This window comes from Tachyglossus aculeatus, chromosome 11 (assembly GCF_015852505.1).
Source record: "Tachyglossus aculeatus isolate mTacAcu1 chromosome 11, mTacAcu1.pri, whole genome shotgun sequence".
NCBI classification, from domain to species: Eukaryota; Metazoa; Chordata; class Mammalia; order Monotremata; family Tachyglossidae; genus Tachyglossus; species Tachyglossus aculeatus.
In genome coordinates, this window is record NC_052076.1 from 37,899,437 (window position 1) to 38,043,615 (window position 144,179).

At 45.4% G+C, this 144,179-nt stretch overlaps 1 protein-coding gene across 2 annotated transcripts; it reads left to right on the top strand.

Annotated features, from left to right (window-relative positions):
* The first annotated feature begins 19,980 nt into the window (after positions 1-19,980).
* GAN (gigaxonin) lies at positions 19,981-97,829 on the top strand. Of its 2 annotated transcripts, XR_005453113.1 has the most exons (12): positions 19,981-20,147; positions 66,046-66,160; positions 68,998-69,348; positions 72,463-72,680; positions 73,102-73,223; positions 76,390-76,502; positions 76,889-77,038; positions 78,325-78,461; positions 78,977-79,105; positions 95,313-95,422; positions 95,511-95,797; positions 97,183-97,829. XR_005453113.1 is itself a non-coding variant. In XM_038754869.1 (11 exons), exons 1-11 carry the CDS (start codon positions 19,981-19,983, stop codon positions 95,690-95,692), a joined length of 1,794 nt encoding a protein of 597 aa, XP_038610797.1. In that variant the 3' UTR covers positions 95,693-97,829. The 2 variants fall into 2 exon arrangements, 1 of the variants encoding a protein (XP_038610797.1); XM_038754869.1 differs by having other exon boundaries at positions 95,511-97,829.
* Positions 97,830-144,179: the final 46,350 nt, after the last annotated feature.

Here is a 144,179-nt window from a genome sequence, read left to right on the forward strand (position 1 = left end):
AGGGTCCTACAGCAGACAAGTGTCAGAGCCAGGATTAGAACCCATGACCTTCTGGCTCCCAGGTGCCAGCTCTCTCTGCTACACCATGCTGCTTCTCGTATCATGTATGTCTCGCTTTCTCCCCATTAAATTGAAACATTCTCCAGGGCAGGGACCATGTCATTAAATTTTATTGTATCTATTATAGTATTCTGTGCCCAGTAGATGCTTAGTAAATAATAATAATACTTATGGTATTTGTTGAGTGCTTACTATGTGCCAGGCACTGTACTAAGCACTGGGGTGGATACAAACAAATCAGGTTGAACACAATCCCTGTCCCATGTGGGGCTCACAGTCCCAATCCCCATTTGACAGATGCGGTAACTGAGGCCCAGAGAAGTGAAGTGACTTGCCCAAGGTCAAACAGCAGACAAGTGGCAGAGCTAGGATTAGAACCCATGACCTTCTGCCTCCCAAGCCTGTCCTCTCTCCACTATTCCATGCTGCTTCTTTAAACATTATTGAAAGTTGGAAAGGTAACCAATTATCTCAGTTCATTAGCTAGGGCTAATCATATTTATTTAACAATTTTTTTCAGTTATTGGAGAAATTCAAGCAAAAGGAACTTTCCTTTGGATTTTCTGGGTAATTGTGCCCTTGAAGAGGCACTGACTGCTCTGTACCAGTCAAATCTGATAACCCTTTCACAGCTTCATGTAAATGAGTTGGTGGTTTCTGTTGTTTCCTTGTACTGTAACCACCCAGCATAAACCAACCTCCTCCTTGTTGACAGTCTCAATGGACAGGACAAGAAACAAAATGGGCCATGGAGAGAGCTGCTGCTTCTCAGAAGGGTTGAGGCTCATTGTTGGGGCCGTATGGGAGAAGTTTGAATCGCAAAAATAATGTGCTATAACCTGCCTGCTGGATAGAGAACTTCAGACTCCCCACCTGCTAAGCACAACATCTTCCCCCAGTTCCTCATGAGTTCATTGGAAACTCGAGACATGTTTGCTTGCATTCGCTGTGTGAAAACGCTATGTGACATCAGTTTATGTAATATGTCTGACTCAAAGCCTTTATGCAGTGCTTTCCTTTTTTTGAAACTCTTTAATTGCATCATTATCATCATCATTGTTATTGTTGTAGTATGAACCAGATTAACAAAGTGAAGCTTTTCAAGAATGCTTTGATGTGACTCCAGAAAGATTCAGGTCTGTATGAAATCTTTTGTATCCTCGAGTTTGATTCTTAGGATGTCACCATTTCTAACGAGATATTTCTCTCCTTGACAAGATCCTTATTCAAAGCAACAGTGCTGCATATTCTTTAAAAAAAGGTGAACTGCCACTTTCCTACTATTTTCATTGTGGAAACATCCCTCTATTTCCACATGACCTATAAACCCATAGATCTTAAGCGTTAAGTGGTACTTTTAAAAGAGTTGAAGAGTGAAACTGGCTTGACACTATTATGTACCTAGAACAGGTTATACATCATTTCACAACTTCAAACGATGTGGCACGGCTTCGGAATGCTGGGAAGCAACAGGCCGACCGATCGAGTGAAGGATGGCCCGTTCTGATCAAAGCTATCAGGCTGCCTCCAACATACAGACACTGAGCCTCAAAGTGATGACAGACCTCCGTTTCCCCCGTACTCCCCGTCCCCCACACAAGAAGATTCATTCTACATGGAAAGATCAGTCATTCGGTTATTTGTGGATAGCAGCAGCATCAGCAGAGTTCTCTTAAAAAAATAAGAGACAGTGGGAATTGAAATTAGACAGCGGGCATGGGTGTAGGCACATAAAAAATATACAGTACTATTAAAAAGATACCCGGACAGACTAATCTAATGTTTTTTATTGCTCCCCATGCCTTTTATTTCCCTTTGTTCCTCTCTTTTTCACCCTGCCATCTCCTCCTCTTCCTCTATACCGTTTACACCTCTTTTCTTTCCTTTATTGGTCCTCCCCATGTCCCTCGCATTTTCTGGTCTTTTCATTACCTGAATGTTCTTATCCTCTTTACTCACTCCCCGTGTCCCTCACATTTTCTGGTCTTTTCATTACCTGAATGTTCTTATCCTCTTTATTCACTCTCTCTCAAGGCTCTCCTCTCCTTCATTTTCTCCTCCTTAACTCCCTTTAAACACCGCCCCCCCCCCAATTTCTTTCACTGCCTCCTCTCTGTTTGCTGGTGCAAACCAGGACACGCATACGCTCAATGCGCCCACCCAGGCCTGGCTCGTCCTCTCTCTCTCCTCCCCTTGGTCCCCTATCATCATCATCATCATCATCATCATCAATCGTATTTATTGAGCGCTTACTGTGTGCAGAGCACTGTACTAAGCACTTGGGAAGTACAAGTTGGCAACATATACAGTCCCTACCCAACAGTGGGCTCTCTCCCCTACCAAGACTACTCTAGCTCTCGGCTCTCCTTGGCTACTCTTCTCCCTGAGGCTCTCTCTCGGGACATTTATTTTCCCAGCCACTTGGAAAGAGTCTGGGTGGCAGGAAAGATAGGCATGTTCTCTGGATTGGTTTCACCGTTTCAGGAGCCAATCTTCGGCTTCTCTCTCGGACCAAACGGCTGCTCTATGTTTTGGGGAAGAAGCTGTCTCGCAGCTCCTCTTTCCCCCAAATGCAAGCATCTCAGTTCTAGGACTGTGCTGATGATTAATACAACAAGGTCCTCTCCTTTAGGGCAGTATGTGCGTTGTGTAGGCTGCCATAGGGCCAACCAACCAGGGGCCAGACTGACAGGAGAGATCAATGGCAATCCTTTGGTTGGTTTACCTTTTTACACATCTATAAAAACCCTCATTAATATCGATTCCGGCAATCTGGAAGTCCTTACTACTTCCAGCAAGGGGAGGCAGGTTTTGATGTAAAACAGAGAGCCACTGATCTTCACTGGAGTTTACAAAGCCCATGGCAATCTTTGAATCTTTTGGGCTGCAAGAGACTATGCAGAGGCAGCAAGGACGCAAAAGAAGAAGGAAACACAAAGCAGAGTCACAGACCCAAGCCAAACCAGCTACCAAGCCACAGATTTAGAACATTAAAGAATGTGATAAAACAAACAGAAACGCTGACACATTCAAACACACAGTACTGCAATAAAACTGTAAAAACTTCTATAATTCATCTTTAATTTGCATTTGATGTCCCCCACCAGGCTGAATTAGCAAAGATTCACCAGGTTTCTGCATGATCAGTTAAATGCTAATAATGCTAATAAATAAATATTTGTGGTGTTCATTGGGCACTTACTAATTGCCCAGAACTGTACTAAGGGCTGGGGTAGATACAAATTAATCAGGTCAGACACAGAAGCTATCCCATGTAGGGCTCACAGTCTAAGTAAGAGAAAGCAGCCAAGTGGACGGAGCACGAGCCTGGGAATCAGAGGATCTGAATTCCAATCCCAGCTCTGCCATTTGTCTGCTGTGTGATGTTGGGCAAGGCAGTTAACTACTCTGTACCTCAGTTCCCTCATCTGCAAAATGGGGAATTGAAAATCTGTCCTCCCTCTTACTTCGATTGTGAGCCCCAAGTGGGAGCTGATTATCTACCCCAGTGCTTAGTACGTATAGTAAGTGTCTGACAAATATCATTATTATTATTATTGGGGAGGAAGAGAGAAAAGGTATTAAATCCCCATTTTAAATGGCCAATGCTTTTTCTATTAGGCCATGTGGCTTCCCTAACATAACATTACCATGATTGCTTTCCATAATTGCCCTATCTTACCAATTCTCCTTTTCACAGAGGTACCCCTCATGACAAAAGCGCTTGTTCTCCAGTTGTGAGAGTCCAGCCTTCCAGGCCGAGGCAAAACTTTCAGCAAAGCGGGTCCTTTAAGGTCACAGGGGGGCTTGGGACCCTTACTGTCCTGCAAAGGACTTTGCAGTCTCCACGCTCATAGTGGGGAACTCTGATGACCGCTCTGCTGATTTTGCAGCCCTCACCACTGGACGTGAGGCGGTCTTGGCTTGGATCTTGGCCTCGGAGTCCGTACCCTTTCAATTTAGAGCCTGTGAAGCCTGAATTAGTTTCGTTTGGAAGAACGAGGCAGCGGGAGTGGGAGGAGCCAGAAGTATTACATCTTGGAGGCTCCCCTGTTGCCCCCATCACTTCTTTACCTTCCCACTCCAAACAGCTGCCTCCTAAAAAGAGGAGGTTTGAGATGGGAGCTCCCCACCTATTTCCTTACTTTAAACCACTAGTCAGGCTCCAAAGAAGGGCCAGAGAAACGAGGGGACCTGTTATGAGCTGAGTTGTAAGTCAGGGAATATCCTTATCCAAGGAACACCTTAAAGACTATGGACCTCCTGGAAAGGAGCCTTTTTAAACCGGGACAGTTACTTTCCAGAGGCATCGATGAATCAATCAATGGTATGTATTGAGCACTGGCAGGGTGCAGAGCACAGTACTAAGAGCTTGGGAGGGTGCAATATAACAGTGTTGGTAGACATGATCCTTGCCCTCAAGGAGCTTAAAGTTTAGTGGGGAAGACAGGCCCTAAAATCAATTACAGATAGGAGAAATGGCAGAGTATAAGGATGTGGACATAAGTACTGGGGGGGCGAGGGGGTAGTGTGGGATGAGTATTAAAGTGTTTAAGACAGAGCTGCCCAGTAGCTAGAATGCCCTTTTAGGGATGAGGACACTATCCACCACCCCTTCGTATGCTTGCAAACAAGCTGATTTTATGATAGAGTAACCGTCAACGAGGAGAAAGATTTCCTATTTACCCACTTCCTATCCACCTTCTTCCCTCTCAACATTGTTACCCCACTTTCAGGTTAAAAGTATGTGTGTTGATGTGTTCCCTCTCGATACTGTTAGCTTGTGGGTTGGCAATGTGTTTACCAACTCTGTTGTACTGCACTCTCCCAATCACTTAGTACAGTGCTCTACACACAGTAAGCGCTTAATAGATACCATTGATTGATTGTGTTGAACGAATGCTTTTCCTGTTCCCTGCTGCTGCCTCTCTGGGCCTAACTCCTCTTCCCTCTATTCCACTACTGCTGTCAGCGGAGAGTGATGATTCACACATTCCAATTCTTACGTTGCCAACTTGTACTTCCGAAGAGCTTAGTACAGTGCTCTGCACACAGTAAGCGCTTAATAAATACCATTGATTGTGTTGAACGAATGCTTTTCCTGTTCCCTGCTGCTGCCTCTCTGGGCCTAACTCCTCTTCCCTCTATTCCATTACTGCTGTCAGCGGAGAGTGATGACTCACACATTCCAATTCTTATGTTGCCAACTTGTACTTCCCAAGAGCTTAGTCCAGTGCTCTGCACACAGTAAGCGCTCAATAAATACGATTGAATGAATGAATGAATGACTAGAATGGAGCACGCATCTGGAGAAGCCAGCTCGGATTTGGTTGCACATAGAAAGCCTCATCACTAGCTCAGTAGCTGCCCTGGTAAGTACAGCACTGTGATATTTTTTTCTCCCCAAAAAAGGGTTCAGGAAAAACTGATTAACTCCTGGGTCCCTGCCTGGCTTTCCCCCAGGGGGAAAGCCGGATGGAGGTGTGCGCTGGACAGGTGGGCCTGCTTCAGGGTGACCTGCGTTTTCCAGGCCGTTTCAATCGATCAATCAATCAATCAATCGTATTTATTGAGCACTTACTGTGTGCAGAGCACTGTACTAAGCGCTTGGGAAGTCCAACAGAACAAAACATATTAACAAAATAAAATAATTAGAATAAATATGTACAAATGAAATAAATCGAGTAATATGTACAAACATATCTACAGACATATGGCAGGCAAGTGGTGGACCTGGCAATACGTACAAACATATCTACAGAGATACAGCAGGCAAGCGGCGGACCTGGGAATAGAATCAATCAATCAATCGTATTTATTGAGCGCTTACTGTGTGCAGAGAACTGTACTAGGCGCTCGGGAAGTCCAACAAAGCAAAACATATTAACAAAATAAAATAATTAGAATAAATATGTACAAATGAAAGAAATTGGGTAATCAATATGTACAAACATATCTACAGACATACGGCAGGCAAGTGGTGGACCTGACAATACGTACAAACACATCTACAGACATACGGCAGGCAAGCGGAGGACCTGGGAATAGAATCAATCAATCAATCGTATTTATTGAGCGCTTACTGTGTGCAGAGCACTGTACTAGGCGCTTGGGAAGTCCAACAAAACAAAACATATTAACAAAATAAAATAATTAGAATGAATATGTGCAAATAAAATAAATAATCGAGTAATCAATACGTACAAACATATCTACAGACATACGGCAGGCAAGCGGCGGACCTGGGAATAGAATCAATCAATCAGTCGTATTTATTGAGCGCTTACTGTGTGCAGAACACTGTACTAGGCGCTTGGGAAGTCCAACAAAACAAAACATATTAACAAAATAAAATAATTAGAATAAATATGTGCAAATAAAATAAATAATCGAGTAATCAATACGTACAAACATATCTACAGACATACGGCAGGCAAGCGGCGGACCTGGGAATAGAATCAATCAATCAATCGTATTTATTGAGCGCTTACTGTGTGCAGAGCACTGTTCTAGGCGCTTGGGAAGTCCAACAAAACAAAACATATTAACAAAATAAAATAATTAGAATAAATGTGTGCAAATAAAATAATCGAGTAATCAATACGTACAAACATATCTACAGACATACGGCAGGCAAGCGGCGGACCTGGGAATAGAATCAATCAATCAATCGTATTTATTGAGAGCTTACTGTGTGCAGAGCACTGTACTAAGCGCTTGGGAAGTCCAACAAAACAAAACATATTAACAAAATAAAATAATTAGAATAAATATGTACAAAGAAAATAAGTAATCGAGTAATCAATACGTACAAACATATCTACAGACATACGGCAGGCAAGCGGCGGACCTGGGAATAGAATCAATCAATCAATCGTATTTATTGAGCGCTTACTGTGTGCAGAGCACTGTACTAAGCACTTGGGAAGTCCAACAAAACAAAACATATTAACAAAATAAAATAATTAGAATAAATGTGTACAAATAAAATAAGTAATCGAGTAATCAATACCTACAAACATATCTACAGACATACGGCAGGCAAGCGGCGGACCTGGGAATAGAATCAATCAATCAATCGTATTTATTGAGCGCTTACTGTGTGCAGAGCACTGTACTAAGCGCTTGGGAAGTCCAACAAAACAAAACGTATTAACAAAATAAAATAATTAGAATAAATATGTGCAAATAAAATAAATAATCGAGTAATCAATACATACAAACATATCTACAGACATACGGCAGGCAAGCGGCGGACCTGGGAATAGAATCAATCAATCAATTGTATTTATTGAGCGCTTACTGTGTGCAAAGCACTGTATTAAGCGCTTTGGAAGTCCAACAAAACAAAACGTATTAACAAAATAAAATAATTAGAATAAATGTGTACAAATAAAATAAGTAATCGAGTAATCAATACGTACAAACATATCTACAGACATACGGCAGGCAAGCGGCGGACCTGGGAATAGAATCAATCAATCAATCTTATTTATTGAGCGCTTACTGTGTGCAGAGCACTGTACTAAGCGCTTGGGAAGTCCAACAAAACAAAACATATTAACAAAATAAAATAATTAGAATAAATATGTGCAAATAAAATAAATAATCGAGTAATCAATACCTACAAACATATCTACAGACATACGGCAGGCAAGCGGCGGACCTGGGAATAGAATCAATCAATCAATCGTATTTATTGAGCGCTTACTGTGTGCAGAGCACTGTACTAAGCGCTTGGGAAGTCCAACAAAACAAAACGTATTAACAAAATAAAATAATTAGAATAAATATGTGCAAATAAAATAAATAATCGAGTAATCAATACGTACAAACATATCTACAGACATACGGCAGGCAAGCGGTGGACCTGGGAATAGAATCAATCAATTGTATTTATTGAGCGCTTACGGTGTGCAAAGCACTGTATTAAGCGCTTTGGAAGTCCAACAAAACAAAACGTATTAACAAAATAAAATAATTAGAATAAATGTGTACAAATAAAATAAGTAATCGAGTAATCAATACGTACAAACATATCTACAGACATACGGCAGGCAAGCGGCGGACCTGGGAATAGAATCAATCAATCAATCGTATTTATTGAGCGCTTACTGTGTGCAGAGCACTGTACTAAGCGCTTGGGAAGTCCAACAAAACAAAACGTATTAACAAAATAAAATAATTAGAATAAATGTGTACAAATAAAATAAGTAATCGAGTAATCAATACGTACAAACATATCTACAGACATACGGCAGGCAAGCGGCAGACCTGGGAATAGAATCAATCAATCAATCGTATTTATTGAGCGCTTACTGTGTGCAGAGCACTGTACTAAGCGCTTGGGAAGTCCAACAAAACAAAACATATTAACAAAATAAAATAATTAGAATAAATATGTGCAAATAAAATAAATAATCGAGTAATCAATACCTACAAACATATCTACAGACATACGGCAGGCAAGCGGCGGACCTGGGAATAGAATCAATCAATCAATCGTATTTATTGAGCGCTTACTGTGTGCAGAGCACTGTACTAAGCGCTTGGGAAGTCCAACAAAACAAAACGTATTAACAAAATAAAATAATTAGAATAAATATGTGCAAATAAAATAAATAATCAAGTAATCAATACATACAAACATATCTACAGACATACGGCAGGCAAGCGGTGGACCTGGGAATAGAATCAATCAATTGTATTTATTGAGCGCTTATGGTGTGCAAAGCACTGTATTAAGCGCTTTGGAAGTCCAACAAAACAAAACATATTAACAAAATAAAATAATTAGAATAAATGTGTACAAATAAAATAAGTAATCGAGTAATCAATACGTACAAACATATCTACAGACATACGGCAGGCAAGCGGCGGACCTGGGAATAGAATCAATCAATCAATCGTATTTATTGAGCGCTTACTGTGTGCAGAGCACTGTACTAAGCGCTTGGGAAGTCCAACAAAACAAAACATATTAACAAAATAAAATAATTAGAATAAATATGTGCAAATAAAATAAATAATTGAGTAATCAATACGTACAAACATATCTACAGACATACGGCAGGCAAGCGGCGGACCTGGGAATAGAATCAATCAATCAATTGTATTTATTGAGCGCTTACTGTGTGCAGAGCACTGTACTAAGCGCTTGGGAAGTCCAACAAAACAAAACATATTAACAAAATAAAATAATTAGAAAAAATATGTGCAAATAAAATAAATAACCGAGTAATCAATACGTACAAACATATCTACAGACATACGGCAGGCAAGCGGCAGACCTGGGAATAGAATCAATCAATCAATCGTATTTATTGAGCGCTTACTGTGTGCAGAGCACTGTACTAAGCGCTTGGGAAGTCCAACAAAACAAAACATATTAACAAAATAAAATAATTAGAATGAATATGTGCAAATAAAATAAATAATCGAGTAATCAATACGTACAAACATATCTACAGACATACGGCAGGCAAGCGGCGGACCTGGGAATAGAATCAATCAATCAATCGTATTTATTGAGCACTTACTGTGTGCAGAGCACTGTACTAGGCGCTTGGGAAGTCCAACAAAACAAAACATATTAACAAAATAAAATAATTAGAATAAATGTGTGCAAATAAAATAATCGAGTAATCAATACGTACAAACATATCTACAGACATACGGCAGGCAAGCGGCGGACCTGGGAATAGAATCAATCAATCAATCGTATTTATTGAGCGCTTACTGTGTGCAGAGCACTGTACTAAGCGCTTGGGAAGTCCAACAAAACAAAACATATTAACACAATAAAATAATAAGAATAAATTTGTACAAAAAAAATAAATAATCGAGTAATCAATATGTACAAACATATCTACAGACATACGGCAGGCAAGCGGCTGACCTGGGAATAGAATCAATCAATCAATTGTATTTATTGAGCGCTTACTGTGTGCAGAGCACTGTACTAAGCGCTTGGGAAGTCCAACAAAACAAAACATATTAACAAAGTAAAATAATTAGAATGAATATGTACAAATAAAATAAATAATCGAGTAATCAATACGTACAAACATATCTACAGACATACGGCAGGCAAGCGGCGGACCTGGGAATAGAATCAATCAATCGTATTTATTGAGCGCTTACTGTGTGCACAGCACTGTACTAAGCGCTTGGGAAGTCCAACAAAACAAAACATATTAACAAAATAAAATAATTAGAATAAATATGTGCAAATAAAATAAATAATCGAGTAATCAATACGTACAAACATATCTACAGACATACGGCAGGCAAGTGGCGGACCTGACAATACGTACAAACACATCTACAGACATACGGCAGGCAAGCGGAGGACCTGGGAATAGAATCAATCAATCAATCGTATTTATTGAGCGCTTACTGTGTGCAGAGCACTGTACTAGGCGCTTGGGAAGTCCAACAAAACAAAACATATTAAAATAAAATAATTAGAATAAATGTGTACAAATAAAATAAATAATCGAGTAATCAATACGTACAAACATATCTACAGACATGCGGCAGGCAAGTGGCTGACCTGGGAATAGAATCAATCAATCAATCGTATTTATTGTTGGGGGGCTGCAGTGGTTCTGAAGCGAGGCAAGGTACCAGCAGGTCAGTCCTTAGAGGCTCTCAGGAACAACTGCCCGCGATAGGGCCTTGCTCCCAGGAAGTAAGACCAGGATAATAATAATAATAATGGCATTTATTAAGCGCTTACTATGTGCAAAGCACTGTTCTAAGCTCTGGGGAGGTTACGAGGTGATCAGGTTGTCCCTCATGAGGCTCACACTTTGAATCCCCATTTTACAGATGAGGTAACTGAGGCCCAGAGAAATTAAGTGACTTGCCCAAAGCGGACAGCTGGCGGAGCCGGGATTGGAACCCCTGACCTCTGACTCCAAAGCCGGTGCTCTTTCCGCTGAGCCACACTGCGCAGATCAGTTGAGCTGGCCTGGGGACAACTCAATCATCTTGAGGATTGGCTGGTAAAATCTCCCCCAAATCCAACCCATGTTTGGCCCAAGGACTAGGGAGGTTTCCTCAGTAGCGTTGCTTCCGGAGTGGAGGCAGGGCAGCTCCTTAAAATACCTCCTCCTCCTCCTCAAATAGTATTTATTTATTCTTTATGGTATTTGTTAGGTGTTTACCGCACGTCAGGCACCGTTCTAAGCTCTGGGATAGCTCCAAAGTAATCCATATGGACACAGTCCACATCCCCCTTGGGGCTCCCAGTCTTAATCCCCATTTTACAGATGAGCTAACTGAGGCCCAGAGAACGAAGTGACCTGCCCAAGGTCATACAGCAGCCAAGTGGAGGAGCCGGGATTAGAAACCCCTCCTTCCTCTCCCCCTCCTCCCCCTTCCCATCTCCTTCCCCTCCCCACAGCACCTGTATATATGTATATATGTTTGTACGCTTTTATTACTCTATTAATTTTATTTGTACACATTTATTCTATTTATTTGATTTTGTTAATATAATAATAATAATAGTAATAATAATAATGGCATTTATTAAGCGCTTCCTATGTGCAAAGCACTGTTCTAAGCGCTGGGGTGGTTACAAGGTGATCGGGTTGTCCCACTTGGGGCTCACATTTTTAACCCCCATTTTCCAGATGAGGGAACTTTGTTTTGTTCTCTGTCTTCCCCTTCTAGACTGTGAGTCCACTGTTGGGTAGGGACCGTCTCTATATGTTGCCAACTTGGACTTCCCAAGCGCTTAGTCCAGTGCTCTGCACACAGTAAGCTCTCAATAAATACGATTGAATGAATGAATGAATGAACCCGGGTCCTTCTTACTGGGTGCTGAGCACTGTACTAAGTGCTTGGGAGTGCATGATACAACAGAGTTCGTAGACACGTTCCCTGTCTACAGGGAGCTTCGGGCCTAGAGGGGGTGACAGGCATTAGAGTAAATCACTGAATCTGTAGGTAAGTAATCAATCAATCAATCAATCAATCGTATTTATTGAGCGCTTACTGTGTGCAGAGCACTGGACCAAGCGCTTGGGAAGTCCAAGTTGGCAACATCTAGAGACAGTCCTTACCCAACAGCGGGCTCACAGGCTAAAAGGGGGAGATGGAGAACAAAACCAAACATACTAACAAAATAAAATAAATAGAATAGATTTATTCTAGAAAAGTAAATGCTGTGGAGTTGAGGGTGGGGTGAACATGGAGTGATTTCCCCCTTCTTTCCCCAGCCAAGGGGGTGGCTGTCTTTGATGACTGTTGAGGTTTGTCGGGGTGCTTTCCACCTGGCTGGGTCACTGGTGACAATAATAATAATAATAATGGTATTTATTCATTCATTCATTCATTCAATTGCATTTATTGAGGACTTACTGTGTGCAGAGCACCGGACTAAGCGCTTGGGAAGTCCAAGTTGGCAACATCTAGAGACGGTCCCTACCCAACAGCGGGCTCACGGTCTAGAGTCACAGTCATTTTGTTAAGCGCTATGTGCAAAGCACTGTTCTAAGCGCTGGGGGGGATACAAGGTGATCAGGTTGTCCCACATGTCTCACAGTCTTCATCCCCATTTTACAGATGAGGGAACTGAGGCCCAGAGAAGTGAAGTGATTTGCCCAAAGTCACACGGCTGACAAATGGCGGGGCCGGGATTAGGACCCACGACTTCTGACTCCCAAGTCCGTACTCTTTCCAAAGAGCCACGCTGTTTCTGTATAATAATAATAATAATAATAATAATGATGGTATTTGTTAAGCGCTTACTGTGTAGAAAGCACAGTCCTAAGCGCTGGGGGGATACAAGGTTATCAGGTTGTCCCGGGTGGGGCTCACAGTCTTAGTCCCCATTTTTACAGATGAGGTAACTGAGGCACAGAGAAGTGAAGTGACTTGCCCAAAGTCACACAGCTGACAAATGGTGGAGTCGGGATTCGAACCCATGACCTCTGACTCCAAAGCCCGGGCTCTTTCCACTAAGCCACACTGCTTCGCAGACTGAGCCCCCTCCTTCCTCTCCCCCTCCTCCCCCTGCCCATCCCCCTGCCTTACCTCCTTCCCCTCCCCACCCCCTTCTAGACTGTGAGCCCTCTGTTGGGTAGGGACCGTCTCTATATGTTGCCAACTTGGACTTCCCAAGCGCTTAGTACAGTGCTCTGCACACAGTAAGCGCTCAATAAATACGATTGAATGAATGAATGAATATCTGACATGTGCGTATTTATTTGTACGTATTTGTATGTATTTATTACTGTTTATTTTATTTGTACATATTCATTTTATTTTGTTAATATGTTTTGTTGTCTGTCTTCCCCTTCTAGACTGTGAGCCCGCTGTTGGGTAGGGACCGGCTCTCTACGTTGCCAACTTGGACTTCCCAAGCGCTTAGTCCAGTGCTCTGCACACAGTAAGCGCTCAATAAATACGATTGAATGAATGAATGAATATGTTTGCACGTATTTATTACTCTATTTATTTTATTTGTACATATTTATTCTATTGATTTTATTTTGTTACTATGTTTTGTTTTGTCGTCCGTCTCCCCCTTCTAGACCGTGAGCCCACTGTTGGGTAGGGACCGTCTCTAGATGTTGCCAACTTGGGACTTCCCAAGCGCTTAGTCCAGTGCTCTGCGCACAGTAATTGCTCAATAAATACGATTGAATGAATGAATGAATGCTTCTCTAAGCAGTACGGTTCTCCCCGCAGCCGGTGATGTGAGGGCCCGGGCCTGGAGGGCTCCGATCTGAGCCCACTCTTTTAGACCGTGGGCCCACTGTGGGGTGGGAACCGTCTCTCTATGTTGCCAACTTGGACTGCCCAAGCGCTTAGTCCAGTGCTCTGCACACAGTAAGCGCTCAATAAATACGATTGATTGATTGATTGATTGATTGATTGATCTTCTGCGGGGGGCGTGGGAGACACCGCCCCCTCCTCCCCGCCGCCGCCGCCGCCGCCGGGCCTGCGCGCCCGACCCGGGAGGGGCCTTGTGGGCGGGACGGGGCGCGGAGGGGGCGGGGCGCGGAGGGGGCGGGACGGGGCGCGGAGGGGCGCGGAGGGGGTGGTGCGCGGAGGGGTAGGACGGGGCGCGGAGAGGGCGGTGCGCGGAGGGACGGGGCGCGGAGAGGGCGGTGCGCGGGGGGGGGCGGGACGGGGCGCGGAGGGGGCGGTGCGCGGAGGGACGGGGCGCGGAGAGGGCGGTGCGCGGAGGGGCGGGATGGGGCGCGGAAGGGGCGGGGCGCGGGGGGACGGGACGGGGCGCGGAGGGGGCGGTGCGCGGAGGGGTAGGACGGGGCGCGGAGAGGGCGGTGCGCGGAGGGACGGGGCGCGGAGAGGGCGGTGCGCGGAGGGGCGGGACGGGGCGCGGAGAGGGAGGTGTGCGGAGAGGGCGGGCCGGGGCGCGGAGAGGGCGGGGCGCGGAGGGGGCGGTGCGCGGAGGGGCGGGACGGGGCGCCGAGGGGGCGGGGCGCGGAGGGGGCGGGACGGGGCGCGGAGGGGGCGGTGCGCGGAGGGACGGGGCGGTGCACGGAGGGGCGGGACGGGGCGCGGAGGGGGCGGGGCGGTGCGCGGAGGGACGGGGCGGTGCGCGGAGGGGCGGTGCGCGGAGGGGGCGGGACGGGGCGCGGAGAGGGCGGGGCGCGGAGGGGGCGGTGCGCGGAGGGACGGGACGGGGCGGGACGGGGCGCGGAGGGGGCGGTGCGCGGAGGGGTGGGACGGGGCGCGGAGAGGGCGGGGCGCGGAGGGACGGAACGGGATGCGGAAGGGGTGGGGCGCGGAGGGGCGGGACGGTGCGCGGAGGGGGCGGTGCGCGGAGGGACGGGACGGGGCGGGACGGGGCGCGGAGGGACGGGACGGGGCGCGGAGGGGGCGGTGCGCGGAGGGGTGGGACGGGGCGCGGAGGGGGCGGTGCGCGGAGGGACGGGACGGGGCGCGGAGGGGCGGGACGGGGCGGGACGGGGCGCGGAGAGGGCGGGGAGCGGAGGGACGGGACGGGGCGCGGAGGGGGCGGGACGTCGTGGTGCGGGCAGGCCCGTGGAAAGGGGCGGAGCCCCTTCAGAGCCCTCCTGAGAGCTCCCCTCCTCCAGGTGGCCTGCCCACACTCAGCCCCCTCCTTCCTCTCCCCCTCCTCCTCCTCATCAATCGTATTGATTGAGCGCTTACTGTGCGCAGAGCACTGCACTAAGCGCTCGGGAAGTCCAAGTTGGCAACATAGAGAGACAGTCCCTACCCAACAGTGGGCTCATCCCCCCCACCTTACCTCCTTCCCCTCCCCACAGCACCTGCATGTATGTATATATGTTTGTACGGATTTATTACTCTATTCATATTATTCATACGTATTTATTCTATTTATTTTATTTTGTTAATATGTTTTATTTTGTCGTCTGTCTCCCCCTTCTAGCCTGTGAGCCCCCTGTTGGGTAGGGGCCGTCTCTAGATGTCACCGACTTGGACTTCCCAAGCGCTTAGTCCGGTGCTCTGCACACAGGAACCACTCAATAAATACGATTGAATGAATGAATAATATGTTTTATTTTGTCGTCTGTGTCCCCCTTCTAGACTGTGAGCCCGCTGTTGGGTAGGGACCGGCTCTAGATGTTGCCAACTTGGACTTCCCAAGCGCTTAGTCCGGTGCTCTGCACACAGTAAGCGCTCAATAAAGATGATTGAATGAATCATATGTTTTATTTTGTCATCTGTCTCCCCCTTCTAGACTGTGAGCCCGCTCTGTTGGGTAGGGACCGTCTCTATATGTTGTCCACTTGTACTTCCCAAGCGCTTAGTCCAGTGCTCTGCACACAGTAAGCGCTCAGTAAAGACGATTGATTGAATGAATGAATAATATGTTTTATTTTATCGTCTGTCTCCCCCTTCTAGCCTGTGAGCCCACTGTTGGGTAGGGACCGTCTCTAGATGTTGCCAACTTGGACTTCCCAAGCGCTTAGTCCAGTGCTCTGCACACAGTAAGCGCTCAATAAATGTGATTGAATGAATGAATGAATGTTGAGTAGGGACCGTCTCTAGATGTTGCCAACTTGGACTTCCCAAGCGCTTAGTCCGGTGCTCTGCACATAGTAAGCGCTCAATAAATACGATTGAGTGACTGAACGAATGAATAATATGTTTTATTTTGCCATCTGTCTCCCCCTTCTCGACTGTGAGCCCGTTGTTGGGTAGGGACCGTCTCTAGATGTTGCCGACTTGTACTTCCCAAGCGCTTAGTACAGTGCTCTGCACACAGTAATTGCTCAATAAAGACGATTGAATGAATGAATAAATACGATAGGTTGAATGAATGAATAAATACAATTGAATGAATGAATGAATGAATGAATAATATGTTTTATTTTGTTGTCCGTCTCCCCCTTCTCGACTGTGAGCCTGCTGTTGGGGAGGGACCGTCTCTCTATGTTGCCAACTTGGACTTCCCAAGCGCTTAGTCCAGTGCTCTGCACACAGCACTCAATAAAGACGATTGAATGAATGAATGAATAATGTTTTATTTCGTTGGCCGTCTCCCCCTTCTCTACTGTGAGCCTGCTGTTGGGTAGGGACCAAAGTTTCTCTATGTTTCAGACTTGTCCTTCCCAAGCGCTTAGTCCAGTGCTCTGCACACAGTCAGCGCTCAATAAAGGCGATTGAATGATTGAATGAATGAATGAATAAATACGATTGAATGAATGAATACGAATGAATGAATAAATGAATGTTTTATTTTGCCGTTCGTCTCCCCCTTCTCGACTGTGAGCCTGCTGTTGGGGAGGGACCGTCTCTCCATGTTGCCGACTCAGACTTCCCAAGTGCTTAGTCCAGTGCTCTGCACACAGTAATTGCTCAATAAAGACGATCGAATGAATGAATAATGTTTTATTTTGTCATCTGCCTCCCCCTTCCAGATTGTGAGCCCGCCGTCGGGTAGGGACTGTCTCTAGATGTTGCCAACTTGGACTTCCCAAGCGCTTAGTTCAGTGCTCTGCACACAGTAATTGCTCAATAAAGATGATTGAATGATTGCATGAATGAATAAATACGATTGGATGAATGAATAGATACGATTGAATGAATGAATGAATGAATTTATGAATAAACGAATAATATGTTTTATTTCGTCATCTGTCTCCCCTTCTAGATTGTGAGCCCGCCGTCGGGTAGGGACCGTCTCTAGATGTTGCCGACTTGGACTTCCCAAGAGCTTAGTCCAGTGCTCTGCACACAGTAATTGCTCAATAAAGACGATTGAATGATTGAATGAATGAATAAATACGATTGGATGAATGAATAAATACGATTGATTGAATGAATGAGTGAATGAATTTATGAATAAATGAATAATATGCTTTATTTTGTCATCTGTCTCCCTCCTTTCGACTGTGAGCCCGCTGTCGGGTAGGGACTGTCTCTAGATGTTGCTGACTTGGACTTCCCAAGCGCTTAGTCCAGTGCTCTGCACACAGTAAGCGCTCAATAAAGACGATTGAATGATTGAATGAATGAATAAATACGATTGAATGAATGAATAAATAAATACGAATTAATGAATAAATGAATAACATGTCTTATTTTGCCGTCCTGTCTCCCCCTTCTCGACTGTGAGCCCGCCGTTGGGTAGCAACCGTCTCTAGATGTTGCCGACTTGGCCTTTCCAAGCGCTTAGTCCAGTGCTCTGCACACAGGAAGCGCTCAATAAAGATGATTGAATGAATGAATAAATACGATTGAATGAATGAATGAATACGATTGAATGAATAAATGAATAACATGTCTTATTTTGCCGTCCGTCTCCCCCTTCTTGACTGTGAGCCCGCCGTTGGGTAGCAACCGTCTCTAGATGTTGCCGACTTGGACTTCCCAAGCGCTTAGTCCAGTGCCCCGCACATAGGAAGCACTCAATAAAGATTGAATGAATGAATAAATACGATTGAATGAATGAATAAATGAATACAAATGAATGAATAAATGAATATGTTTTATTTTGTCGGCCGTCTCCCCTTTCTCGACTGTGAGCCCGTTGTTGGGTAGCAACCGTCTCCAGATGTTGCCGACTTGGACTTCCCAAGCGCTTAGTCCAGTGCTCCGCACGCAGTCAGCGCTCAATAAAGATGATTGAATGAATAAATACAATTGACTGAATGAGTAAATAAATACGAATGAATGAATAATATGTCTTATTTTGTCGGCCGTCTCCCCCTTCTCGACTGAGCCCACCGTTGCGTAGCAACCGTCTCTAGATGTTGCCGACTTGGACTTCCCAAGCGCTTAGTCCAGTGCTCCGCACACAGTCAGCGCTCAATAAAGATGATTGAATGAATGAATAAATAAATACGAACGGATGACTAAATGACTAATATGTCTTATTTTGCCGGCCGTCTCCCCCTTCTCGACGGTGAGCCCGCCGTTGCGTAGCAACCGTCTCTCGACGTTGCCGACTTGGACTTCCCAAGCGCTTAGTCCAGTGCTCCGCACGCAGTCAGTGCTCAATAAAGATGATTGAATGAATGAATACATACGACTGAATGAATGAATAAACACGAATAAATGAATAATATGTCTTATTTTGTCGGCCGTCTCCCCCTTCTCGACCGAGCCCGCCGTTGCGTAGCAACCGTCTCTCGATGTTGCCGACTTGGACTTCCCAAGCGCTTAGTCCAGTGCTCCGCACGCAGTCAGCGCTCAGTAAAGATGATTGAGTGAATGAATAAATACGACTGAATGAATGAATAAATTCGAATAAATGAATAATATGTTTTATTTTGTCGGCCGTCTCTCCCTTCTCTACTCTGAGCCCGCCGTTGCGTAGCAACCGTCTCTCGATGTTGCCGACTTGGACTTCCCAAGCGCTTAGTCCAGTGCTCCGCACACAGTCAGCGCTCAATAAGGTCATGGGTTCAAATCCCGGCTCCGCCAGCTGTCAGCTGTGTGACTTTGGGCAAGTCACTTAACTTCTCTGGGCCTCAGTTACCTCATCTGGAAAATGGGGATGAAGACTGTGAGCCCCTTGTGGGACAACCGGATCACCTTGTAATCCCCAGTGCTTAGAACAGTGCTTTGCACATAGTAAGCGCTTAATAAATGCCATTATTATTATTATTATTATGATTGAATGAATAAATACGAATGAATGAATGACTAAATGACTAATATGTCTTATTTTGCCGTCCGTCTCCCCCTTCTCGACGGTGAGCCCGCCGTTGCGTAGCAACCGTCTCTCGATGTTGCCGACTTGGACCTCCCAGGCGCTCCGCACGCAGTCAGCGCTCAATAAAGAGGATTGAATGAATGAATAAATAAATACAATTGAATGAATGAATGAATAAATACGAATGAATGACTAAATGAATAACATGTCTTATTTTGCGGTCCTGTCTCCCCCTTCTCGACTGTGAGCCCGCCGTTGCGTAGCAACCGTCTCTCTACGTTGCCGACTTGGACTTCCCGAGCGCTTAGTCCAGTGCTCCGCACACAGGTAGCGCTCAATAAAGATGATTGAATGAATGAATAAATACGACTGAATGAATGAATAACTACGAATAATATGTCTTATTTTGCCGTCCGTCTCCCCCTTCTCGACGGTGAGCCCGCCGTTGCGTAGCAACCGTCTCTCGAGGTTGCCCGCTTGGACCTCCCAGGCGCTCCGCACGCAGTCAGCGCTCAATAAAGAGGATTGAATGAATGAATAAAGAGGAGTGAGTGAGTGAATGAAGGAGTGACGGGGGAGGGGGCGGGGCGGGCCGGTCGCGCGGGGATGACGGCGGGAGCCGGGGCCCGTTAAAGGCGCGGCGGCGGCGGCGGCCCGCAGGGAGCCCCCGGCTAGCGCCGCCCGGACGGCCCGCTCCCGTCCCATCCCATCCCATCCCCGTCCGGTCCCCGCGTGTCTTCTCCCCCTCCCGTCCCGTCCCGTCCCGCCCCCCCGCGCCCCCCGTGAGGATGTCGGAGGGCAGCGCGGTGTCGGACCCGCAGCACGCCCCCCGGCTGCTCCGCGCCCTGAGCTCGTTCCGCGAGGAGTCCCGCTTCTGCGACGCGCACCTGGTGCTGGACGGCCAGGAGATCCCCGTGCAGAAGAACATCCTGGCCGCCGCCAGCCCCTACATCAGGTGGGACCGGGGACCGGGGACCGGGGGGCTCGGGCGGGCGGACGGGGCGGACGGGGCGGACGGGGGAGCGTCCGGGCCGGCAGCCCCTGGCTCCTCGGCGGCCCGCCGGGAGGGGCCGGGGGCAGGCACCGGACGGGCGGACGGACCCACCCACCCTCTGCCGGGACCGCACTGTCATCCCCCCGGCCTCAACTCCTTTTCCTTTCCTCCCTTTTCTCCTTTTCCTTTCCTCCCTTTCCTCCTTTCCCTTTCCTCCCTTTCCTTCTTTTCATTTCCTCCCTTTCCTCCTTTTCCTTTCCTCCCTTTTCTCCTTTTCCTTTCCTTTCTTTCCTCCTTTTCCTTTTCTCCTTTTCCTTTCCTCCCTTTTCTCCTTTTCCTTTCCTCCCTTTTCTCCTTTTCCTTTCCTCCCTTTCCTTCTTTTCCTTTCCTCCCTTTCCTTCTTTTCCTTTCCTCCCTTTCCCTCTTTTCCCTTCCTCCCTTTCCTCCTTTTCCTTTCCTCCCTTTCCTCCTTTTCCTTTCCTCCCTTTCCTCCTTTTCCTTTCCTCCCTTTCCTTTCCTGTCTTTCCTCCTTTTCCTTTCCTTTCTTTCCTCCTTTTCCTTTCCTCCCTTTCCTCCTTTTCCTTTCTTCCTTTTCTCCTTTTCCTTTTCTCCTTTTCCTTGTCTCCTTTTCCTTGTCTCCTTTTCCTTGTCTCCTTTTCCTTGTCTCCTTTTCCTTGCCTCCTTTTCCTTGCCTCCTTTTCCTTGCCTCCTTTCCTCCTTTTTTCCTTTCCTTCCTTTTCTCCTTTTCCCTTCTTTCCTTTCCTTCTTTTCCTTTCCTTCCTTTTCTCCTTTTACTTTCCTTACCTCCTTTTCCTTTCCTTCCTTTCCTCCTTTTCCTTTCCTCCCTTTCCTCCTTTTCCTTTCCTCCCTTTCCTTCTTTTCATTTCCTCCCTTTCCTCCTTTTCCTTTCCTTTCTTTCCTCCTTTTCCTTTTCTCCTTTTCCTTTCCTCCCTTTTCTCCTTTTCCTTTCCTCCCTTTTCTCCTTTTCCTTTCCTCCCTTTCCTTCTTTTCCTTTCCTCCCTTTCCTTCTTTTCCTTTCCTCCCTTTCCCTCTTTTCCCTTCCTCCCTTTCCTCCTTTTCCTTTCCTCCCTTTCCTCCTTTTCCTTTCCTCCCTTTCCTCCTTTTCCTTTCCTCCCTTTCCTTTCCTGTCTTTCCTCCTTTTCCTTTCCTCCCTTTCCTCCTTTTCCTTTCTTCCTTTTCTCCTTTTCCTTTCCTCCTTTTCCTTGTCTCCTTTTCCTTGTCTCCTTTTCCTTGTCTCCTTTTCCTTGTCTCCTTTTCCTTTCCTCCTTTTCCTTGCCTCCTTTTCCTTGCCTCCTTTTCCTTGCCTCCTTTTCCTTGCCTCCTTTTCCTTGCCTCCTTTCCTCCTTTTTTCCTTTCTTCCTTTTCTCCTTTCCTCTCCCCTCCTTTCCCCCTTTGCTCTCCCCTCCTTTCCCCCTTTGCTCTCCCCCCCCTTTGCTCTCCCCCCCTTTGCTCTCCCCCCCTTGCTCCCCCCCTCCTTTGCCCCCCCTCCTTTGCCCCCCCTCCTTTCCTCTCCCCTCCTTTCCTCTCCCCTCCTTTTCTCTCCCCTCCTTTCATCCTTTCTTCCTTTTTCCTTCCCTCCCCTCCCCTTCCCTTCCTCCCTGCCTGCAGATGACGAGATCATTCAGTAAGTGGTATTTCTTGAGCGCTTACCGTGTGCAGAGCACTGTACTAAGAGCCTGGAAGAGTACAGTAAAACAGTTGGCAGACGTGTTCCCTGGCGGGATGGTAAATTACCTAAAGGGCAGGGGTGTGGCGGCGGCTGCTGCTGGTGCTACTATGAAAAACAATCTTGCTTTCTCTTCTCTCCATGTGAAATCTGACTGCTGCACAGACGTTTTAGGCCTAGTGGAAAGCCTGAGCTATGGAAGCACGTGAAAGTAATTCGTAATTAAATCAAAATATATTTTTTAATACCCTTAACGTTTCATTTCACCCCGAAGGAACCCTTGCAGACTAGTGACTGAAAGGACATTTTAAAACCCTCTGGAAAACAAAGCTTAACCTGATATACCAGCTCAACTGAATTAGTTGATTAAAGGTGTATAGAACTGTGTTTACACAAGCGGGCACTGGTTATGATGGAGTTAGGGCTCTTGCATCAGTTTTCTTGTGCTTTCACTAGGCTGTTGTTTATTACAATGAAAATATGCTAAAAGCTGAAGTTAATTGGAGGAATTAACCGAGAAATTAGTAAGTATAGAAATCAAAGGATAATAATATGAACTCTAGGGACAGTTCAGGAAAGATGGAGTCATTCTGTTGTCCCTTTCTAGTGAATGGAGCCCTGTCATTAGTTCTTTATTGTTAAATTATGCGGCTTTATATACCATGTGGAACCAGCATTTGTGTTCGTAACTATGAGTTTGTGAACCACTTGCAATCTTGCTTTGATGTTGTTTTGAAGATCAAAACATTTTATTGGGTTTTGCATCCAGATTTCCTGTCCTGCTGTCGACCCCCAGCCCACGTCCTCTTCCTGACCTGGAATGCCCCCAATCCCTCCGCACATCCGCCAAGCTAGCTCTCTTCTTCCCTTCAAAGCCCTACTGAAAGCTCACATCCTCCAGGAGGCCTTCCCAGACTGAGCCCCCGCCTTCTTCTCCCCCTCCCCATCCCCCCTACCTTACCTCCTTCCCCTCCCCACAGCACCTGTATATATGTTTGTACAGATTTATTACTCTATTTGTTTTACTTGCACATATTTATTCTATTATATTTTGTTAATATGTTTTGTTTTGCTGTCTGTTTCCCCCTTCTAGACTGTGAGCCCGCTGTTGCATAGGGACCATCTCTATATGTTGCCAACTTGTACTTCCCAAGTGCTTAGTACAGTGCTCTGCACACAGTAAGCACTCAATAAATACGATTGAATGAATTGAATGAATGAATAATTGTGGTATTAAGCTCTTACTATTTGCCAAGCACTGTACTAAACGCTGGGGTGGATGCAAGATAATCAGGTCCCACATTGGGCTCACAGTTTGAACTGTGGGAGTGGACCAACTGCACCCCCATTTTGCAGATGAGGGAACTGAGGTCCAGAGAAGTTAAGTGACTTGTCCAACATCACACAGAAGACAAATGGTGGAGCTGGGTCTAGAAATCTAGGTCCTCTGACTCCCAGGGCTGTCCTTTTTTCCACTAGGCCATGCTGCTTCTCCTAAAAATCTCCAGTGGCTACCAGTCAACCTACGCATCAGGCAGAAACTCCTCACCCTGGGCTTCCAGGCTGTCCATCCATCCCCTGGCCCCCTCCTACCTCCCCTCCCTTCTCTCCTTCTCCAGCCCAGCCCGCACCCTCCGCTCCTCTGCCGCTAATCTCCTCACCGTTAGGCCTCGTTCTCGCCTGTCCCGCCATCGACCCCCGGCCCACGTCCTCCCCCGGGCCTGTACTGGCCTCCCTCTGCCCATCCACCAAGCTAGCTCTCTTCTTCCCTTCAAGGCCCTACTGAGAGCTCACTTCCTCCAGGAGGCCTTCCCACACTGAGCCCCCTCTTTCCTCTCCCCCTCCCCATCCCTCCCACCCTACCTCCTTCCCCTCCCCCCAGCACCTGTGTATATGTTTGTACAGATTCATTACTCTATTTTACTTGTACATATTTACTATTCTATTTATTTTGTTAATGATGTGCATCTAGCTTTACTTCTATTTATTCTGATGACTTGACACCTGTCCACATGTTTTGTTGTCTGTCTCCCCCCTTCTAGACTGTGAGCCCGTTGTTGGGTAGGGGCCGTCTGTATATGTTGCCAACTTGTACTTCCCAAGCGCTAGTACAGTGCTTGAATGACTCCACCCCCCCCATCTTACCTCCTTCCCTTCCCCACAGCACCTGTATATATGTATATATGTTTGTACATATTTATTACTCTATTTATTTATTTTACTTGTACATATCTATTCTATTTATTTTATTTTGTTAGTGTGTTTGGTTTTGTTCTCTGTCTCCCCCTTTTAGACTGTGAGCCCGCTGTTGGGTAGGGACTGTCTCTATATGTTGCCAATTTGTACTTCCCAAGTGCTTAGTACAGTGCTTTGCACACAGTAAGCGCTCAATAAATACGATTGATGATGATGAATATGACAGCTACAGACAGACAGTTCTGAGTGTTGAAGTACCAGTTTCAAATTTTGTCAGTGATCCAGAATGTTCCTTCATCAATCAGTGGTATCTTTTTAGCTTACAATTTGCAGAAAGCTTTAAGTTCTTGGGAGAGTACAATACAAGAGAAATTAGCAGACACATTCCCTGCCCATTCAGGTCACCCATGGGTATTCGGAGAAGAAAACTTTGTGTGTTAGCAGTAGTAATAGTAGCAGCAGTATTGATTGAATGTGCACTTGGGAAGTTCTGAATAATGAAGTGACCTGTTTCCTGCCCACAAGAAGTGTATAGTCCTTCTAGACTGTGAGCCCACTGTTGGGTAGGGACCGTCTCTATATGTTGCCAACTTGTACTTCCCAAGCGCTTAGTACAGTGCTCTGCACACAGTAAGCGCTCAATAAATACGATTGAATGAATGAGTGAATATAGTCACTATTGGCGGAAACAAGCCAAAAAAATTATTTACAACCCTGAGAAAATACCTTGGGGAGACATACAATTGAGGTGTAAGGAGGGGGTAAATAAGTTTTATAAGCACTGTCTATTCTCTATCTTGCCAACAACCGCCTTGCCCATATCCTTTCTCTGGCCTGGAACTCCCTTCCCCTTCATATATGACAGACCACCACACTCTCCTTCCTGAAATCACATTTCCAAGGGGCCTTCCATGATTAAGTCTTCATTTCCCCTACTCACCCCCCCTTCAGTGTCAATCCATCCATCACATTTGAGTGCTTACTGTGTGCAGAGCACTGTACTAAGTGCCTGGGAGAGTACAACAGAATTAAGAATAAAAGGGGAGTGGTGAAAGACACTAGAGGGAAACCCAATAAGAACACAAAGTCAATAAGGAGAACAGGGCTACATACAAAAACTTTAGGGTACTGTGGTTAGACGAGCAGAGTCTTAGGCTTCTGGGGCTCAGTCTAATAGTCATAGCCATAGTAATCAATCGGTTGTATTTACTGAGCACTTTGTGCAGAGTTTTAGGCTTCTGGGGCTCAGTCTAATAGTCATAGCCATAGTAATCAATCGGTTGCATTTACTGAGCACTTTGTGCAGAGCACTATGCAAAGTGTGTGTGGGGGCAGTGAAGTCCTAAAGAGTTGTGGACACTTTCCCTTTCTACAGTGATCTTGCAGTCTAGAGGGAGAGACAGACATTAATATAAATGAATTACGAATATGTACGTGAGTGCAGTTGGGGCCGAGGGAGGGGTGAATCAGTCCATGGTACTGAGCACTCACTTATGCGCAGAGCACTGTTTAAGCGCTTGGTTGAGTCCAGCACAGCAGAATTAGCAGACATGTTTGAAAAAAGGGTGCAAGAGTGAGGCAGAAGGGAGTGGGATAATGTGGGATCTTCCCAACAGGTATCAGAGGAGAGCTGTGGTCCAGGGAGGGAGTTCCAAGCCAGAGGAGCAGTGGGATGGAGGCATACAACAGTAAATACCTCCTCACGATGGGCTGAAGGGATTAAAGCCACCTTCGTGACCACAGAACCTACTCTCAAGGAGTGAGTTGATGAGAATGCACCTTTAGAGCGTTTTTAACACTTCTAAAATCTCCAAGTGCTTTGATGCACTTGTTGTATCCACCGTCCTTTAACGACGCCACCCCTCCAGAGTGGCAAAGTCAAGCTTCCACTTGTGAAGTCTTGCTGTTGCAGAAACTCATTTGTGTACTTCTCAACTGCATTTGGCTTATAAATGCACTGAGATCTTTTTGGGAGTCCACAGCAGAAGAGCTGGTGCTTCAGGATAATAATTCTAACTAGGGGCCCAAAGATGCAGTTGTCTATAGAGCGCTCTGAAGAAATGCTTTGCTTTGAAATTTCAGCTTAGTCAGACTGTTCACAACAGTTATAAACTGTTTTAAAAGGCCGTGTAGCTAATAACACAACACAGGCGTAAGATTCTGTATTTAGAAGCAACGCCGAACATGTCTGAACATCTTTCAAAGGGCCCTAAGGAGACAGTGCAGGGTGATCCTTTGAATCAGACAATATTAGCACACCTGTTAACTCTGATTAAATTCTGGATCAGTCTAGAATGCAAGCATTTTCAATCACCCTACATTTGGGGAACCCCCCAAAAATTATGGTTATCGTCAAGCACCGGGGGCGGATATAAGTTAATTAGGTTGGATCCAACCCCTGCCCCACATGGGGCACACAGTATAAGTAGGAGAGGGAATGGGTAGTTAACAAATTATTTTTTTTAACACTTTCTAGGTGAAGTCACTGCATCACAAAAGTGAAGGGACTTGCCCACGGTCACATAGCAGGCAGGTGGCAGAGCCAGGGTTAGAATCCAAGTCTTTTGATTCGCAGGCCAGTGCTCTTTCCACCTGGCCATCAATCAATTTTATGTATTAAGAGCTTATTCTGTGCAGAGCACTGCACTAAGTGCTTGGGAGTGCAGTATGACAGAGTCGGTAGACATGTTCCCTGACCAGCCACGCTGCTTCTTGTGGAAAAATCCCTTTCATTCAGTCCTACTTACTGAGCGCTTACTGTGTGCAAAGCACTGTACTAAGCACTTAGGAGAGTACAGTATAACAACCAACAGACACATTCCTGCCCACAGTGAGCTCACTGCCTGATAACTGAGCTCTGATACTAGGAGCAGGATCTGGGGATCCCCCTGAGTGTTCGCACCTCCTTCCTCCCAGACAGTACTTACGAGCTACTCTTAAAAAGGACCAAGTCAGTTCTGAGGACTATTAACCTAAGAATATTTTTCCCCACTCTACAGGGACCCAAGCTTCCGTCTCTAGGGTGCCTGTAATATTCTGCAGCCCTCACCCAGCCATCGAACTGAAAGAGGTGGTAAAGTTTTAGACCATTTTGCCCCTCTTCCTGAGTGCAAGCACACTTTGGGGTAGAAAAATCACTGGCTTAGGGGAGACATTATCTGGAAGTGCTTTCTCAGGACACTCCTATTAGAATATTTCTCTGGACTCTGATTTGTCTTTCAGCCCTCCATACGTCCCCCGTCTTACCTCTTTCCCTTCCCCACAGCACGTGTATAAATGTATATACGTTTGTACATATTTATTACTCTATTTATTTTACTTGTACATATCTATTGTATTTATCTTATTTTGTTATTGTTCTCTGTCTCCCCCTTCTAGACTGTGAGCCCACTGTTGGGTAGGGACTGTCTCTATATGTTGCCAACTTGTGCTTCCCAAGCGCTTAGTACAGTGCTCTGCACACAGTAAGCACTCAATAAATATGATTGATTGACCTAGGTGAAGATTCTTCTCTTTCCCATGTCAGTCAGTTGTGTTTATTGAGCACTCACTGTGCGCAGAGCCCTGTACTAAGCATTTGGTAGAGTACACTACGATAACAAACACTTTCCGTGGCCACAGCCAGCTTACAGTCTAGAGGGGTCTTGATATTGTCCGCATTAAGTTGGCCATATGGGAGAATTGGGGGGAAAAATAGGCAACAGAAGCGAAAACTACCCCTAAAAAGTGATTAGTATGTTGATGAGGTAAGGATGATGGTATTTAAGTGCTTATCACGAGCCAAGCATTGAACTAAATGCTGGGATAGATGCAAGATAATGAGGTTAATTTAGTTAATCAGATAATTAGGGAAGCAGCGTTACCTAGTGGATAGAGCACTGGCTTAGGAGTCAGAAGGACCTATGTTCTAATCCTAGCTCCTCCACGTGTCTGCTGTGTGACCGTGACAAGTCACTTAACTTCTCTGTGCCTCATTTACCTCATCTGTAAAATGGGGATTGAGACTGTGAGCCCCATGTGGGACATGAACTGTGTCCAATTTGATTAGCTTAGATCTACCCCAGCGCTTAGAACAGTGCCTGGCTTGTAGTAAGTGCTTAACAAATACCTTTTTTTTTTTTAAAAAAAAAAAAAAGAGTTGGACACAATCCCTGGCCCACAAGGAGCTCACAGTTTAAGTGGAAAGAACAGGTATTGAATCCTCATTTTACAGATGAGGAGACTGAGGCACAGGGGAGTTAGGTGACTTTCCCAAGATCACACTCTTATGTTTGCTGTAGGTAGGATGCATGTCTTCAGATTTGATGCCCCGTGAAGGACAGTGTCTGTGTCTAATTCTCATCCATGTATTCTTTGCCATTGCTTACTACAGTGTTCTGTGCCCAGTAAGGTCTTAAAAAATACTGTTACTTCTATATTACATGTTATATAGCCCTTAGAATGGAAGCTCCTAATGGGTAGGTAGATGCATAGAGCATCTGGCATATCGTGAGAGCTCAATACCAAACACTAGCGATTATCCAGGCCATTGGCTGGAACTATGCTCCTTTCTCTCCCCACCCGGCCCCATCCAGTCCATTCAGTCTGTCACCAAATCTTGTCAGTTCTGTCGTCTCAATATCTCTAGAATCCACCCCTGCTGAGCTGCAACCACACTGATCCAAGCACTTGACTATTGCATCAGCCTCCTTACTGAATTCCCTGCCTCCCGTCCTCTCCCTTCTCCAGTCCTTACTTCGCTCTGCTGCGTAGATCATTTTACTAAAGAAACATTCAGTCCCCATGCCTCCCCACGCCTCAGGAACTTCCAGTGGTTGTCCATCCACCTCCGCATCAAACAAGCATCTCACCATCAGCACTCTATCAGCTCACCCCCTCCCATGTTACCTTGCTGATTTCCTAGTACAACCCGGCCTGCACACTTAGCTTCTCGTACCCCAACCTTCTTATTGAACTTTAATGTCTTCTTTCTTGCCGCCAATCCCTCGCCCACATCCTCCCTATGGCTTGGAAATCTCTACCCCTTCATATCTGAAAGACCACCTCTCTCCCCATCTGAAAAGTACCCTACGAAAATCCCATCCCTTCCAGAAGGCCTTCCCCAACTAAGTCCCCACTTCCATGTCTATGAACTTGGGTCTGTTCCCCTTAGGCACCCCTCCTCTTACCCCGCGGCACTGCATCACTACCCAGAGGATAGAGCTTGGGAGTCAGAAGGACTTCAGTTCTAATCCCGGCTCTGCCACTTGTCTTTTGGGTGACCTTGGGACAGTCACTTCACTTCTCTGGGCCCGTTACCTTATTTGTAAAATGGGGATTAAGACCATGAGCCCCGTGTGCAACATGGACTGTATCCAACGTGATTAGCTGGTACCTACCCCAGCACTTAGTGCCTGGCACAAAGGAAGTGCTTAGGAAATATTTAAAAAAAACCCCAAAACAAGTGGTTATTCAGGACAGCCTATAGTAAATGCTCCAGATTTCCAAGTTTCACAGGCCCTGCTGAAAAGTTCTATTATTTGAAGGCAATCAGTGGTATTTATTGCATGCAGAATACTGTACCAAGAACAGTATAACAGAGTTCGTAGACCCACTCCCTGCCTACAAGGAGTTTACAACATATAGGAGGGAGATAGACATTAAAATAGTTAAGGGATAGGGAAAATACTAGAGTGTAAGAATATTTACATAGCCAGGGGAATCATTTTAGTTGTTTTGGGACTAAATTCTCCTCAAAAGGTACATGCTGGCTTTAGAGAACTTGGCCTCTTGGTGCAACACTTTCCGCTTAGCCTAGTGGAAAGGACACTTGGGTTCTAATCCTGGCTCCATCACTTCCCTGCTGCGTGACCTTGGGCACTTAACTTCTGGTCCTCAGTTTCCTCATCTGTAAAATGGGGATTAAATTTCTGTTCTCCCTCCCCCTTAGACTGGGAGCTCCATGTGGGACAGGACCTGAATCTGACCCAAATTACTGTGTATCTACCCCGGTGCTTGGTATGGTGCTTGGCACATTGTAAGCACTTAAATGCCACAATTATTATTATTATTGTTATTATTAATTCATTTAACAGGCTACTTAAAATGCTGTAGATGGGCCTCCAGGAGCTTCTATGTATTGGGGAACTAAGCTATCAAAGTAGTCATGCAGAAAGACCCCCAAAACATCCCAGTAATTCTGACAGCACCATCATACGATGTTGCAGATGGATAGTAAGTCTGAAAAACATTGAGGTGGGTGGAGTAGCCTGCAGGAAAAGCTTCCATTGGAGCCACAGGTTTTTCCCTGAATTCTGTCTAAGCATCAGACTGCCCAGTGATATACTGCTTAGCAAAGAAATAGAAAACATAATTAGCAATTCCTTTGGAGATCTGGCAGACTGAAGGTGGTGCCATTTAAGCTCATCGGGTGATTGAAGCGCTCTAGACTTGGAAGAATCCCATAGGGGCAGACTTTCAGGCAGGCTTTCAAACTTGTTATATTAAATGCATACTCTGTGCCAAGCACTGTTCTTAGTACTGGGGTAGATACAAATTAATCAGGCTCACACGGTCCTTGTCCCACATGGGGCTTATGGTCTAAGCAGGAGGGAGAACAGTTATCATCATCATCATCATCAATCGTATTTATTGAGCGCTTACTATGTGCAGAGCACTGTACTAAGCGCTTGGGAAGTACAAATTGGCAACATATAGAGACAGTCCCTACCCAACAGTGGGCTCACAGTCTAAAAGGGGGAGACAGAGAACAAAACCAAACATACTAACAAAATAAAATGAATAGAATAGATATGTACAAATAAATTAAATAAATAAATAAATAGAGTAAAAAAATATGTACAAACATATATACATATATACAGGTGCTGTGGGGAAGGGAGGGAGGTAAGATGGGGGGATGGAGAGGGGGACGAGGGGGAGAGGAAGGAAGGGGCTCAGTCTGGGAAGGCCTCCTGGAGGAGGTGAGCTCTCAGCAGGGCCTTGAAGGGAGGAAGAGAGTTATCAGATCCCCATTTTACGGATGAGGAAAGTAAGGCACAGAGAAGTGAGGTGACTTGCCCGAGGTCCCACAGCAGGCCACTAGTGTTGCTGGCGTTAGAACCCGGGTCCAAGCCCATGCTCTTTCCACTAGCTCACCAACCTGTTAGCTGGAAGGGAGACTGGCTAAGTTCTGGACCATTCCTGTCCGTGTTCAGCTTGGAGCTGGTCTGGTGGGTCTGGACCGACTCCAGATGGTTCCGGGCCCTGATGATCTCGGGATTCTAGACTTTTCTGGAGGTTTGGACAGGCCCAAGGCCCGTGGTCAACTGGATGCCCTCTAGGGCTGATCTGGACCCACGACTCTGGGATTTGGCTGGAAATAGAACCAGTCTTTAATGTAGAGTCAGGCTAATGGCAATCAATTGTAACTACCAGGAATCCACTGCTCTTGCATCATTTATGGTTGTGCGTAAAGGTGCCCTTAAAAATATCGCTCTGGCTCTGAAGCCGCTTCACTCAGTAACTGTTGGGATATTCTGATGACATTTATTCTCTGCACGAACCCCACTCAACATGGCCAGCATCTCTTCAGTGATTCCTGATTTATAATCTTGCCTTGCCATTTAATGTCAAATGTGGCTCATCGAACCTGGCACGTGCTCAAAAAGCCAATTGTGACATTCACAGCTGGTCCAAGCCTTTGGGGAAGATGGAAGATCTTCCTACACTCTAGTCCTTCAGAGCTTAATGCTACATCGGTGATAAACTGTCAACTTTCCAAAGAATATGCTGGCTACTTTTAAAGTGCTTTTCTACTCTGAGATTAGCGTGAGCCTCAGTAGTGCGCTATCCAAGTAGCAACGTTCAGGGGGAAAAAAAAATGAAGAAAATGCTTCTGGCTTCGTCATCAGCCTGTACCACCCATATGAAATATATTTTTTTAAATGGTATTTGTCAAACACTTACTATGTGCCAGGCACTGTACAGAGCACTGGGGTAGATACAGGCTAATCAGGGTGGACACAGTTCATGCCCCACATGGGTCTCACAGTCTTAACCCCCATTAAACAGATGAGGTATCTGAGGCACAGAGAAATGAAGTGACTTACCCAAGGTCACACAGCAGACGAGTGGCAGACTGGGATTAGAAAGACCCCAGGTCCTCTGACTCCCAGGACTGTGCTCCATCCACCAGGCTACGCTGCTTTATTGTTTTGCATTTCGTCCTGTTTCCAGGGCACAGTCACTAGCATATAGCAACTTCTGGATGGGTGGCTTCATGATGTCCGTAGCCTGTTTAAAGGTATTTAAATTGCATTTTCCAATGGAGTAGAAGTTTATTTGAACACTAGTTCCCAAGTCCCTGTTGATTCGTTCTTGTTCTCGAGCATATTCTACGGTCCTAATTCACCTAGTTAGGGACAAAGCACCGTTAGCTCTGATACTAGTCCTTTACCTCAAGATAGCTTTGCAGGCAAACGTGGGAAGCCATCTGCCATCTAAAAGCAGCGTGGCCTAGTGGGGAGAGTTTGAGCCTGGGGGTCAGAGGACCAGGGTTCTAATCCAGATTCTGCCATTTTCCTGCTGCGTGACCTTGGCTAAAGTCACCTCTTCATGGTACCTCAGTTTCCTTATCTGTAAAATGGGGGTTCAGTACTTAAAATTGTGGGACGGGGCGGTCTGAACTGATTATCTTGAATCTACCCCAGTGCTTAGTACAGTGCTTGACACATAGTAAGCTCTTAACATATCTAATAATAAATTATTTTAAGAATTATCCCAAAATTCTTGCCCAGTAATGCTGTAAAATGTATTCAGTATTTGGCATGGTTATTTATAAATCTGTTTAGAGGGTAATGCGTACATTTGACTTTCCTCCATGGTATAGCGTGCTTTAAATTATCCAGGGAAGTTCCATGCTCTACAAAACAGGTTTGGCAAGAGGTTATAGGGTAGAAGAGGAGAGGAGGTGGGTGGGGAAGAGGGAGGTTAAAAGATTTGAGGAAAGCTACAGGGAACTTGAATGTCACCCGTCACCTGGGGATGGGTTTGTTTGGGAATCAGCTCAGTGAGAGAGAGAGAGAGAGACCGGGGACAGAAAGGCTGAGTTTTATACAAAATTTATTCTGTGAGGCAAATTGAATCATTCGGGAGGCCCCTTTCGGGAGGAATAAGATTATTTATTGATATTAAAGCTTCCCTATTGGGAGCAATATACTCATGGGTTAGTCGCGCGTGGCAAAACACCCAAGGTCCCACTTGGGAGGAATTCACTTATGCCTTGTTCGCATGTCGACCCCCAGCCTACGTCATCCCCCTGGCCTGGAATGCCCTCCCCCCGCACATCCACCAAGCTAGCTCTCTTTCTCCCTACAAGGCCCTACTGAGAGCTCACCTCCTCCAGGAGGCCTTCCCAGACTGAGCCCCCTCCTTCCTCTCCCTCTCCCCCTCCTCCCCCTCCCCATCCCCCCTGCCTTACCTCCTTCCCCTCCCCACAGCACCTGTATATATGTTTGTACGTATTTATTACTCTATTTTATTCGTACATATTCTATTTTATTTTGTTAATATGTTTTGTTTTGTTGTCTGTCTCCCCCTTCTAGACTGTGAGCCCACTGTTGGGTAGGGACCGTCTCTGTATGTTGCCAACTTGTACTTCCCAAGCTCTTAGTACAGTGCTCTGCACATGGTAAGTGCTCAATAAATACGATTGAATGAATGAATGTGGTGAGGCAGCTAGCTGCCACCCATGAACATTGAATGAATGAATGAATGAATGTGGTGAGGCAGCTAGCTGCCACCCATGAACATTTTCTACCTGGGAGGAATCCATTTATGCATTTCACGTCCATGGCGAAGTGGCCTAGCTTCCAGCCCCGAAAGCGTTCAGCGGGACACTCACCCATCCCATGGCTCTTCACTTGGGGCAGGCAGAGCTGGCATCCCCCGCTCTGGGCAGAGGTGACCTGCAGCCCGTTGCTGCGAGTCTGGATCCTCTGCCCAGAAGGTCAGAGGCTGCGGGGATTTATTACCTGTGCTCCCAGGCCGTTCCAGCTTCTGGCCTCAGTTTATCCAATCTCCCCCTTCCCCCCTCCTCCATTCCTAGTTTGATTGGCACGGGGGTGAGGGACACCTTCTATATTCCCGGCTTGGGTTGTCAATCTTGCAGTTTTGGCTTGGGAGGTGGCATCCCACCCACACTTCCGAGTTCCGCCTTGCTGGCCCGAGCAGTCACGAGATAGCATTTGACTTTGACATCAATCAATCAATCAATCATATTTATTGAGCGCTTACTGTGTGCAGAGCACTGTACTAAGCGCTTGGGAAGTACAAGTTGGCAACATATAGAGACAGTCCCTACCCAACAGTGGGCTCACAGTCTAGAAAAGCAACTAGAAAGAAAGAGCACAGGCTCTTGGTGACATGGTGAGTACCCCGGGTGCACCTTGGGACAGGGGAATAGGGAGGTTAAAAGGTTTGAGGAAGACTACAGGGAACCTGAACAAGAAGTCCATGTTAGATCAATTTTAAGGGGAAAGGTAGCAATATTAGACATCCATCTTGCAGAAGGAGAGTAAACATAGTGTACCTTAAAACATCTATCTATTGAGTGCTTGCTATGTGCAGAGCACTGTACTAAGCACTTGGGAGAGTACAGTACAACAGAATTGGCAGAGGAGGTTCCCACTTAAAGCCTAGAGGAGGAGACAGACATGAATGGAAATAAATAATTTATAAAATATAATTTAAAGATGAACATTTGAAGGCACCATTTGGTGCCTCGTTTTTAGAGGTAATAGAATATGAATGTATCTGAAAACTGCAAGCCCTGTTTTTGAGAATGTTTGGGCATTTTGGACGTAATTGATGCATTTCATCTTTAAGTGCTTCAGAACCCGTCGGGGAGGAAAGGTGAAGAGTGGCATCTGGAGGGCCCTCTGGAACTTTGTCAGGGCTCCTGCTTCCTTCTTAACTCTTGAAAGCCAGTTACCAGCTTGATAAATCTGAGCCCTGTTGATTCACTAGGGATAAAATCGATCGTATTTATTGAGCGTTTGAGTGCAGTTCACTGTACAATTGACAGGATCACTAAGCCTGCCTTTAGGGAGTTTTCCACCCTGACAAAAATAAGGCACCCACGGATGCTGTGGCTGTTTATGGCAAAAGTATGAAAGAGTAAGTGGAAGTTGAGAATATGCATAAGAACTCAGACTGTCAGGTGGTTGGCACCTGAGAAAAGTGGAGTTTGCCCCATCCTATCCTACCGTACCTGGAGAAGCAGCGTGGCTCAGTGGAAAAAGCCCGGGCTTGGGAGTCAGAGGTCATGGGTTCAAATCCCTGCTCTGCCAATTGTCAGCTGTGTGACTTTGGGCAAGTCACTTCACTTCTCTGTGCCTCAGTTACCTCATCTGTAAAATGGGTATTAAGACTGTGAACCCCCCGTAGGACAACCTGATCACCTGACAACCTGATCACCTTGTATCCTCCCCAGCGCTTAGAATAGTGCTTTGCATATAGTAAGCGTTTAACAAATGCCGTCATTATTATTATTATTACCTCTTATCTCATAATCCAGCCCAGCCCACACACTTGGCTCCTCTAGCGCTCGCTTACTCACTGTGCCCGGATCTCACCAGTCTCGCTGCCGACAGCTTTCCCACATCCTCCCCATCCACATACGCCAGACCACCTTCAAAACATTGTTAAGGTCACATTTCCTCCAAGAGGGCTTTCCTGATTAAGGCCTCTCTTTTCTCCCAGGTCGCTGTCCCTTCTGTGTCATCTATGCACTTAGATCCGTGACCTTTGGACAGCTGATTCTTCATCCCAAGCCCACAACACTTACGTACATATCTTTAAATGATATATTATAAATTATGTATATTAATGTCTGTCTCCCCCTCCAGACTGTAATCTCGTTATGGGTAAGGAATGTATCCACTAATTCTGTTGTAATAACAGTAATAATAATTTGCTATTTATGTGCTTACTAAGTGCTGGAGTAGATACAAGCAAATCAGGTTGGACACAGTCCCTGTCCCACATTGGGTTCGCAGGCTCAATCCCCATTTTATAGATGAGGTAATTGAGGTCCAGAGAAGTAAAGTGACTTGCCCAGGGTCACACAGCAGACATTGCGCTGCATGTAGTAAGCTCAATGATTGATTAAAGGGTTGGGAGTTTCCGCTTGGTAAATAGAATTGTGGGTGATCATTGGGAATTTTTGAGGAGTGGGGAGATGTGTGCATAATGACAGATTAGAAAAATGATCTGGCTTGAAAGAGCAGTGAGGAGGCTGATAGAGCAGTGTTGGGAGTGGCTTCTTCAGTGGGGAGGAAGGAGCTGATCTGGGAAATGTTGTGGCAGAAAAATGGTTAAGGTTTAGTAATAGGCTGAGTGTGAGAGTTGAGAGAGTGAGGAGGCAGCAAATTCCAAGGTTAGAGGCTTGAGAGAGGCGGAGAATAGTGGTGGTTTAAACTAAGGGGAAAATATAGGTGGAAGAGTGAGTTTTTGGGAGAGAAGAGCTCAGTTACTGACTTATTGAATTTAGAGGACCCATGGAGAGGTGCCCTGAGCCAAGATAGTAGGGAAGATTGCAGAGGGGAGAGACTGGGACCGGCAGTTTTGATTTTTAGTAGACAAGGATGATTGCTGAAAACCTGGGTGTTGGTGAGCTTCCCTCAGAGTGCCAGTAAGCAGTCAATCAACCAGTGGTATTTGAGCACCTACTATGAGCCGAGCACTGTGCTAAGTGGCTTGGGATAGTGCAATATAATAGAGTTGGTAGAGGGGATCCCTGCCCACAAGTTTACAATCTACAGGGGGAGACAGACATGAAAATAAAGTACTTATGTAAGTGTGATTGTAATCTACTTCCCCTACTCTATTTTAATGTCTGTCTCTCCCTGTAAATTGTAAGTTCCTTGTGGGTAGGGAACTGTCAACTCTGTTGTGGTGTTTATTCCCAAGCACTCAGATACCATTGATTGATTAAGGATGGGAGAAATAGTAACGTATAAGAATATTTGCATATGTATTGTGAGACTGGGGTGAGTATCAAAGTGGCTAAGGTGTTACATAGTCAAGTTCTGAGGGGAGAGAGGGTGAGGAAATGAGAGCAGAAAGGCCTCTTGGAGGAGGTGTGACTTTTTTTTTTAAGGTGAGTTTTGAAGGTGGGGAGAGTGGTGGATTGTCCCATATGGAGGGAGGAGGAGTTCCATGCCATCCTTTAAGAGAAGCAGCGTGGCTCAGTGGAAAGAGCCCGGGCTTTGGAGTCAGAGGTCATGGGTTCGAATCCTGGCTCCGCCATGTGTCTGCTGTATGACCTTGGGCAAGTCACTTGACATCTCTGGGCCTCAGTTACCTCATCTGTAAAATGGGGATAAAGACTGTGAGCCCCATGTGGGACAACTTGATCACCTTGTATCCCCCCCCCCAGCGCTTAGAACAGTGCTCTGCACATAGTAAGCGCTTAATAAATGCCATCATTATTATTATTATTATCCCTCAGGCCTGGGCAAGAGGTCAACTGGGGAATAGACCAATGGAGCTTTAGAGAATAGGTTGGCGTTATAGGAGCAAATGTACCGGTTGGGTTGTAATAGAAGATCAGTGAGGTAAGGTAGGAGGGTGAGAGCTGATGGAGTGCCTCAAAAAACTTATGGTAAGAAGTTTGATGGTTGTGCAGTGCAATGTGAGACGAGAAGGGAGATCAGAGCAAAACTGTGAGGGTCACCCAGTTCAGGGATGAGAGATTGAAGGGTTGTCAGAGATAGGAAAAAAACCAGGGGGGGGGGGGGGGTCACTGATGACCTCAGAGAAGCAGCATGGCTCAGTGGAAAGAGCATGGGCTTTGGAGTCAGAGGTCATGGGTTCAAATCCCAGCTCCGCCAATTGTCAGCTGTGTGACTTTGGGCAAGTGACTTAACTTCTCTGTGCCTCAGTTACCTCATCTGTAAAATGGGGATTAAGACTGTGAGCCCCATGTGGGACAACCTGATCACCTTGTAACCTCCCCAGTACTTAGAACAGTGCTTCGCACATAGTAAGCGCTTAATAAATGCCATTATTATTATTATTATTATTACCTCAGAAAGCCTGGCACTTAGCTAGGAAGCTTGGGTAATATGTATTTAGTAACAGTTACTTAAGGTGAACCCACCCTGCTAGATTGTAAATTCCTTGAGGGCAGGATTTGTGGTAGTAATTCTGGTGTGGCTCTCCCAAGCATGTAATATGCTGTTCTGCAAACACTAAGGTGCTCAAATACTATTGATTGCTTTATTTTAACATCATCTTTCTTATGTCGGGACTGGTCCTTCCCTTCTCCAGCTTTTTCCAAGGAGTATTTTTAAAGGACTTGAAATACAACTAGATTTTTTTTTGCCTCACATTGGGCTGATATCTTAAAAGGCTTGTGAGAGGGGTACATATTAGCAAACAGGAAATGGTAACCTGGGATACTAATTATATTCTGAGTTTGGATGGAGCGAAAGACTATACAGCCTAAAAACCAAAATCGTACCCAAGTTTTTTGAGTTTTTGTTTTTTTTGTTGTTGGGGTTTTTTTTCTGTTTTAAAATTTTTCCAACCTTTTTTGAGTCTGACATTGAGCAACTCTGTATAACTTCCTTAAGCTACTGTATAATAGAATATTCAAAGCTTCCAAAGGACCTGCTCAGTGTTTTTTCAATGTTGTGTAATCTAACTTGAGAAGCAAATCAATCATGTTCTTGCGAATGCCAGGATATTTAGGGCAATGATAATCTAAATAAGGGGAGGTATTTTAGTGCTCAGATTCACTGTGTATCTCTTCACCAGAAATTTTTGGATGCTTTGAGTTGGTATTGTCTAAAGTCTTGCTCGGACTCCATTCTCATTTTAAAGAATTTTTGTTCAGTTAAATAAAGGCTGCAAACTCCTTAGTGTTTTGATTAGGCTATTTGCAGTGGGAAGATTCACAATGCCAAACTTAGGTTTTTGCTGGTGTTGTTTAAAGTTAGCGCTAAATCATTTCAGAAGAACAACACAGTCACTGGACTTTATTCTTCCATGTCCTTACTCTGACAGAGTATTGGGAACTTAGGAATGCACATTGAGTCTTGAAGAAATTCAAACTTGGCCTCTGTCCACCAGTTGGCTTCCACTCTAAGATTCCTGCTACTCTTCTGGCCCTTTCCTTTAAGTCTGTACATTTATGGATGCCACTGCATTGCCGTCTTTGAAGAAAGTATTGCCAAGGTAGTAAGGACACTTTAATGCTTAGTACAGTGCTCGGCATACAGTAAGCATGCAATAAATATCCCTTGACTGGCTCCAAAACTTGAATCTCCAGGAATTTATATTTTGGTACTGATTTGTTCCTTTTTGGGGTATGTGTGAGTGCTCAATAAATACTACTGACTAGCTGAGGAAATGGATGTGTCATGTGCCTAGAAGATTTATTTGGGTGAGGAGATTTAAGAAGAAGAAATCACAAAAACCAAAGCTATTCACCTGAATTCAGGCTTCTCCAAAGGTGAGTGGGTCCAGGGTGGATGGAGCCCCTGAGGCTGCTTTGGCCAGAAGTCCCAGAAATAATAATAATAATAGTAATGATGGCATTTGTTAAGCGCTTACTATGTGCAAAGCACTGTTCTAAGCGCTGGGGAGATACAAGGTGATCAGGTCCCACGTGGGGCTCACAGTCTTAATCCTCATTTTACAGATGAGGTAACTGAGGCCCAGAGAAGTTAAGTGACTTGCCCAAGGTCACACAGCAGACATGTGGCGGAGCCGGGATTTGAACCCATGACCTCTGACTCCAAAGTCCGTTCTCTTTCCACTGAGCCACGCTGCTTCTCATGTGCTTAGTACAGTGCTTAGAACACAGCTTAGTACAGTGCTTTGCATACAGTAAGCACTCAATAAATAGGATTGAATGAATGAAATGGGTTCCTTTTTCCCAGCTGACAGTGCCTTGAGTGCGCAGAATCTAGAGCTTGAGGTTCCCTCTTCCTAATGTCAGTGGACGGAGGAGTGACTTCCAGAGAAAAACAAAGCACAGGTGGGTTTGTTTTTTTAAAATGGTATTTAAGCGCTTACTTGTCACATAGGGCTCAAAGTCTTAATTTCCATTTTACAGATGAGAGAACTGAGGCACAGAGAAGTTGTGTCTTGCTCAAGGTCTCACATCAGATAGGTGGTGGAGCTGGGATTAGAACTCAGGGCCTCTGATTCCCAGGCCTGTGCTCTTTCCACTAAGCCACGGTGTTGGGTAGTATAATCATTTAGAGGTACTTTCTTTCCCCCTTCTACCTCTTTCCCCACCTACTTCTCATAATCATTAATGGTATTTATTGAGAGTTTACTTTCATTCATTCAATCGTTTTATTGAGCACTTACTGTGTGCAGAGCACTGTACTAAGTGCTTGGAAAGTACAGTTCGGCAACAGATAGAGACAATCCCTACCCAACAACAGGCTACTTAAGGTGTGCAGAGCACTGTACTGAATAGTAATAGTAATAATAATAATGATGATGATGGCATTTATTAAGCGCTTACACTTAATGGCACTGTTCTAAGCACTGGAATACCGTACAACAGAGTACAACAGAGTTGGTAGTCACATTCCGTGCCCACGGTGAGCTTCCACTCCTCACCACCCTTCCTGTTGATGCTCGTGTTATGATCTGGAGTAGTGTGTTCAAAAGTCACGAAGGTTTTCCAGTCCCAATTTCCTCATTCTCCCCTGATGACTAGTTCTTGTATTTTAGGGAGCCATTCCTCCCCGGCCAGCTGGAGACAAACAAGAGAGTTGACTCCCCGCCTTTGCGTAGTTTTACAGTTGAATGAAAGTGCTTTCATGGTTCTGTTTTGGATGCAGCCTGACCATGAAGTAGTGGAAAGGGCACGGGCCTGGGAATTACAGGACCTGAGTTCTAAACCCAGCTCTACCCCTAGTCTTTTGTGGCACCTTGAGTAAGTCACTTAACTTCTCTCTGCCTATTACTTCATTTGTAAAGTGGAGATTAAGACTGTGAGCCCCATGTGGGACAGGGATTGTATTCCTGATTTAGTTTGTGTCTATCCCAGCACTGCAGTAGTAAGAGCTTAACAAATACCACTTTTTTTTTAAAAAAAAAGGTTGAGTTTTTATGCTCATGGTAATGAGTTCTTTCAGGTCTCTGCCCACTATTGATTGAGTGACAGACCGTTCACGATAGTCCATGAGACAGGAAATCAGCTCATTTGTAGTGATACCTCATCCTGTTACGGAGGATGGGGCGAGATGCCTGCATACCATTATAGTCAAGGGCCCATTGCAGTACCCAGATGGTCTCCTTCTGAATATTGATTTAGACCGAGTGCCCTTTATGTTTACTGAAACAACAGAAGTGGTTTCGTTGGACTAAATTTACGGTCCTTTTCTGGAATGTAGAGTCTTTGACATAGCACAGATGATTGCTCTTGTTTTTGGGGTGTGTGTGTAATTTCTACGTATTTCAAGTCTTTGCTACCTTTATTGGTTCCCCGTCCTGCCAGGCCAAGGTCAGTAGGGTTGGTGTCGTTATTCCTGAAAGCCTTTTCCAGGTTGGGGGCAGGTTGTAATAGCTGTCAGACTTCTTGGAGGTTGTCTTTTTAATCCATTCCTGTGAAGCACTAGTGAGGACCGGGGAAAGGGAGTAACACCGGTGGAAGTGAGGCTTGTGGTGGATAATTTATGTGCTAATAATAATGATGGTATTTGTTAAGCGCTTACTATGTGCCAAGCACTGTTCTAAGCACTAGGGTAGATACAAGGTAATCAGGTTGTCCCACGTGGGCGTCCCAGTCTTAATCCCCATTTTACAGAGGAGGTAACTGAGGCACAGAGAAGTTAAGTGACTTGTCCAAAGCCACACAGCTGACAAGTGGCAGAGCCGGGAGTAGAACCCACGACCTCTGACTCCTAAGCCCGTGCTCTTTTCCATTAAGCCATGCTGCTTCTCCAGCGATAATTTATGTCCACCTGCCATTATTTGTAGCAACCTTGAAGATTTTGCTGTTTAGTGATAAACCTCTGCCTGCAGAGCAGGTGAGGCAGTGTCTGAATTTTTGAGGAAACTATATGGACAGTCAATAGTTCAGAAGTGAAAAGTATGCAGGTCCTTTGGAGATAAGAATCTTCCTGATGTCTAGGAGGAATGCCCAGAGGGAGTCTGCAGAGCTCTGTCCCTCGACTTACCTGAGAAACTTGGAGGGCGAAGCTGCCCAGTCCAGGAGATGCTCAAGAGGAGGAACTGCTTTGGTCCCTTGTGAGGAATGTAAGCTCCTTATGGGCAGGGAGTGTGAGAAATCTAGGAGATTAAGAAGCAAGAAAAGGCCCAGCAGGGTGCTTTCTTGCCTGCCTCATTTGAAGCCAGTTGATAAAACATCAGGAACTACAGATACAGAAACAGCTAGAGTTTGGGAACTTTGGACTTTGTGGCTGCAGTAGACTAGACACCACACCCATAGGGATCAAAGTCTGTAAAGCTAAGTGCAACAAGAAACAGTTCCAAAGGCATCTGGACTCTCTGTGTTGTGAGCAAGGGGCTAGGGAATGGCCAAGAACAATCAGAGCATCTTGAAGAGGACAACGTTGAAGCCTTTTTGCTTAAAGCTATTCCAAAGTTCCCTTTCAGAATTCTACTATTTCCTCGATCGCTAATTGATTTTAACGTGTATCTCCCCCTGTAGACTGTAAACTCCTTGAGGGCAGGGTCATATTTTCCAACTCCGTTGTACTTTCCCAAGCGCATACTACAGTGCTTTGTTCACAGTAAGTGCTCAGAAAATGTCATTGATCAATTGATTTGAGGGGCCTCCCAGAGGAACGCTGTGCCTCTTTTTGAGCAGAACTTCCAGAAAGATTGAGAGGTTCCAAGGTATAATTTTAAATCAATCAGCGGTATATACTGAGCACTTCCTGGGTGCATACCACTGTACTAAGCACATGGGAAAGTACAACACAGCACCAAGTGCTGTTTATTTAGCCTCTACCACTAGTGAAAGATGTATTTTTCTGTGCAGAGGGTAGAAGGAAATATCAGTCCCTCATCCCCATATAACTAGAGAATCTAGAAGAGATGCTCAGAGCTGTCCTTAAAATTTTGTTCAAGCAGTTTAAGACAAAGGGCTCGCTAATAATAATAATGTTGGTATTTTAAGTGCTTACTGTGTGCCAAGCACTGTTCTAAGCGCTGGGGTAGATACAAGATAATCAGATTGTCCTATCTGGGGCTCACAGTCTTCATCCCCATTTTACAGATGAGGCAACTGAAGCACAGAGAAGTTAAGTGACTTGCCCAAGGTCACACAGCTGACACGTGGCGGAGCCAGCAGTAGAACCCACGACCTCTGACTTCCAAGCCCGTGCTCTTTCCACCAAGCCACATCTTTGGCACCTGTCCTACTGGAAATAGTGGTTTTTTGGCATTCTGGTCCCTGGAAGAAAACAGACCCGATCTAGTGGAAAGTGCATGGCCCTGAGAGTCAGAGGTCCTGAGTTCTAATTCTGGCTCCGCCACATAGCTGCTGTGTGATCTTGGGCAACTCATTTCACTTCTCTGTGCCTCAGTTCCCTAGTCTACGAAATGAGGATTCAATACCTGTTCTCCTTCCTACCTGCTCTGTGGGACCCAATTATCCTGTATCTACCCCAGTACTTAACACAGTGCTTGGCATATAGTAAGCACTTAAAAACACCGTTATTATTAGCAAAGAACTGAGACCCAAATTTGAAGATCAGTTCAGAATTGGGGACAAATTTGGATATAGATGAGTTGGTATCTGGGCCTGAGCTACAGTTGGTGGTATGAACCATATATGAGGTATTGGTCAGAATGGGCGTGTTATCCCCTAATGTAGGGGAGTCCTGAAACTCTATACCTTTTTTTTTTTTTACGCCCAACCACACCAAACAATCATTAAGTTGATTCAGTACTCTTCCAAGCACTTAGTACAGTGCTTTACACACAGTAAGTGCTCAATAAATATGATTGGAATGAATAAATGAATTTGAGTATTAGGAGCCAGATGGCCCCAGCTCTCAGAAGATGTTTTCTCCCCCTTCGGCTCTTCTTTCCTCTCTGCCTGACTCTCCGAAGAATATAGAACTTGAGGTGAAGAAGAAATCCAAAATCCTTAGATGACAGCCCTAAAAAAGCTTCTGAAAGAAGTAAAAATAAGCAAACATCATCACCACTTTCCATAGTGTTTAATATGGGGTGGTAATTACAATTATTTAGGGAATCTGAACTTACCACAGTCATTGTGAAGTGTTTGTGTATAAAGGATCATCATTATGTAAGGTTTTTTTTTTTTCTGGGTAGGGGTAAAGGCCGCCAGTGGGATGAAGGCTTAGTTTTCTCGTGGGGAGCTAGGTAGCTTGGTCGAGCTCTTGGGCCCCATGGAAGAAAGCAATGTGGTAAGATGTGGATGAGTCAACCTCTAGCCAGGTCTCTTTAAGGGGCTCATAGTTCTAATGGAAACTTTCATCTTCTGAACAAAGAAAAGTTTATTACCATGACACTGTGAAATTCCCAGGACATCACTGGCATTGGGGGTTAGGAGTAATTTCACACCACAGTCTCACAGAAGTGTATGTAAAGTACCTCTGTATTTTGGCTTGTTTGAAAACAGCGTGCCCTGTGAATGAAACTTAAGCAAATTTTATATTGGTGTATTTGGTAGTGATTTTTGCCATCCTGAGGGGTGACTTCACTGGCCACTCCCTTTCTGTGGCTTATCCACTTCCCACTGCTCATCCCTGGATCTGGTGTCAGCTGTGGCTATCATTGCAGTCACTGGCCATTTGTACTAGTGCTTATTGGGATTGGGCTGGAGAGGGTTTAAAAGCAGAGAACAGGCTGGGTAGCACAGGCAGCAGCTACAGGGAACATTAGTGTAATGGCTGATTAAAAGCATTTTTTAATGGTATTTAAGTGCTTACTATGTATCAAACTATTCTAAGTTCTGGGGTTGGTACAAATTAATTAGGTAGAGCATAGTCCCTGTACCATGTGGGGGTCACAGCCTAAGTAGGATGGACAAAAGGACAACTGAGGCACAGAGGAGGTAAGGGACTTGCCCAAGGTCACACAGCAAACATTTGACTTGCTCCCTTTGCTCATCACCCCTCCATCCCCACAGCACTTATGTATATATCTGTAATTTATTTAGATCGATGTCTGTCTCCCCCTTAGACTGTAAACTCATTGTGGGCAGGGAATGTGTCCATTATATTGTGGAGATGTACTTCCCCAAGCGCTTAGTACAGTGCTGTGAACACAGTGAGTGCTCAATAAATACAATTGATTGATTTGGCAGAGGCGTGATCAGAATCCAGGTCCTCTGACTCCCAAGCCTGTGCTCTTTCGACTGGGTCGGGCACGGTTTAATTAAAGTGTGAATCGCCTTCTTTGGCAGAGGCTCCACATGATCATTCCTAGTCTACAGATCTAGTAGAGGTTGGGTTTCAGTTCCGCCAGCCATCTAGGTCATTGTAGTGTAGTGTGGTTATAGTACCTCCCCCTCTTTCTCCCCCACCCTTGGTTCAAAAGATGATTTAACCCCAGGGAGAATGGTGGGCCAGGACCAATATTTTCTCCCCCCAACAACTTCCAAGCTTTGGGGCTGGAGTGATTTTTCTTGCGAGACTGCCTGGAACTCAGGCTTGGCCACTGACAGGAACAGAGCCCTAGATGAACCTCAGGCTGAGCCGGTTCTGATTTAAACCACTGTCAATCGGTTGATAGTGTTCAGTGGGCTTGCACTGTACTAAATGTGGAAGAGTAACAGTAGAATTAATAGGTAGCACCCTGTCCCTAAGGAGCTTACAGTTTAGTGGAGAAGACGGACGCTAAAGTAAATTACAGGTAGGGGGAAGCAATAGAGTGTATAGATATGTGCCATATTACTACAAAGGTTTGTGAGTACTAAAGTGTTTAGGTGATCACCTCATCTCTCTCCTGCCGTTCCTTACCAAATTCATTGAGTGTGTTGTCTACACCCACTACCTTCACTTCCTCTCCTCTGATACCCTCCTTGTCTCCGCCCCCTCCACCTCACAGCTGGGTTTCTACTTCACCCTAATGTACCTTGACCTCTCAGCTGCCTTTGATACCATGGACCAATGACCCCCTTCTGGAAACATTACCCAACTTTAGCTTCACTGAGGTTCTTCTCTTCCTATCTCTCTGGTTGCTCCTTCCCTACCTCCCCCCCTTAACTGTCCCTCAAGGCTCAGTTCTGCGTCCCCTTCTGTGCTCCATCTATACCTTCTCCCTGGGGGAGCTCAATCACTCCAGATATCTCTATGGTGAGTAGGTTAGTTTGAGAGGAATGAAGTGAGCAAGCTGAGATTAGACTGTAAGCCCGTTGTGAAAATGGAATGTATCCAGTGTTATATTGTACTCTCCCAAGCGCTTAGTACAGTGCTTTGCACACAGTAAGTGCTCAATAAATAAAGCGCCCCCTTTTAACTGTCCCTCAAGGCTCAGTTCTGCGTCCCCTTCTATGCTCATCTATACCTTCTCCCTGGGGGAGCTCAGTTGCTCCAGATACCTTCTAGACTGTGAGCCCACTGTTGGGTAGGGACCGTCTGTATATGTTGCCAACTTGTACTTCCCAAGTGCTTAGTACAGTGCTCTGCACACAGTAAGTGCTCAATAAATACGATTGAATGAATGAATGAATATCTCTATGGTGAGTAGGTTAGTTTGAGAGGAATGAAGTGAGCAAGCTGAGATTAGACTATCAGCCCGTTGTGAAAACGGAATGTATCCATTGTTATATGGTACTGTCCCAAGGGCTTAGTACAGTGCTTTGCACACAGTAAGTGCTCAATAAATACGATTGAATGATGAATGTAGTGGGAGAGTGAGGGAAAGTAGGGAAGAGAGAGCTGATTGACTATCTTCAAGTCAACGGTCAGGGGTTTGAGTAGAACAGGACTGACTTCGGGCATGCAAGGGGACTTATGGCCAGCAGATGACCACGTGCAGTCAGCTTCAGTTTCTGAACTGGAGCTTATATTAAGCTACCCTTCGGGCAATGTCCTAACCCCTTTTAGAAATTTTAGGAGAACTGGTTGGAAACCAGACTTTTGTAAAAATGAACTGTGTTATGTGCTAGGTCCCACCACCAATTTAACTTTAGTGCAAGATGAGGTGTTCAGTCCTCCAACAGCGTTTCATGTTTTGGTGACCTGAGAGGAGGAGCTCTGTGTTTCCATAGGAGGGTGAGTCCACAAACTTAATCTTTGCCCCTCTTTTTTTTTTTTTTGTTTTTTGTTTTTTAGAGGCGAGGTCATGACAAATTAGAATTGGGATGGGTATTCACCCATAGTTTTAGGCCAACTCCCCATTGTTTAGTTTTCTTTTTTTTTTTGCACCATATGTGATTTTGGGACGAGGAGAATCACTGATAACTATTAGGTATTCATTTTGTTCTCTAAACTCTTTGTTAGTCTTCAGAAAGTTTTGCCATATGAATCCTATTTTTCAGGCTTTGCTGTGAAATTGCTTTTGACTTTGAATCACGAAAGCACATATTTTTAGACACCTGCTTTCTCCGTCACAGGAACAACAGAATATTAGCTGGAATCAATCTTCTAGTTATCCGCAAGCTGAAAATACAGTCTAAGTGGTCTTACATTATGTACGTAGGTACTCCAGATAAGAGTGAATCAGAATGTAGAAAACTGCTGATGCACCCAGTTCTCTTATAAAATAGCTGTTGAGTTCTTGCCAGACCCTACTTTAAAGAAAGGTTACACTTTAATAGTGGTATTTGTCAAGCATTTACTAACGTGCCATGCACTGAACTAGGCTCTGGGGTAGCAACAAGATAATCAGGTCAGACAAAGTCCCTTTCCCACATGGGGCTCACAGTCTAAGTAGGAGGGAGAACAGGTATTGAATCCCTGTTTTACAGAGGAAGCTGAGGTACAGAGAACTGAAGTGGCTTGCCCAGAGTCATGGAGCAGGAAAAGGAATTAGATCCCAGGTCTTCTGACTCCTAGGCTTTTGCTCTTTCCACTAGGCCACACTGCTTCCCAGGCACCTAGGATATTCAGTGCTGCGCTGGTGCCCACCAACTATTTCTTCTGACACCATATTGTGCTGTATCCCAACAGGCTCACGTTAGAGAATTAGGAAACACTTGTCTGTTCTGTTCTTGCCAAAATGTATATAGCAAATGCATTCACTTCTGCCATAATGTCTGTGTGCTCTGTAACTGGTCAACTAGATACGTAAAATTAAGGTTATCGTGGTTGGGAGAAAGGCATGATGATGATGAAATATCAAATTCAACTTATTATCCTGCTACTCTGGGCCTGTTGATGTGATGGCCCCGGGGCAATCCCTTGAAGTCACCCATTGATGATCTTAGGTTCTACCAAGCCCCACGGGATTTGGGGAGCTCCCAGTTCTGGAAAATGTGCTGAAACATTTGGGAGAAAGGTAATGTTTTTGCCAAAACTGAGAGTGTGAACTCACTTTTTTATTATTTTTTTTATAATGGCATTTATTAAGTGCTTACTTTGTGCAAAGCACTGTTCTAAGCGCTGAGAAGATTACAAGGTGATCAGGTTGTCCCACGGGGGGGCTCACAGTCTTAATCCCCATTTTACAGATGAGGTAACTGAGGCCCAGAGAAGTGAAGTTACTTGCCCAGAGTCACACAGCTGACATGTGGTGGAGGCAGGATTTGAACCCATGACCTCTGACTCCAAAGCCTGTGCTCTTTCCACTGAGCCACGCTGCTTCTCTACGCACTTCCTCCTGCATGGAACTCCTTCTTCTCCCTTCAAAGCCACCAGAGTAGTGTGGCCTAGTGGAAAGAGGACAGGACTGGGAGAAGGAGGTCCTAGGTTCTAATCCTGGCTCCGCCATTTGCTGTATGTGGGACGGAGGGCATGTCACTTAACTTCTCTGGGCCTCAGTTTCCTCATCTGTAAAATGGGATTCAGTGCCTGTTCTCCCTCTTAAATTGTGAGCTCCATGAGGGCAGGGACTGTGCCTGATCTATCATCTCTCCACCTCAGGGCTTAGTGTAATGCTTGGCACACAGGGCTAACAAATATTATTATCATTATTGTTCTTATTTCCCTAGCTTCAGATCCCTCCTGGAAACCCACCTCTTCCTCCAGGAGCTTTTCCAGTTAAGCTTCACTTTCCCAGGTCACAGCCATTCAACGGCTGCTCTTGGCAACTTTTTTTTTTCCAAGTGGAATTCAAGCACGTACTTTGTTCTAGGCACTGTTGTAAGTGGGGTAGGTAGAAGCTAATCAGGTTGGACACAATCCACGCGAGGCTCACAGTCTTAGTCCCCTTTGTACACATGAGGTAACGGAGGCACAGAGAAGTTAAGCGACTTGTCCAGGGTCACACAACAGACAACTGGGGTAGCCGGGATTAGACCTAGGTCCTTCTGACCCCCTGGCCTATTCTCTGTCTACTAGGCCATGCTGCTTCACTTAACTTTAATCCCCTGCCCTTCCCACTTGAGCATATTTTCCACTTTCATTTACTGACCTGTTTATCCATCTCCACTGTCGCCGTCAAAATGTTAGTATTTATTTGTGTTTCCCCCCAACTAATAGTGAGTTGTCTCTATCGATCTCCCCCCATTAGACTGTGACTTTGGGCAAGTCACTTAACTTCTCTGGGCCTCAGTTCCCTCATCTGTAAAATGGGGATTATGACTGTGAGCCCCACAAGGGACAACCTGATTACCTTGTAACCTCCCCAGCGCTTAGAACAGTGCTTTGCACATAGTAAGTGCTTAATAAATGCCATCATCATTAGTCTGCACACCCCTTAAGAGCTTACTCAGTTGTATTTTCCAAGGGCGTGGTAAAGGGCCCTCTACACAGTAGGTGCTGAAATGCTATTGACTGACTCTTGCTCCCTAACCCCTTTAAGAAATGTTCGCTCTTGAACTTATCACTAACATTTGTTGTGCATAGCACAGTACTTGGGAACTTTGGAATCTAAAACTCTTATAAATGGAAGATGGGCCTTCCCTGTAGGAGGTTGTCGAGCTAGAAGCCTGTAGAGACAGATGCGTAAGGAAATCATTCTTTTCCCTTCCTTTCCCTACTCACCAGAAGGGTTCAGAAAGTCCCCAAAGTCCAAAATGTTTGGAGGTGCTACCTCAGTTCTCCTTGCTAAAGTGGGGTAGGAAATTGGGTGCCAGAAATGTGGGTGGTGGGAGTTAGGTAGGAGAGGGGGAGATTGAAGGCGAGTCCCCATATAGCTCTGCCTCAGTGGTGGAGGTTTTAGACCATATGCTGCCCACTCTAGGGGCAGGGAGAAGAGGATGGAGTACCATAGTGGCAAGTGGAATAAAGCTGCCAGCTTTGAAAAAACAAAAACAAACCCCACAGTTCCTAAAATGTTCACAGTTCAACAGTATCAGATACTGGCAGGTTCAGGTTAAGCTTCCTTAACTACTTGTTTCAGCAACAGAGATTGGCAGGGGAATTTGGCCCAATGTTGAATAGGGAGAGAAGGCGGTACAGTAGTGTTCGGTCAATAAGTGGTATTTATTGAGTGCTTACCCTGTTTATATTCATATAAAAGCAGCAGTCGTGATAGGCAAGAACTCGACTATCCAGTTTGGAACTAACACAGGCAAGAGCTTCAAACGGCACCAGAATGCAGAATCATCGACTCTGATGGATCAGTTGTTTGGCAACTTTTCCTTGGGGTCCTGAGGCTGCACAGGTAGCCTCATTTAAAGAAAAGCTAAAAAGGCAAATCTGGACATGGGAAAAGTTTTGGTTTGCTGTCAGGGAGTGGCTTGAAGGCCTGTCTCCCTGGATATTTCCAAAAGGCCAGGGTGTGTCCAGAACAAGAAATTAGACTTGTTTCACTCTGGAAGAATTCTTCAATTGGAAAACTGCTGCCTCATGATTCCGTGTCTTCGACTTAATTGTATTGTTAGAGAAATATGGACGAATGAAAATGGCGCAGGAGCATTGAAGCTATGCACTTTTGACTTTACTACAATCTGCTTTTATCTCAACTGCAGGAAGAAATAAACATGTTAAATGGACATAAAGAGGAATCTTCTTCTGATCCTCTCCTATAAAATTTCCATGCTGAGTGTTGTCATGGGCCTGGTCTTGACAAGTTGAGCCCTGCATAGATCAGTTTGGAGCCATTACCATGAGTCAGTGTATAAATAAAGCATCCAGAACTTGTGTGAAGAGTAAAGAAAGCTCATTTTAACCTCCTGGTCACTCTGAAGCCTATTCTGGTGAAAAGAACCCTCCCTGGATTGGCCTCCAGGAGATCCGGGTTTTGGTTCTGAAATTTACTTTTATGATCTAGGGAAAGTGACTTCTCTTCTCTGGAACAGATCTTTCTACCAGCCCGATGGGTGCATCTCTCTACCCATTTCACGGACAAGCTGTGAGGCTCTCTGGGTCAAAGGCAAGATGCCTGCCATCAATGGGGAGAGACTAAAGATGAGTGCACTGGAGGGGGAGGGGTTTGGGAGAGGACAGTTGCGAGTTTGAAGTTGGAGACTGAAGTAATACTAATAATCATGGTATTTTTTAAGCGCTTACTGTGTGCCAGGCAATGTACTATATGCTGGGGTGGATACCAAGCAAATTGGGTTGGATTCAGTCCCTGTCCCGCATGGGGCTTTCAGTCTCAATCCCCATTTTACCAATGAGGTAACAGGCACAGAGAACTGAAGTGATTTGCCCAAGGCCACAAAGCGAACAGGTGGCTGAGCTGGGACTAGAACCCATGACCTTCCAACTTTCAGGCCGGTGCTCTATCCCTTATGCCATGCTGCTTCTCCAGCCCCACAGCACTTAAGTAAATATCCTTAGACTCTTTTCCCCACTTCTGTCATTTATTTTAATGACTGTATATATGTATACAGTCATACCTATGCCATACATAAAGTATACCTGTATATATGTATATATGTTTGTACGTATTTATTACTCTATTTATTTATTTATTTATCTTGTACATATCTATTCTATTTATTTTATTTTGTTAGTATGTTTGGTTTTGTTCTCTGTCTCCCCCTTCTAGTCTGTGAGCCCGCTGTTGGGTAGGGACTGTCTCTATGTGTTGCTGACTTGTACTTCCCAAGCGCTTAGTACAGTGCTCTGCACACAGTAAACGCTCAATAAATGCGATTGATTGATTGATTAATGTCTCTCTAGCGTGGCTCAGTGGAAAGAGCACGGGCTTTGGGATCAGAGGTCATGGGCTCAAATCCCATCTCCGCCAATTAGCTGTGTGACTTTGGACAAGTCACCTAACTTCTCTGTGCCTCAGTTACCTCTCTGTAAAATGGGGATTAAGACTGTGAGCCCCCCGTGGGACAACCTGATCACCTTGTAACCTCCCCAGTGCTTAGAACAACAATGCTTTGCTCATAGTAAGTGCTTAATAAATGTCATTATTATTATTATAAGCTCCTCGTGGGCAGGGATTGTATCTACCAACCCTGTGGTGCTTAGTCATAGTAAGTGCTTAATAAATGTCATTATTATTATTATTATAAGCTCCTCGTGGGCAGGGATCTTATCTACCAACCCTGTGGTGCTTAGTACCATGCTCTGCACCCAGTAGGTGATCAAATACCATTGATTGACTGAGACCAGTTGTCAGGAAAAGGAACAGTGTGGGGCAGAAGAGGAACCTTAGTGTTGGGACCTCTGGGCTTGGTTTTTCCTAGCAGTAGCCATGAGCCTGGTGAATGGCTCAGATTGGGGAAGGAAGCAGGAAAGAACTTGAGAAAAGGCTATAACACTGGACAAAGGGCAGTCCAACAGGGTGGGGGCTCTGCCCAAGAACAAAACTTGACTATCTAGAAAATTCCAACTTTTTTTTTTTTAAATGGCATCTAAACGCCAGGAGCTGTACTAAGTTTTGGGGTAGATTCCAGCTAATCCGGTTGAACACAGTCCGTGTCCCACATGGGGCTCACAGTCTTAATCCCCATTTTACAGCTGAGGTAATTGAGACCCAGAAAAGTGAAGTGACTTGCCCAAAGTCACACAGTTGACAACTGGCGGAGCCGGGATTAGGATCTGGGTCCGCTGACTCTCAGGCCCTTGATTTCTCCACTAGACCACGCTGCTCTTTTCTGGGATGTCAGTGGTTGTTCAGCAGATTTGAGCTTTTAAGGATGTTCTGTATATTTGTAAATCTCTATTGAAAAACTGGGCGTTCTCCATGAAAGTAACAGTAAAATGAACATGAGACCAGATAAGTACTCTATCTGGTACTTCCTGTGAACCCAGGGGAAACATAGAATAGAGTCTCTAGTTTTTGTGTGCCTGTGAGCGGTAAGTGTACAAGTTACTAAATATTCAAATGTACATCTTATTTTCAGGTTATACAGTAATTTGGCTGTTTTGAAAAGGTTAGAAAAACTTAAGTATTTAGAATATTTCTCTATCCCAGCTGGTCCAGGCCAATTAAAGAAAATTGAGTTTTTATAGCACATGGAAGCCAAATTTAATTAGAAATAGGTGGATGGAAAAGCAGACAGAGCAGAGTTTAATACCTTTTAAAAGTCATGTCTGGTTACCTCAAAAGAGGGTGGAGGTGCACCTGTGTCTGTACTAACAGAGGTTCCTGCTGTTACCTGGGAAAGATTTATTTTACAATGTGTAGAACTGAATAAGATAATTATTTAGAGAAGCATTGTAGTCTAGTGGATGGAGCCTGCACTTGGGAGTCAGAGGACCTGGGTTCTAAACCTGGCTCTGCCATTTGACGTTTGTGTGACCTTGGGCAAGTCATTTAAATTATCTGTGTCTATTACCTCATTTGTAAAATGGGAATTAAGACTGGGAGTCCCGTGTTGGACATGGACTGAGTCCAACCTGATTATCTATGATCTACCCCAGCGCTTAGTACGGCGGCTGACACATAGTAAGCACTTTACACATACCATATATTTAAAGAAAAGACAGTGATAGGTCTTACCCGGGCCTTGGTTTTCACTCCTGCCTAGGACATGAATCACGGGGAGAGAAGGGTGGTTTTGGGGGCATGGACGGTGAGGGGGGGTGGGGGGGACACAGGATGTCTGGGTGGCATAGTGGGGCAAGCTTAGGCAGTGTGTTCCAGAGGTGCACATAGCAAGCCTTGATCTAGGGGAGGGGAGGGTGGAGTACCTCTTTCTGGCTCAAACCCTGCTGCCAGTTTTCACAGCATCGTCTCCACCCTTCCGCAGCAGGGCCTCAGGGCTGGGGAAGCGCTTGCAGTTACCCTGGGAAACGGGCCTGCCTGTTGTCTGGGGGAGACCTGGTACCCAAAATTGGGTGTGCAACCACTGTACCCCCTCCTCCCATAGGCTCCTTAGACTAATTTAAACCTTACTGCCAGCATGTTTGAGTACAAAAAGGAATGCAGTCAGCGACCTTAGGTGGTAGGATTGGGTATCCAAAATCTGGTACCTCTAGTTAATCAGGAAGTACCAGCTTTATTTTACCCAAACCCTTCAAGAGTGTGAAATAGAATGCACACATTAAGACCAACTTGATTAAGACGAATCCGGAATGATTAATATAATGGTATTAGTTAAACCCTTACTAATGTGTCCAGCACCGTTCTAAATGCTGGCTCACAGTCTAAGCTTAGCTCAGAATTTATCATTTTCTTTCCTTGGGTTTATGAAGTAGGAAAGAAGAATGGGGTATTTCGTCCTCTCCATTTGAATTTATGGCAAGAGCATTATTTGAAGGGTGTGTAGCTGGGAGCACTAGAAAGTCTGTAATCCAGAAGCTTTTTTTTCTTGGGCGGAGGGAGAAGGAGTGTTTTGAGTAGCGGGGGCAAGGTCTCGGGAGCCGCCTTAGGGGACCTTGAGCCTCCTGGAAGGGAGAGATGGAGAGCTTGCCTATTACTTTGGTAGAGCGGACTTCTCCAAGACCTTTGAAGAAGCCCTCTTCCTCTAGTTCTGCCCTGCCAAAGCAGAGCGTAGCTCCCTAAGAGATCTTGGTGCAGCTGTGGCTCTGTAGGAAGACCCTCTTCCTCCCCCTCTCCCCATCCCCAGTCCCAACCCCCACCTGACTCTGCTGGCATCTCCCTGCTGCCTATAAAAATAGCAGACATTGTGAGCACATCAGATGAGGCAGGGTTTATGGTTCGATGTAAAGGGGGAGAGTGAAGTAAGCGTTGCACGGGAATGATGCGTTGGTAATTAAGGCCTTTTGGAACGGCTGCCGTAGTAAAAGTTTTCCAAATAAGACTGACGTGATGAAAAACATTTCTAATTAAGGGATTGAGGCCATAATTGAGATATAAAATAGTAACTGAAGAGTTCTACCCTCTTCACTTTTCTGAACCCCATTATCACCTCATTTTCTTTTCCGTAAACATTACAAAAAGAATTATAATTACAGAATCGAGGTCATTCAAGAAGTGCACACACTGCTATGAAGCAATTCCATGTAAATTAGCGGCACTGCCTTTTGGTCCAGTGGTAAGAGTGAGGCTCTGGGGAATAGGAGGCCTGGGTTCTGCAAGTAGGAAGTATAGGTTCCTGATTTTTTAAAAAAGCCAGCTGGGGTGTTCTGTAAGATGGACAGGCTGAGCAGGAATCTACAGAAATAGCTGCTGATGTGGGCGGTAAAAAGACCATAGTAACTACCAAGGCAGTTGGTATTATACACTCCTCACTTTCGATGGAAATGGGCCCTGTAAGCCCAGGGAGCAGAAGAACACTTTGGTTGCATGTCACATTGTGCTGCACTTCCTTGCCTCTTTGTTTGTTGATTACACTTAGGGCTCTGGGGAGATCACCACTGGCAGGGGTGCAGAACTGCAAGTGGCAACTCTACAGACGCACTATTAGGGCAATCGGTCCCTTGGCACACAATGAAATCTCAGTTAACCTCACTGGAAGGCTCCATCATCATCCTATGCAAATTGTCTCCCTTCCGCCTTCCAGTCCCCCTAACACAAGGCTTATTAGACAAGAAAATGTAAACCTTTCAAGAAATAAAAATGGACCAGTGGTCTCCTTACATCCTTTGATCCAATAGCTCCGTCTTCTGAGGGAGAAGCCAACCTACTTAAGATGGGGCCAACCAAGGTTTGCTTCCTGCCCCTCCAAATCCTTCCACCCATCCCAGGATACGTGTCCTGAAGTCGGATGCGGGATTCACTTGAACTTCATTCTGAGGGCTGGGAGGAAGTTGAGGTCATCTAGGTGAGTTTGTCCATCTCTTAAGGGGTGACTTGGATGCTCCTTCTCCACTTCTTGGGGGGATTTGACCCTGATAGAGGCTTGGTGTGGAGAGCTGGGTCACCTGAAGAGAGGGTCCTCCCTCAGGAAGGGTTGACCTGAGAGCCCCTTTTAGATGCTGATGCAGACTTCTGTAGACCGCTTACAACGTGGAGTCACCCCTTTGAATGAACTCCACCTCTTAGCAGACAGTTTTCCATGAGGCTCCTTCAGCATTTCTGGATGCCCAAAGCCCAGTGGGATCATTCAGTGGAATTTGTTGAGCACCCACTGTATGCAGAGCATTGTACTAAAAGCATGGGAGAGTTCAGTGCAGCAGAGTTGGTAGACACATTCCCTACCTACAGTGAGTTTACAGTCTAGAGGGGGAAAGAGGAGAAACTTCGAAAAAGATGTTCTCTAATTATTTTTCCTACATGCATTCACTTCAGATCTTTGAAGGGCCTAATACACTGAGATGTTTTACTGGTCACAGTAGCACAGAAGAAACAGGATCTGCACTGGGGACAGTGAATGATTCATTGAAAACTTTATAGATTCTGTCTGTAGAAGTTGGATTGGTAGAAAAAACTGATCTTTAATGCCGTTTGGGATATTGTTCATTAAATAATAGTGATTTCCCAGAGAAAATATTTTTGTTGGCTCGTTTATTAGGGCACATTGAGAAGCACCGTGCCCTACTGGAAAGAGCACAGATATGGAAGTCAAAAGACTTGGGTCCTAATCCCAGCACTGCCACTTGTCTGCTGTGTGATCTTGGGCAAGTCACTTCACTTCTCTGGGCCTCAGTTACCTCATCTGTAAGATGGGGATTAAGAGTGTGAGCCCCATGTGGGACAGGGACTGTGTCCAATGTGATCGGCTTGTACATACCCCAGTGCTTAGTACAGTGCTTGGCATATAAGTGCTAACAAATATCATTGAAATGAAAGAAAAACTAACCCAACTTCTCTGTGCCTGTTACCTCATCTGTAAAATAGGGATTAAGACTGTAGCCTCAGGTGGGTCATGGACTGTGTCCAAGCTAAGCAGTAAAAAGAGGCATAATCACAAACTGTGTCCAGTGTCTTTCTGCTTTTGATTTCAAATGGCTGTAACTCTCGAGTGGCTAGTGAACTATAATCGTTATCATATAAATCTTCTCTTCCCCAGCTCTAAATAGTTTCTGGTTTTGAACAGGTGGTTATTCGGGAGGTGGGAGAAATGTACTCCTCTCTTTCCTGTTCAGTTTGGTTTTTTTTCAAGACAAAATTGACATTTTCTAGGATTTTTTTTTGTTTTTTTTTTTTTGCTGTAGGATGAGCATAGTTGATATCATTAATAATACATTTTCTGTAAACATTGCACTCTTTTTACCACTTCATTTCCTTTGTGGAAGGGCAGAATGTAGGGAATTTTATTTTTGCTTTTATATGAAGTCCACTTACATGACCGTTTTGTTAGAGCTTTGAAATTTTCCCCTCAGGTGATGTTGCAGCAATTGGGACTAGAAAGTAAACCAAGGGAGGGTTATTTCTATTATTATTATTTATTTTAACAAGTTTTTCTTTCTGGGCTAGAAATTATGAGAACTGAAATCTATTCTGGACTGTCCATAAGGAGTGGAAGAAGGTGCAAGGAGAGAGTGAGCCTGGGGGAGGTTCAGGGAGGGAAGCCTCCTAGGGCTCTACCTAAAAGATGGGCTCCTCATGATTGGTCCTCTCACTTTCTAATAATGATAATTGTGGCATTAATTAGGTGCTTCCTAGGTGCCAAGCACTGTACTAAACTCTGGGGTAGATCCAAGATAATCAGGTTGGACACAGCCCCTTTTCCCCATGGGTCTCCCAGCATGAGGAAGAATGAAAACAGGTATTGAATCCCCATTTTACTGTTGAGGTAACTGAGCCCTAGAAAAGTTGTGACCTGCCCAAGGTCACATAGCAGGCAAGCGTTAGAGCTGGGTTTAGAGCCTAGGTTCTCTGATTCCCTGGTGGACTCTTTCCCTTAGCCATGTTTTCTGTCCCTTGAGTCATTTCTTTATGATCCCAGTTGCTATTACGGCTAGGAATCAGCTGACTCAGTGAATCTGCTGCCCTTCCTACCTCCCCACATCATTTGACAGGTCCTTGATTAGCACTTCTAATAACTCATTTATTTTTGCCTTTTTGCCTTTTCTCACTTTTCTCCTTTCCCCTCCTTCCCACCTCCTCCCCCTCCCTTTAGAAGTGACTATTCCTTTTTTCTCTTCCTCTTTTTAAAAATTCTTTTGAAAACAACACTTTCCACATGAATTAACTTCCTTTCACAGACTTTTCTTTTTCAGTTCCTTGAGAGCAGGTGCTGTCTTGTATCTCTTTCCCTTGCCTAACATTTTAATGATACCATCTCTTCTTGCTTTTCATCCTGTGTTCCTCTTTTACTGATGGAGAATTGTGTTGTTACCTTTGAACTGCTTTCCTTTTTAGAATGTATTTTAGTATGTGAACTCTAAATTTAATATTGTATTGTATTAGCGGAAATCACTATAGTTTCAAAAAAATACTACTCCTGTTATCATTATTATTATTATTTTACTCCAAGTAAACACTCTAAGAAGAAGCTCACTGAGGACTGGTGGCGCAGTCGTTTTGTATCTTTTAAGAAATACTGCCATGAAAAACACTTAGTACTCTTCAAAAAAAGCAAATTAGAGAGAAGGTGAGAGGGGAAACCTTCTTTGTGGAGGCTGTATCCTTGAATGGGAGAATACAGGACAATCCCCTTGAGCTGTGGTGGGGCATGTGGCTTGTGGAAAGTCTGTATCTTACATGGTGATGTTCTAAAAGTCATGAAGCCAAGTTTGAGCCACTTCTCCAGGAGAAAATAAAGAAATTTTTGCCATATCTGCTCCTTTGTTTTTAAGCTCCTTGAGGGCAAGAATCATCCTTCTAACTCTACTGTATTCTCCCAAACACTTAGTACAAGGCTCTGCGGACACCGCATGCCCAATAATAATAATTGTGGTATTTAAATACTAAGCATTAGAGTAGATCCAAGACAGTCAGGTGAGACACAGTTCCTTTCCCTCATAGGGCTCACATTCTGAGAGAGAACAGCAGGTACTGAATCCCCATTTTGCAGAAGTGGAAACTGAGGGCCAGTGAAGTCATGTGTCCAAGGTTACATGCTTAGGCCACACTGCTTTCCCCCTCATTATTGTGGATTAATTCTCCCCCACCTCCCCATTCAAGTGTTCTCTCTGGGGCAATTCAGGAGAAATTAGAGCCAGTTAAGCCCTCTCTATAGGTGTTCCTGTGGAAATACATTTCCTGGAAATCTCTGGGGTAGAACCTGACTTGTATGACTGACTATTCTGGAAATGACAGTGCCAACAGAGAAGACTCTCTGGTCTACTAGAGCCAAGCCAATCAGCAAGCAGAGAGATTTCTTATTTCTACCCTCAGGAAATCCAGGTGTCTAATAATCCAGTGCTGTTCTCAGATCAGTCAATCAATCAATCGTATTTATTGAGCACTTACTGTGTGCAGAGCACTGTACTAAGCGCTTGGGAAGTACAAGTCGGCAACACATAGAGACAGTCCCTACCCAACAGCGGGCTTACAGTCTAGAAGGGGGAGACAGAGAACAAAACCAAACATACTAACAAAATAAAATAAATAGAATAGATATGTACAAGTATGATAAATAAATAGAGTAATAAATATGTACAAACATATATACAGATCTTCAGGAAACAAGAATCAGGCAGTCATTAATTGAGCACTTACTGTGGACAGAGCACTGTACTAAGTGCTTGGGAGAGTACAAAATATAGCAGAGTTGGTAGAACCATTCCCTGCCCACAAAGAGCATACTGTCTAGAATGAAAGTGAGAATCCCATAAATGGGGGCTATTTTTTCATCATTATTAACTGGAAAGTCTAAGGGGAGTTTGGAGATCTCCCCCTACCTTTAGTAGGTTCCACTGCCTTCTTTGCCTGACTCTGGCACCTATTTTGAAAGGAAGAAGTGTTGAGAACAAAACGGAACAGTTATGTTCTGATCTTTTTTAAAACAAGTCTTTCTGATCCTTCCAGGAGAATTTTCCACTTACCCTGCATTTTATTTTTCTGAATGGATGGCATTTTAAAAATTTGGTGTTCAAATAGAAATAGTCCTTTTAACACTGCAGGAATCAGATTCCCCTAGTACCCACTCGTATCACTGATGGTAAGTTAGGCAGTCAGTCGATGGTATTTATGGAGCGCTTGCTATGAGCAGGGTACTCTACTAAGTGCCTGGCAGGTGCAAAACAGCAGAGAAGATAGGCACTTTTGGAGGCTGGCTTTATTCTTTCAGACCTCGTAAGTATTATTTAAAAGAGGGATTAGCTGCCCCTGGCACATCTGAGGGTGACATGCATCGCCACCCTTCCTGGCAGTCTGCTAGGCCCAGTTCCCACTACCTGCACAACACCAACATCCTTCCACCACTGAGCTTCTGGCAGGTTGTGGTGACTCCCAGCCCTTCCAGGGTGCCGTGGGTTTGGCCTTTCCCAGCGGGGATCCAGGAGCTAAGGATGCATTGAGAAACTTGGGCTGAGCCAGACCTGGAGCAAAGATACGTATTGAATAAAAGCCTGTTTCCTTTGGGAGGTCACCTGGGACCAAGTCCAAAGCCCCTAGGGAAATCTCTGGGTGTGGGTTTTTTTTTTTCCCTTTTTATGGTATTTAAGAGCTTATTATGTGCTCTTCACTGTATTGAGCTTGGGGGTAGATTCAGGCTAATCAGGTTGGACGCAGTCCTTGTCTCACATGGGGCTCGCTGTCTTAATCCCCATTTTGCAGAGGAGGTAACTGAGGCACAGAGAAATGGAGTGACGTGCCCAAAGTCACACAGCAAACAAGTGGCAAAGACGGATTAGAACGCATATCCCCTGATTCCCAGGCCCGTGTTCTTTCCACTGGGTCGTTTGGCTTCCCCATTTGGGTTCATTTGACCCCAACCCTTTGGACGAGTTTCAGGACTACTAGAAGGGTAGCAGTAATTCCAACCACAGCCATTTACCATTGGCACCTATCACTGTCTTGGGCTCTTGAGCTAGCCTGCCGGGGGTAGGTGGGGGGGACCCTGAACAGCAGCTACCCCTGCCAGGGCTGAAGGTGCCAGGGTCACCATCACACGGCTGGGGACTCCTTCCTGCTTCAGGTGCGCATGTGTGTACATGTACAAACACACACACACAAGGCCTCTTGTTACCTTCAACAACCCCTCTCTCATTTTCCTCATCCCCTCCACCTCTCACTTTCCTCAGCCTCCTGCCATCCCCAGCATTATCTTTATCCTTGCGGCAGCCCAACTTTAAAGCCCTCCCCAGCTAGCGCTGAGCATGACCCAACCTGTGTGGAACCTTTTTCAGGAAAAAAAAAAATGGAAGCAGGATGGCCAAGAGGAAAGGGCATAAATTTTGGAATCAAGAGAACCGTTCTGCAAGTAGTAAGAGGCCTAGGTCTTATGTCTAATTTGGATTTTTTTTTTTAACACTCTCCCCATCCCACCCACCACACAAACACATATACACTGTGTGCCCGTCTTCTAGACTTTGAGCCCGTTGTTGGGTAGGGACCATCTCTGTATGTTACCAACTTGTACTTCCCAAGCGGTTAGTACAGTGCTCTGCACACAGTAGGCGCTCAATAAATACGATTGAATGAATTGGGAAGCAGCAAGGTGTACTGGATAGAGTACACCTGGGAGTTAAAATATCATGGGTTCTATTTCCAGCTCTGCCACCCGTATGCTGTGTGGCCTTGGGCAAGTCACTTAACATCTCTGTGCCTGTGTAATAGAAGAATTGCATTAGGGAAAGTTTATTTTAAGCTTCTCACGTGACTGTGCACACAAGCGAGAGACACCCCCCACCCCCCAACTTTCCTTTCCTTTGGGTACATACCCTTTCTTACTGAGCGTGGTGGTGGAGACTTAGTACAGTGCTCCGCACACAGTAAGTGCTCAATAAATATGATTGATTGATTGAGAGCAAACAAAGCCCAGGAGTTCTTCTCTTCAGAGCAGCTCAGCGGCCCTGATTGATCCCGAGGAAGCAAAGGGGTGAGAAAACATAGGTCGATGGTGTGAGAGCAGGTGCTCAGAGCATTTGGGGGAATACAACATACAACCAAGGCTCAATGCCCTGAAGGCTGTTACAATTAGGGAGGCAGCAGCGTGGCTCAGTGGAAAGAGCACGGGTTTTGGAGTCGGAGGTCATGGGTTTGAATTCCAGCTCTGCCACATGTCTGCTGTGTGACCTTGGACAAGTCACTTAACTTCTCTGAGCCTCAGTTACCTCATCTGTAAAATGAGGATTAAGACTGTGAGCCCCACGTGGGACAACTTGATCCCATTGTATCCCCCCCCAGCACTTAGAACAGTGCTTTGCACATAGTAAGCACTTAACAAATGCCATCATTATTAATTAGGGAGTCCATGTTTTGAGATCCCAGGCTCACTCAGTACTTTGGTCCATATGCAGTGTGTCTGCTATTTTTAAATTACCTGAACCACCAGGCTTCAGATATAGTGGAAATAAAGGAGATGAAAATATTAATAATTCATTCGGTTGTGTTGCGTGCTTTTAGTGTGCAGAGCACTGTACTAAGTGCTTGGGGGAGTACAATACAGCAATAAACAGTCACATTCCCTGCCCACAGTGGGCTTAGAGTCTAGAGTAGGGGAGACGGTCATCGATACAAATAAATAAAATTACAGATATGGACATCAGTGCTGTGGGGCTGGGAGTGGGGAAGAGTAAAGGAAGCAAGTCAGGGTGATGCAGAAGGGAGTGGGAGATGAGGAAAAGTGGGGCTTAGTCTGGGAAGGCCTCTTGGAGGAGATGGGCCTTCATTAAGACTTGGAAGGTGGGGAGATTAAGCGGTTTCAATGTACCAGGCACTATACTAAGCGCTGAGGCATATACAAGCAAATTGAGTTGGACACAGTCTCTGTCCCACATGGGGCTACAGTCTTAATCCCCAATTGAGGGAACTGAGGCACAGAGAAGCGAAATGACTTAGTTCATTCATTCATTCATTCAATCGTATTTATTGAGCACTTACTGTGTGCAGAGCACTGTTCTAAGCGCTTGGGAAGTACAGGTTGGCAACATATAGAGACGGTCCCTACCCAACAGTGGGCTCACAGTCTAGAAGGGGGGAGACAGAGAACCAAACAAAACATATTAACAAAATAAAATAAAAAGACTATGTACAAGTAAAATAAATAAATAAATAGAGCAATAAATGCATACAAACATATATACAGGTAGAGTACAATATAGTAAGTAAAGTCCAGTAGAGTAAGTAAAGTCCAATATATAAAGTCCAGCATAGTAAGTACAGTGTAGTGAAGTCCAGTGGAGTAAGTAAAGTCCAATATAAAAAGTCCAGTATAGTAAGCATTCATTCAATCGTATTTATTGGGCACTTACTGTGTGCAGAGCACTGTTCTAAGCACTTGGGAAGTACAGGTTGGCAACAAGTGTTAGAGCCAGGATTAGACCCCAGGTCCTTCCGACTCCCAGTTCCGTGGCCTAGGGGATAAAACACAGACCTGGGAGACAGAGGACCTGAGTTCTAATGCCAGCTGTGCCACTTGCCTGCTATGGGCAAGTCATGTAATTTTTCTGTGCCTCAGTTTCCTCAACTGCAAAATGGGTATTCAATGTTTGTTCTCCCTCCAATGGAGACTGTGAGCCCCATGTAGGAATAGGGACTGTGTCTGGCCTAAATAGCTTGTAGCTACCCCAGCCTTTAGAACAGTGTCTGACACGTACTGAGTGCTTAACAAATACCATTTGAAAAAAGTTTAGTGTACTGTAGCATTTAAAATGGGGGGATGGTTATTTTGAAGCCCAGACCTTTGCACATGTCACCCGGAAGGTTTATTCCAAAATTATAGACAGGACAGATGGCCTCTTCTTGCAAATGAAGCATTGGATTGTTTATTTAACTCCTAGTATATACATATCATTGTTCTTTGTGTTCAAACGTAATGCCACTGCGGTTTATCCATGTCAGGGTGTAAAGCCTGAGGAGCCAACTACAGTCGTTTCACAGTGCGCACACATTGAGCTGGTCCTCAGAGCTCTGGAACTTGGCTGTTAGCTACACCCGGCACTATTCTTCCTTTTACCATCGAGGTCTTCCCAAGTGTGGTCTAATCGATAGAGGACGGGCCTGGAAATCAGAAGGACCGGAGTTCTTAATCCCAGCTCCCCCACTTGTCTGTGTTGCATGACCTCGGGCAAGTTACTTCACTTCTTTGTGCCGCAGTTACTTCCTCTGTAAAATGGGGATTAAAACTGTGAGCTTCTTGTGGGACATGGGTTGTTTCAACCTGCTTATCTAGTATCTACCCCAGAACTTAGTAATAATAATAATGATTACATTTATTAAGCGCTTACTATGTGCAAAGCACTGTTCTAAGCGCTGGGGTAGATACAAGGTGATCAGGTTGTCCCACAGGCTTAATCTCCATTTTACAGATGAGGTAACTGAGGCCCAGAGAAGTAGAGGCCTTCCCAGACTGAGCCCCTTCCTTCCCCTCCCCCTCGTCCCCCTCTCCATCCACCCATCTTACCTCCTTCCCTTCCCCACAGCACCTGTATATGTGTATATATGTTTGTACATATTTATTACTCTATTTATTTATTTATTTTACTTGTACATATCTATCCTATTTATTTTATTTTGTTAGTATGTTTGGTTTTATTCTCTGTCTCCCCCTTTTAGACTGTGAGCCCACTGTTGGGTAGGGACTGTCTCTATATGTTGCCAATTTGTACTTCCCAAGCGCTTAGTACAGTGCTCTGCACATAGTAAGCGCTCAATAAATACGATTGATTGATTGATTAGAGTGCTGTGCACTTAGTAGCTCTTAATAAGTACTAAAAAAAGAAGGTGAAGTGCATTGTTTTTGATTGTCACCTACCTACCAGGGTCCTGCTGCTGTCTCCCAGCATTCTCTTGGTAGGCCCCCTTGTCTGATATTGTGCTGCACTTGGTCTTTAAAAGAAAGACCGAAGTCCATTATGGACGATCACACTGCAGCTGCTTTGAGTACCCTTAAGTCATCCGTTCTCCTCCTGTTCTGCCCAAGAAGTTATATTGAGGCAAACTTTAGAGTGGTGGTAGGGTTAGATCTTAAGACATTAGTCCCTTGAAGCTGATGCTGTTAAAGATTATTAGTTTTAGAAGGAGTTGAGAAGGTTTTTTTTGTTGTTTTTTTTTTAATGGTATTTAAGGGGTTACTATGTGCCAGGCACTGTACTAAGTGCCGAGGTAGATTCACGCTTAGCAGGTTGGACATAGTCCATATCCCACATGAGGCGCTCAGTCTTAATCCCCAGAGATGAGGTAACTGAGGCACAGAGAAGTTAAGTGACTTGCCCAAAGTCACACGGAATGCAAGTAGCAGAGCCAGAATTAGAGTTCAGATCCTTCTGACACCGAGGTCCATGCTGTATTCACTAGGCATATGAACTAAGGCATGCGTGTAAAATGCTTTCATCACTGTGTCATTGGTATGTTTGTAAAGAAAAAATTTCACCCCTTAAGTTTGGCCTTGGGGAGGGCAGCAGGGGCGAGCCCAGTACCACAGAAATCATTAGTGTGGGTTAGTCAAGCTCTAGAAATATGACCTGAATTTCTTTCAGCACAATACTTGTTTGAAAGAAGTTGAGGAAATTTTCATTTATGTAACCACTTTTTGTGTGTGTGTGTCTCCTTTCTTAGGACAAAGTTAAACTACAATCCTCCGAAAGAAGATGGGTCGACTTACAAGATTGAACTTGAAGGGATTTCCGTGATGGTTATGAGAGAGATCCTCGATTACATCTTTAGTGGACAGGTAGGATAGGAGTCTAACGGAAGAAAAGTTTGAAGTGGATCACTCTTTCCTTTCAGAGACCTTTCAGGTTTAACCGATGCCTGCGTTAGTGTGGCTTCAGGACCGTAACCCAGTGGATTCCTTCATGGAGGGGTTTCAGCCTACTGTCGTGAGACTTCATCCGGTTTTTGGGTTGGAATCTTAAGAGCCACACCTCCTATTCAGGAAGGGGGGAGATGGACTACAGGGATTTTGTCTTAAGCACTCAGTAAATACGATTGAATGAATGTCTTACGTCCTGCAGTCCCCGAAGTGAATATACTTGGGTCCCAGGAAGCTCCCCTTCTAGACTGCAAGCTCGTTGTGGGCAGGGAGTGTGTATGTTATATTGTTCCATTGTACTCTCCCAAGCGCTTAGTACAGTTCTCCGCACACAGTCAGTGCTCAATAAATGCAGTTGACTGACAGGAAGCTCCCTATGTTGTCTGCTTGCTGGCATAGCCCAGGGTCCCTTATTACTCTATTTTACTTGTACATATTTACTATTCTATTTATTTTATTTTGTTAATATGTTTTGTTTTGTTGTCTGTCTCCCCCTTCTAGACTGTGAGCTCGCTGTTGGGTAGGGACCGTCCCCATATGTTGCCAACTTGTACTTCCCAAGAGCTTAGTACAGTGCTCTGCACACAGTAAGCGCTCAATAAATACGATTGAATGAAAGAAATGGAGAGAATTGGTGGTGGGGGCGAGGTGTCGGGGCTGGATGCCACACCGCTAAAGTTGGGAATGAAATTCTTCTCCTAAGTGTGGTTTGGCAAGCAAGTGTTTTACAAAATGCCTCTGTCACCCCATTTCCCCCTCCCTCTCCCCCCCAGCTGGTTGGGGGTCTCAGTTGTGCCCCTGATGACTTGGAGCTGAGGTCACAGTTACTGGAACCCCAGCCCCCTTATTCTGTACTACTTTCCATCTCTATGAAGATGAAAACCTTCTGCCCATCTTTCTGCTTGGTTCCTCATCTCTAATGAAACACTTATAGGTCTTTAATTGTCTCACTGGGCATGGTTCTTGTCCCATTTTTTCAACTGCCCCGTGTGGGCGGCTTGGAATGATTTTTGTCTTGTAAGAAAGACAATCTCAGCCCAGCCTCAAAATTGCTTCCACTGAGTATGCCTGTATCTTCTCCCTCCAGCCCTCAAATTGAAACTTGGTTTTGCTGATTGAGACAGCATGGCTGTTTCGCCAGTAAAACATTCAGCGTGGCTTTAACTTTGCTTTTTATTTCTGGCCATTCTCTGATGAAGTTAACTTTTTAAATTTAATCTATACAAAGTAATGGGAAAGGTATGAATAGCAAAAGCCAACATTAGCTCTGGGAAGTTTGTGCTTCAAGACTTCAGCTCCTATCTTTTCAAAGAATGGTATAATATGTTGGCTGTAACCTTTATGGAACTCTGTGGTGTCCCGTACTATCAGTGATTTTCTTGAATGTACAGTGAAATACACCGGATCCAGGTTTTACATTATTAATAGGCACCCTCCATGTGCTAAGCATTGAGACAGGTGCAAAATAATCCAATTGGACATAGTCCCTGTCCCACATGGTGCTAATGGTCTACAATAATAATAATAATGCTGGCGTTTGTTAAGTGCGCACTATGTGCAAAGCACTGTTCTAAGCGTTGGGGAGATACAAGGTGATCAAGTTGTCCCATGTGGGGCTCACAGTCTTCATTCCCATTTTACAGATGAGGGAACTGAGGTACAGAGAAGTTAAGTGACTTGCCCAAAGTAACACAGCTAACAATTGGTGGAGTCAGGATTTGAACCCATGACCTCTGACTCCAAAGCCTGTGCTCTTTCCACTGAACCATGCTGCTTCTCTTGGGAGGAAGACGAGGGAGGAAGACTAGACATTTTGCCCCATTTTATAGATGAGCAGTGGAGGCCCAGGGAAGTTAAATAACTTCCCCAAGATCATTCAGCAGACAAGTGAGAAGCAGCATGGCCTAGTGGAAAGGGCTTGGGCCTCAGAGTCGGAGAACCTGGGTTCTAATCCTGGATCTGCCAATTTCTTACTGTGTGACCTTGGGCAAGTGACTTAACTTCTCTGGGCCTCAGTTCATTCATTCATTCATTCAATCGTATTTATTGAGCACTTACTGTGTGCAGAGCACTGTACTAAGCGCTTGGGAAGTACAAGTTAGCAACATACAGAGACGGTCCTACCCAGCAGCGGGCTCACAGGCTTGAAGGGGGAGACAGACAACAAAACAAAACATATTAACAAAATAAAATAAATAGAATAAATATTTACAAGTAAAATAGAGTAATATATATGTACAAATATATATACAAATATATATATACAAATATATATATATACAAATATGCAAATATATTTACATACAAATAAATATATATACAAATATATATATACAGGTGCTGTGGGGAGGTGAAGGAGGTAAGGCTGGGGGGATGGGGAGAGGAAGGAGGGGGCTCAGTCTGGGGCCTCAGTTCTCCTGCCCTTCCTCATTCTTAGGGAGTGAGCCCCATGCAGAATGGGGACAATGTCCAGCCTAATTAACTTGTATCTGCCCCAGTACTGAGAATAGTGTTTTATACATAGTAAGCTCATAACAAGTACCATAAAATAAAAAAAAGTGGCAGAGTCCATCCTAGAACCCAAGTGTCCTGCATCCCAGTTCTATACTGCTTCTTAAGGGACTCAGGTTCCCAATAGTTTTTTGGTGTGGAACAGTGGGAGACAGGTTTGTCTTTACATTTTTTTTATATTAATTATTTTTAAACCCGCGTGGCTAACTTTTCAAATTCAAGACATGCGTGCCAATCTCTTACAGATCAGGCTAAGTGAAGACACGATTCAAGATGTGGTGCAGGCGGCAGATCTGCTGCTGTTAACAGATCTTAAAGCACTATGCTGTGAGTTTTTAGAAGGTTGTATTGCTGCTGAGAACTGTATCGGTATTAGAGACTTTGCACTACATTACTGCTTGCACCACGTCCACTATCTCGCCACGGAATATCTGGAAACTCACTTCCGAGACGTCAGCAGCACGGAGGAATTTCTGGAACTGAGCCCTCAAAAGCTGAAGGAAGTTATTTCTCTAGAAAAGCTGAATGTCGGCAATGAAAAATACGTCTTTGAAGCGGTCATTCGATGGATATCCCATGATTCAGAAATAAGAAAGGTATGGGACAGGGCTGGGAGGGGAATGCCACATTTCCTGACTTTTCCGTTGTTTTTGACTTTTTAGTTCTACCCTACAAATGGGCATCTCTAGTTGTGTTGCTCTGAAAGATAGTTTTATCATTTCAGTGAGACTTGCAAGTCACTTTCTTATACTATTTATTACATAACAAGGAGTCCCATTATAACAAAGCAATCAAGTAGTTCAGTCCATATTGTTAAGGAAAGAAGTCCATGTGGTTGACCGGTCAGATCAAAGGCCAGTTTGGAGGAGCTGGTGGAATTGGGATGAATCGTGTTACGGACAAGTGAGAAGCCACATGGCCAAGTGGACAGAGCACGGGCCTGGGAATCAGAAGGACCTGGGTTCTAATCCCTGCTCTGCCGCTTGTCTGCTGGGTGACCTTGGGCAAGTCACTTCACTTCTCTGTGCCTGTTACCTTATCTGTAAAGTGGGGATTAGGACTGTGAGCCTAATGTGGGACATGGATTGTGTCCAACCTGATTAGCTTGCATTTACCCCAACGCTTAGTACAGTGTCCGTCACATAGGAAGTGCTTAACAGTACCACTTAAAAAGTGAAGTGGTTCTGCTGCCTGGCTGAGCCGGGTTCCCTGAGGACTGGGTGTTTTGGATTCGGAGAAAGAACTGCTGCTTTGCAGTTCCTCCAGCCCCTAAGTGCAGGGAGCTCTCCTGTCTGGCTTGGCCAGGGAAGCTGGTTTGGCCACCGGTCCCCTGAACAGCTGCAGCCCAAAGCGAGGAAGGTGACAGCGACTCAGACTCAAGTTCCCTCTGTTAGTCCGAACCTCATTCCACAGGACTGACCAACACAGCATTAGAAAGCTTTGTTCTCTTTCGATAGCATTGGTCTAAAGAGTGGTAGGAAGCAGTGTTGCCTAGTGGATAGAGCACGGACCTGGGAATCAGAAGAACCTGTAAAATGGGGAGTAAGCCTGTGAGACCTATATGGGACGTGGACGGTGTCCAACCTGATTAGCTTGTACCTGCCCAGTGCTTTGAACAGTGTCTAGCACATAGTAAACACTTAACAAATACCATTAAAAAAAGTTTTTGCTTTCTCTGCTTTGTCCTGTGGGCAGATAATGCTTAATAAATGCTTTTTGATGACTTTCCCCCCTTCTAGACTGTGAGCCCACTGTTGGGTAGGGACCGTCTCTATATGTTGCCAACAAGCGCTTCGTACAGTGCTCTGCACACAGTGAGCACTCAATAAATACGATTGAATGAATGAATGACTTGGTTCTAGTTGTGTTGTGGGTTGTTTTTTTTTTTAAATGATATTCGTTAAGTGCTTACTATGTACCAGACACTGTTAATAGTAATGGTGATATTTAAGTGCTTACTATGTGCCAGGCACTGTCCTAAGTGCTGGGGTGGATACAAGCAAATCGGGCTGGACACAGTCCCTGTCCCTTGTGGGGCTCGCAGTCTCAATCCCCATTTTGCAGGTGAGGTAACTGTGGCCCAGAGAAGTGAAGTGAACTTGCCCAAAGTCACGCAGCGACAAGTGGCGGAGCTGAATTTAGAACCTATGACCTTTTGACTCCTGGGCCCTTGCTGTATCTGCTACACCCTGCTGCTTCTCTACTAAGCACCAGGGTAGATACAGGGTGATCAGGTTGGAAAAGTCCATGTCCCACACGGAGCTGGCAGTGTTGACTCATCCAAGTCGTTCAGCCGCTGTGAGGCATCGCCAAGCAGTTCCAAGGAGAATTATGATGGGTTCTGAACTGACCTCACTTGTAAACTCTTTGTGGACAGGGATCCTGTCTACCAGTTCTCCCAAGCGCTTAGTACAATGCTCTGCACACGGTAAGGATTCAGTGAATATCATTGATGGATTGAGGTTACCCTTGGGAATCAACATCGGTCTTAAAACCTGAGCCCCTTGCAATTGTAAGAACCCATCCCAAACTTCAGAAGCCAAAGGGGCAGATTCCCTAATGCCATTGTGGTCTTGGGGAACTTTGATTCAGCACCAATTGGATAAACCAACTTGAAAATATTTGGACGTTTGGTCATCCACTTATTAATGGTATTTGAGCACATACTATGTAGAAGCCACTTAGGAATCCTTCAAAAGAAAATTTCTGCCTTCAAGGAGCCTTCAGTCTAATATAAATATTGAAGGTGATGTAGCTAAGCCTTGTAGACTATAAGTTTGTTGTGGACAGGGAGCGTGTCTACCAGCTATTTTATATTGTACTCTCCCAAGTGCTTCGTACAGTGATCTGCACACAATAAGCACTCAATAAATACCATTGATTGGAGAATGGTAAATAAAACACTTTTCCCCCCCCATGTTTTCCAGATATCATTGACTACTATATTATCTAACTGCTCTAATCAATCATGACTGACATTTTTTTCAAGGAGTTGCATGTCCCTGCCTTGCGAGTGTATTTTCTAAGTCCTATTTGGCCTGTTGCTCTGGCTTAAGTGACAGGGCGACATAACTAGGCCACCCAAAGCAGGTCAGAGGATTTCCCATTTTAGTGCATAGGGGAAATTTTGTAGGAAAGAGCTTGTTGGCCAGTTTATTCTCTGCTGCAACTACTGAGAGAGTATTTCTGGCTTTTAAAAAATGAGTGTGGACAGTAATCTCTCTTTCTGTGTCTCTCTCTCCCCTCCCTCCCTCCCCTGTGAAAAGTAGGTCCTTAGCAATTTACAAGATAGGTGGCTAGGCTGTGAATATTCACTGGTTATTTTATTTTCATTTACGTTATTTAGTAGCATTTTAGGCCCTAATGGTGTCACTCAGTCAATTAGCCACTTTTCATTCCATTTTTTTTCCCTGCAAAATATGGCTAGGGCTGCCTGCTTTCTTATCTCATGGGGATGTTGTATGGATAAACTGCATCATGTCCTTTAATAGTCTTGAGATGTTCAGCAATATGTATATTTTAAATATTACCTGTTGATTTTAAATACTAATTAGTGAAAGTAGTGTGGAAGAAAGGGAAATACATCCATACAGTAATTTGCAGTTCATTTCCCACTGAAGAGGTTTTACAGCCTTTTCTTACTCAAGGATCAGTGATTGTGAATAGTATTTTTGAAACTACATGAAACCCTCTTTTTCCTCCTTTTTCAGGTCCACATGAAGGATGTCATGTCCGCGTTATGGGTTTCAGGGCTAGATTCCAGTTATTTACGAGAGCAGATGTTGAGTGAACCATTAGTACGTGAAATCGTCAAAGAGTGTAGCAATATTCCACTCAGCCAGCCCCAGCAAGGAGAGGCAATGTTAGCATCTTTCAAGCCCAGGGGTTACTCTGAATGTATAGTGACTGTTGGCGGTGAAGAAAGAGTGTAAGTATCAGTGGCGATTATTTGAAAAATGACAGTTAGTCATTTTAAATGAATGCAAGTCTGAATGCTTAGGGTTTTTGGCTCTCTCTGTGTGTGTGTGTGTGTGTGTGTGTGTGTGTGTGTGTGTGTGTGTGTGTGATTTGGAGCATTTGAAATCCAAGGCTCATTATTCATTTATTTGTATTGATGTCTTCCCCCCTCCCCACCCCCAAAGACTGTAAGCTCGTTATGGGCAGGGAAAGTCACTGCTTATTGTATTGTACGTGCTGTGCACACAATAAGTACTCAATACGATTGGATGAGTTGGTTTAAACACTCTGTACAGAATGAAACAATGTTAATGTGCCTCATTCTGATGATGTGAGCAGGAGGAAAAAGACAAAAGCTAATCCATAAAATTCTGTATCTATTTTGTCTTTAGTTCCCGGAAACCTACTGCAGCGATGCGATGTATGTGCCCTCTTTATGATCCTAATAGGCAACTATGGATTGAATTGTCCCCCTTAAGTATTCCAAGGATCAACCATGGGGTCATCTCAGCAGGTACGATGTTTGAGAGATCTTATCTCAATCTAAGATGCAGTGATGCCTAAATGCATATAGTTCCCAAAACGATTCCATAAATATTACAGAGCCATCCACTCTATCCATTTGATGCTATTGGGACTGCCCCGGCTGTGGGTCCTAAGGTTACATTAACTCTTTCAGGCCTCTTGGTGCAGTGGGATCATGGTGAAATTGTACGCCCTGATGTTCTGAAAGTTTGTGTCTCACTTCCTAGAGGAAGTGATTTAAACATAAGGAAGAATTGACTACCAGGTTGAGACTTAGGCCTAGGGAAGGATCCTAACATTTTTTTTTCCATTTCTGTGTTTTCCCCCATGTTGCTTTGCTTGGCCCAATAAAACATACCATAGAATTAGACTATACAAGAGAAAACATGAGGTAGTCTTCCATCGCAATCGATGGATTATCCATGGTCCTGAGACTTCAGAACCAGGAATCTTCAGGAAGAAATTGATTATAATGTTAGTGTTTTGCACAACACCACTTGTGTGTGTGCTCTCTCTCTCTCTCTCTCTCTCTCTCTCTCTCTCTCTCTCTCTCTCTCTCTCTCCCTCCCCCCCCCCCATCAGTCATGTTCCCACAGGGGCAGTGAGTGAGTAGGCAGGCAAGGGTGCAGAACACAAGTCCAGTACCCATTTACGGCCTAAGTGACCGCGGTAGAGTGCCGACGATGTGCCGGAGCATCGTGACCCAGACGGCAGTTGCCTCAGAAGCCTCTGCCGTCTCTGCCCATGTTGGCCAGTGTCTCTTTTATTTGTTTTTTGTTACGAGTCTTTCTGGGCCTCTCCTCCTTGTGAAATGCCCCTCGTGGTTCTTTGGCCAGAAACCTTCAGCACTAATGGCATATTCCCAACAGGCAGAACTGGGGCTACAACCCAGATCTCTTGATTCCCAGTGTTTTTCTCCTTCCACAGGACCAACAGCCAGACTGAAGAAAGCTGTGATTTGCTCATAATGATAACAATAATTATAATAATGATGGTATTTGTTAAGCGCTTACTACGTGCCAAGCACTGTTCTAAGCACTGAAAGAGATACAAGGTAATCAGGTTGTCTCACGTGGGGCTCATAGTCTTAATCCCCATTTTACAGATGAGGGAACTGAGGCACAGAGAAGTAAAGTGACGTGCCCAAAGTCACACAGCTGATAAGTGGTGGAGCCGGGATTAGAACCCACGACCTCTGACTCCCAAGCCCGGGCTGTTTCTATTAAGCCCAAAAGATCCAGCCGGTGTCTGAGTCATGTCCCCAGTTTGCTGTGTGCCCAAATGAGGAGCTACACCTCTGACCAAACCAGAGCCATGACGAACTGAGAAAAGAGCAATCCTGGTTCTCGGCAGGCTCAGTCCACAGGAGGTTGTGTTTTAACAGTGTCCTCCTTCCTACTGCAGTTGGTGATGGATAATGGCTTTTCAATCGATCAGTGGAATTTGAGCATTTAATGTGTATTAAGTGCACTTGGGAAAGTACAGAAGAAGAGGTAGACATGATCCCTGCCCACAAAGAGCTTTTATTCCAAAGTGGGAGGCAGAAATTAAGATAAGTGGCGGAGTATAAGAATATATACGTAAGTGCTGTGGGACTGAGGGTTGGGGAGATTTAGAGAGTTTAAGGGCTACAGATCTAAGGGCATAGATGACACAGAGAAGGTGAATACAATGGGGACATGAGGGGTTAGGCAGGGAAGGCCTTTTGGAGGAGATGTGGTTTTAGTAAGGCTTTGAAGATGCGGAGAGTGGTGGGCTATCGGATACGAAGTGGGAGGGAGTTCCAGGGCAGAGGGAGGATGAGGGCACGGGGACGGTGGTAGTACACAGCAGAATGAGATACAGGGAGTAGGTTGGCAGTAGAGGAGTGAACAGTGGGCTGGGATGTAGAAGGAGATCAGTGAAATAAGGTAGAATGAGGAAAGCAGATTGAGTGCCTTAAAGCCAATGATAAGGAGTTTGCTGAGGTGGATGTACACCCATTGGAGATTTTTGAGGAGTGGGGAGACATGGTCTGAATTTTTTTTTTTTAAATGATCCAGGCAGCAGAGTGAAATATGGACTGAAGAAGGGAGAGCCAGGAGGCAGGGAATTCAGTGAGGAGGCTGATGCAGAAGTCAAGGCGGGATATAAGTGGTTGGATCATCGTGGTAGCTGTTGGATGGCGAGGAAAGGGCAAATTCTAGAGATATGGTGAGGGTGGAAACCAACACAATTTGGTGACAGACTGAATATGAGGTTTGAATGAGAGAAATGAGTCAAGGGTAATGCCAAACTATGGTCTTGCGAGACAGGGAGGATGGTAGTGGGAGGAAGAACGGGGTTTGGGTGGGACGATGAGAAGTTCTGTTTTGGACATGTTAATCAATCAATCGTATTTATTGAGCGCTTACTGTGTGCAGAGCACTGTACTAAGCGCAAGCGCTTGGGAAGTACAAGTTGGCAACATATAGAGACAGTCCCTACCCAACAGTGGGCTCACAGTCTAAAAGTTTGGTGTCGGTAGTACACCCAAGTAGAGATGTCCTGAAAAAAATGTGAGTCTGGAGGAAGAGAGAGGTCAGGGCTGGAGAAGTAGCTTAGGGAATCTTGAGCACAGAGAAGGAAGTTGAAGCCATGGGAGTGGATTAGTTCTCCAAGGAAGTAGGAGTTGATGGAGAATAGAAGGGGAACCAGAGCTGAGCTTCAAGGTACACCCCCACAGTTAGAGGGTGGGAGGCAGAAGAGGAGCCAGCAAAAGAAACTGAGAAGGAGTTGCCAGATAGGAGAGAATCAAGAGATGACTGGTTGTGGCATTAAAATGTAAAATAAATTGATAGCAACAAGCAGTCCAATTTTAAAACCCCTTACACTGAAAAAGAGCAAGAGAAGGACAAAAATAATTTCGTAGTAAAACACTAAGGAAGCTGAGGTTCCAATTTCCAAACTCGCCAGAGGTATTTCTGTTCTGGACAGGCCCTTTCTTTATGACAAGGACTTCTTGTGTTGTAAGAAGTAGTAATTTTCCCCTTGACAACCTTAAGTGAACTTGCCCCTTTATTGCCTTAGATGACTGTTGAGCTTTGGAATACAGGAACACATAAAGTCCTGCTTTAACTTAGGTTTTAGAGCTTTCATAAATACCTGTTTTCTGAAACACATTTTTGGCTTTCCAGAAGGGTTTTTGTTCGTGTTTGGGGGCCAAGATGAAAATAAGGAGACTCTGAGCTCTGGAGAAAAATACGACCCAGATTCTAATACATGGAGTCCGTTGCCACCAATGAATGAGGTAAGATGACTTATTGATTGGTATTTGTAGTCTTTCTTCTCTCTCTCTCTGTACCCCTTGGTTGAAATTTGATTTTATTGAGCCAAACCAGAGGGTGGCACATGAGCCTAGCTAGTCCGGGCTTAGGAGCTGGGTTTTGGCGAAAATTCTGGGATCTGGAACCAGTGTGGCCTAGTGGAAGGAGCATGGGCCTAAGAGTCAGAGAACCTGGATTCTAAGGCAGGCTCTGCCACATGTCTGCTTTGTGATCTTGGTCCGTGTCTTCACTTCTCTGTGCCTCAGTTACATTAAGTTTGTTGCACACCTTGCCTTTCTCGTGTTGAAGATCTTTTAGTATGTGGATCATTTTGGAAATGAAATTCTTTCCCGTTATTTTCACCCTTTAGGCAAGGCACAATTTTGGAGTTGTGGAGATTGATGGAGTCATGTACATTCTGGGTGGGGAGGATGGAGAAAAGGAACTCATTTCCATGGAATGCTATGACATCTATTCCAAAACCTGGACCAAGCAACCCAATTTGACTATGGTGAGAAAGGTAAGAGCTGCACCTCGAGGTGAGTCTGAGGGGGTTGATAGCAGTAAGAGCTAGTAATGTGGATGCAGGTCTCCTATTCCTCAGAAATACCCTTTCTTCAGAAGGTTTTCCCAGTGGTGGCAACCAGGCCTGTTCTAAGATGATGTCCTCTATCAATCAATCAATCAATCGTATTTATTGAGCACTTACTGTGTGCAGAGCACTGTACTAAGCGCTTGGGAAGTACAAGTTGGCAACATATAGAGACAGTCCCTACCCAACAGTGGGCTCACAGTCTAAAAGGGGGACATATCAGGCCTTCTTGAAATGCCTCAGGTTCAGACAGTTGAGTTGGCAAGTGGTTTACTACTCAAAGAAGCAGCATGGCCTAGTGGGAGGATGGGCCTGGGAGCCAGAAGGATGTGGGTGGTAATAATAATAATAATAATAATAATAATAATAATGGTATTTAAGTGCTTACTATGTGCCAAGCCCTGTTCTAAGCACTGGGGGGATACAAGGTAATCAAGCTTGTCCCACGTGGGGCTCAGTCTCATTGCCCATTTTACAGATGAGGAAACTGAGGCCCAGAGAAGTGAAGTGACTTGCCCAAAGTCACCCAGCTGACAAGTGGCGGAGCCGGGATTAGAACCCATGACCTCTGACTCCCAAGCCCGGGCTCTTTCCATTGAGCCATGCTGCTTCTCATCCTGGCTCTTCCACTTGTCTGCTGTGCGACCTTGGGCAAGTCACCTCCCTGTGCCCGTTACCTCATCTGTAAAATGGGGATTAAGATTTGGAGCCTTGTGTGGATTAAGGACTCGGTCCAATCTGAGTAGCATGTATGCACTTCGGTGCTTAATGCAGAGTCTGCCACAGAATAAGTGCTTAACAAATAACATTTTTAAAAAAAGGATAAGCACAGGGGAGAATCCATCACCTTCCTGGCCACTTTTCAGGTTTTCCTTGGAAAACGTGTTTAGGGAATGGGTTCAGTCCCACCCTTTAGGTGAGACTAAGCTACTTGAGGGCTGGGCTGATCTATACTTACTTCTTTGTATTGTAGTCTCCCAAGTGCTTAGTACAGTGCTCTGTGCAGGGTAAATGCTCACTAAATACCATTGATTGAGTTGACTCCTTTTCCTTCCTCTCCCTCTATGGATGACAAAAAGGGAAATTAATCTCCTTATTCTCAGTGAAGCCTGGTACATTGTAATGTGTGTCTTCTCAGATCTCATCACACTGCTTCTTGATAATTAATTGGGTCTTTTTTGTTCTGGTTTGTGAAATTTTTTTTTCTTTTTTAGATTGGCTGCTATGCAGCTATGAAAAAGAAAATCTATGCAATGGGTGGCGGCTCATATGGAAAACTCTTTGAATCGGTCGAGTGTTATGATCCTAGGACCCAGCAGTGGACTGCTATCTGTCCTCTAAAAGAGAGAAGGTAAGAGGAAGTGCAGGTGAACATTCAAGTTTCAGGACTTTCTTTGGATCGTAAAAATTGGAAAAAGTTAAGGTTTTCTTCAAATATCTTGCCCCCCAAAGGTAGTCCAAAGTCATACTTTTTCAAAATTGGCTCTTCTTTTCTGTGCCTTCTTACGTGAAAAATTGGAATGCAGTCAGCTCTCCTATTAATGTGGCGATTTGCAATTTTGCAGAATCCCACATTAAGGAAAACTTATGCGGCGGCACTCACCCCAATTCTGATGCCACAGGCCTGTGCCCAGGCGCTTAATATAGCACTGTTTTGCTCTACCCAGACAAACACACATCCTCGGAAGAACATTCCCTAATCCCTGTGTTCTGTGCTAGCCAAAACACACGGTGAAAACCCTCGGCATGGAAGAACTATTAAGACTCATCATACTCACCAAAGAATTGGTGTAATTGATTGTTTAGCCCCGAGGGTCTTTGGATACATAGTTAACCCAACACAAATTTTTGTTCTTTGTTCAATAGGTTTGGCGCAGTGGCATGTGGAGTTGCTTTGGAACTTTATGTATTTGGCGGCGTAAGAAGCCGTGACGATAATCAAGCCAGTGAGATGGTGACGTGCAAGTCTGAATTCTATCATGATGAGTTTAAAAGGTAATAGGTTTGAGCGAATAATTAATCTGAGCCACAAAATAGACACCTGGAGTGGCTGACATCCTGTTGTGTGGGGAACGTGTCCATCAACTCTGTTTATACTGTACTCTCCCAAGCACTTAGTACAGAGTTCTGCAAACGGTAAGCGCTCCACAAATACAATTGATTGATTTTTATAATATAAGGGAGGACCATTCTGGATCTTCTTAACAAATTCTTCCTCTGACTCTATGCGGTCTCATTGATATATATGCCCATCTGATATTTAAGCATGTGTTTGCTTAAGCTTGCTGAGTAATTCAGGTAACGGGGAGAACAAAATTCTAAATGTACTTGAAAGATCTGTGCAGGCAGAGCCAAATCCTTTGGGTGGTATTGGGTAAAAGGGTCATTCATTATAGATCTTAATGGTTATTTGCATTTTTACCTTTGCTGCATGTAATCCTGCAGATCTGACCTCACACCACATGAAAAGTATGGGAGAGTCAAACTCCTTACTGTTCACGCTCCAGTTTTAACAACTAAAACTTCTTTTTGGAAGCTCATTGATTTGGCAGTAATTTTCCTCATAAACTTTGGATATTATTGCCGTTTTACAGATGAGATTGGCCAGTAGAAATCAGGGCTGGGTTCAAGCTTTTCAAGAACATTAAAGTGCTTTGAAACCCAATCACTGGTGTGTTGTAAAGTAGGAGGAGGTAGGTTATGATGGGAAATGGGTGTGGGATTCCTACAAAATGCAAGAGAAGCCGTCTTTAAACCAGACCAAGGAGCAGGAGGGCTATTTTGCAGGGTCAGGCATCTCACGGGCCTGGGGGTCAGAAGGTCATGGGTTTTAATCCTGGCTCTGCCACTTGTTTGCTGGGTGACCTTGGGCAAGTCACTTCACCTTTTGGTGCTTGTTACCTCATCTGTAAAATGAGGATTTAAACTACGAGCCCCATGTGGGACAGGGATGGTGTTCACCGTGATTTGCTTGAATCCCCCCTAGTGCTTAGTGCAGTGCCTGGCACATAGTCAGCACTTATCAAGTACTATCATTATTATTATTATTTTCTTGGTTATTGTTTTATTTCCTTTGACCTTCTCGGGCTGGGAAATTGTGGATCCCTTATCTCATACCTCAGGGCCAACTGGGAGAAAAATGTGCACACGCTGCTGCCAGGAAATTTTAATATAATTTTTCTTTCAATCAGTTGTATTTCCTCAGTACTTAGTGTGTCCAGAGCACTGAATTAAGCACTTAGGAGAGGAGGATGCAACAGAGTTAGTAGACACATTCCCTGCCCACAACAAGCTTAAGGTCTAGCGGGAGAGACAGACATTAATATAAATAAATCATGGCTATGTACAATGCTCCCCCTTCTAGACTGTAAGCCCGCTGTTGAGTAGGGACCGTCTCTATATGTTGCAAACTTGTACTTCCCAAGAGCTTAGTACAGTGCTCTGCACACAGTAAGCGCTCAATAAATACGATTGAATGAATGAATGAATCCCTTATCTCATACCTCAGGGCCAACAGGGAGAAAAATGTGCACACGCTGCTGCCAGAAAATTTTAATATAATTTTTCTTTCAATCAGTTGTATTTCCTCAGTACTTACAGTGTCCAGAGCACTGAATTAAGCACTTGGGAGAGGAGGATGCAACAGGGTTGGTAGACACATTCCCTGCCCACAACAAGATTACGGTCTAGCGGGAGAGACAGACATTAATATAAATAAATCATGGCTATGTACAATGCTCCCCCTTCTAGACTGTGAGCCCGCTGTTGGGTAGGGACCGTCTCTATATGTTGCCAACTTGTACTTCCGAAGCGCTTAGTACAGTGCTCTGCACAAAGTAAGCGCTCGATAAATACGATTGAATCCCACTCTTCCATGCTCTGCCACTGGCATTTCCATCACCGAGCCTCTTCTGACATTGCGTCTTACTTCAGTAGTGAGAGTTTGACTCGATGATAGCCTATCCCCCATCTCTTCGGCCCATAGCCTTGGCACTAATCGTGTCTCCTCTGGTCAGTGTTCACATTGAATCTGCCACCAAATTTGGTCAGTTCTTCCTCTGTAACATCTCCAGGATCCCCCTTCCTCTCCAGCCATACAGTTATCACACTGGTCCAAGGACTTGTGAAACTAGACTGTGAGCCCACTGTTGGGTAGGGACTGTCTCTATATGTTGCCAACTTGTACTTCAAGTGCTTAGTACAGTGCTTTGCACACAGTAAGCGCTCAATAAATACGATTGATGATATCTCAACCGTTCTACTGCATCAGCCTCCTTGCAGATCTCCTTAATGATATTTATTAAAAGCACTCTAAGCTCTGGGGTAAATACAAGATAATCTGGTTGAACAATATCTCTGTCCTACAGTCTTTAGGGGAGGAGGAATAGGTATTTCCGTTTTTCCAGATGGGGAAATTGAGACCCAGTGAAGTGACTTGTCCAAGGTCACCCAGCAGTCATGTGTTGGAGCAGGGATTAGAACTTGGTCCCCTGATCCTCAGGTCTGTGATCTTTCTGCTAGGCCAAACTGCGTCCCCTTCCCTCTAGGTTCTCTCCTCATCTAGTCACACTTCACTCCGCTATCCAGATCACTTTCCTAAAACATCACCCTGTGTGTGTCACCTTTATTCATTCAATCATATTTATTGAGCACTTACTGTGTGCAGAGCACTGTACTTAAGCGCTTACCTTTTCAAAAACCTATTCCCCTCCACTTAAAGCAAAAATTCCTGTCTGGTGGCTTTAAGGCAGTCAGTTGGCTCTCTCTCTTGTACTTATCCTTGCTCCACTCCCACAACAACCCAGTTCCCACGCTTTGCTCCTCTCATGCCTATGTTCTCAGTCTCACCTAGACTGCCTTCTTTCCCTCCCACCAGTTAAAGTTATCGAAGTCTAACATAGTATTCTGATGGCAGTGTCCTCCCCTTTCTCCTCTAATTCTCCAAAAGTGAGCCCTTTTTGGAGGGAGGGAGAGAGAGAGAGAGAGTGTGTATGTGTTGTGATGGAGGGGGGCAGTATGTGGGGGAAGGGAGGACAGAAATTAATCATTAATGGTGACCAAATCTGAGCATGGCAGAGTTCATTCATTCATTCAATCGTATTTATAGGAGCGCTTACTGTGTGCAAAGCACTGTATTAAACGCTTGGGAAGTACAAGTTGGCAACATATAGAGACGGTCCCTACCCAACAACAGGCTCACAGTCTAGAAGGGGAAGACAGACAACAAAACAAAACATGTGGACAGGTGTCAAGTCATCAGAATAAATAGAAGTAAAGCTAGATGCACTTCATTAACAAAATAAATAGAATAGTAAGTATGTACAAGTAAAATAGAGTAATAAATCTGTAGTAATAATAATAATAATGGCATTTATTAAGCACTTACTATGTGCAAAGCACTGTTCTAAGTGCTGGGGAGGTTACAAGGTGATCAGGTTGTCCCAAGGGGGGCTCACAGTCTTAATCCCCATTTTACAGATGAGGCACAGAGAAGTTAAGTGACTTGCCCGAAGTCACACAACTGACAATTGGCAGAGCCGGGTTTGAACCCATGACCTGTGACTCCAAAGCCTGTGCTCTTTCCACTGAGCCACGCTGCCTGTACAAACATATATACAGGTGCTGTGGGGAGGGGAAGGAGGTAGGGCAGGGGAGATGGGGAGGAGGAGAGGAAAAGGGGGGCTCAGTCTGGGAAGGCCTCCTGGAGGAGGTGAGCCCTCAAATATGGAACGCTTCACGAATTTGCATGTCATCTTGAGTTAATGCCACTGATTAGGATTAACAGTTTAAGGAGCATGTTCTCCAGCTAGAACGGAAAAGCAGGAAGTGTCACCATTGTGTGTGTGTGTGTGTGTGTGTGTGTGTGTGTGCGCGCGCGCCACGGTACAAATATCCCAACAGGAATCTGGGAAAGCATGTATATATATGTTTGTACGTATTTATTACTCTATTTATTTATTTTACTTGTACATATCTATTCTATTTTATTTTGTTAATATGTTTGGTTTGGTTCTCTGTCTCCCCCTTCTAGACTGTGAGCCCACTGTTGGGTAGGGACCGTCTCTGTGTGTTGCCGACTTGTACTTCCCAAGTGCTTAGTACAGTGCTCTGCACACAGTAAGCGCTCAATAAATACGATTGATTGATTGATTGATTAGCCATTATGAAATCCAAAATGGTAACGATGATAGAAGGCAGCGGTTCTACATATATATATATATATATATATATATATATATACACGTAGGTACAGATCTTTAGACAGTGAGCCCACTGTTGGGTAGGGACTGTCTCTATATGTTGCCAACTTGTACTTCCCAAGCGCTTAGTACAGTGCTCTGCACCCAGTAAGTGCTCAATAAATACGATTGATTGATTGATTAACCATTATGAAATCCAAAATGGTAACGATGATAGAAGGCAGCGGGTCTGCATATATATATATATATATATATATATATATATATATATATATATATGTATATATATATATATATATATATATATATATACACGTAGGTACAGATCTTTGGACTGTGAGCCCACTGTTGGGTAGGGACTGTCTCTATATGTTGCCAACTTGTACTTCCCAAGCGCTTAGTACAGTGCTCTGCACACAGTAAGCGCTCAATAAATACGATTGATTGATTGATTTAGTGGAAACGTCTTAAGGCAATTCAGAAAAGGCAGTGCAGATTATAATGAAGTCCCCCACCCTTAGAAAAGGTTTTAGAGTCATGCTAAAAAGAATTACCCCGTAGTCCAAAACTGGCATGTACTATCTCAGGAATTGCCAGAAGGGGGTACCCTTTGACCAATTTGAAATCGTGGACTGTTCAGGTGATTTTGTTACACCACAAGGAGTCGGAATCATTACCACAAATTAACATTTGTTGTAAAGGAATCCTCCCCTGCCTCTCCCAAGGGTCCCCAGTCAGGATGGAATTTAAGGGACATTAACCTGACCCCGGCTGGACTGTCCGTTACACTCACCGGTCCCGCGGCGCTTCCCGGAGAGTGTTGGCGTCTGGGAGGGTGTAGTCACTGCCCTGCCTTGCGTCTTAAAATGCTGCACCCTGGCCTGCCCGAGGGAACCCTGACAGGGTGAGCGGCACCATACCGACCACTGGCACTGAGGCCTTCGTGCAGGTTCTCGGTCTCGTCACTTCTGTGACTGGACCAAAGCTTGCCTGTCGTTTCCCTTGGGTGATTCGGCTGCCCATATTGTGTAAGCTCATTACGGGCAGAGAATATGACTGCTAATTCTGCTGTGTTGTACTCTCCTGAGTGCTTATTACAGAGCTCTGCACATTTCTAGAGCGTGAGCCCGCGGTTGGGTAGGGACTGTCTCTATATGTTGCCAACTTGTACTTCCCAAGCGCTTAGTACAGTGCTCTGCACACAGTAAGCGCTCAATAAATACGATTGATGATGATGATGTTGGGTAGGGACCGTCTCTATATGTTGCCACCTTGTACTTCCCAAGCGCTTAGTACAGTGCTCTGCACATAGTAAGCGCTCAATAAATACGATTGATTGATTGATTGATTGAGTGCATAATGTATACCATTGATATCCTTCAATCAGTGGTGATAATTGCATGCTTATTTTGTGCAGTGCACAGTACCAAGCGCTCGGGAGAGTACGACGCAGTAGAGTTGGTGGACATGTTCCCTGCCCGCAGTGAGCTTACAGTCTGGGGTGGCGGGGGAGGGAAACAGACATCAGTGCAAATAAATAAATTACAGATATGTACCTAAGTGCTGTGGGGCTGGGAGAGAGGAGAGATAAAGGGAGCAAGTCAGGGCAATGCAGAAGGGAGTGGGAAGAGAGGAAAAGGGGGCTTAGTTTGGAAAAGCCTCTTGGAGGAGATGTGTCTTCAATAAGTCTTTGAAGGTGGGGAGAGTAAAGGCTGTTGGATTTGAGGAGGGAAGGGCGTTTCAGGCCAGAGGCAGGACATGGACAAGGGGTAGGCGGCGAAATAGGTGAGACTGGGGCACAGTGAGAAGGTTAGCATTAGAGGTGCCAGGTATATGGGCTGAGATGTAGAAGGAGAGTAATGAGTTGTAGAAGAGTAACGAGTTGAGGTAGGAGGGGGCAAAGTGGCGGAGTGCTCTAAAGCCAAAGGTGAGGAGTCATGGTGAGGAGGGGCTGCCAGACTGAGCCCCTTCCTTCCTCTCCCCCTCGTCCCCCTCTCCATCCCCCCCATCTTACCTCCTTCCCTTCCCCACAGCACCTGTATATATGTATATATGGTTGTACATATTTATTACTCTATATATTTATTTATTTATTTTACTTGTACATATCTATCCTATTTATTTTATTTTGCTGGTATGTTTGGTTTTGTTCTCTGTCTCCCCCTTTTAGACTGTGAGCCCACTGTTGGGTAGGGACTGTCTCTAAGTGTTGCCAATTTGTACTTCCCAAGCGCTTAGTACAGTGCTCTGCACATAGTAAGCGCTCAATAAATACGATTGATTGATTGATTGATTGATTGAGTCTTTGATGTGGAGGTGGATGGGCAACCACTGCAGTTTTTTTGAGGACTGGGGTGATTATCCTGAATATTTTTGTAGAAAAGTGATCCAGACAGCAGAGTGAAGTGTGGACTGGAATGGGGAGAGAGAGAAGAACAAAGGCATCAGGGCTGGGGAGATGGAGAGCAGATCAGAAGAGAACAGAGAGATTTCCTGAGTCTTGCAGGTTGTCTTACTGCCCCATAATGGGATCTAAAATGCATTGCAATTTCAGGAAACTGCTGTTTCATATAGTAATAGAATTTGTCGATCCTATTTCAGTTCTTTCAGATTAACAGTTTAAAGACCATTGTTGATATCAGTGTCGGATAAACAGTAGGAAGTGGCTATCTGGTTGTCCTGTCCAAGAGAGAAACAGTGTGGTGTAATGGAAAGAGCCTGGGCCTAAGTTCTAATTCCGGCGCTGCCTCTTGCCTGCTGTGTGACTTTGGGCAAGTGACTTGACTATGTCTCAGTTTCCTCATTTATAGAGTGGAGATTCAGTGCCTGTTCTCCCTCCTGCTTATCAATCATATTTATTGAGCGCTTACTGTGTGCAGAGCAGTGTACTAAGCACTTGGGAAGTACAAGTTGGCAACATAATGCTTAGACTGGGAATCCCATGTGGTACCTGAACTTTATCCAATATGATTATCTGGTTTCTACCCCAGTTCTTGGTAGAGTGCTTGGCATCTAGTAAAAGCCTAACAAATATTGTTATTATTACTATCAAACCAGTTTGGATGACATGAATTCAAGATAGTCTGACTCTAGCCCAGCTAAAAAAAAAACAACGAATACTCCAAATTGGTTTAAAATTACTGCAGCTGTATTTCTAAAGGGATGTTAGCAAATTCTCTCAGTACTTCAAAGTCTTATTCTTGGTCTAATTCATTGTTTTTAGACCTTTAACTTATATAAACTCTCTGATTCTCTTTACCCCTTAGCACACACCCACATTTACTCTGTGGAGGCTCTCTACGCTTTTCTTTACTTCTTCATCTCACTCTTAGTCTCAACTCTGTGGTCTGGTAATGGAAGCTATCACCTCCTCCTTTCTCTTTAATTCTGTGGTTTAGAGCTGGCCTGTAACTTGTTTTTCCCAGTTAGCAAAGTACACAAAAAAGAAGTAACTTTGTGGAGCAACTCTTATTTCTCTAAAAGGTTAAGTATTCCATCGTGTATTTGCATACCGTGCAAACAATAGCCAAATGAGCAACCTTGAATAGATTGGAGACTTTTCAAAGTTGCTTGAAACAATCTCTTGCCCTTCGTGTCTCTGTTTGCATATAATTTTTGCTGTAAACTTTCCTGGAAAGATGAAGACTCTTATTTATTTGTTTTTTTTTAATTTAGCTCTTAAGGGAAAAAATGCATTTTGTAAAAAATGAAAGGCAGTTGCTCCATATAATAAAATAGTTGATAGTTATTGTGACAAAACTATTGTGCAATCAGCTACCTTGGAGACCTCTAATATTTTTGTGCTTTTCCCATCTAACTCAGACCCTTTTAAACTCCCAGTGGTTTGGGGTGGTGGTTATTTTGACCTTTCCTGATTAAGGCTGGGAATTTAGTGTTTACAATGAACGTAAGCAGAAGCTGTGGCTTCCTTCCCTAAATGTGTCTCTGGAGGTGGGATGGGCAAAGCAAGGAAATGTCAGTATATTCTTTTTAAAGTCATCCACCCTTTCCGGGACACTTGACTGTAAGCTTGTTAAGGAACCTGTCTGCTAATTCTGTTGTACTCTTCCCAAACACTTAGTACAGTGGTCTGCACGTAGTAAGCGCTCAGTAAATACCATGGTTTGGAAGCCCAACTCACCCTAGGCATCCTTACCTACATTTGGGATGGGGAATATAGTAAGGGGTTTACAAATGCCATAAAATTAAAAATAATAATAATAGACCATTTTTGGACCACTCAGAAGGCATGAAGGAGAACACGATTCCGTGGTTAAAAGCCAGATCAACTATAATTTGGACAAGGAGCGATGTTTGACATTTTCTAGACTGTAAGCTTGCAACCTGTTTTTGTTGTTGGTCTCCCCTTTCTAGACTGTGAGCCTGTTGTTGGGTAGGGACCGTCTCTATATGTTGCTGACTTGTACTTCCCAAGCACTTAGTACAGTGCTCTGCACACTAGTAAGCGCTCAATAAATACAATTGAAAGAATGAAGAGGAATTACATGTAGGGGCACAGCACCCAGGCGTTGCCGTAGTTACAGGTCTGATCCAGTGCTGGGGGGATGAAGCAAAAATCGGTAAAGATCTTCCTAGGACAACTCTGAGGACTGAAGCTTCCTGATTCCAGGAAGAGAGAGGTTTCATAGACTTCTCTACTGGCCTTTCTTCTTAAGCCCACGCAAGAAGCAGCCTGGCCTAGTAGACAGAGCGTGTGCTTGGGAGTCAGAGGACCTGAGTTCTAATCCTGGCTCCACCACTTGTCTGCCTGGGCAAGTCACTAAACTGTTCTGTGTTTCAGTTACTTCGTCTGTAAAACAGGGGTTTTGTCTGTGAGCCTCACGTAGGGCGTGGACTGTCTCTAACCTGATTTAGCGTCCGTCTTCCCCAGCTTTTAGTACAATGCCTGGCACATGGTAAATGCTTAATAAATACCATAAAAAAAAAAGAAACGAGGAAGCTCCACAGGGCCTCAGACAGCACCTTCACCTCTGTTATATTCTGTACACTCTAGGGTCACCATTCACTCTTGTCTTATGCTGTCAAGTCATTTCCAATCTTTCCCAGAACACCCCACCTCCACCTGCATTCGTTCTGGTAGTTGATCCTTAGAGCTTTCTTGATAAAAATACAGAAGTAGTAGAGAAGCGGCGTGGTTCAGTGGAAAGAGCCCAGGCTTTGGAGTCAGAGGTCATGGGTTCAAATCCCCGCTCCGCCACTTGTCAGCTGTGTGAATTTGGGCAGTCACTTAACTTCTCTGTGCCTCAGTTACCTCATCTGTAAAATGGGGATTAAGACTGTGAGCCTCCAGTGGGACAAACTGTTCACCTTGTAACCTCCCCAGTGCTTAGAATAATAATAATAATGATGATGGTATTTGTTAAGTGCTTACTATGTGCAAAGCACTGTTCTAAGCGCTGGGGGGATACAAGGTGATCAGCTTGTCCCACGTGGGGCTCACAGTCTTAATCCCCATTTTACAGATGAGGGAACTGCGGCACAGAGAAGTGAAGTGACTTGCCCAAAGTCACACAGCTGATAAGTGGCGCAGATGGAATTAAAACCCACGACCTCTGACTCCCGAGCCCGTGCTCTTCTCACTGAGCCACGCTGCTTCGGGAGGTTAGCGGAGGCAGAGGAGCGGAGGGTGCGGGCTGGACCAGTGCTTTACACATAGTAAGCGCTTAATAAATGCTCTTATTGTTATTACCATCACCTTCTTGTGCCCAGTAAACATGAGTCTCTGCCCCTGACTCTCTCCCGTGCCTCTGTTGCCCAGCACAGGTGAATTTTGACCTGTAGCAGATTGCCTTTCTCTCGCTCGCCACTGTCCAGACCTAGGAATGGAATTGGGTATGCCTCTGCTTGACTCTTCCTCCCTTAACCGAGACCTGGAAACTCTCCAGGTGCGATCATGAGGGGGGCACCGATCACTTATCTCCTTGCTAAATCTAATTGTCTCTTTCCTTATCCTCTTTGACCTCTCCAGCCACCTCTGACATGTGGATCACACTGGCCGCTTTTACAACGGCTCCTCTATCTCTCACCCCTTAACCTGGGTGTCCTGCAAGGCCCTGTTCTGGGTCCCCCTACCCTTCCCCTTTTTACGGATTTCCTTGGGGAGCTCATCTGCTAGCATTGTTGAGGATGATGAAGGTGATCCTGTAGGGGATAGCTCCCAAATCTCTCTTGCTGGCCCTGACCCCTCTCTCCCCATCTGCAATTTTGCATTTTCTTTTGCCTGCCAGACATCTCCACATGGTTGTCTCACCAGCCCCTCAAGCCCGATATGTCAAGCTGACCTCCTTATCTTCCCTCCCTCAACTGTCTGCTCCACCTATCTTTTTCAAAGGAATTGACAACACTATCCTCCCTTTCTAACAAGCCCTCAACCTTGGCATTATCCTCACTGCCTTTCAGTCACCATAGTCAGCCTGCCACTAAATTCTGTTGGCTTTTCCTCCACGATATTTCCCAGATCTCCTCCTTGTCTCCATTCCACAGCCACCATTCTGGTCGTATTCCATCTTGGATGATTTGTCAGTCTCCTTAGTGGATTCCTCGCCTCCATCCTGTCCAATCTATACTTCATCCCACTGCTGGGATCATCTTTCTAGAATGTTGTTCTGCTCACATCTCTCCTCCCCTTTGAAAATCTTCGGCGGTTATCCGTTCCTCCTTCGTCTTTATGGTATCGGTTAAGTGCTTACTTGGTGCCAGTCACTGTACTAAACTCTGGGGTAGATACAAGCTAATCAGGTTGGACACAGTCCAGGTTCCACCTGGGGCTCATAGTCTTAACCCCCATTTTATAGATGAGGTAGTTTAGGCAAAAAGAAGTTAAGTGGCTTGTCCAGAATCACCCAGCATACAAGTGGCAGAGGCAGGATTAGAACCCAGGTCCTTCTGACTTCCAAGCCCACTCTCTGTCCTCTGGGCCATGCTGCTTCACACCCTGCGTCCTGTCAATAAAAACTTCAGACTATTGGCTGTAAGACAGCGTATCAGCTCACTTCCTCTTACCTATCCACCGTCTTCTCCTACTTCACCTCAGCTCTCACACACTTTCTGTTCCTTCCAACGTCACTTTTGCTCTGCCTTGTTCCTAACTGTCCTCTCCCTTCAAATCCACCAGACCCCAGCTCTCCCCATCTTCACAGATCTTCTGAAATCCTGCCGCCTCCAGGAAGCTTTCCCCAATTAATTTTTCTTCTCCCAGGTCACTACTTTCCGACTGTCATCTTGGCACTTAAGCACTCGCACCTTTGTTGGATCTCTGTACCTATGAATTGATATAATCTACTATTTAAGCAGTTCTTCATATCAACATTATTTTAGTGACTGTCTCCTGTATTAGAGCCCTGCCCCTCGAGCGCAGGAATCATGTCTTCTAACTCTAGTCTACTCTCCGGGCACTCAGTAGAGGGATTTGTGCTCAATAAATAGGTATTCATTCATTCAGTCGTGTTTATTGAGCACTTACTGTGTGCAGAGCACCGTATTAAGTGCTTGAAAAGTACAATTCAGCAACAGAGACAATCCCTGCCCACAGTGGGCTCACAGTCTAGAAGGGGGGAGACAGACATCAAAACAGGTAAACAGGCATCAATAGTATCGATGTAAATAAATAGAATTATAGATACATACACATCAGTAATAAGATAAATAGAATAATAAATATGTACATATAGACACAAGTACTGTGGGGCAGGGAAGGCGGTAGAGCAAAGGGAATGAGTTGGGACAATGGGGAGGGGAGCAGAGGAAAAGGGGGGAGCTTAATTCAGAGTTTAAGGTGATAAATCCACTGAAAAGCTCCAATCCTTACCATGCATTTTGACTTTACCGGCAGTTTCTTAGGTTGAGTCCTGGATCAGATAATATATAAAGTTACCATCTTTCCATTCCTGGAATCACAATCTATGTTTTGTTTTTTTTTGCATGCTAACGTATCAAGAAAGATACACCCTATATGTCTTTACGTCAGCCCTAGGTGCTTACTACCCATTGATCAGAGGTGGGCAAGCATCTAGGTTAAAAGCCCCCAGTCCCTTGACAAATTTTACTGAACTGTTGAGGGCCCACAGTAGCCACTGATGGCACTTGAGAGTCCTGGGTGTTGCATGGTGTGTGCCATCACTCACATTAGGGCAGGCACCAACGCTAGCATCATCATGTTATGCTCCGTTTCTGCTACACCAGAACCTGTCAAATGTCTCAACCAGTGGAGTGGCAGTTACTCTCCCCAACTTCAAAACCTTATTGAAGGCCCATCTCCTCCAGGAGGCCTTCCCTGACTAATCCCTCCTTTCCTCTTCTCCCACTCCCTTCTGCATCACCCTGACTTGCTCCCAGCCCTACAGCACTTATGTACATACATGTAATTTTATTTATTTATATTAATGCCTGTCTCCCCCTCTAGACTGTAAGCTCACTGTGGGCAGGGAATGTGTCTTTTGTCTTGTTACATTCTGTTTGTTACTCTCCCAAGGGCTTAGAACAGTGCTCTGCCTAGTAGATAGAGCAAGGGCCTAAGAGTCAGAAGGACCTGAGTTTTAATCCCAGCTGCACCACTTGTCTGCTGTGTGACCTTGAGCAAGTCACTTAACCTCTGTGCTTCAGTTACCTCATCTGTAAAATGGGGTTGAAGACTGTGAGCCCCATGTGGGACAGGGACTGCATCCAACCTAATTAGCTTGTGCCTACCCAGCACTTAGAACAGTGCTTGGCACAAATTAAGCGCTTAACAAATACCATCATCATCAATAAAGTATGATCGACTGACTACTGACTGACTGGGAATGTTATAGAGGAAGAACTGACAGGATTTGATGGCAAAGTAGATTTGGTTCACTTTGGGCCTATTGAACTTGAGGATTCGGGCAGCCCTAGTCCTGGGGGTAGGAGGAAATGGAAGATAGCTGAGGAGGAGAGGGATTGGAGTTAGCAAGGAAGATTTGGGAGTCCTCTCCGTAGAGGTGGAAGTTGAAACTAGGGGAGAAGATGAGCTCCTGAAAGAAGCCAGTGTAGATTGAGGAGGCAAGGAACCACAACTGAGCCTTGAGGGACACCCACAGCTGGGGAGAGTGTGATATAGTATCCCATGCTCAATGGCATTTCATTCATTCATTCAATCATTCAGTCACATTTTTTTGAGCACTTACTATGTGCCGAGCACTGTACTAAGCACTCAGGAAAGTACAATGCAGCCATAAACAGCGACAATCTGTGCCCACAACTTACAGTAATTGAGGAGGAGGGGGGCAATAAGCACATTTTAATGGCCCGAGTGTTCTGCACGTGTGTTCTAACGTAAAGATGATCTTCTTAGGTGTCAGGGGACCAGCTGAGCTCAGGACATTGAGTCCATTGATGTTAACTGAACAGAGATCCCTTTTCAGGTGTAGCACCAAATAAGGGTATTTTATTGCATTACGGTCTGCTTCCTCCCCCTTGCCCTAAGAGTGACCTTCCCCCTCTACCCTCCCCTAATATAAGACCCTATCACACAGAGTATATACATTCAGCACATGGAATTCTCACATGACTCTTCTGCTTCCTCTCCTACTTGTTGTCATGGTCATAGGCAGACAGCTCTCTCCCTGTCTCCCCCCTCTGTCCCCCACCCCCAAGGCCCTGCACACTGAAACTCCTCCTAGAGCCTCACGCCTCCTCCAGTGGTTGTCGACTTCCTCATCTTGCTGTTTCCAAGCCTGTACAGACTCTCTCTGACAGCAAAGTCTGTGGTAGACACAGCTTCCTTTGTCAGCCGAGCCCTTAGTTTCCCTCATTAGCCATGCGAGAATGTGGCCTTGAGACCAGAGCTGGTGACCCCACTAACTAGGGTAATGAACCCTGGATCTTCACCCCCCATAAATCATGTTTTCCTTAGGATGGTCAGAAGTATGAGCAATGACATTCATGGATTCCCAATATTAAAAAAAAAAAATCAACTTTTAGTATGTATTTGCCCATCTCCCCAGAGGGAACAGCCACATTAGTTGAGGGTCTTCTGTGTGTATAGCACTGAATTAAGTGCTTGGGAGAGTACAGAAGAGGTAGAAAGCAAAATAATTTACAGATAAAAGGAAGAGAAGAATGGAAAGATGGATATGTGGCTAAGTGCTTTAGTAGAGTATGTAATAATAATTATGGTATTTAAGGACTGACTTTGGGACAGTAAGCAGGTGGGTAGATATGAATTTATTCCCTGTCCTTTATGAGGCTCACAGTCGAGAGGGAGAACAAGTATTAAATTCCCATTTGCAGTTTGGGGAAACTGAAGCACAGTGAAGTGACTTGCCCAAGGTCACACAGCAGGCAAGTGGCAGAGCCAGGATTAGAATCCAGGTCCTCTGACTCTCAGGACCCTGGTCTTTCCAGTAGGTCACTCTACTTCCCTAACCCTAGGTCAGTATGGTCAGAAACACTAGGTGTGGCTGTGAGTGCATAAGTGTGGAGTGGGTTGTTTGGAGGGTGGGACCTGGGGAGAAGGAAAAACTAATAGGGAAATTCTGCTCGAAGAGGTGGAACTCTAGGTGATAGTTCTACAATTGCCAAGAAACTAGGCATTGGTGGTCTTCATCCTAGAGCAGATGCGGTGATAGAGACTCAGCCCCTCCGAATGATGGACACCAGTGACTCACGGGGCCTCACTGCTGCCGTGAATATTGATGTTAAGTGCCCTCTCTCGTGGGCCTTTCTAAGAAGACACAGACCAAGGTCAAAAGTGTGTCCTTGATCAAAATCTGACCAAGTTTAAAGCTTGAAACAGTCCTCCAGAAAGGTCTCATTATGGAGGAGACTGCCCAAGCCCGAGGGATTTGAATAAGAGCTAACAGTTGGATTAGTTCAGGTTTGTTAGGGGGTGGCGGGGAGGCGGGAGAGATACAGATGGGAAATCTGTTTAGAAATTTGGGACAGCGCAGTCAAGAGAGAAGAGTGGGATTATGTGAAGTGCAGCAATGAAATATCCTGGCCAGTTGGGCGCTTGGTTGGGGTTGTATGGGAAGACAAATCATTGTTCACTTTAGGGGTCAGTGGAAGGCAGCTTGGCTTAGTAGGAGAAGCACGAGTGTGGAAGTCAGGAGACCTGGGTTCTAGTCCCAACTCTACCACTGGTCTTCTGGGTGATCTGGGGCAAGTCACTTGACCTTTCTGGGCTTCAGTTCCAGCCGCTATAAAATTGGGATGAGATCTGCTCTCCTGCTCCCTTAGATTGGGAGGCTTATGTGGGACAGGGATTGGGCCCATGTTGAGTATTTATCTTAGCTCTTGATCAGTGTTGTTTATTGAGTATTCACTGTGTGCAGAGCACTGTGCCACTACAGTAGTACAATCTAACAGAGTTGATAGACACATTCCCTGCCCTCAGCGGGCTTAAAGTAAGCAAATACCCTAATGATTTTAGGAAGTCTCAAGAAGCTCAACTTCTTGCTGATCTTAAAAAGGCGGAAGGGGGAAACCAGTGAGGGAACTTATCAGCCCAAGAAATTCTGGAGGATGACCTTTTTTTCCTCCTTGAAACTGGAAGGCCTCACCATGCTGGGTGGGGAAAAGACATCCGAAATGGGAACCAAGTGAAACTACAACAGGAACAAAGTCTTGGAAGTTCCTAAATTCAGTTTTCCTTCATGGTCATCATTGGAGTAGTGGTATTAAGTGCTTAATATGTTCCATACACTGATCCAAGTGCTAGGTTTAGGGTCAAGCTCATTGGGTCAGAAAGAGGAATCCCCAGAGAAATCTTGCTGCGAGTTCTTTGTATTCCAGACGTGTGCCACTAGAACAAGCCCAGTCCATTAGAAGTCCAAGCTCAGAAGAGATGCATCTGTACGAGTAAAAAGGCTTCGGTTGAATTTTCCCTTCATCTTTCCTCTGCATCTCTCATCGGAATATACGTACATCTCATGAATTCCCGAAAGAAAGCCACTTCTTTTCATCCTCTGCAAACGAGCCGTTTCAGTGCCCGTACTAAAGAAATATAACCTTTTATCTTTCAGGTGGATCTACCTGAACGATCAGAACCTATGCATCCCAGCCAGTTCCTCCTTTGTGTACGGAGCGGTGCCCATCGGGGCCAGTATTTACGTTATCGGCGATCTCGATACAGGTGACGGGGGCTGAGGTTTTGTCACTGGAGCTCTTGGCTGGGGAATCTGTGGCATTACCCTTCACCGGCACTCCTTCCTTCCTTTCAGGAACCAACTACGACTACGTCCGGGAGTTTAAAAGAAGCACGGGAACGTGGCACCACACGAAGCCGCTGTTCCCCTCCGACCTGCGCCGCACCGGTTGCGCGGCCCTGCGCATCGCCAATTGCAAGCTCTTCCGCCTGCAGCTCCAGCAAGGCCTGTTCCGCATCCGAGTTCCTTCCCCTTGAGTTCCTTCCCTGCCCGGACGTGGAGGAGGAAAGAACCCGACACAACGCACCCTCGCATAGCTTTCTATAAGAGAGGACCGAGCTGTAGCAACTGACACTTATTCGGTATGCTGTGCTTTGGGGTGGTAACTCTCTGGGGGTTTTATAATGCTTAAAAGCTCGAGCTTCAGCTCTTGTTTGGGGGATGAGTAACTGTATTTAAAAACAAACTCTGAGGAATGAGTCAACTCCTGCAGCCGGAGGTGCCTGCAAGACTAGTAGAAGATCATCAGAGTCAGAAGCAGGAGGGGAGTGTCACAGCTGAAACACTGAGGTGCGTTTTCCCCGAAGGGAACGGGCGTCTGACTAAGCCTGCTATGTTAAAGGAGGGAGCTTTAATGTACGGAGAAAAAGCCAACATTTCTGCTATCCACAGAGAGACTGCTTTTGTACTGCAAATGAAGAGGTGTCAGCTAGCCAGTTATGCCTATCCCTGGCCCACACGTTAAGGGCCGTGCCTCCCAGGATGCATGGAAGCGGGCGGCTAGCCTGTGATAAGAATCCTTCTTTTAAGTGGAGTTTTTCTTCTTTTTCTTTTTTCCTCACTCCGATCAATCCGCGACGGAGATATGAGTCAGTCTCTAAAATCTGAGTTGTCTAAACGAGTCAGCAAAAAGATGAATCAGGTTGCAGCCCCCTCTGGGTGAATTTAAGGAAGCCACTAATTCCCATCCCCCAGCTGAGAAAATAATTCAGATTCCGAAAAAGCCGTTCGAGCCGTGGCAACTTCTGAGTAAGGGCCTGTGGGGAGGAGAAGGAGGAGGAGGAGGAGGAGGGTGGCTGCCTGACTCCGTCCGGTGACGTAATCCTTGTGGGTTGTACGGCTGGGAGGACTGGAGCAAGAGGAAGAGACTTGAAAAGAAGTTCTGAGTCACAAACACCAAATTTGAGGCTGCTGGTACTAAAGGAAATCATCATTCGGTATATATTGGAGCAAAAGCTTTTTTTATTTAAAAAAAAAAAAAGAAAAAAAGTGACCGAGTATCTCTTCTAAAGCACATGAAGTCGTGTTTACTACTGTTTGGTTTTAAAACCATTTGTTATAGAATGCAATTTTGTCTTAAAAATCTAGTGTTTTGTTTCTAATTTATGACTGATAATTTACCCCGTATTATTATCTAGTAGGAATTGTGAAGCAAATTATATTGGTAGTAGTAAGATTGACTGGCTGACTATACTACCTCAACATAATTTCATTCTGTTGACTGTAAGAAGAGGTACAGAATACTAAAGAATCTCAATATGCATATTTGGGGGAATGACTCTCCCCTTCTTCTTTGTTCCTCCAGTCAGTGGAATTGCGTTGTTTTAAAAGTCTGACACCGTCGATCTAAAATGGGGAACATTGTAGAACCTGAATGCTGCGTAATCTGGATCTTATGCAATATTAAAGTTCAAATTACCTTCATATGTTTAATATTAGATTTTTATTTGCGCTGTATTTCCCTTAGCCTTTGGCTGCAGATCCTATTGGAGACCAAGAATCAGTATTTTGCTCTGGAGAACGGTGCCTTTTTAATTTATAAAGTTTAAAACCAAGTGTTGCATCTTGAAGCTTGTTTTGTTGGAAATTGACTGCGGTCGTCGTTACGCTTATGAAGCTCATTCCGTAAGACTTTTCTGCTTCCTAAGTAGAGGACACCGTTACTCTTCTCAACCCCCCCTTTTTTTTTTCTTGCCCTGGTTGCCCGAAAGTGAGCATGACCCAAGTTGGCTGACCACTTCCATCCAGCAGACCAGGCCATTGTCTCCTTTGGATGGATTTCTGGTCGTTGCCAAACAGCCTGAGTGACATCCCAGGGGGTTGGTTGTAGCAGGAGGCCAGAAGTCCTGCTGATCTTCCTCCATTTTGGAGATGTGCTTAAAAAAATAAATAAAACGAAGCATAACTCTCTGGCCACCAGGCAAATGTCTGAAATTCTTTTGAGATAGCCTGACCTTGATGCCACTTGACTGAAATGGCTGTAGAGGTGGAGGCTTTCTAAAGAGATTATGCCAAAGGGGGTCCTAAAGATCAAGATATCTAGCAGCGTGGTTCTTTTTCTAAGCCAAAAGATGGTAAATTTTATGAAGTTGCCCCATTTCGAATTACCCCCCTGGCAGGACATAAAGTGCACCCGAGCCACTGGGATGGCTTTAGGCCTTTGCTGTAGAATAGTGCCCATGTGGTAACGATGGGAAGGTTGTTTAAATGCAAGAAAACCCAAGTTGTATTGTTTTGTTGTATGTTTTTTCTCTGTAGAAGGGCTATTCAGAGCAAATGCAGAGTCTCCAAATAATGGTTTGTCTTCTGGGTAATCTTGTAATCCAAGAAAATCAGAAGCACAGTCACTGGAAACAAAACCAAGACTTAGTTTCAACTGAGGCATCAAATTTCATTGATAAAGAAGGTAACAGGTGCAAAAAAAATTGTCCAAAATGGGTAGTGAACGGGAATATCCTGTTTAATTAGTTGGTGTCCTAGAGCTTTAAAGAGCAGGGATGCTGGGTAAAGCAACTTCCAGGCCATCCCCTGTAACTGTGCACATGTAGTACAATATTTGAGGCATGTTTTAAAGTAGAAAATGGAATCCTTATTTAAAGCTACTGTAATCTTTGATTAACTTTTAGCTGTTCTGAGGGCTTTCATGCTTCCCAGACTATTTCCAGGCAGAAGTAGTTCCTTCAAACGGTAAAAAACGTAATACTTCTTTGAGTTATTGGACTCCTTGCAATTTTTCTATGATTTTTGCAAATGCATAGTACAAAGTTGTGTTTTTATTTTTTTTAAATTCCATTTATCAAGGGTAGTTGCAGAAATTATGTAACTTTTGTGTCCTAGATTTGCCAAGTATGCAATAACCAACAAAAGCTGTTAAGTGCCAAATTCTTGTTTTTACTGTGTATATATAAGTACTACAAAGTATTCTGTTAAAGTGCAGGGATGGATTTAATTTCATTGTGTCCCAAAATGATTAGTAGGTCTTTTTCAATGTAAAAAATTTATTCTGCGTTGTCAAACAATTTTTTAAAACCAATTTATGAATGTTTACGTTAACATTCCACTTCTGCCTTGAAACATCATCTCGTATGATGTATTTGTGGACACTCCTTTCTCATCTAGGGCCCTTAATGCCAGACACATCCAGTTACTAGGGATTGGGCAGCTGATACCTGGACTTAATGATTGTAAATATTTACATCTTTAGGTAAAGGTGCAATTCATTTTCACTGTCTTGCAGAAGAAGAAGAGTTGTCTCTCAGGATGTCACAGCAAGTGTGAGTACTAAAATAATTTTAAGGACTCCTTGGCTACGTTCTAAGTACAATAGTAACTTTTTGTGTTCTTTTGATACAGCTAAGGGTAGCATTTATCAGAGTTTTATGTGTTGAAATTAAGTGACGAGCTATTCTTCTTTGGACTGCGATAATTCTGGGTGTGTGCACATGTGTTATGCTTGTGATTTTGGTTGCCTGGCTTGTGATTTGTGCGTGTTTCCTCCTTTTGGTATTGTAGCTCTAAATTGCTCATACTACTAACTTCTGGTGCTTTCATGATATTCCCTAAGCTACTGATCTTCAGCTTACCTATTGTGAACATCATTTAATATTGAACCGGCAGCACTCGTGTTGAGTGTAGAGTATTGAGCTTTTTTAAAACACTTAACCGGTCATTTTTATTGTAACTTTGTTCAGTAATGTAAACTTGTTCACTTAAGTTCTCCTCCTAACATTTGGTGGTATGTGTCATACAAAGACGTATCATCTAAGATATTCCCTTAGGAATGTTTGGACAAATAGAGATGATAGCAAGCAGTAGGCTTTATTCCAGATTGTACACAATCTGGGAGAAGCCTTTTGAGATCTGTTGGAAGGAACAGTATTGGAATGATCTCTATTGATGTTCTTCACCATGAGGCACTGCCCCTATATCGATGGTTCTCTCTCACAATTTGGAAGAGTCATTCTCTTGATATCAAAGTCAGCTTTGCATGCCCACTGTTGGGTAGGGACTGTCTCTATATGTTGCCGGCTTGTACTTCCCAAGCGCTTAGTACAGTGCTGTGCACACAGTAAGCGCTCAATAAATACTATTGATGATGATGATGATTCAGACACAACGATGTTTTGGTTTGGGTATTACAGCCCACCACTTCCCTTATTATGAGTCTGGCACAGAAAGAAGTTCATTTTCCTTGATGTCTCCCGCTCACTACCCATTTTGGGCAGTTTGCTTTTTCTGCACCTGTTACCTTCTTTATCAATGAAATTTGATGCCTCAATTGAAACTAAGTCTTGGTTTTGTTTCCAGTGACTGAAGTAAGGTGCTTGGGGAGTCACATTTACTATTTCAAGCCAACAGAGAACCCTGAAGCAGAATGTCCAGGCAGATGGGGCTCTCTTTAAACTTCTGCCCCTAAGCCATGTGGAAAGGCCAAGGGATCTGGATCTGGTGGTGGTGGCCAGAGAGTTGGACGGACAGGCCAAACCAAAGGCTTCGTCTCGGCCGACATCTGCACTAAATGGCCTGAAAGAGTGAATGTATCTATCTTCCTCAGTGTTTCACTACCTGTCCAGGAGCTCCATAGGCTCTGTGGAGAATCCAACTCCTTGTTCCTGTATCCTTCAGTCAATCAATCAATCATATTTATTGAGTGCTTACTGTGTGCAGAGCACTGTACCAAGCGCTTGGGAAGTACAAGTCGGCAACAGATAGAAAAGGTCCCTACCCAACAACGGGCTCACAGTCTAGAAGGAGGAGACAAACCACAAAACAAAACGTGTCAGAACAAATAAAATTAAAGCTATATGCACATAATTAACAAAATAAGTAGAATAGTAAATATGTACAATTAAAATTGGCAAGTGACTCTGTATAGAGCTCTATAAGCTATACTCACAGGAACAGATAATGGGTGGAGAAAGGGAAAAAATGTCAAGTGCCTAATATAGCTGGTCTCCATTCTGTAAATTGGGAATGAAGATAATCAAATCCTTGTCTTCATGGGCAGGGCAGCCTCCCTCTGAGGACAGCCAAGTGATTTTTCAGGTAGTTTGTATTTTTCGATGATAGAGTCCACTGTCAAGAATACTGATGCTACTGTAGTGATGCTGTAGCGATGGTGTTGTAGGGGTTTCCACTTCTGGGTGCAACAGTTGAGTTGGCAGGCCGGGGTGCAGTACATTGCCAAGTGCAGGCACCATTCTGTTTTTGGGTTTCCTTTTTTTAAAAAAAACTTGCAAGGCCCATTTATGGCTTGAAATGATCATAGCGCAGCAGGCAGGTTGCCTTCTTCGTAGCTGGCCACCGAGGTCCTTACTATCTTACATGAGCCAGCTATTTTTCAGGATTCCTACATGGCCTGCCCACCTCGTGGGGGGCCCCCCGGGTGGTTCTTAAGTCAGAAGCCTTCACCACTGACGGCATAACCTCAGCAGGCGTTCCCCTCCTTGCCCGGCAGAGCTCTTTCCGCCGGACCAACAGCAGGGCTCATTTCTATTTAATCTTCACATCTCTGGAAAGGGGTGGGGGTGGGCAGCTATAATTTGTCGCCCGGGTGCAGATTTAGATCTGCATCTTCAGATGAAGCAGCTTGCTCGAGATCTCTCTCCTCTCTCTCGCTGTCGCGTGCACACACATAGCCCAACTTGGGTGTGGGCTCTTGGTCTTTGGCTCCCCAAGGTATGTTTCTACGTGCTAGACCACCCTCCCGGCAGCTAGCGTTAAAAATAAATAATGTTCTTGGCAGTCCTGTGGTTTGCTTAATTTGAACAATTTGCATTTGTAGTCAAAAGTCTAACTCTCTGGAGAACTGTTCCCAGTGCAAAGAATTTGAGCAGCCAAATTCATTCATTCAATCGTATTTATTGAGCGCTTACTGTGTGCAGAGCACTGTACTAAGCGCTTGGGAAGTACAAATGGGCAACATATAGAGACAGTCCCTCCCCAACAATGCATCTGTTGCTGAATTGTCCAGTTATTCAGTGAAAGCACCTCAAGCCCATTTGTCTGTTTTAGTAGTTACGGTATATTTATTAAGCACTGGGCCTTTGCCTGGACCTAATGAGCTTGTCAGACCTTACTAATATTATAAAAGAAGAATTAAGTGTCTGTATACTGGGAGAAGTCAAAAGAGGTTGCCTGATTATGAAAGAGCCAGACTTGCCTAAATATTTTTATGAGGTTTTTTTTTTCCTTCCCGCTTCTGGATTGCTCTATAAAGAATTCTTCTTGCGAAATAGAACCTAATTCCAGCTAGGCACAACATCTTTTTGGCAGAAGGAAAGCCAATATTTTCTGCTGTGATGTTAGGCTGCAGAGGAATTGAGCATTTCTTTGGTTAAGAAGGGGTAAAATTCCACTAGTCAGACTGTTTCTTCTCAACAAAGAAGATAAAATTGGAATAAAGTTGTAAAATGAAATCTTTCAGCAAATAATGGTGGTGCAGAAGAAAATTAAACAATGTGCTTCCTATAAAGTTTCCAGGAGTGTATCTGTCCACATGGAGTTGGTAATGTTTGTGCTGGTAGGAAGGAGGCAGTCTGCTATCTTAACATTTTTTGAAGAGAAGTTCCATTTGGCCAGGAACTTCTCTTAAGGAGTCAGTTAAGATAATTGAAAGTTGAGAGAATTTGCGGGCTTGGGGTAATTGAAAGTTGAGGTAATTCACTGACATCTGAGCCCAAAAGATATCTCCACGTTGGTCTCTCCTCTCTTGCTTCGTGGTCACTGAGGCTGTGACTAATATACTGAGCCGCAAGGAACTCAGCCATGGACCCTTACGGCCTTTATCTTATTTTTGTATTTATCCTTCTTCTTGCCTTTGAGGTTAATTTTTTCCTTATGTGTTTTGTCAATCCCCTTCCCCCTTTATTCTTAGACTGTGAGCCCCTCGATGGCCAGAGAAACTTGTCTGAGTCTCACCCATGTGTCTTTCCCAGCCCTTAGTAGAGTGCTTTGCACGCAGGAAGTGCTTGATTAAAAACTATAACTACTCTCATTACTACTACCATTAATACTACTACTCTTTGCCCCGTACTTTATGTGCACGAGAGCTCTAAAAAAGCATGAGATTACAGTAACCTGCTTTTCTCTTCCGCTGCTAGCGGCAGCAGGTCGACAAGTAGAAATTGAACGTGTGTTGGTTTTGGTAAATGGTCCAGTTGACAAGGGCAAACCCCAGGCGAGTAGGGAAGGGAGGTGCTGGGCCAGTCAGGGAGTGAACGGTTGTTGTATAGGGATTGTCTCTTTGTTGCCAACTTGGACTTCCCAAGCACTTAGTACAGTGCTCTGCATGCAGTAAGTGCTCAATAAATACGATTGAATGAATGAATGAGTGAATGAATGAGCATCTCTTTTCTGAGCTGCTGGTAATTTTGTGAATCGACGTCCGGTCCGACCGTGAACCCCCTACCCCTGGACAGATATCAGAAGTTTCCAACATTCAGGGTCATAGTTGGAATGTAGGGAAGAAACCTTTAGCTTTTTGGGGTGTGTTGCTAGAAAGCATTCAAAATAGTCTTTCCTAAGCTAAATTCCCCACCCCCCCCCACCCCACCCCACCCCAGGGGCCTCTCGACATGCCAAACCATACTAACTGGAAATGACGTAGCCCCAGGGGAGAATATAGCCCAGAGCGGGCATATCCCACCCTGACACACAGTACAGTTATTTCCTTTGTTGGATGCAAGCGCCTGGGTTTTTGGGTTTTGTTTTTTTCAGTATTCAGAAGATTTTTCATAGATTATAGTACGTCATATCAAAAGCAGGCATTTGCAAATGCTTTTTCCACCAAATGTGAAAACGAATTTTGGAATCCTGGGCTAATTTTATCAAATTCCCGCTACAGACACTGCTGTAGTGTTATGGTTCCCTCCCCACCTCCTATTTCCAGCTTAATAGGATGGGGAATTTCACACACTTAATCCCTTGTTTCTTGTCTTTATGGAAAAACACAAATTTTGTTCCCAGAGACCTCGTGATTCTGCATTTTGCCTGACACTCTGCCAGTTTATAAGAACCCAACACAAAAAGAAAGCTAGGAGCAGGCAGTAAAGCTGCATTGAATAATGTCACGGCTCTCTAAGGTTTACTTTTCCTTTCAAATGGGCACTTTGGTCAAGGAGAAACAGTAAAAATTTCCCTGTCTTGAAAGGAAACTTCAAAACTTTTTTAAATTTTAAAGACCCATTGAAAGGCATGAGCTTTTTTTCAATAAGTTTTAGGAAGGATATATTTAGTCTATTGCAACATAACTGCTGGATAAAATAGGGCTAAATTCTACCCTGCTGTGATTGGGATTTATCACTGCATAATTTAACATAGCGGCTGGAATCATGGTGTCTGGGTACTGGTTCTATTTGTGTGAAAAGAATGGGCTGGGTTCCTTTGTGTAGAATAGGAATTTATAAATGGGATGGCATCAGAAGCACACCCATTTTGCCGTTGATTTTTTTTTTTTTAATTTTTTGGCCCAGTCACCAAATTTCAGATCACTAAACCATTCCTCTGGGGGCAGAACATGATTGAAATGATAGTTTTCCAAGGTATTTGGGGATGATCACATGGTAAAACTCTTCTAAAATGGTTATTTGTGTTTTCTGACAGCCTATCTGGAAACGTCCCAAAGTGCATTCATAGGAAAGATTTGAGCCCCCTGAGTCACCTTATATCCTCCCCAGCGCTTAGTACAGTGCTTTGCACATAGTAAGCGCTTTACAAATGCTATTATTATTATTATTATTATTATTATTTGTGTCCTACTGAAAAGAACTTGGGCCTGAGAGTCGAGGGGCTGGGTTCTCATCTCAGCTCTGCCACTTGCCTGCTGGGTGACCTTGGGAAAGTCATTTAACTTCTCTGTGCCTCAGTTTCCTCATCTCTAAAGTGGGGATTCTACATGTGTTCTCCCTCCTCCTTAGACTGTGAGCCCCTGTGGGATAGGGACTGTTTCCTACCTGATTGTCATGCATCCACTCTTAGTGCTCAGTACGATGCTTAGCACACAGTAAGTGCTTAATAATAATGATGGTATTTAAGAGCTAACTATGTGCCGGAGGCACTGTACTAAGCGCTGGGGTGTATACAAGAAAATCAAGTTGGACACAGTCCCTGTCCCAAATGGGGCTCGCAGTCTCAATCCCCATTTTACAGATGAGGTAACTGAGGCGCAGAGGAGGTTAGTGACTTGCCTAAGGTCACACAGCAGACAAGTGGTGGAGCCAGGATCAGGACCCATGACCTTCTGACTCCTAGGCCCAATAATTGTGATGGTTGTTATTATACTGGAGCACAGATAGAGCTCTGTTCCCAATGTGCCCATGCAAACAGTGGGTTGTAAAATAGGGGCCTGAGAGAAATAGTGAGCTAGATTTTTTGCCACATCTTGAAAAGTGAGTGATTTCAGGGTCCTGGAGTTGCTCTGGATGAAAGTGTCCATCAAATATTGAGGGGGGCGGGAGGTATCCCCATGACTTCTTGGCACTTTTACTTCAAGAGGGAAGAATCGAGTTTTACAGGCTTTCCTGGCGCCTAACATATCTCCGGGGAATGACTTGAATGCTCAAGAAAATAAAACTCAGGAACTTCCGTGATCAAGTTTTTCTAACTAAAATCATCTGTGTTATTTTCAAGTGTCTGGGCCAGTGAGAACGATAGAGGTAGATGCATCTGGGCCCTACTATTTCAGCACAGTGGCACAACTACTTAAAGAAAAGAAACCATCTGATTACGTTCCTACATTTTTGTGTATCTCTCTCAAAACATAGCTTTAAAAAGAATTGTATGGTATTTAAGCTCTCACTATACTGTACTAAGCGCTGAGGTAGATACAAGCTAATCAGGTTGCACACAGTCCCTGTCCCACATGGGGCTCAAAGTTTTAAAATTCCAATTTTGCAGATGAGATAACTGGGGCACAGAGAAGTGAAGCGACCTGCCCAAGGTCACATAGGAAACAAGTGGCAGAAACGGGATTAGCTTTTGAAGGAGGGAGAATTTTCTAAGGGCGTTTATAGTCAGTTATCACATACCCACTTGAAATTGCTTCCATCTGATGTTCTCTACGTCCTGTTTATTTTGAGAGGCCATGCAGTCATTTGTCCTCCACTCGAAAAGGCCTGGTCAGGACTCTGGAGGTATGGGCTTAGTTTTGGGCTTTATAAATTCTGTCTGCCTCCAAGGAGCACCATCAGTACATGTCCAGGGAGAAGCAGCGTGGCTCAGTGGAAAGAGCACAGGCTTTGGAGTCAGAGGTCATGGGTTCAAATCCAGGCTCCACCAACTGTCAGCTGTGTGACTTTGGGCAAGTCACTTAACTTCTCTATGCCTCAGTTACCTCATCTGGAAAATGGGGATTAAAACTGTGAGCCCCCCGTGGGACAACCTGATCACCTTGTAACCCCCCCAGCGCTTAGAACAGTGCTTTGCGCATAGTAAGGGCTTAACAAATACCATCATTATTATTGTTATTATGTCCAGTAACAGCGCGATAAGGAGATATAAAGTTAAATGACCGAAGGAGGTTGGTCAAGAAGACAACATCTGAAACCAGTCAGCCTGTAGGAAGAGAGCATTATATTGACCTTTATTTTTAAAATGCTCTTTTAATGGGGAAATGTCAGTTTGGGTCTGTGAACCCCAAATCTGTACAGAAGTCTGGATAACAGAAAGATGTTGGGAATTCCTCAAATGACTGAAGAAGGTTGTGAAGTGATCTGTTAATAGGTTTACAAGCAACATCCCCTCCTGAAAGGAGACAGTCACCCAAATGAAAGGTGAGGCATGAGATGCTTTATGAGGTTGCTATTGCCTTTAGGGAACTTGTTTAAATTCCTACTCCCTGAATGTGATAAGAATGGCTCTGAAATTACTCCCACCATCTGCCTTTCTACTTTGATCACAGTGTCATCCACATGTGCTGTAGAGCCTGATCACCCGTTCTTGGGATGTTTTGGCAACGCCAGAACTGCCAGCATCTGGCATTGTGATAAGTAAGGCCGTTCTCCGATTTTTGCTTACTGAAGCCCTTTGGGGAAGTCTAAGGAGCCGTTTCCTTGGATTAGGAAAGTTTTCATACGTGGGTGAGTTTCAGAGGCTGCTGCACCCATGGAGAGAATTTGCAGCTTTCTACAGAAAAAAAGGCGATTGTTTTCCAAGGCTACACAGACAGTAGAGCTCTCTGTTCCTCTTAGAGTTCTCTGATAACATTTCTGTGGTGCTTAACGTGGTGTATTGACTCCTTAAGATCCCAGTGGCACCATTACCACTAAAGTCCCTAAGTGGTCCAGCAGAATAAACTCAGCTCCCTGAGCTCTGGCTTACTACCAGAGAGTCGTGGGCCCTAGGGATGCTCTGACTTGGTAAATATTCACGTATCCACTTCCCGGTTCTTCCTTTTTACATTGCCTTCTGCCTCCCAAAGAAGGGACTGTAGTTTCCATTTTCAAAATCCCAACTTTGGTATTTGTGTTGTTTCAAGGAGTCTCTCTTAACTTTTTTTTTTTCCCCAGCTGTCCAAAAAAGTCAGAATTCTGTTTGCTGTTTAAAACTTGGGTCCCTCTGTGTATTTGTGGTTTATTTTGCGCTAGCTTGATCAGAGGCAGTGAAAACAATCAAACAAGACCAAATAACTTGTCTCTGGATTTTCCAAGGATGGTGGACCATTTCTGTGGGCTACTGTTCCTACCTCTGGGCCTAGGACTCGATGCTACACGCTTAGTCCAGTGCTCTGCACACAGTTAATGCTCAATAATGCCATTGATTGATTGATGCTATCCAACTTTGAGACTAGATTCCTTAATCCTGGGGGGTTTTCTCCTTCAAATGACCTTCCGTGTGAATTCATGGCCACCAAATCTTGTTAGCATGAGAACAGCGATCGAGTAAATGGGGTGTCGATGTCATTTTAGTTACAGGACAAGTTTTGGAGGCTCCTACAGACTTGACCACAATCTTCGTGGGGTCTTCTGAAATCCTTCTTCACCTAATTAAGGATTCTTGAGGTATATCAGCCTCCATTATCCATCAGTGCCTACACAGTGTTAAGAACGTTTTGAAAACTAGAAAGCACCGGTTGCCTCTTGGTTTCTTTGGGACATATGGGTAGATTCCAGAATTTTCATTCCTCTCCCATTTTATCCCTTGAACGCTTTCTCAGTTAGGGCTGTGTCTGTCATTTTTCCAGATCTATGCAGACTGAATCTCACTGTCACCGGGTTTGGTTATTGGTGCTCATAAATGGGACTTGTATAGTTCCAAGCAGCTGAGGGGAAGCTACTGCAGATTCAGCGAAGTTCAGGTTGAACTAATGGTTTTAGTCTCTTTTCTGCCTCCACTTCTGCTCTTTCCAAGAGTTGCAAGGAAGCACTAAATGGACTTGAGTCGGACCTCCGGCTGTTTTTCCCAACTCACGGGCTGAAAAATGCTGTTGGGTGGGCAAAGCGAACGGAGGGGGAAAAGCAGAATGAGAGGCTCGGTAAAGAATCCAATTAAATCAGAATGGCGAGGGCTGTTGTGATTTCTACCTCTTCCTCTTATTCATTTGACTTCTTTGGTTTCCATTGCTGTAAAATAGCTCTGTAGAAACTTCATGGGAAACCATCCATAAAGCTAACCAAAGATATTACATGGGTTGGATTGGCACATTAACCTGGTTGGCAGGGGTCAGTTAGGCCTTTCCCGTGAGGACCATGTGTGTCCGGGGGAGAAGGATATTTAAGTAACACTTCTGCCAGGATCTTTCCCATTCCTTCTTCTCCCAGACACCTCTCCATAGGTGCTTTTATGTAGCGTTCCTTTCCGATACTTGAAGCGTGGAAAGAGGAGTTGACCTTTCCCCTCTCTTCTCTCTGCTCTCCCAGGAAATGCACGTGAACACATGACACATGAACTTAGATACCTGGGTGGACTGTCTTCATTACTCATTTCATGTATGTTCAAATTTTAAAACATACTAGAGGGAATTTTCTTTATCAGAAGCAGCTCAAGACTATAATTAGCAAATCCGAAGTTTCTCTTCAAGCACGTACTTGGACCATACTTTACCGGAAAACTAGAAAGATGGCTTATTTTGGAAATGCAGAGTGGCCTTCGTAAGAGAAGCACATAATATTTAGATAAAATGTTCAGTTAATAACATCCGGTGGACTTTTTTGGTGTTGATAGGATTTGTATCAAATGAGAATTCCGGCTGAACCCATATCGTTCCCACTTTCCCCTCTCCTTCATCCCAATCCCCACTTCCTCATCATGAATAATGCCGGTGAACCTCAAAATTCCTCCATTATGTCATCAGTTATGGCACATATACGCAGCTTGATGAAATGATCATGTGAGCAGAAACGGGGATAAAGGCATTTGCTAAGAAACCAGTGCGTGGGGTCTGTATTATTGTTCGATCGGTGGAATTAACAGGGAGATGGAGGTTCGTCCTTCAAGTCAAATTCACCTTCCCCTCCGCCACCCTGTAGGCTGAACTCCAGTCGTCCCCTCTCCCCGCCAGCTCTTGGTGACGGGCCACTGATTTCATGCCTCCTCCGTCTTCCAGCGGTGACAGACTGAGGAGGCTTTGGGTCACAGCAGGGAACAGTTTGCGAATGAGAATCACCAGTGGTGTTTATTAAAATAATCTATGTGTTTCTCTGTGTGTGTGTGTGTGTGTGTGTGTGTGTGTGAATGTGTCTATTATATGTATATATAAATCCTATATAAAGAAATTAATTGGTGTGTTTAATGACAGGTGCATGACCCTTTCCAATGTCAGAAAAAATTGCTAGAAAAAAGTCATTTCCTTTACCACAGAAATGGAAATTCAGACTGAATCTTCGTAATTCCTTTTCACATCTTTCCTTCCATGTTCACCCGTTCTGTGCTTTTCTTTTCATGAGACCCAAAAGAGAGTTTTATTGTGCAGACTTTCAAAGCAAACTTTATCCTGTCAAACCCAAGCCTTAGCTTATAGCGTGTGTACTTTTTGACGCGGGAGATGCTGACTACTGATCCTTTTTAAGGACCATAATGATCTTAAAATTCCAAAATCTATGCTGTAAGCCTGCGTTCAGATGAAGTTAACCTATGCATGATAAAAACAAATGGTCATATTAAAAGAAAACGTGCAATCGAATGACACTTTTTGACCTGCTACCGAAAACTGGGTTTTACAGTTTGGGGTGGGGGTGTGAGTAGGAAGGGTTAGCTAAAAATTGATTCTGTTTCGAATTCCTAGGTTTCAAGCGCTCTAAAAACGAAACTACCTTCAGTAGGCTTGTCTTAAATTGTTTGTAATTTAAAGTTTAAAAACCTCTGTGCATTCACTTTATTTGACTTTAAGCCATGACTCCCCTTGTGTAGTTCAACCCTATTCGGGCAAATTTGCTGCAATAATTTTGAATATCTCTGTCGGGGTATCGTTTAGCAAAATTGGAGGGGTTTCCTGGAGTAACCTTTCCGAGAGAGTTGCTTTTATGGTTCGTGTGGATTATCGATGCAAAAGGGACGTGTTCGCTTCCTTGGATTGAGTAGCACTTTGTTTCCGCGTTCTGTAAAATCTTGGGTCACGAAGGGTTGGTTCCCTCGGTCGAGCACGGGAACTCGACCCTGTGGACTCGTTTGCTGTTGTGCTGTAATATTGTATCGAGGAACAGTGAAAGTGTTTTATCTTTTTAAATGGAGTTTGTATTGACTGGGTTTTATAACTGTAAGAAAACAGAGTGTTGTATTTTGACCTGAAATTTGTGTATGGTAAAGTAATTCTGCTTTATGTATTGGAGGATTATTCAAAACTTGAACTATTTTTTAGAAGGGTACAGACCAAAATGGAAGGTCTCAAAGGTGTTTAATAAACTAACTGAAATAAAACCATTTAGTCTGGGAAGGGATTCTAATTATTGCCTTCATTTTGGAGCAGCGCGTGCGTCTGAGTGGAGCAGAACCAACACATGGATGAGCAAAAGAATCACAAACCCGGGTGCTTACTGGCACAAGGGGTAGCAGCATTATCTTTCATCAAACGAAAGGGCACATACAGACAAGTATTCTACGATCGGATCTCTTGGGTACTCAGTCAGTGGTATTTATTGAGCGCTTACCATGTGCAGAGCATTATTCTAAGTGCTTGGGAAAGTACAGTACAGCAGAATTAGGAGACACATTCCCTGTCCTCGCTGACTGACTCCGTGCGCAGCCGTTCCCTCCCATCGTGCTCAATCCTGGCGGGTGTGCGTTGTTGGAATAACGTCTTCACGTTCTGTCCGAGATGTGAGGTGAAGACACGCATTCCTAGAGAACTCACTGGACTTCTATTTGCCCTGATCTTTAAGAATCAGTTGGACATGCTTGTTAGAGATGGCAAAAAACCACTTTTCTGTGAGCGGGCAGCATCAGAATGACACTGCTGTCTGGGGCGGGATGGGGAGGTTATTTTTATTTCTGCTCCGCTAACGTGCTGATCAATCAGAGTTATTGCTTGCTTACTGTGTACAGAACACTGAGAGAGTACAGCGTAACAGAGTTAGTAGGCATGTTCCCTTAATTGTTCATTATTTGCTATTCCGTAACTTTAGAACAATCACAAAGAGAAGGTCTTTTTTTTCCTTTTACTGCATGGTACTATATCTCTTCCAGAGCGGTCATTCAGCTGTAGGACCCTCTAAAAACAAAGTTGGAAACAAACAGCTCTCCCTTATCACGACTTCCGTCTTCAACTTGAGAGAGGGGCTTAGTCGCCTCAACTTCTCAGCATCCCGATCAGATATGCAGCCTGACGAAATGATCACTTGAGCAGAGACGGGAAAAAGGCATTTGCTAAGAAACCAGTGCGTGGGGTCTGTATTATTGTTCGATCAGTGGAATTAACAGGGAGACGGAGGTTCGTCCTTCAAGCCAAATTCACCCTCCCCCCGCCACCCTGTAGGCTGAACTCCAGTCGCCCGATCGGGTGAGGAGAATCAGGATTAAGGCCTGTTAGCTGAATCCAAGTTCCTACTGTGCACAGATACCGTACAAAGTGCTTGGGAGGGTACAATGGAAGATGAGATCCCTGCCCTCAAGGGAATTTCTCAGTCCAATAAGTTGTCTGGAGGGCCCTCAAGTAGAGTTGGTCAATGTCAACTGCTTTGCCTTGGAAGATTCTTTCCACAAAAACACCCTTGACCGCTAACTGAACTCCTCCCAAGCCTATGCAGGCTAAGCTATTGATCTTCTAGTTGTTGGTGGCATTGGGAAACAATCAGTCAATGGTATTTATTGATCCTTTACTGTGTGCAGAGCATCGTACTAAGCACTTGGGAGAGTTCAGTTCAACATTGTTGGTAGACAGGTTCCCTGCCCTAAGGAGCTTATAGTCTGGGTAGCCTGCCCATCTTATTTCATTTTGGCTTGACAGTCACCTCACTGCAGTTTCTTCAACGAGAGAAGCAGTGTGACCTAGTGGTAAGAGCATGGGCCCAGGCGCTCAGAGGACCTGGGTTCTAATCCCGGCTCTGCCACTTGTCTGCCGCAACCTTGGGCAATCATTTAACTTCTCTGTGCCTCAGTTGCCTCATCTGTAAAATGGGGGTAAGGACTGCAAGCCCCTCGAGGGACATGAACTGTGTCTGGTCTGTTTGTCGTATCTACCCCAGCGCTTAGTGTAGTGCCTGGCACATGGTAAGCGATTAGCAGATGAACATGAAAAAGAAAAAAAGACCAGCAGAGCAGAATGGAGGCATCCTTCAAAGAGGATCCCCCTCCTCCCCACCATGTTGAGCCTCCCGGAGAAGGTTGTTTTTTTACAGGACCAGAGGATGTTCTCTTCTGTGAATAAACAGAGAGCCATGGGCTCCAGGACTTTGTTATTGGCCTGATTTCAGACCTTCTTCAATCACTCTGAAAAACAGAACCCTCTGTGATTTGTGCCTTACCTTACCCTGCACAAATAGGGCAAGTTAACAAGGGGAAGAAGTTGGGCAGTGTTTGCCAGGAAGCCGAAACCTGGTCTGTGGAGCACTTCACAAACTAATGAATAGTTTCACCTTCTCCCCTCTCCCTCCACCCCCTCCCCCACCTCCAGCCCCCAATTTAGCTGCAGAAAGTTAGTAAAGTGGAAACCGGCCCCTCTCTTGGTGTGTTTTATAGGCTAAACTGAGCCAGGAAAGCTGGGGAGTTGTTTTTTAAAGCTCGATGGTCTCTACAACCCCGACGGGCACCAGCAGTACCCATGGCGTGGTGAGGTTGGAGGGCAAAAAGCACCAGAATCCCTGATGTTCTCGCTTGCCTTGCAGGAAGTGTTGGTGGGGAACTGGATTTCCAAGACCACCTCAATTCAACCATATTTATTGAGCGCTTACTGTGTGCAGAGCACTGTACTAAACGCTCGAACGAGTACAGACACGGGTAATGGCTTGAGGCTCCACGTGCAGCGTGTTCTTCTGCAGGCAGGCGTGGACCCATCCCTGGCTTTCAGAAGGGATATTGGGACCGGTGGCCCTCCACGACTCCTGAAGACTCCACCACCGGCTGAACAGCTCATCTACTCTATCCCGCCCCCGGCCCACCCTCCACCCCCTCAAGCCCGATTCCAATTGGGCAGCTTGTTGGTCAACCCGCTGTTGGGTAGGGACCGTCTCTATATGTTGCCAACTTGTACTTCCCAAGCGCTTAGTACAGTGCTCTGCACACAGTAAGCGCTCAATAAATACGATTGAATGAATGAATGAACCGGTGATTTTCAAGATTTCATTAAGATCAGTGTTGACCTCTCAGCTCTGCAGAGAGGTTCCAAACCCCTATGGGCACGCGACCGGTAGAGTGTAAGCTCGCTGTGGGCAGGGGCTGTGCCTTAAGCTTTTGAGGTAGTGCCCGAGCACTTAGTCCAGTGCGCAACACTCAACAAATACTATTACCGAACTTGGGCCTCCTGGCCCTACCTAAAAATGTGCCAAAATCAGATTATTGCCCTCACCACAAACCCCAGGAAGTCCAATCTGCGTGCAGGAAATAGAGACCATAATCAGTATGGTGTGCACAGCACTGTTCTTAAACCATTGGGTGAGTATAAAAGAGAAGACATACTATATGATCTAGCAGGGGAGGCAGACACTCGAATAAATTTCAGATAGGAGGGGTCAGAGTGACTTTTCCTAAGCTCAAAATATTTTCCTCCACCCTCCCTTCTGTCTGTGGTGTGCAATGAGCAAGTGAGAAGGCAAATAAATGGGTGTGTGGGTCTGCCTGCCAACAGGACTTTCTGTCACAGTCCTAGCCCCCACTGGGCCTGCTTCTTCCTTAAAAGCACGGAGGTGAGTGCCCTTTCCTAAGGCAATAAGAGAAGCAGAGTGGCCGAGTAGAAAGACCAGAGGCTTACTCCACCACTTGTCAGCTGTGACCTTGGGCAAGTCACTTCATTTCTCCGGGCATCACTTACCTCATCTGTAAAATGGAGATTAAGACTGAGCCTCATGTGGTATATGGGCTGTGTCCGATCTGATTAGCCTGTATCCACTCCAGTGCTTAGTACAATGCCCGGCACAAAGTGCTTAACAAATATCATTAAAAAGAAGAAAAAAACCAAGAAAATCTTGAGGTCTTTCATCTGCTAGTAAGCACTTCATAAATGCCATTCCTTTGAGTCTAGCACTGTCGGTGTAAAGCAATCAGATCTGACACAGTCCCAGTCCCACATGGCAGGTGCAGCCCTAGAGGGAGGACAGGTCTCTTTTATCCCCATTTTGCAGACAGAAAACCGAGGACAGAGAATTGAAGTGACTTGCCCAAGTTCCCGCTGCAGGCATGTGACAGAGCTGGGACTTGAACCCGGGTTTCCTGGCTTCCGATCCGGGCCATGCAGCTGTACACTGAACAAATGTGCTAACAACTTGACCTTTCCAACTGCTTAGTACAGTGCTCTGCACACAGTAAGTGCTCAATAAATACGATTGAATGAATGAATGAACCAGGGCACAACACAAATGATGAGCATTTCAACATTTTAAAGGGCTAGACACCATCGCCAACCGGCTGGGATACTTGAAACCAGGTAAGATTTAATCTGGGAAAGGCTCATGGAGGAGGTGGGTCGTTGGAAGTGTTGTGGAGAGGGAAAGGGACAGTGTTTATGGAAGTGGCTGAGTGGGGTTGTTCCAAGCAGGGAAGGGCTGGGGGTGAGTCATACAAGAGGTAGAATGGCAGGGAACATGTCTACCAATTCTGTTATTGTGTACTCTCCCAAGTGCTTAGTACAGTGCTCTGCACAGTCAAATAGTATTTATTTAGTGTTTACTATGAGCAGAGCAGGGTACCGAATAATAATAATAATAATAATGGCATTTGTTAAGCGCTTACTATGTGCAAAGCAATGTACTAAGTGCTGAAGTGTTTAGGGGAGTACAATAGAACAGACAAATTCTCCGCCCACAATAATCAATCAATCAATCAATCGTATTTATTGAGCGCTTACTGTGTGCAGAGCACTGTACTAAGCGCTTGGGAAGTACAAGTTGGCAACTTATAGAGACAGTCCCTACCCAACAGCGGGCTCACAGTCTAGAAGCTTATAGTCTAGCAGGGGAAACAGAGTTTGTCAGTGACAGAAATGTACATAAGTGCAGTGGGGTTAGGAGGGGGACTGAATAAAGGGAGCAAGTCAGGGAGACATCGATGGGAGTGGGAGAAAAGGAAAAGAGGGCTTAGACAGGGAAGGCCTCTTGGAGGAGATGTGCCTTCAATAAGACTTTGAAGGTAGGGAGAGGGATCATCTGTTGGATATGAGGAGGGAGGGCTTTCCAGGTCAGAGGCAGGAGGTGGGCGAGGGGTGGGTGGCTCAGTAAACTCAGAAAGCTCAAAAACTCCTCACTCTCGGCTTCAAGGCTGCCCATCACCTCGCCCTCTCCTACCTCATCTCCCTTCTTTCCTTCTCCAGCCCAGCCCACACCCTCTGCTCCTCTGCTGCTAACCTCCTCACTGTGCCTCGTTCTCACCTGTCCCACCGTCGACCCCCAGCCCACATCATCCCACTAGCCTGGAATGTCCTCCCTCCACACACCCACCAAACTAGCTCTCTTCTTCCCTTCAAAGCCCTACTGAGAGCTCACCTCCTCCAGGAGGCCTTCCCAGACTGAGCCCCCCATTCTTCTCTCCTTCCCCATCCCCCTGACCTACCTCCTTCCCCTCCCACAGCACCTGTGTATATGTTTGTACAGATTTATTACTCTATTTTACTTGTACATATTTACTATTCTATTTTGTTAATATGTTTTGTTGTCTGTCTCCCCCTTCTAGACTGTGAGCCCGTTGTTGGGCAGGGACCATCTCTATCTGTTGCCAACTTGTACTTCCCAAGCGCTTAGTACAGTGATCTGCACACAGTAAGCGCTCAATAAATACAATTGAATGAATGAATGAATGAATACCATTGATTGCTCAAGGTTAGCGTGGCACCAGGGAAGAGCATCAGTCAATCAATCAATCGTATTTATTGAGCATGAACTACAAGATGAAACCCCTCCTGAGCCTTGAGTTTCCTCTGTTCTTGCTGCCAGTTTTCCACTGGAGCTAATGGGCCCACCCAAACTACCACTTATTGTTGCTTCTCTCCCCACCCCTTCCACACCTTCCAGGCCAACCTCCACCATCTCCTCCTCATCTCTTTCTCCTTCCTCTTCCTCCTCTTCCAGTTTCAGTGATCTGCCCCCGGTATGTGGGGATGGCTCCCAAGTCGTGGTTTCTGTCCTTGTCCTCTGACCTCTACATCAGTCCTCTATTTCCTCTTGGCTCCCGAAGAGCCAAACCCAGCTTTCCCATTTCCATCTTCAAATGCAATTAGGCAGAAATTAAGCTCACTAGCTTCCCGCCCAAGCCTCCACCTCCTCCCTAATTCCCTTTCTAGATTAATGACGGTGCTGTCAAGGGCTTAGTATGGTGCTCTGCACACAGTAAATGTTCAAAAAATACCATGAATGATGATTATTTTAATGGCATTTGTTAAGCGCTTAGTTTGTTTCAAACACTGTTCTCATATGGGGCTCACAATCTAAGTAGGAAGGAGAACGGGAGAACTGGGGCCCAGAGAAGTTACCTTGTCCTTACACTCTCATTGTGACCTTTACAACTCTCATTTAGCACTAATGCGCCTTTCATTGGACGGCACTGCCAGTTCCTCCTCTATATCATCTCAGTCCCTGTTTCCCCACTCCTCAAGAACCTCCAGGGGTTGCCCATCCATGTCTGCATCAAACAGAAACTCCTTACTATTTCCTTTAAAGCACTCAATCGCTACAACTCGGCCCTCACAATTTGCTCCTCTGATGCCAGCCTTCTCATCTGTGCTGGTGCTGACTCCTTGCTCTCATCCTTCCTGCAGCCTGGAACTTCCTCCCCCTTCATGTAGTAATAATAATAATAATTGTGGTATTTGGTAAGCGCTTATGGTGATCTAAGCACTGTTTTAATTGCGGGGGTAGATACAAGGTAATCAGGTTGAACAGAGTCCCTGTCCCACATGGGGTTCACAGTCTTAATCCCCATTTTATAGATGAGGTAACTGAGGCCCACAGAAGTTAAGTGACTTGCCCAGGGTTACACCACAGACATGCGGCTTAGCTGTGATTAAATCCTACGTCCTCTGATTCCCAGGCCCGTGCTCTTTCCACTAGGCCACGCTGCTTTGCGTCCAACATTCATTCATTCATTCAATCGTATTTATTGAGCGCTTACTGTGTGCAGAGCACTGTACTAAGCATTTGGGAAGTACAAGTTGGCAGCATATAGAGACGGTCCCTACCCAACAGTGGGCTCACAGTCTAGAAGGGGGACCATCCTATTAAAATTACATCTCCTTCAAGAGGTCTTTCTCAACTAATCCCTCTTTTCCCCACTCTGCCTTCCTTTCTGTGTTGCCTATGCACTTGGGTCTGTAGCCCTTAAATACTTTGATATTCCTCCCAGTCTGCAGCATTTATGTACAAATCCTTATACTCTGTTACTTCCCCTATCAATTATTCAATCAGTTGTACTTTCTGAGTGTTTACCGGGTGCAGAGCACTGTTCTAAGAACTTGGGAGAGTATGATACAATCAATCAATCAATCAATTGTATTTATTGAGTACTTGCTGTGTGCAGAGCACTGTACTAAGCGCTTGGGAAGTACAAGCTGGCAACATATAGAGACAGTCCCTACCCAACAGTGGGCAACAATAGAACGGACACATTCCCTGCCCACAATGAGGTTGCAATCTATCTGTAATTTAATGTCTGTCTCTCCCACTAGACTGTAAGCTCCATAAGGGCAGGGAAGGTACCTGTTACGTTGTTATATTGTAGTCTCCCAGATGACTCTACAATACCCTGCACACAGCCAGCACTCATCAGATGGCATTGATTGATGGATCCCCCCTCCTCCCCTTCCCCATCCCCCATCCTTACCTCCTTCCCCTCCCCACAGCACCTGTATATATGTATATATGTTTGTATGTATTTATTACTCTATTTTATTTGTACATAATCTATTTATTTTATTTTGTTAATATGTTTTATTTTGTTCTCTGTCTCCCCCTTCTAGACTGTGAGCCCACTGTTGGGTAGGGACCATCTCCATATGTTGCCAACTTGTACTTCCCAAGCGCTTAGTCCAGTGCTTTGCACACAGTAAGCGCTCAATAAATACGATTGAATTGAAATTGAATTGATTGATTTCTTCCTTCTGATTGGTGCTGATCAGCACTTCCACCCTCCTCTTCCTCATGGTTCTTTGCCTCCTGGAGCCCCAAACCCTGTGTTCTCTGAAAATTTGTATCTTGGGCTTCTCCTCCTAGCCCTAGTTACTGCCCATGGGGCCGGCCATCCGAGTTCCCCGGAGGGCTAAGGATCAGCCTCATGCCAATTGGGAGGCTGTGTATGTGGCTGTGCTGGAATAACGAGGCCCAGAGGAGGCTGCCCTCCTGATTTGGGCCCCTGGGGAGTGGCTCTAAGATGCCGCTCCCGTCTGACTCTGACTCTGGCCCCGGGCCTGCTTCGAGCCCGGGAGGGCGGTTGGCCGGGGCCCAGGCATTAGGCAAGAATCCCACTGGAGCTGGCAGGTGATCAGGGAGAATATGCCTGTGCAGTCTTAGCTTCTTGTGGTCAGGGACTGCATCTGCCAACCCTACTGTAGTGTACTTTCCCAAGTGCTTTACAAAGAGGTACCCAATAAATACCGATTGATCGAAAAGCCCTTCCTGGCCTCTGAGCCCTAGCTCTGCCCCCTCTCCCCCCCAGCTCTGATGGCCCAGACCCTCCCTCTGGCTATAGCTCTGCACCCCTGCCCCCTTCGTTCATGGTGCCCAGGCTCAGCTTTCTGGGGGCTGATGGTGGGGAGCCCACTGTTGAGTAGGGACTGTCTCTATATGTTGCCAACTTGTACTTCCCAAGCGCTTAGTACAGTGCTCTGCACACAGTAAGCGCTCAATAAATACGATTGATTGACTGATTGAGAAAAAGCAGCATGGTATGAACAGGGGAGGGATGGATGGAGCCATGTGGGAGGAGGGAGGCAGCAAAGGTGCTGAAGTTCCCCCTTCTAGACTGTGAGCCCACTGTTGGGTAGGGACTGTCTCTATATGTTGCCAACTTGGACTTCCCAAGCGCTTAGTACAGTGCTCTGCACACAGTAAGCGCTCAATAAATACGATTGAATGAATGAGTTTCCCAGAAGTGCAGCCTGGAAGGCGGTGGTGGGTTAGAGAAAGACAGGCCGTCCGGCCGGGCAGCTGCAGTGACTGTCATCATCATCATCATCAATCGTATTTATTGAGCGCTTACTGTGTGCAGAGCACTGTACCAAGCGCTTGGGAAGTACAAGTTGGTAACATATAGAGACAGTCCCTACCCAGCAGTGGGCTCACAGACTGTCGAGGGGAGTGGAGGATCAATTGATTGATGGTATTTATTGAATGCCTACTTTGTGAAGAGCACTGCACCAACTGCTTGAGAGAGGACAATGCAATAGAGTTGAAGGTGGTGGTGGGTTAGAGAAAGACAGGCCGTCCGGCCGGGCAGCTGCAGTGATTGTCGAGGGGAGAGGAGGATCAATCGATCCATGGTATTTATTGAAGGCTTACTTTGTGAAAAGCACTGCACTAAGTGCTTGAGAGAAGACAATACAATAGAGTTGGTAGACACAATCCCTGCCTTCAAGGGGCTTCCATTTCCTGGAGAAGCTTCCTATCTAGGGAAGGAGGTGGCAGTCAATCATATTTATTGAGCACTCACTGTGTGCAGGGCATCATCATCATCATCAATCGTATTTATTGAGCGCTTACTATGTGCAGAGCACTGTACTAAGCGCTTGGGAAGTACAAATTGGCAACATATAGAGACAGTCCCTACCCAACAGTGGGTTCACAGTCTAAAAGGGGGGAGACAGAGAACAAAACCAAACATACTAACAAAATAAAATAAATAGAATAGATATGTACAAGTAAAATAAATAAATAGAGTAATAAATATGTACAAACATATATACATATATACAGGTGCTGTGGGGAAGGGAAGGAGGTAAGATGGGGGGGATGGAGAGGGGGACGAAGGGGAGAGGAAGGAAGGGGCTCAGTCTGGGAAGGCCTCCTGGAGGAGGTGAGCTCTCAGCAGGGCCTTGAAGGAAGGGCAGTGTACTAAGCCCTTGGGAGAGCACAGTATAACAGAGTTGATGGACATGTTCCATGTCCACAACAAGCTTGCAGTCTTGTGGTAATGTGGGGCTTGAGTGGAGGCTGCCTGGGAGGGGATCTGACGGTGAAGACAGCCGGGCCTTGAGCTGGCGGGAAGGGTGGGATGGAACTAAAATCAATCAATCATATTTATTGAGCGCTCACTGTGTGCAGAACACTGTACAAAGCACTTGGGAGAGTACGCTATAACAAGGTTGGTAGACCCATCCTGGAAAATTCCAAGGCAGAGAAGGCTGAAAGAATGCTTCGTCCTTTACTTAGTTATCCTCCAGCGAAACTGGTTCTTTATTTGCCTAGTTGCCGTTAAGAAACAGATTCGAGTCCTATTTTCCTTTTCCAGGAATGGCCTGACTTGAGCAAACATTTATGGAGAGAGGAGCTGGGGAGACATTGAGTACCGTATGATGAAAACTCCAATGAGACATTTCTGAATCTTGTTTCACAACCAGGAATCCATGAGGAGAGAACAAGTCAAGAGGAAAGGAGTCGTCGTTGTCATTCCTGCTATTGCCAAAGAAGAGCTCAACTGTCAAGGGCAAAAGGGACGGTAGTAAGTTGAAGCAATGAAACTGGGCACCCATGAGGCTGCGTCTTTAATTCTTGCCAATGTGGGGGAAAGTGTGATATGTTACTCAAAGAGCATTGTCATTTGGTAACAGTGAAAGCAAAGAAAAAAATCAGCAGAGGAAGAAGTGTCCAGTTAGATCCCATCCCAAGCAATTGGGGACTAGGCTATTGACGATCCCAGTAAGCTTACCAAGAAATTTCTTTGCTTTTCAATCAATCAATCAATCAATCAATTGTATTTATTGAGCGCTTACTGTGTGCAGAGCACTGTATCTGTATCCTGCATGAAATTTGTTGGCTTTTCCTGTATGAACCAGAACATTTTCTAGTCTGACTGATACTATTTAAGAAGTTACAGAGCAGATGCTAGCCAGTAATTCTCTCTGAAGAAATGTCTAATATTCGAAGTGTTAAGACAAGGATGGTCTATGCGCTCTTGGCTGGTAAATCATTTCTGGTGCACGTTTGAGGCCATACTTGCTGGTTCTGAAGCCATTCTGAACATTTAGAGATCAACTCCACCATTTGTAGAAGTCCTGGAGGATAAGTGGACTGGGTATTCTTCAGGTCCCAAGGAAGAATCCTGAAACCACCCCTGGGATTGTCCCTGGTACACTGAGAGGATGAGGTGGGGGAGAATTAAGCAATTGTACTTGGCCCCACAGAGGGGAGAATCACTCTCCCGTGCTGCAGGACCAGAGAGGCCACCGAAATCCCTGCTTCTGCCCAGCACGAATGGGATGCAGTTCGGAGGGAGAGAAGGGGCTCCTAAGAGGAGGTTCACCTGGATTTTTTGAGTGCTCCCCCTGCTCCTCGGACTCGTAGCGATCCACCAATCAACGGTATTTATTGAGTGCTTATTATGCGCAGAGCACCATACTAAGTGTTTGGGAAAGTAATAATAATAATAATTATGGTATTTGTTAAGTGCTTGCTATGTGCCAGGCACTGTACTAACTGCTGGGGTGGATATAAGCAAATTAAGTTAGGCACAGTCCTTGTCCCACATGGGGCTCACAGTCTCTGTCCCCATTTTACAAATGAGGTACCTGAGACACAGAGAGGTGAAGTGACTTGTCCAAGGTCACACAGAAGATATGGGACTGTGAGCCCACTGTTTCTGGACTGTGAGCCCACTGTTGGTTAGGGACCATCTCTATGTGTTGCCAACTTGTACTTCCCAAGTGCTTAGTACAGTGCTCCGCACACAGTAAGCGCTCAATAAATACGATTGACTGATTGAATGATTGATTGAAAGAGCCCGGGCTTGGGAGTCAGACGCCATGGGTTCTAAACCCGGCTCCACCGCTTATCAGCTATGTGACTTTGGGCAAATCACTTCACGTCTCTGTGCCTCAGTTACCTCATATGTAAAATGGGGATGAAGATTGTGAGCCCCACGTGGGACAACCTGATCAGCATGTATCCCCCTCAGAGCTTGTCAGCTGGGTGACTTTGGGCAATCAATCAATCAATCAATCGTATTTATTGAGCGTTTATTGTGTGCAGAGCACTGTACTAAGCGCTTGGGAAGTACAAGCTGGCAACATATAGAGACAGTCCCTACCCAACAGTGGGCTCACAGTCTAGAAGGGGGAGACAGAGAACAAAACCAAACATACTAACACAATAAAATAAATAGAATAGATAGGAACAAGTAAAATAATAGTTCACTTCTCTGTGCCTCAGTGACCTCATCTGGAAAAGGGAGATTAAGACTGTGAGCCCCACGTGGGACAACCTGATTACCTTGTATCCGCCCTGGCGCTTAGAACAGTGCTTGGCACATAGTAAGCGCTTAACAAATACCATCATTATTAATAGTGTGTAAGGGAAGGATGGCTGGAAGCAGCCTGCCTCAGCAGCCTCCTGGGCAGCCAGGAGAGGGGCCCAAATAGCCACTCTGCCCAGGTGTGGTGACCAGCCTGTGGCTCCACATCTTCCTCAGGCCTGTTCAGAGCTCCAACCTGCCAACTGGACACCACAGCCCAGGGCCCTGCTGCATCCGGCCGGACCGTCTCTATATGTTGCCAACTTGTACTTCCCAAGCGCTTAGTACAGTGCTCTGCACACAGTAAGCGCTCAATAAATACGATTGATTGATTGATTGATTGATTGACCGACCCTGAAATCCTCTCCCCTCCACTACCTGCTGCCCGCCATTACTTCCTGGGAAAAGCTAGAACAAGCTGCACCCAATATGGATATATATATGAGAAGCAGCATGGCTCAGTGGAAAGAGCCCGGGCTTTGGAGTCACGGGTCATGGGTTCAAATCCTCGCTCCACCAACTGTCAGCTGTGTGGCTTTGGGCAAGTCACTTACATTCTCTGGGCCTCAGTTAACTCATCTGGAAAATGGGGATTAAAACTGTGAGCCCCCCCGTGGGACAGCCTGATCACCTTGTAACCTTCCCAGCACTTAGAACAGTGCTTTGCACATAGTAAGCGCTTAACAAATACCATTATTATTATTATAATTATTATTATTCTCTGGGCCTCAGTTACCTCATCTGGAAAATGGGGATTAAGACTGTGAGCCCGCCGTGGGACAACCTGATCACCTTGTAACATCCCCAGCACTTAGAACAGTGCTTTGCACATAGTAATCGCTTAACAAATACTATCATTATTATTATAGTTATTATTATTCTCTGGGCCTCAGTTACCTCATCTGTAAAATGGGGATTAAGACTGTGAGCCCGCCGTGGGACAACCTGATCACCTTGTAACCTCCCCAGTGCTTAGAACAGTGCTTTGCACATAGTAAGCACTTAACAAATACCATTATTATTATTATAATTATTATTATTCTCTGGGCCTCAGTTACCTCATCTGTAAAATGGGGATTAAAACTGTGAGCCCCCCGTGAGACAACCTGATCACCTTGTAACCTCCCCAGTGCTTAGAACAGTGCTTTGCACATAGTAAGCACTTAGCCAATGCCATCATCATCATTATTATTATTATATATGTTACAATCTTGTTATATTGTATTCTCCCGAGTGCTTAGTACAGTGCTCTGAACACAGTAAGTGGTCAATAAATATGACTGACTGTCTGACAGTGCGGGGATCCGTGGGCAAGTGGGCTTCTTTCTGCTGAGAAGCAAAAAGGCGAACAGAGAGGGCAGGCAGATATTTCATGTAAGATGGAAAGGTCATCATTTCCACCAGTTCCAAGAATTCATTCATTCACTCAATCGTATTTATTGAGCGCTTACTGTGTGCAGAGCACTGTACTAAGAGCTTGGGAAGTACAAGTTGGCAACATCTAGAGACAGTCCCTACCCAACAGCGGGCTCACAGTCTAGAAGGGGGAGACACAGAACAAAACATATTAACAAAATAAAATAAGTAGAATAAATATGTACAAGTAAAATAAATAAATACAGTAATAAGTCCGTACAAACATATATACATATATACAGGTGCTGTGGGGAAGGGAAGGAGTTAAGGCGGGGGGGGATAGAAAGGGGGAGTAGGGGGAGAGGAAGGAGGGGGCTCAGTCTGAGAAGGCCTCCTGGAGGAGGTGAGCTCCTAGTAGGGCCTTGAAGGGAGGAAGACAGCTAGCTTGGCAGATGTCGGGTGGGAGGGCATTCTGGGCCTGGGGGATGATGTGGGCCGGGGGTCGATGGCGGGACAGGTGAGAACGAGGCACGGTGAGGAGATTAGTGGCAGAGGAGTGGAGGGTGCGGGCTGGGCTGGAGAAGGAGAGAAGGGAGGTGAGGTAGGAGGGGGCGAGGGGATGGACAGCCTTGAAGCCCAGGGTGAGGAGTTTCTGCCTGATGCATAGGTTGACTGGTAGCCACTGGAGATTTTTGAGGAGGGGAGTAACATGCCCAGAGCGTTTCTGCACAAAGACAATCCGAGCAGCTGCGTGAAGTATGGATTGAAGTGGGGAGAGACAGGAGGATGGGAGATCAGAGAGGAGGCTGATACAGTAATCCAGATGGGATAAGATGAGAGCTTGAATGAGCAGGGTATCGGTTTGGATGGAGAGGAAAGGGTGGATCTTGGCAATGTTGCGGAGGTGAGACCGGCAGGTTTTGGTGACGGCTTGGGTGTGAGGGGTGAACGAGAGAGCGGAATCGAGGATGACACCAAGGTTGCGGGCTTGTGAGACGGGAAGGATGGTAGTGCCGTCAACAGTGACGGGAAAGTCAGGGAGAGGGCAGGGTTTGGGAAGGAAGACAAGGAGTTCAGTCTTGGACGTGTTGAGCTTTAGGTGGCGGGCAGACATCCAGATGGAGATGTCCTGAAGGCAGGAGGAGATGCGAGCCTGGAGGGAGGGGGAGAGAGCAGGGGCAGAGATGTAGATTTGGGTGTCATCAGCATAGAGATGATAGTTGAAGCCGTGGGAGTGAATGAGGTCACCAAGGGAGTGAGTGTAAATCGAGAACAGAAGGGGAAGAAGTACTGAATCTTGAGGAACCCCCACAGTAAGGGGATGGGAGGGGGAGGAGGAGCCTGCAAAAGAGACTGAGAATGAACGACCGGAGAGATAAGAGGAGAACCAGGAGAGGACGGAGTCTGTGAAGCCAAGGTTGGATAGCGTGCTGAGGAGAAGGGCGTGGGCCACAGTGTCAAAGGCAGCTGAGAGGTCGAGGAGGATTAGGATGGAGTATGAGCTGTTGGATTTGGCAAGCGGGAGGTCATTGGTGACCTTTGAGAGGGCAATTTCCATGGAATGTAGGGGATGGAACCACTGAAAGGGCAATGAAATCCGGGGCACCAGACTTCTCTGAGAACCAGACAAGCTGGCTTCTAATGTCCGCTCAGCTGCTCCATTGACCAAGAGAAAACCATTTTGGAGATCTTACTGCATGCAGAACACTGAGAAACTTTAATTAGTCAGCCCCTGCCCACCCTGTTCTGTCCCACCATTCCACACTGCTTCTCTCTCCCAGTTGGCATTTGGGGGGTGAGCAATGATGAGAGCAGGGATCGCGCCCCCCCCCAACTTTAAGCAGGGGAGGGGTGCCCTTTACCATCCTAGAGAAGGTAGGTAAGGGAAGAGTCATCACATTTGCAAAACGGTCAGCTCCGGCTTGCAACCCCGCTCCGGGGCACATGAGGAGCGTTGGCTGATTGATGGGCAAGATATTTGGCACCGCTTTTTATTGCCTTTCCTTCCCCAGTTGCTCTCATTGCATAATTCAGCCGATACTCCAGAGAGGCGGTGGTTAGCCGATGATGGGGATGCAGATGGGGAGAGGATTCTAGGCCCCACAAAGAAATTCCGGTGGTTCGTCAGATTAGGATCTGTGTTTCAGAGCAGCTGGCGAAGCGGCCTTGACGGCATTTACTGAGAGGGCTGTGGGGGTGGCCACCGGGAAGCCCCTGAAACAGTCCGGGCACCCCAGGCCCTTGGAATTGGGGCCGACCTCTCAGAACTACGCCAAACAATGGTCAGTGCCCTTTAGGGAGCCCCAGAATCAGATGGGGTCCTTGTCTGCATCCGCTTTCTGTGCCTGAGTGCCCTCAGAGCACCCCTAAGACCCCGCTGAGTCACTCCGCGACCCACAACCGAATAATCTCAGTTGTCCAGCGAGGGAAGCTGCAGCTAAAGGAAATCCACCCTTAACGGGGAGCCAAGATCTTTGGAAAAACAAGCAGGACCACGCACAAATTCTTCTTTCTGAGGACTTGTTAAGGAGTGTTTTCCCAGTGCAAATAACTAGAAGCCAATGTGTGGGGAGGGAGGAGTAGGGAGGGGGAGACGGCAGGGGAGGGAGAGGGAAGAAGAAGAAAAAGAGAAGACAGAGAGAGAGAGAGAGAGAGAGGTAAAAGTCACGGTGTCTGACCCACTTTCACCACAACGGAGATGGGGGGCAGAACTTTGTTATGATTGGAAAAGGGACATCACCTCAGAGTTGCTCAAGCTTCTAAAAAGCAACCAAACATCAAAAATCGAAAGAATGCGACCGAACCGATCGAATGGAGACTTGTCTAACTCCTCTTTCTACCCTGAAGGGTTTACGATAGTGGTGTTCTGAGTCAAGCTCTTGGCTCCAGCAGGGTAACACCTGCATTTCCCAGCGGGCCGACAACACACCAGCCCCAAAGCCGTCGCGTCCAAAACTTCGGCCCTCCATCCTCCCCAGAGCCGCTCCGTTCTCGGAGGCTAGAGGTGGGACTGGAGGGACTTGGCTAATTTTATCCTGGAGAGGGGCTTCTGTCTACAACTGAATGGGCAAGAGCAGGTCTCTCCCACTGGGATAGATCACTGTCCCCTCCCCCGGCTCAAATGAACCCAATCCTCCCTTTCCCTCAGGGGAGACTTGTTCCCCCTCGGGAATGGTCACATTTTTCTTGCAACAGAGTGAAACGTCTTTGGGCTAGTGACCGTCCTCTCCTGTCCTGTCGCCCTTTTGGCAAGTCAAAACAAGTTTTCCTTCTCTCAGGGCACCTGCTTATTAAGATCAGCCCTACTCTCGCTCCTTGGTAAACTGTTATTAAGGGAAGTCTTTTCTTATTGCTTCTGCTTGGCATGTGCAATGATAGACCCAGTATGGAGTTTGAAGATACCAGGAGAGCAGCACTGCGGCAGAGTTTTAAATTCTGAGCATTTGCTGCAACAGTTTCAATCGGCCATGGGAGTCCCAGGAATCAACCTGGAAATGGTTGTAGACCCAATTGACGTGTTTAAAATTTTCTTTTTAATTCAAAGGGACAGTCCGCGCCTCTTTCCAACAAGAAGATAGGCTATTTTTAAATGAGCGCTCAAATGTTTATGATTTCTCTGCCTGCTCTGTTAGGGTTTGCTTTGGAAAGGCAGGGAAGTGTGACCCTGGACAAGTCATTTAGCTTCTCTGTGCCTCAGTTATCTCATCTGTAAGTGGGGATTAAAACTGTGAACTCCATGTGGGACAGGGACTGTGTCCAACCTGCTTATCTTGTATCTACCCCAGCGCTTAGAACAGTGTTTGGCATAGAATAATTGCTTAACAAATACCATCATGATTATTATTATTATTTGGGAAGGCAGTCTTCTAGTCCCAGGGATACAGGTCAGGCTGAAGTAGGTGAACTGTCCTTAGTCACCTTCTCCCAGGGCTGCTGCAAGTGAGTGGTTCTTAGCCCAAGGAAATGACTCACCTGGTCCCTGTAGACTGTAAGCTCCTTGTGGGCAGGGATCTCTAGTACTTTCCCAAGGTCTTAGGACAGCGTGCTGCAATCAATCAATCAATCAATCAATCATATTTATTGAGCCCTTATGTTGTGCAGAGCACTGTACTAAGCACTAGGGAGAATACACTATAACAGTATTACACATTCCCTGACCTCCTACTTAAACTTAGTCTTCTAGACTGTGAGCCCATTGTTGGGTAGGGGCCGTCTCTATATGTTGCCAACTTGTACTTCCCAAGCGCTTAGTACAGTGCTCTGCACACAGTAAGCACTCAATAAATACGATCGAATGAATGAATGAAACTGTGAGCCCCATGTGGGACCTGATGATCTTGTATCTACCCCAGCACTTAGTACAGTGGTTGTCACAGAGTAAGCAATTAGCGAGTGCAACTCTTATTTTCATTTTTGTTAGTCGAGAACCAGCGTGGTTTCGTGGATAGAGCACGGGCTTGGGAGTCAGAAGGACCTGGGTTCTAATCCCACTCCTCCGTTTGTCTGCCTTGTGATCTTGGGTCTGTCCCTTCACTTCTCTGTGCCCCAGTTACCTCATCTGTAAAACGGGGACTCAGCCTGTGAGCCCTATGGGAGACATGGACTGTGTCCAACCTGAATAGCTTGTATCTACCCCAGCACTTAGTACAGTGCCTACACATAGTAAGTGCTTAACGAATACCATTTAGAAAAAATAACTGTAAACTCGAGGGCAGGAGACAAGTCTTTTATCATCATGGTGCACCCCCAAATACCTACTATAATGTTCTGCATTGAAGGGATGCATCTCGGCTCTGTCGTAAGACAAATAGGTTCCCCAGGATCTTTAGAGAAGCAGCGTGGTTCAATGGAAAGAGCACAGGCTTGGGAGTCAGAGGTCCTGGGTTCAAATCCCGGCTCCATCGATTGTCAGCTGTGTGACTTTGGGCAAGTCACTTAACTTCTCTGGGCCTCAGTTACCTCATCTGTAAAATGGGGATGAAGACTGTGAGCCTCACGTGGGACAATCTGATCACCTTGTATCCTCCCCAGCACTTAGAACACTGCTTTGCACATAGTAAGCACTTAACAAATGCCATCATTATTTATTATTATTAGGGTGGGGGACGGAGGAGGGCCCAGCTCAGCTCCCATCAGGTCCTGGTGCCACCCAGCCTGGTCTATCTGATCCACAATTACAGCAGGGAGGAGAGAGAGAGAGAGAGAGAGTGAGAGAGAGAGAGAGAGAGTGTGTATGTGTAGCATGTTTATAAAGCAAACCCATCTCAACATACACCCAAATGGAAAGAGGGAATGGATTCCAGACCTCTCTAGCTTTTCTATTTTATGGCCTGAAAAGGGGATTTTGGTCCTCTATTTCCTCATCTGTAAAATGGGGATAAAATACCGGCTCTCCCTTCTCAACGGTGAGCCCTATGTGGGACAGGGACTATGTCTGATTTATCTTGCACAAACCCCCGTGCTCAGAACATAGTAAGTACTTTATGAATCCCGTTATTATTATACTAGAACATGGGGAAACTGGGTTCACTTTATACTGATTTGGTTTTATACTGTCTTCAGGTTTTGGTGCCACCCAGCCCAGCCCAGCCCAGTCCAGCCCAGCCCAGGCCTGCTTGGGTGGAACCAGGAAGACCTGGAAAATGCAGCAAACTGAGTGACCGCGTCTCTGCTCAGACCCTGCCACCTGCCCTGGGGCCACGCTGGTGTTGGAAAAATGGGGAAAGGAATTGGCCAAACTAGCACCCGGGATGAGGATTCGCCCCAAATCCCTTGATGTTTCTTACTCCACGAGTTACCGGAGGCTGAGTCACGGCTGGCCGACGGCAGGGAGTGGCTATGAGCAAGGAGCGGATCATAAACGGTGAGAACCGGTAAGGCTTTCCATTGACGTGATTTCAAGCAACATCCGCCCGTACCCATTTAGCATCAAACCCAATGAGCCGTTGGTAAAAGCAGAGTTGGCTCCAGCCCACCAGGCCAATTGGCCACAGCATTGAATTCATTTGCAGCTGATGTTAACTGGGCAAGATGTGCAGTTGCTGCTTTATTTTTCTTTCTGCCCAAATCAGTCTTCCTGAATAAGAGGGCCACTTGCTGGGGCATCAGAACCTCGAGATACGAGGCCAGGATTTCCTGTAGTCCCTTGGCTGAGCAGCTAAGGCCACTACTTCCTTATGGGCAGGTAATGTAGTTGCCAATTCTGTTGATTTGTACTTTTCCAAGTGCTTGGTACAGTGCTCTGCACTTAGTAAGCTCTCAATACATGCAAGTGATTGATGATGATAAATATAATATTTGTTAAGTGCTTACTATATGTCAAGCTCTGTGCTAAGCACTGATGAACAGACACAATTGTCAGAGACAGTCAGACACAGTCTCTTGTCTCACTATCTAAGTTGTAGGGAGATGAGATCTCTTAGCCCCACTTTACAGAGGGAACAGAGAAGGTAAATGACTTGTCCAAATCCCACAGCAGGCAAGTAGCACAGCAAGGACTAGAATCCAGGTGTCCTGACTCCCAGTCTTGTGGTCTTTCAACCAGTATGGCTTAATGGAAAGAGCACAGGCCTAGGAGACAGAACACTTGGGTCATTCATTCATTCATTCAATCATATTTATTGAGCGCTTACTGTATGCAGAGTACTGATAATAATAATTTTGGTATTTGTTAAGCGCTTACTATGTGCAAAGTACTGTTCTAAGCGCTGGGGAGGATACAAGGTGATCTGGTTGTCCAATGTGGGGCTCACAATCTGAATCCCTATTTTACAGATGAGTTAACTGAGGCCCAGAGAAGTGAAGTGACTTGCCCAAAGTCACACAGCTGACAATTGGTGGAGCCGGGATTTGAACCCATAACCTCTGATAAGCCTGGGCTCTTTCCACTGAGCCACTCTGCTTCTCACTGTACTGTACTAAGCACTGTACTGTACTACTTAGCACTGTACTAAGCGCTTGGGAAGTGAGCCTGCTGTTGGGTAGGGACCGTCTCTATATGTTGCCAACTTGTACTTCCCAAGCGCTTAGTACAGTGCTCTGCACACAGTAAGCGCTCAATAAATATGATTGAATGAATGAATGAATGAATGAATACCATCACCCGCTCTTCTAGACTGTGAGCCCGCTGTTGGGTAGGGACTGTATCTATATGTTGCCAACTTGTACTTCCCAAGCGCTTAGTATAGTGCTCTGCCCACATTAAGTGCTCAAGAAATACGATTGAATGAATGAATGAATGACCTCTGACTCCAAAGTCCATGCCCTTTCCACTTGGCCAAGCTGCTAAGTCCTTACTATGTGTCAAGCACTGGTCTAAGCACTGGGGTAGGTACAAGTTAATCCTTGTACCCTGTTCCACATGGAGTTCACAGACTAAGTAAGAGGAAGAATGGGCATTGAATCCCCATTTTGCAGATGAAGGAACTGAGGCACAGAGAAGTGAAGTGACGTATCCGAGGTCACCCAGCATGCAAGTGGAGTTCACAGACTAAGTAAGAGGAAGAATGGGTATTGAATCCCCATTTTGCAGATGAAGGAACTGAGGCACAGAGAAGTGAAGTGACTTGTCCGAGGTCACCCAGCATGCAAGTGGAGTTCACAGACTAAGTAAGAGGAAGAATGAGTATTGAATCCTCATTTTGCAGGTGAGGGAACTGAGGTACAGAGAAGTGAAGTGACTTGTCCGAGGTCACCCAGCTTGCAAGTGGAGTTCACAGACTAAGAGGAAGAATGGGTATTGAATCCGCATTTTTCAGATGAAGGAACTGAGGCACAGAGAAGTGAAGTGACTTGTCCGAGGTCACCCAGCTTGCTAGTGGAGTTCACAGACTAAGTAAGAGGAAGAATGGGTATTGAATCCCCATTTTGCAGATGAAGGAACTGAGGCACAGAGAAGTGAAGTGACTTGTCCGAGGTCACCCAGCATGCAAGTGGAGTTCACAGACTAAGTAAGAGGAAGAATGGGTATTGAATCCTCATTTTGCAGATGAAGGAACTGAGGTACAGAGAAGTGAAGTGACTTGTCCGAGGTCACCCAGCATGCAAGTGGTAGAACTGGGATAAGAATAGGCCTGGGCTTTTCGCACTAGACCACGTTGCTTCATGAAGCTGTGTCTACTGAAGCTGTTTTTCTGGCCAGCCTCAGTCCCCCACTCCACTCCCCCGGGCCTGGTCCCGTCTTGTTCTTTTCTCCAGCCTTAGCCCCCTACTCAACTCCTCCAGGACCAGTCCTTTGTCCAGCTCCTCTCTCCAACCCTGGCCCCCTGACCTGTTGTTTTCTCCAGCCTCAGCCCCCCACCCAACTCCTCCAGGCCTGGTCCCCTGGAGCCTCAGTCCTCCGTCTCACTCGCATCCACCCTCCGCTCCTCTGCTACTAATCTCCTCACCGTACCTCGTTCTCGCCTGTCCCGCCATCGACCCCCGGCCCATGTCATCCCCCGGGCCTGGAATGCCCTCCCTCTGCCCATCCGCCAAGCTAGCTCTCTTCCTCCCTTCAAGGCCCTACTGAGAGCTCACCTCCTCCAGGAGGCCTTCCCAGACTGAGCCCCTTCCCTCCTCTCCCCTTCGTCCCCCTCTCCATCCCCCCATCTTACCTCCTTCCCTTCCCCACAGCACCTGTATATATGGATATATGTTTGTACATATTTATTACTCTATTCATTTATTTATTTCTTTTACTTGTACATATCTATTCTACTTATTTTATTTTGTTAGTATGTTTGGTTTTGTTCTCTGTCTCCCCCTTTTAGACTGTGAGCCCACTGTTAGGCAGGGACTGTCTCTATATGTTGCCAATTTGTACTTCCCAAGCGCTTAGTACAGTGCTCTGCACACAGTAAGCGCTCAATAAATACGATGATGATGATGATGATGATCCAGCCCCTGCCCTTGCAGCAACAGCAGAAATCCGTGTGCACCGATATGCTCCCATGGGGATGGAAGGGGATTCCAACTTGAGTAGCCTTGTATGCAACTGCGAGGGCAGGACAGGTCTTCTGGACCCAGAAGGAGCTGTCATCCACTCTCCAGGACCCTGCCCTATCGGAGGGTATAGTCAAAATGGTTGGTTCTCTGGCCATCTATCCGGGGTCACATTCACTCCTGCTCCCCATCCTGAGGTGCTGAACCCCATGGCTAAGTGCTCTGGCCATGGGCAAACAGCAGAACTCACCAGGGGGAAGTGGTGGTGGGGTGTTGGGGGCGGAAAACGGTGTGTGTGTGTTTATGCATGTATGTATGGGCATTTCTCTCCCAGCATAAACACTTTGCTCCTTCCAGGACACACTCGTATGAGTAGACTCTTCCTCCTAGTGTGTCGGGGGGAAGCAGGGGAAAGACTCAGGTTCTCCAAAAATAGGATCGTGAGTGTTTCTGTGCTCTGCCGCCTCAGATTCCTGAGAGTCATAACCATCACTGACATGGAGACAGACGTGTGGGAAGGGCTGGTGAAACTCTTGCAACCAGGTACAACGTCTGTGGGCTGGGATTGTTGGAAGTTCTGATCTAATGCTCCGATGACATTCATTCGTGTTCCCGTAGCCTATTGTGGTTTATACAGGGTGCCTCATCGGTTGGGGCACAACTCTCAGGAGAACTGGGCTGTGGGGTGGGTGGAGGGGGAAACGTCCATCCCACGAGGACTGGGCTGTGGGGAGGCGATGAGGGGGATCGTCCCATGGTTCGGCCCCCAACCACAAAAATAGGCCCAGCCTGTTCCGAAATGCTCACGTCTCCAGGCCTAGGGTTTGGGGCAGGCACGCTGGGCATCTTGAGAGCTCCCACTGCACCTGCTTCAGCTTTATTCCCATCCCTCCCTCCCCCCAAGTTCTCCCATGCCAGGGAGGGGGTTGCGGAACCCGCCTCAGGACAGAGCGGAACTCGTTTCACCAGTACAGATGGCATCGTCTCAATCTCTCAAAAGAGAACCAAGGCTTGGAGAGGCCAACTGGTTTGCTGGAGCATTCCCCAGAGAAGCTCAGTGTTGGTGACTGAATGCCTGCTCTGGCCAGAGCTCTGTACTAAGCACTCTGGAAACAAGCACAAGCCGCTTAACTTTCCTATGCTTCAGTTACCTCATCTGTAAAATGGGGATTAAAGGCCATGAGGCCTATGTGGGACAAGGACTGTGTCTAACCTGATTATGTTGTATAATAATAATAATGATGGCATTTGTTAAGCGCTTACTATGTGCAGAACACTGTTCTAAGCGCTGGGGGGGGATACAAGGTGATCAAGTTGTCCCACGTGGGGCTCACAGTCTTCATCCCCATTTTACAGATGAGATAACTGAGGCTCAGAGAAGTTAGGTGACTTGCCCAAGGTCACACAGCAGACATGTGGCGGAGCCAGGATTCGAACCCATGACCTCTGACTCCAAAGCCCGTGCTCTTTCCACTGAGCCACGCTGTTGTATCTATCCCAGCACTTAGTACAGTGCCTGGCACATAGTAAGCACTTAAGAAAATGAAAACAGAATAGAGAGGAGAGAGGAGCCAGGTGATGGAGAGCCCTGAAGTCATTGGTCGGGAGTTTTTGTTTTAAACGAAAAGCAACTGGAGGTTTTGGGGGAGGAGATTCGGGCTCCAATCAGCATCATAGAAAATGGATATTCATCATTCAATCAATCATATTTATTGAGTGCTTTGTGTGCAGAGCACTGTGCGGAGTGCTTGGGATATATGTTGAGACATATATAACAATATGTACATACATATAGTGCTTGGGACACTATAACAATAAACAGACACATTCCCCAGTGAGCATACATGTGCAGCAGTGTGTACAGAAGACTGGAGGCGGAGAGGCTAGAGGGGGCGAAGGGAGAGGAGAAGGAAGAGAGAAAGGCGTAGGGTAGAGGCAGGACCAGCCTGAATTCTCTAGCTCAGCCTCACATGATAAAGGAGATCAGGTTATCATAGTCAACCACACTGAGCGCTTAGTACAGTGCCAAGCGCTTAGTACAGTGCGCTGCACACAGTAAGCGCTCAATAAATATGATTGATTGATTGATTGAGCCCAGTGCCTCCTCTCCTGGCTGGGCGAGATCAATAACGCCTCTCTCTGTCTCCGTCTAACACCACCTGCTCCTTGCCTTCCAAGCTCCCTGCCCAGAGGCTCTACTTCAGGGACTCTACTACAGGCACAACTGACGCGAGGGCCTGCAGCAAAGCAATTTTCTTTGCCCAGTTCCAAGTGGTGCCAGGAAGAGATGGGAGGGAGACTCGAAGTCAATATCATTAGGCCGTGAGCTCCGTGTGGGATAGGGGTGGTATCCAACCCGATTATCTTGTATCTACTCCAGCGTATAGTGCAGCACTTGACAAATGGTAAGCGCTTAACGAATACCACAGTTATTATTACTTGTTAAGTGCTTACTGGGCGAGGATAATAATTCAGGCTCAGTGAGTCTACTGGGGACTCACCATCATAAGGGGTTGGGGGAGGGAGGCTGGGTGATTAACACCCAAGCAATAACTAGGCAACAGCAGAGTTTAAACCATCTCCCTCTCCCTTCATAATTCTGAAGATATTTTATGGAAGAGTCTCCCCTCTAAGCTGTAAGCTTGCTGTGGACAGAGAACACATGTACCAATACTCCTGCTTTCTCTTCCTCACTCACTTTCCCCATTCCAATTTCTCCACTACCAGATAGTAAAGCTCCTCTCCACACCTCTCCTGCTGGCTCCCCTCCCAGTTCTGTTGGAGTTCTCTCTCTTGCCCCATACTCTGGATAGCTTTGCCCTGAAGGCTGTCACCTGGTCTGTCTGACTGGCAATCACAGGAGGGAGGAGAGAGGGAGGGAGGGAGAAAGAGAGAGAGACACACACACACGAGTGTAGCATGTTTATAAAGCAAACCCATCTCAACATATACCCAAATGGAAAGAGGGTATGGATTCCAGACCCCTCTATGTGCTATAAAAACACAAAGCTTTTCTATTTTATGGCCTGAAAAGGGGGCTTTGGTCCTCATCTGTTAAATGGGGATAAAATACAGGCTCTCCCTTCTCCTCAGTGGTGAGCCCTATGTGGGGCAGGGTCTGTGTCTGATTTATCTTGCACAAACCCCCGTGCTTAGGACATAGTAAGTACTTTATGAATCCCATTATTATTATACTAGAACATGGGGAAACTGGGTTCAATTTATACTGACTTGGTTTTATACTGTCCTCTTTCCAGCACAGTCCCAGGTTAAGCTAGGTAGGAACCTACATTTTAAAAACTTGGAAGCCTAGCTAATTTCTTCTTGAATGTCTAGCTCTGGCCCTTGAGGGATTTCCCCCACCTATCTGGTGGGTTCCAGTTAGGCTTTTAGCTTCTCCTGTAGATTGAAAGTTTCTTGGGGGCAGGGATCATATCTACTGTATTGCACCTTCCCAAGCCCTCAGTACAATTCTGTGCACACAGCGAGCACTTAATACCATTGATTGAGTAGACTCTAAACACCCACCCGCTTATTGTAGGGGCTTCTTTTTTGCCTTTGGGTTTGAGGAAAGACACATTATGTACAGTCCACATACTTTGACCATAATGATGTCACCCAATTAAACCCTTCCACTACAACTTTCTCAGCTAAAAGTCCACCCAGTGAGATCTCTTCAGATGGATCATCCGGCTAAAAACAGGCTCTAATTGCTCCCAAGGGATCAGCCTCTCAGCCTCAATGCCTATTAAGATCAGGCTCGTTGAATTGTTTTAGCCTTTGATGTGATGCGTGTTGGAGTATATTTCTGAGGAATGTAGGCTACTTACTAACATTTCTATGTAAAGAGCACTCAGCAAGGTGACATGAAGCCACACCCTCTAATCATCTTAGAAAAAACTTCAAGTGCCTTTAAGAAAGCAGAGGGAAGATGGAGGAGATCTCTCTCTGCCCCTTGCCACCTACGCGTGCCAAGGAAGGAATGGGAATGGGCATGATCTAGGGTGCTTGGGGGTTGTGTTTGTATCAGCGGGGGAGTTTGCAACATATGAAAGAATCTGTGAGCCCCTAACAAAGTACTGAAACCCACATCTCCAGGCCCCGCCTGAGTTGCAAGAGCTAATTGCTGGCTGAGAGGGAGAGCCTGGGAGGGAAAGGAAGGGGAAGAGAGGAGTACAGTGGGAACAGCCTGGCCTATTGGAAAGAGCACCAACCTGGGAGCCAGAGGACCTGGGTTCTAATCCCGGTTCTGCCACTTGTCTGCCGTTTAATCTTGGGCAAATCACTTCACTTTCATGTGCCTCGGTTTCCTCATCTGTAAAGTGGGGATTCAATACCTTATCCCCCTTCTACTTAGACTGTGAGCCCCATGTGGGACAGGGACCTATACCTGACCCGACCTGTAACTACCCCAGTTCTTGGTATACTGTAAGAACTTAACAAATACCTTCATTATTATTATTATTAGTATCATCATCATCATTATTATTTGAGAACACAAGCTCCTTCTGGGCTGATATAGCATCTATCCACTCTGCTGAAGTATATTCTCCCAAGCATGTAGCACAGTGCTCTGCAAAAAGTATGTGTTCAATAAACACCATTGATTGACTGATTGAAATCAGCCCAGACACAGATTCAGGAATCTCCAGGCTCTAAAGCACAGCCTTGCACTCTCTCCTGCAGGACTCCCCCCTTCATCTGCATGTAAACTTCTCCAAAGCCCCAGTAATAATAATAATCAATCAATCAATCTATCAATCAATCATATTTATTGAGTGCTTACTGTGTGCGGAGCACTGTACTAAGCGCTTGGGAAGTACAAGTTGGCAACATATAGAGACAGTCCCTACCCAACAGTGGGCTCACAGTCTAAAAGGGGGAGACAGAGAACAAAACCAAACATACTAACAAAATAAAATAAATAGAATAGATATGTACAAATAAAATAAATAAATAGAGTAATAAATATGTACAAACATATACATATATACAGGTAATAATAATAATAAATAATGGTATTAAGCACTTTTTATGTGCCAAGTGCTGTTCTAAGCGCTGAGGTAGACACGAGGTAATCAGGTTGTCCCATGTGGGGCTCACAGTCTTAATTCCCATTTTAGAGATAAGTTAACTGAGACATAGAGAAGTTAAGTGACTTGCCCAAGGTCCCACAGCAGACAGGTGGTGGAGCTGGAATTAGAACCTACGTCCTCTGACACCCAAGTCCATGCTCTTTCCAGTAGGCCATAATTGTGGTATTTGTTAAGTGCTTACTATGTGCCAGACACTGTATTAAACGCTGCGATAAATTCAATCAAATCGGGTTGGACACAGTCCCTGTCTCATGTGGGGCTCACAGTCTCCATTTGACAAATAAGGTAACTGAGGCCCAGAGAAGTGAAGTGACTTGCCCAACGTCCCACAGCAGGCAAGTGGTGGAGCCAGGATTAGAACCCATGACCTTCTGAGTCCCAGGCCCGGGCTCTATCTGCTACGCCATGATGCTCGAAAACAACCTTCTCCATGCTGCTTTACCAGATCCCTTCCCCGGCTCTGATCTCTCTGATCATTTAATCGATCTCCTATCTTAAACCAAGTTGCCTGAACTTTTAAAGTGCCATGATCATAGGCAGCACTTTTTGTCTACTTGGATGTTTGGTACTGTTAAATTGGAAGCTCTTTGAGGGCCACCATGGTCATCTTCTTCCTCTACAAATTCCCTCCATGCCACCTCCACTGCCACCCCTGGAAACCAGTACCCAGTTCTACCCAAACAAATGCTCACCGAGTGCTGTTGGGGCACACGTACTTTGCAGTCAAAACTTGGGGAGAAATAAGACATGAGACCAAGAGATCCAAGAGTGCTGGATGCTCTTTAAATAAATCATTCTATGGTCACGGAACAACCATCCCAGTTTATAGGAAGAACAAATTAAACCATATAAGTGGAAGGGCAGAAATTCTGACTGGCCAAGTGTCAAGGTAAAAAAAAGATTACCAAGAGGAGAAAAAAGTTATCTTTAAAAAACCCATAAAGCTTATTTGAGATAGAACAGAGCTTGACACATAATGAGTACTTAAATACCATAATTATGACTATTAACAGGAAGGGGAAAGGAGTTTGAAGAACAACATGTGAGGGATGCCAAAGCCAGTATAGCAAACATATCAAAAGTCAGCCATTTAAAAATTATGGTAGTGTTAAAAAAAATGACTGGCATATTAAAATGAAACAAAGCCTCAGACAATGATGCAACTCGGCTGAAATCTGGGAGTCAACTGGCATAGGGCTGTCAAGGAAGGAATATCGCCTTTCAAGCATAGGTTTGTAAGGAAGGAGAGTCAAGGAGACAAAAATCACGGGGGGCCAGGGCAGGGTGAGATTCACAAGTGGCAGGTCAACCTTGATCTCTATTTCCAGATGTTCCAGCAGTTCCCCCAAATCCAGAGGTTGAATCACTCAGGACTTCACTACCATTTGGAGGGTTCACAGTGGGTTGGCGAGTCCCATCCAAAGTGAATCAATCGCTCACAGGTCAGTCAGTCTATACTTTTAAGGGTGACCTACATAGAAATCATCAGGGATTACTCATTAAATTAAATCCCATGACATCAAGTCGGGGTGGGGTTCCCTCCACTGTTATTCAAATTGACCTTGGGAGATCCGAGGATCATTCTGACAAATGAGGATGAACTTCGTTAGGGGCAAAGCAGAATACTTAGGGACCATAACCTCACCCCAGGTACAGGACTGGGAGAAACTGTGAGCCCACTGTTGGGTAGGGACTGTCTCTATATGTTGCCAATTTGTACTTCCCAAGCGCTTAGTACAGTGCTCTGCACACAGTAAGCGCTCAATAAATACGATTGATGATGATGATGATGATGATGATGAAAACGTGTGAGTCATAAAACACCAGAGAGGAGATATGAGTGAGAAGCTGTTGTGCTCTCTACTATGTGGAAGGGGGTAAAGGAGAAGGTACTCCATTTTCCCCGGCTAAACCCAGGGCAAAGTCATTTTTCAATATCCTAGCCATTGGCAGGCCTCTGAAGATAGATTAGTAGTAATAGTAGTAGAAGAAGAATCAATATTTATACAGAGCCCACTGGGTTTAATTCACTATGCTAAGTTCTTGGAAAATCCCACACCAAGTGATGCCTTCCCTGCCCACGAGGTGGTAACACTCTAAGGGGGGAGGCAAACAAAAATATTTACAATGGAATGAATAAATAAACATATATACATAAGTGCTGAGGATGGATATGAATAAACACTTCAGAGCTGAAAATGGCTGGTGGGTTATTATAGATTGGGGTGTTGTGGGTTAAACTAGGAGCACTAGTTGGAGGAGGTGGGATTTTTAGGAGGGCTTTAAATAGGAAAGCTGAGGTCTGAGGAGCTTGGAGAGGGAGGGAATTAGGGAGTTCTGGGAGCAGTGTGAACGAGGGGTAGGAGACGGGAGAATGGCCTCCTCCGCTGCTAATCTCCTCACCGTATCTCGTTCTCGCCTGTCCCGCCATCGACCCCCGGCCCACGTCATCCCCCGGGCCTGGAATGCCCTCCCTCTGCCCATCCGCCAAGCTAGCTCTCTTCCTCCCTTCAAGGCCCTACTGAGAGCTCACCTCCTCCAGGAGGCCTTCCCAGACTGAGCCCCTTCCTTCCTCTCCCCCTCGTCCCCCTCTCCATCCCCTCATCTTACCTCCTTCCCTTCCCCACAGCACCTGTATATATGTATATATGTTTGTACATATTTATTACTCTATTTATTTTACTTGTACCTACCTATTCTATTTATTTTATTTTGTTGGTATGTTTGGTTTTGTTCTCTGTCTCCCCGTTTTAGACTGTGAGCCCACTGTTGGGTAGGGACTGTCTCTATATGTTGCCAATTTGTACTTCCCAAGCGCTTAGTACAGTGCTGTGCACATAGTAAGCGCTCAATAAATACGATTGATGATGATGATGATGAGAATGGAGAGCAGGATGCAGTCGGATGGTTAGCTGGGAGAAGCGAAGAGAGAGCTGGAGAAAAGAGGGTGAAGAGAGTAGAAATATCAGCTTGAGAGTCAATGGAAAGCCTTGGAGCTGCGAGGTTTCGCCTGGTGCAGAGGGGCCTGGGAAGAGAGGTACGCAACAACATTGGGATTTCTGCCTGAGGGGCAGCACGGGTTCCGTGCTCTGGCACCTCTTTAACATGACTCAAAAAGTCGGGCTGGAAAGGAGTGGGCGGGTGAGCAGCACAGACCACAGCTGCCTGGGCTGCAAGTCTGCACTTGAAGCCGGCCTGTGCCAATGAAAAAAAAAAAAGAAAGATACGAAGGATGATGGCAAAGGCTTGAAGGAGTAAATGTGCAAAAGGTACCTTATGAGGAAAAGAAGGCCATTCGACTCAAACTGGACAGATTCTACAAGGAAGTTGAAAAACCACCACCACAGTCAACAGAGCAATTCCTACTTCTACAGTTTCCTGCAAAAATTCCGTCAAACTACAACTTCTCATTTAATGTTGGGCTGCTACACTTGGAATTACTGCAACAGAGATGAAACAGCAGTCTGATGTGCCTTGATATTGTAGTATATATTATGCAAAGGAGGTCCTGGAATGGATTTTAATTTATGATACACCTATGGGAAAACATACTCCACAATAGAGCCATTTGTGACACAACCACATTTTCCAGGAACATAACCCAATGTATCACGAATGCCTCAGAAGCAGCGTGGCTCAGTGGAAAGAGCATGGGCTTGGGAGTCAGAGGTCATGGGTTCTAATCCTGGCGCCACCACATCTGCTGTGTGACCTTGGGCGAGTCACTTAACTTCTCTGAGCCTCAGTTCCCTCATCTGTAAAATGGGGGTGAAGACTGTGAGCCCCACCTGGGACAACCTGATCACCCTGTATCCCCCCAGCCCTTAGAACAGTGCTTTGCACTTAGTAAGTGCTTAATTAATGCCATCGTTATTATTATTACGAGGGATCCCCATTGAAGGCCTTCCCAGACTGAGCCCCTTCCTTCCTCTCCCCCTCGTCCCCCTCTCCATCCCCCCCATCTTACCTCCTTCCCTTCCCCACAGCACCTGTATAAGGTATATATGTTTGTACATATTTATTACTCTATTTATTTACTGATTTTACTTGTACATATCTATTCTATTTATTTTATTTTGTTAGTATGTTTGGTTTTGTTCTGTCTCCCCCTTTTAGACTGTGAGCCCACTGTTGGGTAGGGACTGTCTCTATATGTTGCCAACTTGTACTTACCAAGCGCTTAGTGCAGTGCTCTGCACACAGTAAGTGCTCAATAAATACGATTGATTGATTGATTGATTGATAAATGGCGGAGAAGAAGCAAAGTGTCGGTGTCCTTTGGCCTAGGCAAAGAAAGGCAGAGGGGAGACTCGAGTCTATGAAGAGTGTTGGAGGTGTCCAGCTTGTTGTTTTCATCCCCCTAAAGGGTAGAACTAGGGTTTGGCTTCAGACGTAAGCGAAGCACACACCTACCTTGGCTTACTGCATAGTGGGGGCAGAGAAATGGCCCCGCTCAAAGATGGCAACCGCCCCACGTCTCTTCAAGGTGGTAGCTGTGCATCAGTTTTCAAATTGGGTTATGCTGCTGCCCTTCACAAAGCTGGCAGTTAGATGGAGGCGATCCTTTAGTGGAGGTAAACTGGGATCTCAGAGTTGAATTGTGGAGGCAGTTGGTCAAGGGGCAATCACAGACACTGTCCGTGGCTAGGCAGAGAAACTCTCTTCTGCAAAGTGTTGCTTGTAACATGACTGTGTTATGCGACAGGCACGTCCAGCATGTAACATCACATGGAACAGGGGCAGGGGTATGGCTGATATTTCCTTGCCTAGGGGGAACCAGAAGTCTGAGATCAGCGTTGAGCGGAACAAGAGGAAATGGCCTTGCTCTGCAGTAAGTGAGTCTGGTTAGACCTAAAGAATAATTTTAAGAGGGTCAGGGTGATTACACCCTGGCGAGCCTTCACTAAGATGGTGAAGGCTCTCCTCTCCCCCTCCTCCCCCTTTCCATCCCCCCATCTTACCTCCTTCCCTTCCCCATAGAACCTGTATATATGTATATATGTTTGTACATATTTATTACTCTATTTTACCTGTACATATCTATTCTATTTATTTTATTTTGTTAATATGTTTGGTTTTGTTCTCTGTCTCCCCCTTCTAGACTGTGAGCCCACTGTTGGGTAGGGACTGTCTCTATATGTTGCCAACTTGTACTTCCCAAGCGCTTAGTACAGTGCTCTGCACACAGTAAGCGCTCAATAAGTACGACTGATGGTAAGATGGTGAAATTGCCGTTCCCTTTGAGGCCTTTAAAAATGGATTGGAAACCCACCCGCCTAGGTGGATGGAGCAATAAACTGCCTTTAATTGGGGTTGGGGTAAGAGGGAGAAAGGCCACGGGTTCGGACGGCTTTCTTGCGGTGTCTTCCAGATCCAAGGAGCTAGGTGCTCTCCATCACTGCCAGGAGAGACGGCCAAGCCTCCCACTGTTGGGTAGGGACTCACTCACTCACTCACTCAATCGTATTTATTGAGCGCTTACTGTGTGCCGAGCACTGTACTAAGCACTTGGGAAGTCCAAGCTGGCAACATCTAGAGACGGTCCCTACCCGACAGTGGGCTCACAGTCTAGAAGGGAGAGACAGAGAACAAAACATATTAACAAAATCAAATAAATAGACTAAATATGCACAAATAAAATAAATAAATAGAGTAATAAATACGTACAAACATATATACAGGTGCTGTGGGGACCGTCTCTCTATGTTGCCAACTTGTACTTCCCAAGCGCTTAGTACAGTGCTCTGCACACAGTAAGCGCGCAATAAATAAGATTGATTGATAAGGAGCAGTCTGCTCATCGTGCCCCGTCCAGAGGGGGCAGGGTTCATTCATTCATTCATTCAATCATATTTATTGAGCACTTACCGTGTGCAGGGTACTGTACTAAGCGCTTGGAAAGTACTATTTGGCAACGTATAGGGACAGTCCCTACCCAACAACGGGCTCACAGTCTAGAAGAGGGAGACAGACAGCAAAACAGAACAAGGGTTGGGAGAAGGAAAGGGGCCAGGTGGAATTACAGCCTCAGCCCTCACCTTCAGCCCCACAGCACTTAGGTACATATCCGAATTCATTT

What these genes read in the sequence shown, in the direction of transcription:
- GAN (XM_038754869.1), top strand. Translation starts at nt 19,981, where the DNA reads ATGTCGGAGGGCAGCGCGGTGTCGGACCCGCAGCACGCCCCCCGGCTG. An exon ending in ATGATTCAGAAATAAGAAAG is followed by an intron (nt 69,349 to 72,462) that starts GTATGGGACAGG and finishes CTCCTTTTTCAG; the next exon opens with GTCCACATGAAGGATGTCAT. An exon ending in CCATGGGGTCATCTCAGCAG is followed by an intron (nt 73,224 to 76,389) that starts GTACGATGTTTG and finishes TTGGCTTTCCAG; the next exon opens with AAGGGTTTTTGTTCGTGTTT.